A 124898-nucleotide genomic window follows, 5' to 3' on the forward strand; every position below is an offset into this window, starting at 1 on the left:
TAATTCCAACTTTACCCTTTATAATTTAATTATTTATTAAATCTTTAAAAATTAACGATTATTTTTACAAGTTTTTATAAAACTATTTACTTATTTTCTTCTTCTTTTTTCTCATACTATTTATCGACAATTATTTTTCTTATATTTTCTCCATGCATTTCACTTTATTTTTTATAAATATATTTTTATTTTGTTTATTAACTTAATAACATTACAATATCATCAATTATTAATATAATTCAAACAATGCGTACATACAGGCGTGATAACGCCTGTGTTTACGCTAGTCTTTAAATAATGAATATGCTGGTTTGTTTATCATTCATCAATTTGGATGCAGACACACAGGCACTTCGGAGTTGACTGGTTCATCATCAGCATTCTCACTCTGGCCGTCTTCAGAATCCATTGAGGCTCCCTTTTGGAAGTAATCTGTTTTGAAATCGTAATCAGCATCCATTGAAGCTTTCTTATTCTTTCTTCTTTTGTTCTTCTCTGCGCGCCTCAGTTTTGTATTAAGCATACCGTCTGCAGTGTATAATTTTTCATTTTGCCTACTAGCTGCACTGTTATCCTTCTTCTTTCCACCATCATCTTCCATGGCTTCATCCACCTCACCAACATTTCCGGGACCTTCGCCTTGGTTACCTGACTTGGTTTCTGTCTCATCCTACAAGAGAATGTTTTAATTAGTAAGTGTGAAAACACCAAAATTCCCAACATACGATTGATATCAACAATAGTCAATTCTCTAAACGGTTTCAAGAAACAAACCTCCAACATGATTTCAGTAAGATTGAGAGGGTGACTTGAAGGAACTTCAACAACATTGAAGTCATCAACAGATTTAAGGCTCCCAATATATGAAGATTCATTGTTGTAGACTTCATCAACGTTAAACTCTTTTGCAAATTCAGAAACTATCTTCGCCTCTGAAGGTTCAACTTGATCCCTATTTGGGGGCATGGTATAATACTGAATTTTACCTGAAACATACAAACAGAAAGAGAAATTTCTGCGTTTAGTTCTTTCTCAATTTTAACTTCAAAACACAGAAAAGTAATCGGTTCTCTGATCATAATTTAAGAAATTCCATGCATGCGTACCCTCGTTCCAATCACGAAGAACAATTCTTGCAGTAGTAGCAACGTCATGTATTCCTTCCTTCTTGAGTTTGCCTTTCTCTGTAGCTACCTTCCGCAGAAAGTCGTCAACATCACCTACATTGAAACTGCCAATTTTGTACAGAGTTACCAGCTGCTCAGGCAGACAGAGCTTTAGAATTTCCTTCACTGCGTTGGCCAAGTTAAAAGAAAAGAAATAAGTCTTTCAATTTACTTAACAAGAGTCAGTACAGCTTAAATCAGGATTTTCCATAAATAAAATAATTGTATCGTGCAAACTTCTAAGCGTTTTGGAAATTAAAATTCTCATTACTAAATCAAACATTAATTTATATCTAAACAAAATTAAAACAACCATAGAATTTTAAAAAAGCATAAAAGGAAGCATAACCCAACAGCCCACGCATAAAAAAATCCAATGTTCTATAACATCACCTATCCAGTTGCATTTTTAAAACCTAACAAAACTCCATTTTATAACTAGGGTAAGTGACAAGATTTAACCAAAGGGTGCTATTATCACCGACGTTCGGAGAATGGTTAGATCAAACCACACACAACCATATATTAAAATACAATGTACACACCCAGCGACCCACGGACTAACCTCATTCACACCATCATTGTTAACACAAGTAAAGGGAAGTTGTAAAGAGGGAACGATTCTGAAAATAATTGAATTTATAATTGAAAGTAATTCTATTTGAGAAAATGGAGGAAAAGGGGATAAGAAATTTACACAGAAATAACATGTTTAAAGACAAAAAGCACCCTTATATATATAGGCACTAGTCAAACCAAATGCACCAAAAAATAGAAAATACTTCAAACTATGTAGAATTGAATAGAATTCTTCAATGTCACAAGCTCATTTTCTTTTACTATTTTTTTCATGTAAAATACCTATAAATCTTCTACCATTCATTTCAAACTGAATTAATGCAAATAAACACCTGAATAACCAGATAATAAGGGAGGGGGGAAATGACTTGGTATACCTGGGCTAATTGGATCCTCTAAGTTCTCAATCCTCTTGCAATTTTTTAAGGCAATGGAAGCATCATTTTGTTGAGACTTCAGCGTCACAACACCAGGGCAATCTAGCAACTTAACATTTTTGTCCAATTGAACCTCTTGCATTGATCTTGTTAACCCCGGAGTAGAGCCAACATTGACAACATGAGACCTTTTTAAACTATTAATAAGACTACTCTTCCCCACATTGGGCAAGCCAATCAAACCCACGGTTATTGACTTCTTGATCTGTCAAGACAAGGAAGCAAAACAACAACAAAATCAATGATCTACAATTAAAGGACAAAAGCAGAAAAAACAAAACAATTAATGGATAAGCAATAGACATTATAAAGACTAGAAAAACAACTACAACAGGGAAAATAGATAATCAATCAAATGACAAAACCCCCAAAAGGTAGCAACGATAAACCATGAAGATGCACAGTAAAGCATACTTTTCCAACTTAAAATCTTTACATTTAGCTTTTCTGTGTGATTGACCAAATATTGGTACATTTATGCAAAAGCAAACAAATGAAAATGTCAGATCAGTGTCACCTAGATGACTAAAATAGAACATATGTCTGTGTGTTGGGTGTGCGTGCTTTTAGCTAGGTGCAAACTTCACTCTTTTGTGTAGATTTAAGTTAGACATAAACCGACATTTCTATTATTCTGATTTTAAAAAGAAAATGTTTGGATAACAAAGTATTTTCAACAGATAAAATAGCAAAAACAAAACTAGGTAAGAAGAGAAACCCTATCTAACAAGATTGATACTTATCTTACACTAGAAACGATGATTCAGAAAAATGCATCAACAATATAGAGAACATTAATGCCAACAATTCTGAAGTTCCATTTAGAGGTGATATCATTATGGGAACAAGTTGTCAAACTCGAGAGTCTATGTCAAGAGTATATGTAACAAGTTTACATTATTATTATTACAAGTTTACTTTAAATAAAAAAATTAAAATATCTATAAATAATATAATACTTTATTGTTATATGATTCTATAAATAACTTTTTATACTTTTTTAATGAAATATTATTATTATTATTACTATTAGATTATTATATTATAATTTTAAATATTTTTTATATTTTTCTAATATTACTATTCTTTTATAATAACTTTAATTTCTACTAAAATGTTAAAAAAAGTGAGATCTACCACTTTATTTTTCTTTCTGAGCCGGTGCACAAGACACATCCACCCACAAACATTTCTTCAAATTGACTCTAAATGTAAGTGCCAAAATATGAAAACCAACTCAGTTATGCTCTTCACTTCTCCCTAAGTTTATATACTATAAGTTTATTTGCGAAACCTTTTGATTTCATATTCGGTTCAACATTTAAGTTTGCTTTTCCAGTAAAGGTATCTTCTATTCTATAATTTTCATGTCAATATAGTGTATCCAATGCACATTAGCAAGACCATAAATTTACAATATCCAAGGCCAGAATGCATGGAAAAACATAAAAAACCACACTCATACAGACCAAAAATATCAGCAGTGAATACATAAAGGATTTTCAATCATATATCTGATAATAATTCCATGGAGGGAAGCACAATACAGGAACCAAAATTGTAACTGTGAAATGACTCACAAGCAACTGATTCAGCACAAAATTTTCATTATGAAAATCGCAATTTTACCTCATGACTTCTTGAGTAATTCTTCAACAATTTGAGTAGAGTATCAGCTCCAAGACAATCACTTAGTTGCAAAATATCGCTTGATTTGGCTTTCTTAGAAGATTTCCTCCACGCTAAGTTTGACCTTTGTTGTTGCGTGCTACACTTGAAGGCCACAGTAGGTAATTCTTCTCTAAGGTATTTGAGCCACTTTTCTAAAGCTTCTTTAGGGACAAGATCTATTATAAGGGTCAAATGATTAGCCAATGCAAAAATAAATATTCCACAAAATGAAGAAAGCAGACAAAATGAAATGTGATCAGTAAACTACCAATTTTATTTAAAAGCAAGACGAGACGTTTATCAGGACCCGATTTCATCACCATGTTTTCTATCTCGGGACAGCGAGTCCCCAAAGGATCCCGGGCATCAAGAACCTCCAGTAAGACATCAGAGGCTTCAATGACCTTAACAAGATCCTTGTAAAAGGCTCTATCTGAGCTATCTATGGAATAATTAAAAACAAAAATAGCAATTGTAAGAACATATGCAAGTAAGCACTTGATAGTTCAAACTAACCAAACTGTCAAGAAATTACAAATAAGTACACACCTCTGGTCTTTAAGGCGGTACCAAAATCATTACTATTCTTTTTAGAATCCTCTAGCAACTTGGAGTCATCTTCCTCCTCTAGCAAGCCCAATTTCCTTTTACGAGCCTGAAACAAGTAATGAATAGTAAGTTCCTAACTGCAAGAAAAACAGAAATCACAAATGACACTTTCCTTCGCACCACTCTTCTCTTTCCCACCCCAGTTTGACGTGGACATAAATCTATACTGATATAATAATCAAAAACACTTTAAAACACCAACATTCAAACACCCTCATTATCATCTATCTCTTTCTTCCTATCACATTACACCACCTATCATTCCTACACTTCTCTCATTAAGAACAATCAAAACCCAACTGTCCATGAATCACTTTCTACAAGAACAAGGTTTACACATTCATTTAACTTATCATGTAACATAACAAATCATAATCAATAATAAAAAAAAAATGAATGCATGAAACGTGGAGTTTAATAAAGATAAAGCAATTACCCTCTCCTTGCGTTCGGCTTTCTTTTGCTCCAATTCCTCAATGGCCTTCGTTCTTCGCGCTTCAAGGGCTTTGAGTTCCTGTTCCTTAAAAGGCCAATTTTTGGGAATACCAGGATCCTTCTCAACCTTATTTTTCCCACCCAGCCTAAGCTTCTTCGCTTCCTTCGTTTTTTTTCTGTTGTGCTCTTTCACCTTCCGTATCACCTTGTACTTCTTCTTCAACGAAACTCTCTTACTCTTACTCTCTTCAACCCAAAAAATTCACAACAATAATAAAAAAAATAAACAATTAAAATCATTGCACGCTACTGATATCAAACAAAGAACAGGGATTGGGTTTTCTTACTCTTGCTCTTCATCACCATTTTGTGTTCTCTACCTTCACAAGAGAAAAAGAGATGAGAACGATAATCCACGTCAAAAGTAGTAGAAAATGGAGAGAAGAAGAGAAAAGATTTGAAGAGGCCCTGGAGCGAGCGAATAGAGAAGAGGGTGAAGGTGCTTGTTGTATATTGTTATTCAAATTTTAAAAGTTAAAATTAGATAATCAACATATTAAATTTGATATTCAATAAAATTTGTTTTAGTATTCTAAAATTTTATATCCTCATCTTTTAATTTGATATATTAAAATAATGAATTTTTATATGTCTAGATTTTTTTTATAAGAAAATATAATTACTTAAATATATTATAAAAAAACTATAATGTAACAAAAAATTTAAAAGGGGTTTTCTTATGCTAACTTAAGCCGAATTTGTTAATATTTTGATGTTAAATAATTTCACACGTGTTTTTTGATAAATAATATATTTTTTTTATTTGATGTTGCTGATTTGTTAATATTTTTAGAATTGAATAGATTTAATGGATATTAAATGCTGTGAACTGTTTTTATTTTCCGAAATGTTGATATATATATATATATATATATATATATATATATATATATATATATATATATATATATATATATATATATATATATATATATATATATTTTAAGCTTGTGAATCGAAAAAGTTTCAGATTTATGTATCTTCTATTTCGGCGTATATTAGTAGAAGCAAGATCTATTATATGTACATAATAAATATATAAATATATACGAATATGTTTCTGTTACTTTTTATAGCATATATTTAATGTTAGGAATGATAACTATATATACTGAAATGACTGGGAGTGAAATCCGTAACTATCAAATAATATTATAATATTATTGGGAAATTTTAGGAAGTTTCAGTTATTTTTATTTTTTCATTCATAATATTATTATTATTAATGATATAATTATTAATGGTGATTAAATTAATAAATAAAATTATGTAAAAATCATATATATATATATATATATATATATATATTACAATAACTAATTATTTAATTTAATAACTAATTATACAATTGTATGAATATTTAATCTATATATGATATAGATACTAATAATATGATTTTATACGATCAAATTAATTTTTTAAAATATTAATTTAATTTTGTACAGTTTTAAAATATTTTGTATTTTGTATAAAATTCATTCTAGAAATTTCATTTTTTAGGATGAAAAATTTTATTTGTTAAGAGAATATGAGATCCAAAAAATTATAATAATTAGAAAAATAAATAAATGAGATTAAATAAATATTTAAAGTAAAAGACAAAATGGTTTAAAAATTATTTAATTAAAAAGATATTATATATATGTCGTTAAATATTATGAGATATTGTTAAAAGATGTTAAATATTTTTAAGTGACCATTAATTATTTAAAAAGTATTTATTTAGAAAGTTATTATAAGAAACGTAATGATTTATTATTTTAAAAGATTTATTTTATTTAAATGATGTTTTAGAATATAAAAGATAAGAGATTATTTTGAAGGATATATAAAGTAATTATTGCACTATAAATGAGTTATATATGATGATTATTTGTTAAATGGATTTATTGAAAAGATATACGATTTGTTACGTGGGTGAATATGGTTATATACATGAGATTTAAAAAGATTTCCTAAGAAATAAAAAAAAAAAGAAAGGTAGGAAAATATGTATATGATATTTTAGAGTTATTAGAAAGACAGCATAAAATCTCTTAAGAATATCTAGGATTTTAAAGGTGAGAATAAAACTTACAAATATTTAAATGAGTGAGTGAGTGTTATGTTTGGTAAGAAATAATGTGCCTTAATAGATTGAAGGAGAAGTTAGAGTAAATTCAAACACATAGGGAGAAACTTTGAAGTTTGCATACCAAATTCAGATTATGGATGTTAATATTTTTGTGATCGTATGAGTTTTGATATGTATTATCATGTTTTGTGTTAATGATTAGATGAGTGTGAATATATTTTCATGAGTGTTCTTAAATATCTGATGAGATTCCCATGACTGCTACGGTTTGAGCAGGTCTCAGTAACTGATACCGGATGATTGGTGTGATATATATGTAATATTAATGATTCTTTGATTGTAATATTTGTTATATTAGCTTAACATTTTGTTGATAGTTCTATTTTCACATGTGATAATCGTTAGGTTGCATTGAAGCTTATGATGAAGTAGATTTAGATGTATAATAAGATAAACGAATGGAAGGTGGAATGAGTTTGAGCTAGTAATTTAGAGTTTATGATTTTCTTCTATTTATGTTACGTAAAGACAATTGATTTTTTTACTTCTCCCTTTGAAAGTAGTACTTATCATATACTTAAGCATTACACTACTCAATTTTCTTTAAAAAAATTATTTTAAAAATTCATGTTTTCCATAAGTTTAGTGATGAAAAATATTGGTCAAAGTGGCTGAATGTAGATTACGGAAATGATCTTGCAGTCTCCGGTACTCCTTTCCACATAACTTGATGCGTGAGAATGATGATGTTGTGCAAACAGATATACAAACCATTTTATTTGGTACAACATCATCAGATACAATAGAATAGCCATTTCTTTCCTTAATTCAACACTGCTATGAAGGTTTGCTGTCAATGGTTTCATCTTCTATTTTTGGTTAACTTTACTTTCTCATTTTCACCACTCTTCTTAGAAATTCTCCCACATGAGAACGATGAACACTTGTCCAATTTTACCATTTTTGTAAAGTTGTAATTAATTCCAACTTTCTGATTAATAGTTTAGTTAAAGATTAAATCAATATTTCTAGAACCATTCTCAAATTTGTAATTATAAAATATTAAATTTCGTTAATTTCAAAATGTAAGTGATTGGACAGTTAACACAATCTATAAAACAAAAAAGTAGAATTGAAAAGATGAAATTTACCTATGATATAAAAACTAAGTCAGCAACATATACATACTAGAAATATGTCTACACCAACACGAATGAACAAAAATTTAGAAATACCATAGGATTTTAGGGCCGAACTGTGAATAGTGTTACATTTCAACTTACATGATATAAAACTGCATTTAAGATTATTCAAATAGTGTTTGGATCTCAAAATATATAACCAATTTTCAAATTATTATGTAATAAAAATTCATTAGTATATTGCATAATTCAAAAATAAATTCAAAATTGTATAATTCGTCATATATTTTTCTAGATTAATCAGTTTAGAGACGTATTACGAATTTGAAATTGTAGAATGTAATATGTACGTAATTCATACTATATTTTGAAAATTACATAATTTAGAATGAATTTTTAAATTATGCAATACATTATGATTTTCACTCATGAAAAATTGAGACTTTTGTCATATATTCTGATAGAATAATGGTTTCTAACATTATTTGTTTAATTTTTTAATAACAATAAAATAGATTTTTTTAATTAGAATAATGGTTTCTAACATTATTAATTTAATTTTTGAACAACAATAAAATAGACTTTTTAAAACATTAAGAGATCAAATTAAATTTTTGAGATGGATAAAGAGATTAAAACATCTCAATCCTAGATTTCAACCCTCTTTTTAGTTGAAATTCCTAAGTAAGGCTTTGTTTACCAATACCGATATTATAGATGTTTCCATGCATCTTCTTACCAGCCAACCCATTTATTAGAAAAACCTTATATATCCATCAAGTAATATAAGAATTCTCAGTTCACCGAGTCAACACAATTTTTTTCTTTTAATTTTGAAAATATTTAAATTATCCATTTTTTAAAATTTATGAATTTTAGTTTTAAATAAAAATCATATTATAAAATACAAAAAAAAAACTTTTAATTTGAAAGCAAAGTTTTTTTTTTAATTATTTAATTTTTCTTTGTTAGTAAATTGTATTGATCATTAGTAAATGTATTAGTCCGTGAATCTTTAATATACACGTATAAACAAAAACTTTACTATAAAATATGCGGGGACGGATGATATACTTTACGGTTTAAGTAATTATGTGTTTAAATTTGTGCATCATTTGTTTGCTATTATCTATTTTTATTATATTTTTAAATTATGATTTTGAAAATAAATATTTCGTACATATAGACAAAAAGTACATATTTTTTACATTTTTTTAATGTTGAAAATAATTAATGAAATACAATATATGAATACAATTTTTGAATAAGTAAAATAATATATTCTTTTCTTTATTTTCAGAGTATTATCATTTAAAAAATAAACAAAACGAATATTTTTATTGTTTAAAAATAATAATATTGTTATAAAATAAAGCTAATAACAGAAAAAAGAAGAAGAATAAATGATAAAAGGAATAATAGACAATGAGAGGATAGGAAACAACTATTTTGTGTCTCTTATAATTGATATGAAGTACTATAGATATAACATGGTAACTTATAGAGGATACAAACAAATAATTAACATAAAATATTTATAATGAATAATATATGAGTAACTCTAATATGACAAATCCAAAATTTTGTCATATAATTTTTTTTATAGAATTACTCATATAATTGATATTCATATGATTTCTTTTAAGGATTGAATAAATTTTTAAAATTTAAAATATAATTAGGAGTAAAATATAAATATGATATATATATATATATATATATTAAATAGGCAAATTTATTTATATATTATTATTATTATTATTGCAAACACACTGTAATTTTGTATTTTTTTTTAGAAAATAAAAATATTGTATTCGTATAGAAAAAAAGTAAATAGATTGTAATATATTGTGTTGTTAAAATAAATTAGTAAATTGTAATATGTTCTAAAGTTACTTCTAATCTAATATATGATTAGTTTTTGTGTGTGTGTGTGTGTGTATATATATATATATATATATATATATATATATATATATATATATATATATATATATATATATATATATATATATATATATATATATATATATATATATATATATATATATATATATATATATATATATATATAATTACTTTTAATATATGATAAATTTACATAATTTATTTAATTTTAAAATATAATAGAAGGAAAAACAGAAATTATATACAGAGAGAATATAAAAATTCTATTATATATATATATATTCTAAAATACAGTTAATGGTAAAATAATGATAAAAGAGTAATTAATGATAAAAAATAATTTTTGTGATTGATATATTATATGCAATCATTTGACATGTTATTTAAATGGTAATTAATTTAATATTGAACTTTTTTTTTCCTTAAGATTGATTTATAAAAATAAAAAATAATTAATTAAATAGATGTAATTTTTTTCTCGTCACATATACAAAACAAATCATATAAATTATTGAGCTTCCAGTTGTTTACTATAGCATGATGAGGGTGAATATTGTGTGTGCATAAATACCATTTTATTCTCAATTCTTTTTTACTTTTCCACTATACATAAATAATAATAATACTAATAATAATAATAATAATTATTATTATTACAATAATAATACTAATAATTATTATTATTACAATAATAATACTAATAATAACAATAATTATTATATTATTATTAATTATTATTGTAATAATAATAATAATTTATTTAAATTATATATCACTACTAAAAAAACTTATATTTCCTCCTAATTTTGTTTTATTTTTTTTTTTACAGGAAATACTTACAAATTTTGTTATAAAAAAAATTGTAGAAAATTGTTGCCAATTTTTTTGTAAAATATTTTGTATAAAACATTTTTCGCAACAAATTTTATAAGAAATACTTGCGAATTTTATAATTTTGTAAGAAATAATTACCCACGAAGGTTGTCAATTAAGATTCTAATAATAAAAAATAACAAAAAAAAGTTTTTTCTTACAAATTGTTTTAACAAATTTGCAAAAAAATTCACATAAAAATTCTCATGTAATATGAGAATTTTTAGTACTGTATCTACGATCTATTTCAACTTAATTTCTACCAATTTTATTTTATTTGAATTTAATTTCATCAATTTTAAATTATAACTCATTTTATTATAACATAATTTACATTAATTACATTTTTACTTTAAACTACTTTTATGTCAAAATGTAAAATATAATCTTTCATTTTTATTAATTAAAACATATGTTTTAATTTATCAAACATATCTCATTATTTATTGAACTTTATAAACTTTCATCTTATTTTCCTTCATTTACTATTTTTCCCTTAAATCTAAGCAACACCACTTTTACTCTCATCATCTTCAAATCTATTAATTTACTTCCTAAATTCATTTTCAAACACAAACACAAGCTTTGAATTTTGTGTGGAAAGAGGAAAACATTCTTTCTTAAATTCTCAAAAACAAATACAAGCTTTGAATTTTGTGTGGGAAGAAGAAAATATTCTTTCTTAAAACTTTCAATAGTTGTTTTAATTGAGTATTTCTTTAAAAGCATTAGTTATCGAAATTAATGCAGTCTATTTGTATTGAATAGTCTAATAATGACATAAATTGGAACGTTTGTATTGGTATGCAGTTAACATTAAATGGTCGTTTGTATTAAACATTTAGTGAAAGCGTGTGGGACCAACAGATTTAAACATCTCAAAGCAACTTCTTACCATGGAATTTTTCTTCCTTTTTAAACCACTTTTATTTCCGAGTTTTAACAGAATATTTTTTTTGTGTGCTTCTGGGAAAAAGATATATGAAATGAATTATTAAAGAAAAAGTTAAAAGTGGGAAAGAGGTTCTTTTAGATCTCTTTATTTTTTCAGAAAATAGAAAAAAAGAACGATGGACAAAAGTGATTAGTATAATGTTGTATTGTTCAAATAAACCAGTGATCTGTAAAGGAAAACAAATTTTTGACTATTAAATTTTGATAACTTTTTCTTACAATTTTATGTGTTATTTTTTAATTAGTTTTCTATTTTTATTTTTTTTTATTTTTAATATTCAAAAATCACTTAAAAAATAATACTTTATGTTAGAAGAGAAAATTGTCAAAATTTAGTAGTAAAAAATATTAATGTAATTTGTTAAAATTTGTAGGGTGTGATATTATCATTTTCAATCGTATTTCTTCATCTTCTTGAGAAAATTGAATGCGTGTGGGGTCGACATTCTGTCTATAAAATTTTGCAGCATGCAACAACTTTTCATCTTCATTGTGATCACTTGTTTTACTTCCTGTTTCTCCATTCTTCAATATGCACTTCTTTTTCTTTCTCAGTTAAATATTTGCACGTAGAGTAAGTTTTTCTGCATCAATGTCTTCTCCTCAGAATAGTTGTGTTCTCTCCCAAGATATGATCATGGAAATTTTGTCGTGGCTTCCTGTGAAGGATCTCCTGCGATTCAAGTGCGTTTCAAGATGGTTCCACCATCTTGTCACAGATCCTGCATTTGTGAAACTTCACCTTCAAAGGTCTTCAAAAAACACTCACATCCTATTGACCTTTGAAGTCTGGGACAAAAGAAGGGATTATGCCATAGTTTGTCCTGTACAAGATTTACTTGACAACCCATCATCCACCCTTGAAACTTTACATCACAAACATCTCCCATTCAACCGCAGTTACGCTATCTTGGGTGCCTGCAACGGCTTGGTATGCTTACAAGATTCTTGTATTGAAGATAAATTTAAAGAATACTGGTTTCGGATTGGGAATCCAACAACAAGGGTCATGACTAAAGACTCTCCACATATTCGTCTTAATCTCAGCGATTATAAACATCCTTTCATGTTTGGATTTGGGTATGATGAATGGAATGACACCTACCAAGTTGTGCTATTGGATAATAATAAGAATCAATCGCAGAAACTGGAAGTAAGAGTTTGTTGTTTAGGAGATACTTGTTGGAGAAATACTTTAACTTGTGATGCTGTTGCCCCTATGATTGGGCTTCAAAGTCATGGAACTTGTGGTGCTTTTGTGAGTGGGACTTTAAATTGGTTAGTATATCCCAAATCCCGCTGTAGTGATGATGAACGAGGAGGAACTAAAATGAACGAGTTAGAAATATTTTGTTACGATCTAAAGAAGAAGACTTGTAGTTATTTTTCTATGCCAGATGGCATTTTAGAAGTCCCTCCTTTTGACACTGAGCTTAAGGTTTTGAATGGTTGTTTGTGTCTTTCTCATCATCATGATGATAATTTTTTTGTGTGGCTAAAGAGGGACTTCAGTGATGAAAAATCTTGGTCAAAGTTGCTGAATTATAAGAATCGTCCTTCAACTTGTTATTGCTGTCGACATTACACGGAAATAATTTGTATCCGTGAGAAAGATGATGTTGTGCTGCTTGCAGATACAGGTTTGCAAGCAGAATTTACCTTGTTCAATATCAGAGACAATAGAATAAAGGTTCGCGAAATTTATAACGAGAACAAACAGTCTCTTTTCTCTTATGATTATGTTCAGAGCTTGGTTTTTCCGTGTAGGAATTAAGTAGCCTTATGTTTTCTAAGGCTGATACGGGTGGTTGAGGAAGCCATCCGACATTTCTTTCTTCAGTACTACACTGCTATGAAGGTTCGATAAATGTGCTGTGAAGGGTTGTGTAAGCATCGTTCTACACTGTCAAGTTAAGGATCATATGAAATAAAATAGGCTTTTCGTGACTAAATTCAACCCAATAGTGTCTGGTGTATAAATAGCTTCTATGCATTTGGATGGTACCACTTGTACCTATTACATTTATATAATTTGTTTTCTGATAAAGAAATTGATACTATTAAGAGTAATAGTAGTTTTTGTGATTCCATTTTCTGTTTTTTGGATATTCGGACTCCCTAAACTCATTTTCTCTTAGAAAATATTACTGCGTTGGTGAAACAAAGCATTGGCCAAGTCATGAGTTGTGAGTATTAGCATCATTGAACTTCGGCATCTCATGAGTAAAATCTTCCCATATTTCTCAGCCTTAGCCTTAAAAGTATTGTAATATTACTTTATTAATCCTGTTACTATTTAACTATTAGCAAAAAAACTTCTATCCTATTATAGGAAAATAGTCAAATGATTACTAATTTTGACTACTTCGCTTACCATTTTATGTGTCCTGACACATTCCATTTTTTTTTTTGAATTTAATTAAAAGCTGAATAATGTAGTAGATGAGAGTGGAAGCTCACTTTCACGCGTGGGCTGAAAAATTCTCACTCTCTCACCTTACCACATTCTTTGAAACATTTTGAAACAGAACCCCTTTTCTTTTCACTGTGAAAAATTTCCACTCTCTCACCCTTACTCCATTCTCTTTCCAAGAAAACCCCTTTCTTCTTCACTCTAAAAAATTCTCAAACTCTCACGCTTCCATTTAGAAACCCCACCCCCATCCCATTTATTGTAAACCAAGTATTGGTTTCCATTGTGAAAACTACAATTGAAAAAAGAATTATCTCCTAAACTTGGTTTAAACCAAGTATTGGTTTCCAATAAAAGTAATGACATCAACATCATCGTAATATCAGTTCAACTTATTTATAATTAATTCATAATTAAAAAAATAAACACACAACTACTAATGTGTCATAGTCTTAACACATGCAAAAACATAAATATCAACATGGGTAGGTTGGCAAACAAAGCCATGCAAAATTCAATAATTAATATTGTTCTAATTTTGGCCCTTCCTCCTCGCGTTAGTGAAAAACGGAGTTCCTATGGATTGACTCTTGAAACGTTTCCTTGGTTGATCCCTCAATTGGTGATACAAATTACTGCTTTGGCATTGGTCAGTGTCTTCAACAATTGTGTCCACGTTTTCCTTAACCTAGTTAACATGTTCAATAGTATTTTAAAAAAATTCAAATAACATGGTCTTCCCCACTTTCAGAAACTTGGACTTCACCCTACTATTTCAACTGATGATTCCTCCTTAAGGACATCAATTTTTTGGACTCTTCCATTGATTTCCTTAGTTCAATAATCACTGCTTCTTGTTCCACAACAACTTGTCTTAATTGTTCATACTCTTGTTCTTCTTCCTCAAATGTTGTACCATATTTTTGAAAAGCTTCCTTAACAAACAATTGACAAAGCTCAAAGTTGGACACACCAACATCAATAACAACCTACAACGTTTGACGAAAACAAACTCACATATTAAACAACTCATATTACCAACCAAAACACAATCCAAAAATCTTATGAAATTAAACATACCATGTCCTTATTCAAACAATTCTTAATTTTGTCCTTTGCTACTTTCATATCCATCTAATGTAATATTCTAGGGAACTCTATGATGGACTTGCAAACATTGGATTTTGGAATCAAAAAATGGTCAAACGACCAAAACATAAAGAAGTTCACACCAAAGGAAGTACTCAACCATGTTAAATTAAGTAAAAATAATAATTTATAATTCAAATAGATTGAACAACAAATACTTGTAACAGATACACCAACCAACAATATGGAAGTGAGTGGTGTTTCCTTTATCTGTTAAGAACATAGAAGCATTGCATATGGTCTCATCCAAGTAATCATAAACCACACCACCCTAGTTATATTTCTCAAGGCTACCAAAGTCTTCCACAATCGTAAACAATATGGGGAAAACTCTTCCACTATGATTTGGACATAATAACTTAGATATTCCCAATAAAATATAAAGCCTACAAAAATCCTCTAAACTAAGCTCTTCACTATGTTCTAGTAGAAGATGATAAACCATCTTAACATCAACACTTTTCTTATCAAATAATTGATTACAATTGCTTTGTAAACCAATACTCTCACCATCCACCCTTAAACCCATTCCCAAACATACATCCAATAAAGTAAATTCAACAACTTCCTTACTTATTAAAACCCTACTTACTTTCAATCCACAAACTAATTAACAACCTAAGAAGTGTCCTAGAAATTTTGACAAGTCCTTTCCACAGGGTGTTCCTTCAAGAAGCGACTTTTGTTCAGTAGTTAACTTGTTATTTAATAAACCAATGTATTTCGTCCGACATGAATGGGTAAAAGTCTACAAGAAAATTATCATTATAAGTTACCACTTCACTTTGTTTAAATATAAAATAATTGAAAATATACATCACATACCTTCGTATTAGCCTACCTATCACCATCACAATCACTGTCGTCACTATAATCACCCATTATACAATACCGTATTCAAAAATTGATGTCAATTGATGTCACCATACATCATGCAAACAATTAATGTTAGTCAGATTACCAAACATAAGAAGGTTGTTAAGTAGTGCATTTGAATGACCTGATGAATTTTATGACATCAAGAAACCTCAAAGGAAAAATGACATGTATATCATTTGACATGTACATTATTGAGCACATCATGGGAAAACCAATTTACTCAAGCAAAGAATATGACACATGGTCAACATACCAATAACATGGATATGTAATGTGCAAATATTATACCATGGTTTGACATTTATTGACTCAAGATTTGGCACATATATCTCTTTATAATTTACCCAATAAGCCAAGCAATCAAAGTAATCCTTGCTCAACTTGGTTAACTTTAACAACCATATGTAAAGTGAAAATATTATACCATGGGTTTGCACATATAAACTATTAACAATCTAAATCATCCATAGTCAACTTTAACTAAGACGAATATGTAATGTTCAAATACTATAACATGAGTTCATACATCTTAACCATATATTTTGATTTAGCATTACCATTTACTCAGTAAGCCAATAAATGAATGTCATTTGTGCTCTACAAGCATTTAAATCTACTAAAAGAAAACCTATGCAACTTATGAGCAACACCACCGCTAAAATGAAACCAAGACTAAAAATGACAATTTGAATCACTTCACACTTCCTAAGGAATCACCAATAAACACCAACAAACATGGCAACCCATACATATACAGAACTACCAATTACCATCCTTACAATACCAACCACCAAGTCCCTAACAGATTCAGAGAACTAACTAAATAAATCCACCATAAATAGCCTCATTGAAAATAGAGCATCAAATAAATATCCCCATTATAAAAAGAGTATCAAATTTAAGTTAGGTTTAAGGATTTCAAAACTTACCTCCACTATCGACGCACTAGGTATAACATCCTTTGGAAAAGAAGGATTCTAAGATGAACACGACTTACAACAAAAGCGACTTCTACAACATCAACAATAATCAAGGTTCAACATAACATCAATCCAAAAATAAGGGTTTCAAGACATAGAAAAAGAACGGATTCAACGGTACAACTACAATGCATAACAACAATAACGCTTCAAGAAGTTAACGCGACATTAATGAAGACAAAGACGAGTTCAAGAAGACCACTTCAAAAAGAGTTTCAGAAGATTGCTTTCTTTCAATAAATTTGTCTTATAAACCATTGGCTTAAATATCCTTTTGGTCCTCATTTTCGTAGTGTTTGTTGCGGATGGTCTTCATTTTGACAAAAGGTTTAAAATGGTCCTCATTCTTACCGAAGAATGATCCTCATTCTCGCAATTCGTGTTTTATTTGGTCCTTTTCTGTAACGCCGTTTAAATCATTAACGAAGCATTGTACAGGTGGCACGATTTGTATTAGGGTGTGTTACGTGTACTGTACATATGACTAATTAACGTTAAATTTCCAATTTAGGGGAAATTTTGCAATTAGGAAAATTTCTTCATCTTCGTCTTTCTTGAGCTCGGATTTGTAGAGGAAACATCTAATACTTGCCATTTCATCATTGGATTGTAGTTGCGCTCTTCATTTCAATTTTCCAGTTAATCATCATCAACAAGGTAAGTGGCTTTAAGGTTTTCTGGTTGTGTTTGCTCGTGGGTTAGGATTTTCGTAATTCTATTTCGAGGTTTGTTTGCACTAACTGCTGAAACTCAAATAACTCAACCACCAAGGAATGAAGTGGAGAGTCGACCAGCACCACTACCAAGACCAGAAGAACCTACCAACACCAGAAGAACCATCTCAGCAGTTTAGGATGAAATTACAGATTAGGAGGAGGCCATTATAGCAGCTACAAACATCTTAGTTATTTTTTGGAATTTCTGATGTAGAATTCATTATTGATGTACTACATTCTGACTTTCCTTAAACTTCGTTCAATCTCACTTTTGCCAAATATTGATGTAGTGCATATTTTGATGAGGATGAATTAATGTTATGAATTTAACTTCTTCTAGACTTAGATCAATCTAATTTTTTCCAAGCTTAGATCAATATCACTTACTTCAATGCTCAGATTAAGATGTCATTTTGAACATGTTGGAACTAATATCAACATAATCAAACTAATTCATTTCTTCATTTAACAATAGTATAAAACAGATTGGACTTTAAAAGATTATACATAAATAGTACGAATAATACAATAACAACACAAGTGAACCCTATTACTAATTGTAGCCTCTTCTCAGCAACCTTCAATGACTCCTCCAAATCCATTAATCTGTCTCATTTGTGTCATGATGATGACATCCTTTTCATCAACACCACCATTTGAAAAAGTTGCAGCCCACATTATTGGAATCACCACTCTGTAAATCAATAAACCAAAAATTAAAACCAATTTGTTATTAACACAAAAATAAAAATAGATTGTACCCAAAATTTTCTACCAATATTCTTTGGAGTTCTTGTCATCTTCAAAGCTGCCATCTCTCCGCAACTACAAATCGGAGTTAATCCATTTCTCGTTGAACCACCAACAGTGCACGAAGTGATACAACACGGTTGCCTCCAACGATTACAACTAGAGGTAAAGGAAGAAGATTGGGACTGTAACATACCTATACCTATATAATAAGATTGCATGAAGAAGAATACTGCAGCAACATCAATTGGGAATGGAGGAACAAGATTGCCAAAACTCACCAACTGCCCAAACATTCCTTACCAAAACCCTAGCTTACTTATTCATCCCCAAATATCTAATTACCACACCTGTACAGTACACGTAACACATCCTAATACAAACCGTGCCACATGTCCAATGCTCCGTTAATGATTTAAGCGGCGTTACAGAAAAGGACCAAATAAAACACGAATTGCGAAAATGAGGACCATTTTAAACATTCAGTAAAAATGAGGACCATTTTAAACATTCTGTCAAAATGAGGATCATCCGCAATAAATATTACGAAAATGAGGACTAAAAAGATATTTAAGCCTAAACCATTTATGTCTTTCAAATATAGCCACCGTGGAAATCAATTAAAACTAAAAAAAATAATAATAAAGTGTCAGTGTCATGTATGGTTGTGAGATAAGTTGTATATCATTTTTCATTTTTGTAGTCACCTAAAGTCCTACTTATATGCCTACAGTGGTGACTGGTTAGGGATGAGAAAAAATTCATTTTTTTATCTAATTCACTTTTAGTTTTAGAAAATTTAATTCAAATTTTTTTATAAAAAATATATTTTACATTTTGAAGTTGATTTAAATATTTGAATTTAAATTTAAATTTAAATTTTAATTCAAATATCTTGGACTTAAAAAAGAATTCAAACTAATTCGGTAGAAAAACTGAATTTGGATACAAAATTTGATCAATTGAATCTAAGATAGATCTGGAATGGATCTTTACAAATCTAATTCATGATTACCCTTAAAGCTGACAAGATAACTCAGTTGAGCTACCCATCCATCAACTTGGCCAATGAAGATTGTATGAAACAACAAATACAAATTAAAGATATGGGTGACTGAAATAAAATTTCCATCGATGCTTCTGCACTTCCTTTAACGTTGGAGTTTGATGTTGTTGTACTGTGGTTCCTATAAAAATGTGTGATTTGGATTTCTTAGCAAGATCAACGGTATCCAAAACTGTAAAAAAATATGTTTCTTCAAATGGGTGAATGGAGAAGAAAAAAAATAAGTGTTTAAATGATTTGATTTGAAACAGTAGGAGGACTTAGTAAAGCCCATAACATTTATCGTTTGAAAAAACTTTTTTAAGTTTTCAAAATATAACAATTAATTAACTAATAAAAAAGAAATAAGAAAAATTAAAATAATGTTAAAGATATAAATATCGTGTAATTTTCTAATTCGACATCTTATCAACTTACTTGCACATGGAAACATCAATAGAATTGTTAACATAATTAATAAACATATATATATATATATATATATATATAATAACTCATAAATATAATAAATAATTAGATAGCATTAAATATAATTAGGAATATTTTTAAATAATGCAATATTACATTTTTAAACTTGATTTACTTTAACTTGTGAATAAAAATATACTAAAATTGTATCCGAAAATTACATCTGTTAAAATCATTAAAACAACCTATTATGTCAAATTTTAAGTCGAGAATTGTAATAGACTTCTAAAAGAATTTAATATAATTAAATTTTATTTATTAAATTGAAATTCATTTTGATTTGTAAGTAAAAAATTGGATGTGAATATAAAATAATACCTTTAGATATGTAAATAAAAAATTGAATATAAATATAAAAAATCATTACATTTAATAAAACAAAAAGGATAAATAAATATGTGCATAAACAATTAATTAATTGCTAAAAATAAAAAATATACGAATACAATTATAAATCTTTTTAAAAATAATAATATTAGATTTTAAAACTGAAATTAATTTCGTGAATGAAATTGAAGGTAAAGTGTAGTAGATAAAAATATATGTTAAAACCGCTTCCCAAATATATAACTGAGTAAGATCCTTATTTAATAAGTTATATTTTAACATTTTAAATATGTATTAACTAATTTTTATTTAGTCGTTATTAACCGTTACTAGTTATATAGATCGTATCGCATTGCATGGATTTGTTCCTTGCATAAAAAGTTTCATAGTGCATTGAAAAATATAGGAAATACATAAGTCTATTTTAAGAAAATTCTATTATTTCATTGATCTTGAACATGTAGTGTCATGTTTTCTAACATTAAATGTTATTATAAGTGTCACAACTCAACATATAACATGGCACTCAAGGTATTTATAATACTATATTATTCATGTACTATCTATTATTATATAATTTACCTAATGAGTTTAACTATGGTGTAGTGCAATAAGCAAACTAGTAGCTTGAATGTTGCTACTACATCATATATAATGGATGACAACTATTGTGGAAGTCAATTATAAAAGTGGTTGGGATGAGATAATATGATATATCTCATTTATACATATGTCCTAATTAATTTTCATATGTAATAATTTTATCTTCAATTTACTTTTGTAGATTTTTGTTGACAAATAGCCATTGGTTTCAAAAGCACTACCATAAGTTTAGAAAATATGGGCAAAATATTTTCTTTCTAAATATAAGAATTTAGAAGTTGATAGTTAGATTTAGTTTAGTAATTTTAAATGTTTAAGAACTTTGTTCAAAGATTAGATAGTTATCTTTAAGATTTATTAAAAGTCTTTTCTATGATATATTATTATACCTGTTTTTAGATTTGCCAATTTTGGCCTTTTATTGAAGGTGTTTTGTAATATTTCTTTATTTTTACATCTTGTATGAGATTAACATAACTTCAGATGCATCAACAAATATTAAAATATCCAAGAAAATATTTTATACAACTCAAATACTATTTTTTATGCGTTTTTATCTCACGAAGCTACTGTTGGAATTTGACCTTATTTTAAAGGTGTTTTGTAATTTTTTTTTATTTTCACATCTTGTATGAGATTAACATAACTTCATCTACATCAACAAACACTATAATATCCAAGAAAATATTTTATGCAACTCAAATGCTATTTTCGATGTGTTTTTTTTTTCATGAGGCCACTATTGGAATTTGTTGGAGTAGTCCAAGTGTAAGTCAAAAAGAGTCAAAGTTCCACATTGGGTAAAATAAACAAAGTTAAATACTATATAAGAATAAAGACCCATAATACCATGGCCTTAAGGTTTTGGTGTAAAACTGCTATCAAATGTCTTATATGTGTAAGATTAATGTCATATAACCATATAGAACCACAATTTCCCAATGACTATAACCATAACTCATATATGTGAAAAAATATATATACAAACTCATTAGTGGTATCAGAGCTGATGGTTCGGAGTGACTGATCGCATAATCATAACCATAACAAAAAGGGGTCACTCGTACACTTGAAGGGAAATATACCATATGAAAAAAAAAACAAGCCTTAAGGTTTTGTTGGTGTAAAACTAGTGTCAAATGTTTTATATGTGTAAGACTAATGTCATATAACCATATAGAACCACAATCTCTCAATGACTATAACCATAACCCATATATGTGAAAAATATAAAATATAAACCCAACAGAATTTAGCCTTATTCTGAAGGCATTTTGTAATTTCTTTATTTTCATACCTTGTATGAAATTAACATAACTTCAACTGTATCACCAAATATTATAATATCCAAGAAAAAAATTATTTTATACAACTTAAATACTACATTCGATGTGTTTTTATCTCACGACGCCACCATTGGAATTTGGAGTGCTTGTTGAGTCAGGTTTATCAAAGCAATGGGAAAAATGTTTTTGTTTACACTAATTATTCATAAAATTTGAATAAAACATATTTAATGAAAGAAATAGAGTGTCAAGATAGCATTCTTACAAGGCATTGCCAAATTCTGACCATAAATATTCATGGTGGCTAATTGTGAGCAGTTATGGATAATCTTCATCGACGATCTTAATAATGAGTTGTCTCATCATGTAAAGATTGTTTAAAATGTTAAGGTAGGATAAAGTTTTACTTGGGGCCCACAATCGGCCGCCATTGTTTTGATCCTAAGACATCGTTAGGGTCAATCACTATACATAGAAGTATTATCCGCTTTGGAGCGTCGGCTCCATCACAATTTTGTCTTTAAAAGGCGCCTTAGAGGTTGAAAGGAGGAAGGAGTATTTAAACCATCTTAGGCCTCGACTTCTAAGTGATATGTGACTATTGGATGTGGTAGGAACATAAAGCCCCCAGTCGAAGTCTAAGGGGAATGAGCGGATCATCCCCAGTGGATGGCTTAAGGGACTAAAGGTTTTGTTATCAATCCCACGGGATTGATGGTTCTGTTATGGGCCCTACGATGGGTGTCAAATGTTTTTACCGAGATCCGAAGTGTGGACCTTTGGACAAGTGGCAAAATTTGAATGGATTGGATAATCCTTATGTATGCTCTTGAGGGCTAGAACACAGGGGAAGATCCACCTGCAAATGACTCTATAACGCTCAAGTCAGTAAGAGACTTTGGATCTTTTAAAGTAAGAGAGGCTGAGTATGACAAAGTGTGTATTTCTTGGTGAAATACTAGGTGTAACTTATGATTGTGTGATAAAAATAGATAATATAAAGAGAATATAAAATAATATAAACAAATATAACAACTTACCTTTATATGTTAAATTAGTGGAATAATAACAATAATGTGATACATTCATTACCTGATATACCAAATATTTTTTAAATATATGGTATTAAGGAATATCACGACATAATCAAACTACCGATATTTAATCACATATACTATTAATATATGAATATTTGCACCAACAAATATATCTCATAATATCTTTCAATTACTTTAGGTCAGTAAAGTTGAATGAATCTTATTGGACCGCATCACTTTGCATATTTGCTGGGCTAGGTATGTACATGTATAAAATTGGTTAATCAATGCTTCTCGAGCATAATTAGAGTTAACTTATACCCTTTTATTTAAGAAAATAGTAAATTAGCTAAGAAAGACTCAATTGGCCAATTTGATTCACAAGGTAGCATTTTGAAATCTACACTAGTGGTAAGCGGTACATTAGTGTCATTAGACACCAAAGGAAGTTACTTTAGTGAGTTCCAAAGGTATGGTGTTAGGCATCTCCAAGGGACCGTTGGGCACAACCTGAAAATTTAGTTCTAACGAGCTCTAGTTGGGTGCAAGCATCTTAGCCTCAACGCAACTTCTTTGAAAGATGTGATGGCTTTTTGATGTTCGCTGGATGGGCTTTCTTTAGTGTTGATTAGTTAAATAACTTTAGAAATTGTGTACAAAAGAACATAATTTGTGTTACAATTAAAATTTCCAAAAGTATAATCTGTGTTAATATAACGTGTGTGACCAATCGTTAACATTATTATTTTAAAGGTTAAAATACCTTTTTGGTCCCAATTTTTGTCAAGTTTTTTCAAATAAGTCCTAATTTTGGTTTTGTGTTCAAATAGGTCCCAATTTTCGTCAATTTTGTTCAATTGGATCCTTTTTTGCTAACACCGTTTAAATTATTAACAACCATGAACAATGACTGCCACGTGTCACTTCGTAGTTTTTTTGAATTTTTTTATTTTTATTTTTATTTATTTTTATTTTTTTAAATTTTTTTTAAAAAAATTTATTTTTTTAAATGTACACGTGTCAACCTAGGAGTGTGTCACGTGTCACTTCGTGGTTTTTTTGAATTTTTTTTGAATTTTTTATAAAATTTTTTAAAAATTTTTTAAAATTTTTTAAATTTTTTTTAAAATGTCCACATGTCAATCCAGTAGCGTGCCACGTGTCAAAGTCAATGTTCTAAATTCAATTTAGTCCCTATATTTGTTATTTTTGTTCAATTAGGTCCCAATTTTTGTTAACATTAACCAATTTGGTCTTTCTCCAAATTAAAACCAAATTTAATTTTTATATTAAAATCCACATTTTTTATTAAATATTTTTATATAATATATTAAAATTCACATCATTACAACTTTGATATAAAAATTAAATTTGGTCACATCTTCGATAGGGACCAAATTGGTTAATGTTAACAAAAATTGGGACCTAATTGAACAAAAATAACAAATATAGGGACCAAATTGAATATAGAATATTGACTTTGACATGTGCCACACTACTGGGTTGACACGTGGACATTTAAAAAAATCAAAAAAATTCAAAAAAAATAAAATAAAAAATTCAGAAAAACCATGAAGTGACACGTGGCACACTCCTGGGCTGACACGTGTACATTTAAAAAAATTAAAAAAAAATAAAAAAATTAAAAAAATTAAAAGAAAAATTAAAAAAAATAAAATAAATAAAATAAATATAAAAAAAAACCACGAAGTGACATGTGGTAGTCACTGTTAATGGTCGTTAATGATTTAAACGGTGTTAGCAAAAAAGGACCCAATTGAACAAAATTGACGAAAATTGGGACCTATTTGAACACAAAACCAAATTAGGACTTATTTGAAAAAACTTGACGAAAATTGAGACCAAAAAGGTATTTTAACCTATTCTAAATATTTCAATTATATATTAAATAATGTGTGCGTTGTAATTATTAATGTGTATTAAGTAATATGTATTGATGTTGCACAAAAACGATGGCAGATGGAAAGGGTGTCAAAATCTTGAAATCATGCTTGCATTTATGATGTGTTTGTTTCCAAGAATGGATTTAAGAGAATGTAGAAGTAAAAATGAGGTTGTTTCTTGATGGAGAGATAAAAGTGAAAATATTTGAAAATAAAGAAAAAAATAGGTCAATTAGGCCCAAGTCATGCAATGTCAAGTTGAACCAAACTAAAGTCAAGTTAGGTTAAACTAAAACCAAGTCACATTAGGTTAAGCCCAACCTAGGTGAGCTTGGGATGGTTTGGGTTAAGGTTGGGACCCATGTCTAGCTAAGATGGATTTGGTTTAGGTCTGGTTGAGATAGGTTAAGTATGTCGAACTCATGTTAGATCGAGTCGAACCAAGTTCATGAGTCAAGCAGACATGGATGTATGTAAAGTCAAGTCGAGTCAAGCTCATGTTAGGCAAAGTCAAGTCATGTCAAAAATAGGCTTGGTCCACATTAGGTCGAGATGGACATAGTCAAAAGGTTTCATATTGACTTGATTTGAGTTAGGTTGATTGAACCTAGCTAATGCAAGGTCAAGTTGGATTGGACCGAAGTTAAACTTAACTAGATTAACTTAAATCAAACATAAATTGGATTGAATTGAGTCATACCAAACTTAACTAAGACTAAATTCACTTATATCAAAACAAATTAAACTAATTCAAATTTAAATTAGAAAAATTAATCTAAATCCAATATATCTGAAAGACTGGGGATGAAATTCAAATCTATATAAACATTTATTAACTTTAAAATAAAAATACGTAATTGAAAAATGAAAGAATAAATTTACATATTTTTATTGTTAGGAGCAAATTCATCTATATAAACATATATGAACTTTGACATGTGTAACTAAAAAGATGTTTTTTTTTCAAATATTATATTATATTTTCAGTAGAAAATAAATTTATAGAATTCTTATTTCCTTCTTTTAATTTTTTAAATTTATGTTGTTTACAAATTCTTATTTGATTGTAATTTTATAACAGGATTAGTTGTATTTAATTTTAAGTAATTTTTGAAACAAGACAAGGGCATTGTGGCAAAATTGAAATTTTCAATTTAGTGCCAAAATTCTAAATTTAAAATTGAAAATAGGAGTAATTAAAGTAGAAGCTTTTTAACATTTTATTTCTAATTCACTTTGAATGTTTAAGACTCTAATATAAGTAGCTATTATCACTTTATATCAATTTTATACTTTTTAGAAGTGTGTAAACTCTTCCTAAAAAGGCGTAATACTCTCTCCCCTTCATGAAATCTTATCTTGATTTCTAAAATTTGAATAACATTTTTCCTTTAAAGTCATTTTAAATAACCTAATTTTCAATATATTTTCTCTTCCGTCTATTTTTTTTCGTTTTACCTTAACGATCTAGGATTTTCATTTAATACAGTTGTTTGATGAAATATGTCATGTCTATTTTTTAATGTGGTTTATAAACATTGAAAAAAAAACATTACCTTTCAATTTACTGGATTTTAAGAGAGGTATCATTCTTAAATTGTTGGGCCAGATTAAATACTGAATTTGTGAAGAATAGTATTGCAACAATAAACAACTAAGTGCAAAATTATTGTCTTAGAATTGCATATAATTTAATAATGGTTTATATAAACTCTAAACAAAGATCAAAATTCATAACAGAACTCAAATTATACAGATCTTGCAGATACCTCAGTGAAAAGGCAAAACTTTATATCATCTTTAAATAATGAATATGCCGCCTTGTTTATCATTCATCAATTTGGATAGCAGACATTGGCACTTCAGAGTTGACAGGTTCATTATCATCATCATGATCCTCACCCTGGCTGTCTTCAGAATCCATTGAGTCCCCCTTTTGGAAGTAATCAGTTTTGAAATCGTAATCACCATCCATGGGATCCGAAGAGGCTGAAGCTTTCTTAGCCTTTTTTCTTTTCTTTTTCTCTGCGCGCCTCAGTTTTGTATTAAGCATACCGTCCGCAGTATATAATTTTTCATTTTGCCTACTTGCTGCACTGTTATCCTTCTTCTTTCCACCATCATCTTCCATGGATTCATCCACCTCACCCACATTTCCGGGACCTTCGCCTTGGTCACCTGACTTCGCTTCTGTCTCATCCTACAACAGAATGCTTTAATTATTAAGTATGATATCAACAGTCAATTCCCTAGGAATTTTCTCTAAACGGTTTCAAGAAACAAACCTCCAACATCATTTCATTAAGATTGAGAGGGTGACTTGAAGGAACTTCAACAGCACTGAAGTCATCAACAGATTTAAGGCTCCCAATATATGAAGATTCATTGTTATAGACTTCATCAACGTTAAACTCTTTCGCAAATTCAGATACTATCTTCGCCTCTGAAGGTTCACCTTGATCCCTATTTGGGGGCATGGTATAATACTGAATTTTACCTGAAACATACAAACAAAAAGAGAATTTTCTCCGCTTAGTTCTTTCTCAATTTTAACTTCAACACACAGAAAAGTAATCAGTTCTCTGATCATAATTTAAGAAATTCCATGTATGCGTACCCTCGTTCCAATCACGAAGAACGATTCTTGCAGTAGTATCAATGTCATGTATTCCACCATTCTTGAGTTTACCCTTCACTATAGCTACCTGCCGCAAAAAGTCGTTAACATCACCTACATTGAAACTGCCAATTTTGTACAGAGTTACCAGCTGCTCAGGCAGACAGAGCTTTAGAATTTCCTTCACTGCGTTGTCCAAAGTTAAAAGAAAAGGAATAAGTCTTTCAATTTACTTCACGAGAGTCAGTACAGCTTAAATCAGGATTTTCCTTAAATAAAATAATCGTATCATGCAAACTTCTAAGTGTTTTGGAAATTAGAATTCTCATTACTAAATCAAATGTTAATTTATATCTAAACAAAATATAAAACAACCATAGAATTTTAAAACAAGATAACAGGAAACATAATCCAACAGCCCGTACATAGAAAAATCCAAAGTTCTACTACATCACCTATCAGTTGCACTTTTAAAACCTAACAGAACTCCATTTTATAACTAGGATAAGTGGCAATATTTAATCAATGGGTGCTTTTATCACCGACATCCTGACCCTGGTAGATCAACCACACAACCATATAATATAATACAATGTACGCACTCAGTGTCCCAAGGACTAAGCTCATTCACACCATTGTTAACACAGAAGTTAACGAATGTTGTAAAGATGGAGCAAATTTGAAAATATTGCAAATAATCGAATTATAATTGAAAGCCATTCTATTAGAGAAAATGGCGGAATAGAAGATAAGAAATTTACAGCAAACCAGACATTAAATAAAAAACTTACAATGGGCTAATACCTCTTCTGCTTAAAAACAGACATAACATAACATCTTTAAGGACAGAGTGCGACCCTTATATATGCAGCCACTAGTCAAACCAAATGAACCAAAAAATAGCAAAAATTGGGAACTGTTGTAAAATGGAATAATATTTCTTCAATGTCACAATCTCCTTTTCTTTTACTATTTTTTCATGTAAAATTCCTTTAAATCTTCTACCATTCTTTTTGAAATGAAGTAATGTAAATAAATACCTGAATAACCAAATAATAAGGGGGGAAATGACTTTGTATACCTGGACCAATTGGATCCTCCAAGTTCTCAATCCTCTTGCAATTTTTTAAGGCAATGGAAGCATCATTTTCTTTAGACTTCAGCATAACAACACCAGGGCAATCTAGCAACTTAACATTTTTGTCCAATTGAACCTCTTGCATTGATCTTGTTAACCCCGGAGTAGAGCCAACATTGACAACATGAGACCTTTTTAAACTATTAATAAGACTACTCTTACCCACATTGGGCAAGCCAATCAAACCCACCGTGATTGACTTTTTAATCTGTCAACACAAGGAAGCAAAACAACAAAAATGAATGATCCAAAATCAAAGGACAAAAGCAGAAAAAACCAAACAATTAATGGATAAGCAATAGACATTATAGAGACTAAAAAAGAAACTACAACAGGGAAAATAGATAATCAATCAAATGCAAAAATCCCCAAAAGGTAGCAACGATAAACCATGAAGATGCACAGTAAGGCATACTTTTCCAACTTAAAATCTTTACATTTAGCTTTTGCTGTGTTATTGACCAAATGTTGGTACATTTATGCACAAGCAAACAAATGAAAATGTCAGAGATCAGTGTCACCTAGATGACTAAAATAGAACATATGTATGTGTGTTGTGTGTGCGTGCTTTTAGCTAGGTGCAAACTTCACTCTTTTGTGTAGATTTAAGTTAGACATAAATCGACATTTCTATTATACTGATTTTAAAAAGAAAATGTTTGGATAACAAAGTCATTCCAACAGATAAAATAGCAAAAACACACCACTAGGTAAGAAGAGAAACCCTATCTAACAAGATTGATACTTATCTTACACTAGAAACAATGATTCAGAAAAAGGCATCAACAATATAGAGAACATTAATGCCAACAATTTTGAAGTCCCATTTAGAGGTGATATCATTATGGGAACAAACAAGGTTGTCAAACTCGAGAGTCTATGTCGAGTATATGTAACAAGTTTACATTATTATTATTATTATTACTACGAGTTTACTTTAAATAAAAAAATTAAAATATCTATAAATAATATAATACTTTATTGTTATATAATTCTACAAATAACTTTTTATATTTTTTTAATGAAATATTATTATTATTACTATTAGATTATTATATTATATTTTTAAATATTTTTCATATTTTTCTAATATTACTATTCTTTTATAATAACTTTAATTATTCTTTTACATAACTTGAATGGTCAGATTGTATACTAGATTTTATATTTTATATAAGAGAAAAGGTTGTTGGATTGAGGCCCAAAAGCTCATAAGAGAAGAAAGGACCCCTGAAACATCATCTCTCACGAAACTTCACTCCTACCCTTAAGAGAGCAGCACCAGCACGACAGCGGTGCATAGGAAACAATAATCTTTGGGGTCTTTTTGGCTCGAAGAAAAGTCATATGGACTGCCAACTCTGTTGTTGGATCACAAGTTTAGTTGAGTAAGTTCATGAGTTTAGCGAGACTATTGCAAAATAAAGTTTACTTCCAAGTTAACTCAGAATATGGGTGTGGGAACGTACATCCTACAACTGCATTTGATAACCATGGGAGCAAGTACCATAGACATAAGGTTTAGTAATAATTTAATTTCTACTAAAATGTTAAAAAAGTGTGATCTACTACTTTATCTTTCTTTTTGAGCCGGTGCACAATACACATCCACCTGGTGCACAAGACACATCTACCCAGTGCACAAGACACATCCATCTGCAAACATTTCTTCAAATTGACTCCAAATGTAAGTGACAAAAAACGAAAACCAACCCAGTTATGGTCTTCACTTCTCCCTAAGTTTATATACTATAAGTTTATTTGCGAAACCTTTTGATTTCATATTCGGTTCAACATTTAAGTTTGCTTTTCCAGTAAAGGTATCTTCTATTCTATAATTTTCATGTCAATATAGTGTATCCAATGCACATTAGCAAGACCATAAATTTACAATATCCCAGGCTAGAATGCATGGAAACACATAAAAAACCACACTCATACACACCAAAAATAACAGCAGTGAATACATAAAGGATTCTCAATCATATATCTGATAATAATTCCATGGAGGGAAGCACAATACAGGAACCAAAATTGTAACTGTGAAATGATTCACAAGCAACTGATTTAGCACAAAATTTTCATTATGAAATTGCAATTTTACAAGCAGTCATCACCATTAAATCTGTTACCTCATGACTTCTTGAGTAATTCTTCAACAATTTGAGTAGAGTATCAGCTCCAAGACAATCACTTAGTTGCAAAATATCGCTTGATTTGGCTTTCTTAGAAGATTTCCTCCAAGCTAAGTTTGACCTTTGTTGTTGCGTGCTACACTTGAAGGCCACAGTAGGTAATTCTTCTCTAAGGTATTTGAGCCACTTTTCTAAAGCTTCTTTAGGGACAAGATCTATCATAAGGATCAAATGATTAGCCAATGCAAAAATAAATATTCCACAAAATGGAGAAAGCAGACAAAAAGAAATGTGATCAGTAAACTACCAATTTTATTTAAAAGCAAGACCAGACGTTTATCAGGACCCGATTTCATCACCATGTTTTCTATCTTGGGACAGCGAGTCCCCAAAGGATCCCGGGCATCAAGAACCTCCAGTAAGACATCAGAGGCTTCAATGACCTTAACAAGATCCTTGTAAAAGGCTCTATCTGAGCTATCTATGGAATAATTAAAAACAAAAATAGCAATTGTAAGAACATATGCAAGTAAGCACTTGATAGTTCAAACTAACCAAACTGTCAAGAAATTACAAATAATTGCACACCTCTGGTCTTTAAGGCGGTACCAAAATCATTACTATTTTTTGTAGAATCCGCTAGCAACTTGGAGTCATCTCCCTCCTCTAGCAAGCCCAATTTCCTTTTACGAGCCTGAAACAAGTAATGAATAGTAAGTTCCTAACTGCAAGAAAAACTGAAATCACAAATGACACTTTCCTTCGCAGCACTCTTCTCTTTCCCACACCAGTTTGACGTGGACATAAATCTATACTGATATAATAATCAAAAACACTTTAAAACACCAACATTCAAACACCCTCATTATCATCTATCTCTTTCTTCCTATCACATTACACCACCTATCATTCCTACACTTCTCTCACTAAGAACAATCAAAACCCAACTGTCCATGAATCACTTTCTACAAGAACAAGGTTTACACATTCATTTAACTTATCATGTAACATAACAAATCATAATCAATAATAAAAAAAAAAATGAATGCATGAAACGTGGAGTTTAATAAAGATAAAGCAATTACCCTCTCCTTGCGTTCAGCTTTCTTTTGCTCCAATTCTTCAATGGCCTTCGCTCTTCGAGCTTCAAGGGCTTTGAGTTCCTGTTCCTTGAAGGGCCAATCGTTGGGAATACCAGGATCCTTCTCAACCTTCTTTTTCCCACTCAGCGCAAGCTTCTTCGCTTCCTTCGCTTTTTTTCTGTTGTGCTCTTTCACCTTCCGTATCACCTTGTACTTCTTCTTCAACGAAACCCTCTTACTCTTACTCTCTGCAACGCAACAATTTCACAACAATAATAAACAAATAAACAATTAAAATCATTGCACAGGGCTGGAATCAAAGAACAGGGAATAGGGTTTTCTTACTCTTGCTCTTCTTCACCATTTTGTGTTGTCTACCGTCACAGGAGAGAAGAGATGGGAATGATAATCACGTCAGACGAAAGAACGGAGAGAAGAAGCTAAAATATTTGAGGAGGCGGTGGAGGGAATAGAGAGGAAGGTGAATGAGAGTGCGCTGTATAATTAGGGTTTTGCACCAAACTAAGCCCAATATTTCAATATTTTGTGGTTAAATAATTTCGCACGTGTTTTTTATAAATAATAGTTGGTATTAAGGTTGTAATTTATAATTTTTTATTATTATAATTTAGTACACGTTTAGCTTCTACTATTTAATTTTATTAAAATATAGTAATATATATTTATATATGAATATTATTATATTTAAAAATTATATTTATTTTATATATATATATATATATATATAAATTCTTTATACTAATAAAAATAGAATTCTAATTCTTCTACTTTTCTATATCTCATCGTTGTAGGACTGATTTTAATCTTGTTTAAATATAATAAAACAAATCTCTTTTAACCGATACTTTAATAGTCATAATCTTAAATAAAATGGATAAAAATTTATAAGATATGGTAGCTATAATTCTACCTTTTTTAAAAACTAATATTTTGATTTTGATTTTTTGTGTAAAAAGTACTTATTTACGCTATCATTATTCATTCAAAGTATTTTCATGAAAACAGTGATGTAACTGATAAATTAAATAATCCAGATTTATATAGAGGAACTTTTTTATTCATAAAATATTTACGAAAGAAGAGGAAAATAATATTAATTGGAACGACTAAATGAAAAAATTAATATAAAAACCTACATGATAGATCTTTTAAAATTGTAATTTACATGTAACTTATAATTAATTAAAGAATGGTATTCAAGATTATATATAGCTTTTAAAAATATAACTGTTTTTGTGAATTTTTATAAAATTGAATTGTCATTTTTTTCATATTTCTAATATTTGATTAAATTATTTATCAACTTCTCTCGTGTATAAATAGTTTCGTGAAAATAAATAAATAAATAAATATATATATATATATATATATATATATATATATATATATTATTTTAACAATTGTTTAGTTTCTACTGTATACACCTATGATGCACCCATAAATGAAATATGTGATTTATAAAGTCATAATACACTACAAGTAAATCTTTCTTTAAATGGTGGTCAATTTTAGAAAAAATAATTAGTCACTATATAATGATCAAATTGATAACTAAAATAGTTCCAGAAAATTATAATTGGTCTCTAAATTGATAATTAAATGAATTGATTTCTAAATTGGTCATTAAAATTAGCTGTCAGGTTTTGGCTACCAAAATAATTAGTCTCTAACATATTTTTGATTACTAAAATTGGTCATTATTTTGAGAGTTTTCTTTAAATAGTACTTCTATGATGACAATAATTTATATTTTTATATTGACAAATTAAGTACATATAGTTTTAATTTTGATTCATACAAAAATAATCATATATTTATTATGTTTTTAAAAATTATTGTATATTTTTTAATATTTATATACAACGTAGTATCTATCACGTATCATATACTATTATGTTGAGAATAAACATATCGACGTACTGAATACGTGTCGTATCCAATACACATATCATATATGTGCATCATAATCATAGATATACACTAATTTAAAACTCCCCAATTTATTCACTTTATCTAATTTAATAAGGGTCTAGGATTTTTTTTTCCTGAATGTATAAATATAGCTCTTTTGTGTTTATTATGTAATTACTTTTTATTATTTTGTTTTCAGACGTGAATTATTCTTTCTTAAACCTGGCATATAAAGTTTATAAAGAAAGACATTTGTACAGTCAAGGTATATTCTTTCTTAATATTTTTAGTTGTTAAATATTGTTCGGCATTTAAAAACTTAAACATCTTTTACATTCGGTGGTAATTAAAATATTTTATTCAATGTAAAAAAAAATTAACGAATTTGAATTGTATATACCAAACAAAACGATTGAAAAAAAAAAGGAAGAATTTAAAATGAAATAAATTCAAATTTAATATACCTAAATATCTCAGCAGAAAATTTTCATATCCAAACACAATGTTATTGAATTGTTATAAAACTAAATTATCAAATTTTCATCTTTTCAACATTTGATTAAACTAATTATGTATTGCTACACGGTAGAAGTAGGTTTTTTTTTTTAAGGATCCCTCTTTTTTTTTTCACTCGTATTTTCCTTTTGTTCTCGATTATTGTTATCATGTCAATTGTGCGACAACATATATTTCAAATGGACTAAAAAAAAATGTAAAGAGCATGTCACCTAGGTATTCCAAAGATAAATGTAATTAAAATTCATTATTCAAGTAAACTATTTAAGATAAGATCCATGAGACTTTCATGAAATGTAGCAAATCACAAGCTTGATCAATAACGAATTATTTCAATTCTTCATCAAGTCTTCATAATTTCACATAATCACATATACCAGTTTCATCAAATTTATACACCAAGGTCACTTGTGTTATTAAAATATCAAAATTAAAAGTATTCAATCAAATCTATGCACCAAAGTCACTTGTGTTAACAAAATATCAAAATAAAAATTACTCAATCTGAGTAGGACGATGAATACTGCTCATTTAATTAATTAAAATTACTCAATCATGATATTGTTCATAGACTCATTAATCCTCACACTCACCCTAAAAGTAGGATTGTAGAACGGAAGCATAGACACATTATTTTCTCTTCCTTTAATGTTTTGGGGTTATGCTTTTGTCACTGATGTATATCTTATTAGAAGACTTGCTATGAACTCCTTAGATTTTGTCATTCCATATTTTGTTTTATTTGATAAAAATCATGACTTTCGTTTTCTGAAAACCTTTGGATGTTCCTATTTTTCTCTAGTACGACCATATAAATCCCATGAACTTTATTTCAAATCTGAAGAGCGCATTTTCTTAGGTTATTCTCAATTACATAAAGGCTACAAATGTCTTTCTTCCAGTGGTCATATATTCATTTCTAAAGATGCTTTATTTGATGAACTATGATTTCCTTATTCTAAGATGCTTTCCAAAACACCAAATCCTACCTATGATGTAAGTTAGTATTTTAATTTAAATCTCAATCTCTTATTACCTACTCAGACTATTGTATCTAGTAGTTCTCTACAACCTCATTTGTGTCTACATATATGTCTTTGTCTCATTCTATGTCCATGTCAGAAGCATCTCCTATAATTTTTTATACAATGGATTCCTCATCCTCTCAGTCTAAGGTTCCTGATATACCTTCTCATAATTTTCATCCATCTTTGTTGATAACTCATTCTGAGCCTATCAGTACCTGTTAGGCTCTGAAGATCCCAATAGGCAGGCTAGTATGCAACAAGAATATAAAGCTTTAATTCAACAAAAGACGTGGTACTTGGTTTCTTTACCCTTCAACAAAAAGGCGTTGGTTATAAATGGGTATTTAGAGTCATATAAAATGTTGATGGCTCTATTAATAAATATAAAGCTCACTTGGTAGCCAAAGGGTTTCATCAAGTTCCAAACTTTGATTTTTATGAAACTTTTTCTCCAGTGGTGAAGCTTGTTACTATTCGTATAATTTTGACTATTGCACTCTCTTTTGGATGGAAGTTATTACAACTAGATGTGAATAATGTTTTTCTGAATGGTTTTCTTGAAGAAATTGTTTATATGCAACAACCTCCTGATCTTCAAGTGGTTAACAAGTCTTTGGTTTTCAAGTGATTGACAAGTCTTTGGTTTGCAAGTTGAATAAAGCGCTTTATGGGTTGAAACAAGCACTCAAACAATGGTTCACTAGACTATATAATACTCTTCATCAATTTGGATGTGTTAACAACACCTTCTATACTTCTTTATTTATATACAAGAAGTATTTAGAGGTTTTTATCTCCTAGTTTATGTTGATGATATTATCATGACCGAAAGTTCTGTTGGCCTGATTTAGCATTTCACAGCCAAACTTCATGCTACCTTTTCTTTAAAACAATTTGGTCATCTGGATTGTTTTCTTGGCCTTGGAATCAAGCATTTTCTAGACAGTTCAATTATAATGACACCTCAATCCAAATATATCCGTGATCTTCTTCACAAGACTCATCTAGTTGAAGCTCATACTATTTCTACTCCCATATGGTTTCTAATTGCAAATGATCTAAATATGGTGCATATCTCTTTGCAAATCCTTATATAGGTCAAATGGTTGGTGCATTGCAGTATCCCACTATTACCCCGCCTAAAATCAGCTTTGCTATCTATACTACATGGCCCACCGCCGGACCATTGGTCGAGCGAATCAAGGACAAGCAGTCGCAGACCGCCCGCTACAGGTGGATCTTCTCCTGGACTGCTGATGTGGCAATCTCTCTCTGAGTGCTTTAAGGGGACTCATGACCAAACGCTCCATGCGTGCATTTTCAGTTGAACTTTGTCTCCACCTCTGGAGACATCTTCATTTACGAAGACAGTCGACAGGATGCACGACCCTTCGATCAGACAGGCACACCAAAACTGGATCAGTAAGTGAAAAGTGAATTAAAGTAATACAAGTCAGTAATCAAGTTTAAAAAACAATTGGGTCATGATTAGGAAACCCTAATCATGGGCCCATACCGAAAACTATAAATAGAGGCCCAAGGTAGGTTGGTAAGAACCTTTTTAACTCGCATTTATTACCGCATTTATTGCTACCCACCGATCGACCTTGAACTGACTTAAGCATCAGAACCTTTTAGACAGGTATCCCGACCGTCCGATCAGGCCGAACGGAAGGAGAAGAAGACTTTGAATAGGAGAAAGGATCGAACAAATTAGAGAAAGAATCAAACAAGTTAGGTGAGAAGAACACCAAGCAAAAGGACTTGAGGGTAATTTAAGTGTTGAAGGTAGGTGTTTGATCCCTATACCCGAAATACTATCAATAAAGTCTATAAGTTCATGGCCAACCCTATTGATTCTCATTGGAATGTGGTGAAACGAATTTTATAGTACCTAAAGGGAACTTTATTTTATGGCTTGCACTTTCAGCCAACATCATTTACTTGATTTGTCCCACCGTGTGTTTTTCGTGATGCTGATTGGGCATCTGATTGTTGATGATCTTCGCTCTACATTGGGTGTCGCTAGTTTTCCTGGTACAAATTTGATCTCATGGTGGTCACGAAAGCAACAAGTCATTGCTCGTTCCAGTTTAAAAAAATTTAAAAAATCTTTTTTAAATTGTCCTTGAGTTTAAAAAAAATCTTCTCCTTGATTTTGAGGGGATTACTAGTATATGTTAGTGTACAATTGTCAATATGTGTAATTATCTATAAATACCAAATTGTACAATACACTTCAATTGGTCGACATGTTAATAAAATCAATTACATTTGTTTAGTTTTCTCTCTATTTTCTCTCTATTTCATAAATCTAAGACTAAGTGTAATGAATGAATTATTTTTTAATTCTTGTCAAAACAAATTTGCTTTAATCTATTCCTTTTGAATTCTTGTTTGTGTTTATAGGATTGTTTGAGGACGAGTAGTTCACTAAGTCTTATAGCTTTAAGACTTAGCATCATAGTCATATTCAAAGTTTTGTATTGACTATGAAGGGTGAGTGGAGTCTTAGCTGAGTTAAGGTAGGAACTAAGACTTATTCGCTTATTTTTTAATGAAAGAGATAAGACTATATATAGTAGCATGTATGCACGTGTAGAGTTTTAGAAAAGAGTATTTATTGTAATCGAGTAGATTAAAAGTAAGAAACTTGAACAAATTAATAAAGAAGTTGTTTTGATTAATTCAAAATCTGAATAAAGGTTTATTGAGTGATAATTATTTGTAAACCAATGAAAAATCCTAATATGAGAAAACTAGAAAATCAACCTATCTTCATCATCTTTGTTTAGGTCTTTCACATTTTGCATAATTTACTGCTTTCTTCAAAAGCCCCGTTTTTCTATTAGAGTTTTGTCTAACACCTTATATAAAGCATCATAAGAAATTGTTCTACGTGAGTTCTTTCACCAACTTCATCGGGGGACGACTTAAGTTAGTTTTAATGTTTTATATATTATACTGTTGTTATGGACGATTAACATCTATTTGATAACGACAACTATTAGAGAGCTAAAACAAAATATTCAAACTTGACAAAAATTTAGTATGTGGTAGAATAACTGAAAGAAGAATAATTTTATAATATAAATAAAAACTTACTCTAATAAAAAATTCGATAGGTTCAAAATGATTCTCCGTTACGATGGGATACGATCTGATTCTGAAAGATAAAATTTGGAGATAAAATTGAAAGAAATGAAAAGGAAGAATGAATGGTGGAAGGGAGCGTTGCGAGGAAGACGAGATAAACACAAGTTGCAAGTTGTCTTTCCCTTTCTTTTTTCTTTCTTTTAAACATGTCACATACTAAAACTAGTATATGTTGATTAAATTAATTTTACAGATAAAATTTAAATAAAAGAAAAATAAGGGCTTTATACATTTATTTACAATCAGCATAAATCTTACATGATTTTTTGATTGAATACAAAATTAGTTAAAATTCACAGTAATTTCTGGGTGCCGGGAAGGGGATTCAACAAAATTACTATTTTTCCTATTTCTATCAAAGAAAAAAAATATTAATACCTAAACGATTAGCACCAATCATGACATTCTGCCGATTCCTTTACGATACATCATTCAAAACTATCAACTGTGTGACTATGAAATAACATCATCATAATTCTCATCATCAATGTCATCATCATCTTTGTTGATTGCATTGACATTATAATCTTTGACGTCGTCATCATCATCATCTTCATGTTCATCATCATCATCAATCTCAAGATCTGCAGTTTCTGCTTCACTAGTGACATCAAGAATATTATGTGAGGTCCAATCAGGAGGAAAGGTCTTTTGTAGGGCTTCTGTTAGTTCTCCTCCTGTTCTTTCAATCTTACGTAAATATCTTGACCAATGAACCGCAGTTCCCATGTCAACAGTCATCTCAGACTCTACCATCTCTCTACATATAGACAACAGGCCACTATATGCGTATGATTGAGCAAAGGTTGCCCTTGATAGCAAAGATGTCACAAGACAATGGTACACTGCTTTGTCTGGTTTCAATCCAGCTAGTTTCATCTCTTCAAAGCAACTCAAAGCTTTCTCGGGCATAGAGGCTCGTGCCCAACCATTTATTAGAGTGGTGTAGGTTTTAAGGTTTGGTTTTATATCAGATGCTTCCATTTCTTGGATAATCTCAGTTGCTTTCTGGCAGGAAGAAAATAAAAACTGATTAACAGGTGATATAAATAAATTACCATCCAAAATCATGCCCTAAGGTGGTTAGGGAAAAACGAAAATTTTTCTAAAGCTAAAATTTCATAAGCTAAAAACAAACGTTTGGAAAAGCTAATTTTAACTTCTTTTTCTTATTTTCTTCTTCCAAACGTGTTTATGAAGAAGTTCATCCAAACATATCAATGAAGATGCAAGGAATACACTTGTCGCCTTGCTTTTAGTCCACTTTAAGTAATCACAAACTTAACAAGTTAAATTCATCATACCTGCATATCTCCAGCTTTACAACAAGCATTTATAAAAGACGTGTAGGTATGGATGTCTGGTCGAACTCCTTCTTTTTTCATTTGCTGCATCAAGTCTGCAGCCTCCCAGACATCACCTCTCCGAGCCCAACTAAGAAAGTCAACAAAGTTACTAAAATACAGCGCAAGTTGTGAAGCCGCTAATGGATAAAAATATTAAATATTCCAAGCACGAAGACATCGAAAAATATATGAACATAAAAAGATAATTCAAGAATACAGACATAAATAAATGTTAGACAAAATGAAAACTTCAATTTTCATTGTCAGATGCAATTTATTCATACCCATCAATTAGTATGTTGTAGACAAAAGTGTTCCTTGGAATCTTTTTTGCACTCATTTCTTTTGTGACTGCAAGGGCACTCTGCATTCTGCCTGCCTTGCAACATGCCTTCAACAATGCCTCATAGGTATAGACATCAATCTCCAGACCCTCATTCCTCAACGCGGTAAAGTACTGAAAGGCCTTTTCAGTGTCACCCAGTGAAGCATAACCTTGCATAAGAGTTGTATATGTGTGTTCATTCGGTCCAATGCCTGCCAGATTCATTTCATCCAATATTGCTACAGCCTTGGCCATCTGCAAGAAATGTAACATTATTTACAGAAAAGGTTACATAATGTATGACCACTAAAACAAGAAACCTAACAGAAAAATCCCAGAATATCTATTGTAATCCAATCATACTAAGCAAGAACTTGTTAAGACAGAGACAGTTTGATAAGTGAAAAGACAACCTTTCGTTGAAGAGTATAATCCTCATCGATTAATAGTTTCATCTAGACAACCCATGGTTTGGATGATTAGAAATAATAATAAATTTTGATAAGCTAATCATAGTCTCTCTAAGTGTGTATTAAGAAAAAAATAAAAGTTCTTATGATTAAAAGTGATTTGATCAGTTAAAGCAAGATCGTCTAGAGTATGTACAATACAACAGTATAGAGTATGTACAATACAACGATTAAATGATGACCATCAGAGAGGGTCCACATGAAAGCAATAGACATCGAAACCACACATATGTACAACAATTAGACGATGACTATCACAGGATGTTAATATAAAATCAATTGAAGCTATTGACACGTGTACAACACAAGATTCAAATTTCATTTGCTACTATTTAATCTTCACCAAATGCAAGTAACGAATTTCCACAATGATTGTAAAACAGTAAATCAACCTTTCCTTAGTTTGTGTGATTAATTTGTTGTTAGTAAGACAGAGATGTTCAGAAGAAAAGTTGTCCTTGCATATTAAGTTGAGTGCAACAAAAGAAGATATCAAACAAAATGGTATCATCCTCTGCTAAAGTACTGACAAGGGAAAAAATCAACATGCAAGCTTCAACGGTCTTTTTCAAGATGCCTATAAATAGAAGTTTCTCCATGTAAAACGAACCAATGATCTTCCGTAAAAAATCAATGCATTGTGCCTTAGTTGTTGCCAAATCTTTTAAATGCTGAATCTATATAGACAATCTAATAGGCAATAGACAGAGTGACATTTCTTAGTAAACCCCTCACTTTGTGAAATGTATTCTCTGAACAAAGAGTGACCATAGGTCATATCCTCTCATAAAAGAAATTTCCTTACAATCTTTCAAACAACTTTGTTTTGTAGCCAAGAGTAGCAATAATAAAATACTCGGGAAAACCAGAAGTAACTTAGTGCTAAAGAACATTTGTGTAAGAAATGGCCCATGTGAATAAGTTCTTGAGACTGCTATCTTCAGTATCAATAAGAGATAGCACTTTTTATCGTCAATGGTTAGCCTTTATTTTAGTGTTTCCCCAATTCTTTCAAGTAGGCAGAATTGTTGAAATCTTATAACAGTAAGAAGCAATGGAAGCCAGTGTATGCAACAGCTGTGCCAATTTTAAATTCATAGCAATCAATTAAAAAGTTTACAGCTACCAGAACTTCAAGAAAGAACTAAAACTAAACAAATTCAGGCGAATTTAATTCCTTTCTAGAAAGTGCATTATAACTACTGAGTATACCACAGTTAGCTCATTGGCTATTTTTATTTATTTTTTGAAAATTGAATAAATAAACATATAAAGGTAAGGAAAAGTAAAGACCAAGTCATGTCATTTGCTTATTATAATAAACAATTGTTTATCAACCTCAGGTTACCTGGCGCTTCTCAACAAGGCCAAGAATCAGAGCATTATATGTGTGTACTGTGGGAATGCAGCCACTCCTCCTCATCATATCAAATACCTCCAGGGCTCTCCTCATCTCTCCAGCTCTTGCAAAACCATGTATAATGGGCAAAAATGTGCGTGTAGTAGGTCTATGTCTCTCCTTCTGCATTTGCTTCACCATACGAATAGCGCGATCCATATTACCCATTCCACAAAAGGCTGTTACAATGTTATTGTAGAGAACTACATCGGGCTTCAAACCAGTCTTAGTAAAATCTTCAAAAATGGAGAATGCATTAGCCCAATCTTTTAACTTCAAGAATCCATTGATCAACATAGAGTATGTCTTCATGTTATGTTCTATGCCACTCATTTTCATCATTTTGCTTATTTCCAATGCTTTAGAAACTTTTCCTATCTGAAAAAAAAAGATAACAAAGATTGGCATCAACAAGCAAGAACTACTGATGGCATATACATTTACTTGCTTGACCAAAATTGGGTATCAAATATAAACAGATTGGACATGATGGGCAGTTTATTAGCTGGAAATGAATTGTCTATCAAGTATTGATTTCATGGGCTTTGCAAGGGATTTGATTCAGAATTGAAAACATTGATATTGGATCATTGTATTTCAAAGATAGTATGACAGGCTTAAAAGCTGTTCTGACAAAATTAAAAGAAAAAAAATGTTTAACTCCTCAAAACTTTCATAGCTTTCAAAAACTAATTATAATTATAACAGAGTGCAAGGATCAAAGTGAGGATTAATAGTTGATAACAGAGACTTACTTAACAGATAAATAAAAGGATTAATAATTGCAGGGGAGCTTATTTTTCTTCATGAGAATGAACAACTTTTGTTCAAATTGGTAGATTGACGCTTGATGTTTAAACCTAAGAGCTCTTGTCGTCAAACATCCAAAGTCTCACTGCTTCCCATTCCTAGAACATCATTAAATAATTGATATTTCCATATATTTGAAATTTATACTAATCTTAATATGAAGGGTGCCTTAAATAATGTGAATTTTATTGGTATGATCCACATGATAAGACAAAACATGAGGTTTGCGCACTCATATCTTTAGGGAACTATTGAGTGAATATGCTTAGCCAATTTTGGTCTTAGTTCAAAGAGCTGTGCTTGGTGGGATAATATACCTTCTTTTGTTATACCCCCAACTTTCGCTAGCCAATTTGTTAACTTCCTTATTATACCCCCACTATTATTGTTTTCATATCCTTTATTTTATGGATTGGGGTGCGGTGGATTATTATTAATTGTGGTGTAATAGTTGGGATGGCAAATTGTGATGCTTTAGCAGTACCATTTTATTAAAAATAAATAAATGTATATGATAGGAACTTCAATAAAATGTGTACAAGAAAATCAGGCAGTAACTACTGGATATATAAATGATCCAATTAATGTAGAATGTTATGTCTTACCTTGGTGTAAAGATTAATGAGACAGCCATAACTGACAACTGATGGAGAGAAACCACATTCCTTCATCAAAACAAAGAAATAGTTTTGTGTCATTTAATGAAGAGTGCAACAATGCATAACAGTTTTACATACCAAATCCAAATAAATCAGTGATTATCTGAGTAATATAACACAGGCTAAATTAAAGGGTAAATTTTAAAAAAAAACCAGAGACAATTGTGTTAAGAAACAAAACTTAAAGGGTACATGTATACTTGATGAAATAACTCTAGACTATAATAAAACAACTGGGAATTGTTACCACCTTTTTCTTTTAAAAACTACAGACATAGTAAGAAAAACTGTTAATATCTGCATGGTGACAGATAAATTCATTGAGAAACAAGCTGGACAATGTAAAAAAAAAAAAAAAATCTATAATGAATTTATTGTGTTTGAGATCCCACATCAACTATTGATATGATCAACTATAGTATATCATTAAATGTAAATCTCACCTTACAAGGTAGTTTAGTAATGAGTTACGCCTAAAACTCATCTTCTAAGATGAGATCAAAACTTATCCTAACAAGGTTTGCTAATATATCTTGTCACTTAGTATCGAAATGTTATTGGACTACCTAGAAATATCACGTCTCATTCTCAATATGTCTAATTCTTGGCTTGAGGGAGTGTATTGGAGATCTCATATAGACTATAGATATGACAAATTGTAGTATATAAGTGAATCAAAACTTTATCTTACTTGCTAGTTTTGTGAGATTGAGTTAAGTATAAAACTCACCTTCTAAGAGATTCGAAAATAAGTTGAATCACCATATTCAAATGTGGAGTTGTCAATTTGACTCATAGCCCATGAATCAAATCCATCCCACTCCTAAAATAAGCCCTCTTTTATTAACCCATCAAATGAGTGGGTTGAAAAAGCCCCTACCCCAAGGTGAAACTAGGTTTGACCCACTATAACATTAAAATAAGACTTCAATTAACTCCTACATATTGTTAGAATTGCATAAGTCCTTAAAATATTTTAAATTGAGATGGATCCCCAAATATTTCATATTAATTGTAAATTGATACTTAATGTTTATTATATGCAACTTAACTGCGAGGTTAGGGCTCAGCCTGAATCGTGCTCGACTTGGTCTCACCTAACTAGCATAGGTTGGACCTAATCCAACTAGACTTTTCTTGACTTAAATTGTAAGACCCTAGAAAATTTAATTAAGTAGAATAATAAATTATAATTTTTGGGATGAGTAAAATTATCAAACAAGTTAAATAATTCATTTGGTTAGAGTACTTGGGTAACATGTTCAGTTCAATTTTTTTTAAACAATTTCTAAAATTTATTTTGGAATATTTATGAAGTTGAGCTTGTTTCTTTGGTCTTTGAGAAAAGTAATAAATGTCAAATAAGACCTAAAGTGGTGATTAGGGTTTTTCTTAAGTAAGGGCTTTGGGATAGTCTATATTTTTGGGACAGTGTCGTTTGGGAGTGGGTAGGGTAAAAGGAAACACAAAAGTATCAAGAGTTAGAGCAGGAATAACAATCCAGTGAGGGGAGCTAACTGTTTTAGTTGTTTTAACTATTTTATTTGTTTAAACTTGTTTTTGTATCTTATTTGAGAATTTGAGAATATATATAACGAGTTTTGGTGGCATATTGATGTGGTGTGAGAAACCTTGTATCAACAAAGGATGATTGTTGACATGTTTGGGTGTGTGTGTCTCTCAGCAAGAGGTTACGTCTTGGGCTCTTTGATGACACTCCTTTCACGTGCTTAATGGAACAAGGAGGCTCCATGGCTTGATGTAGCAAAAGATAAGTGCAGAAAGTTAGTTTCGGTGGTGGTGAAGAAACTCTAAGAACATTGGGTCAATCTTAGAGGAGGAAGGCTAGAGGAGATTCAAAAAGAAGCTCTAGCTAAGTGACTCTCAAGTGCAAGTGTGGAGTGATCTCAACAACATATCCTTACACATTCAAGAGTGATTTTACAAGTGATGGTCTCATTTATAGTAGAAGACAAGCTCCAAATGCAACCTAAATGTGCACCGAAATTGAATGTAAATGCAAGCTGAAAAATGGCGCCTAGATCTAGATCTAACCTCCTAGATCCACAATTCTCAGATCACTAACCACATGGCATGGTCACGCCTCGCATCATTTACAACATGTGACAAGCTAGCAACATTCTCAGCCTTGGCTTTTTAAATTGGGCTTGAATGGATCCAATTTCAAAAGCTAGGTGAGTTATGGTCCAATCTACTTTCTAGACATTTTACAATTTATTTTGAAAGCATGGTCTAAACGCTTGGCCCAATTTAAATCTACACTAACGGACTAGGACAAGCCCACAAATCTTGATATCTTCCTTGGCCTATGAAAATAGCATTTGAAGCCCATGAAGCCCATTGGACTCTTGAAGCTCCATCTCTTATATCCTTCTCATCATGCCTCTAGTGATTGGGCCTATGCTTGGGCCCAAGTCATCATTCTTGGTAAACTCTACATGGTGGTAAAGCTGGTTAACTTTGCCCGTGAGTCTCTCCAAGAGAGTATTGATGAGTGAACTTCGTCCGAGACTTTGGGAGCAATGAGGGGTTCTAGCTCTAGTGGTGAGTGAATGATTGGTAAATTACATGTGTGGGTTGCAGTTGAGAACCTGATATTTGCGTAGTTCTCGGCGCACGAAAGGCTGAAAACTCTGTGAGAGGGTGTAACAATTGCGGAAGTAGTTTATCAGGTGGTTTTGTACGAGTCGATGTCTTGTGTTCAGACCATTTGTGTGTTGAACTTGTGTGCGAGATCATGAGTGGTTGCATTGTTGCTTAGATAACATGTTTTGAGCTAGGTTATGATCATGGGTCAGGTTAGAATGTTGGTTGAGGGATATAATGTGAATTTTATATTGTTTAGTTGTGAATTATGAATGTAAGGTTGGTTGTTTGTATATTATCTTACCCTTATTTTATTTATGTGACTCTAATGATCGTATTTTTATACATGAGCAGATGATCTTATCGGTGCTGAGGAAAATCCACAACATTAGAGAAAGTGGTTAATATTGAGAGATATTTGGGAGAGCATTTTAGTCTTAGGTTTTTCCTTTTCAATAAATTCCATGTTTTTAAAACAATGTTTATTTATTTATTGAGATTTCAAATAAGAGATGAAAAGTTCTATTCTAATTATGTAATTTTTGTTAATTATAGATTCTAGGATGTGAAAATTTGGGATGTTACATAAACCCAACCTCACTTGGGTCCAACACGACTCAGCCTGACACTGATCCCACTTGAGCTCGGTCTAACCTGACCAACCTTAACTTGAGCTTGACTTAGTCCCACTCATCTTGATCTGGGCTAGGCCTGACCCAGCCTAACATGGGGAGGTGAGCTAATCTACAATGGTTGCCACCAACGATGAGTGAAGATTCTCCATGACTTGCTCTTATGTGAAAACCTATAGCTAGAGAGTGGAAAAAGCATGGCTGGCTGGGAGATTTTTTGATACTTCAAGTCCAAAAATATCATTGATTCAATACTATAAGTGATGAGAAACAGAGATGATAGCTGCTGTGGGAAGAATATCATGTTGTGGAAATGAACAAAACTTATAAAATCACTAAAGCACTAATGTTATCTTGAAAAGTATATGTGAGTAATGGGTAAGACAAAAACTAGCGTACAGCAAAAAACACAAGACAGCATTTACCCTCTTTTGAAGAGAATCCTACACAATCTGGAATGTTTATGTTTAAGTCATCCTATAGTATTCAACATTCTTATGGTGTGGGACAATTTCTTTTAAAGATACAATTGATGACAGCAAAATAAACACATAACATACTGTTAGAAGTGGGCTTTAAGCCTAACTCAACCCCACAAAATCGACTTATAAGGTGAGGATTGCACCCACTTATATATTGTGAATTGGCCTTATCTTTAGTCGATGTGGGACTTCCAACACACCCCCTCACGCCGAGGTATATTCATCTCGTGTGTGGGACAAGAAATTAATGGGTGGTCCGTTAGCGGCCCGATATCGGGTGAAACAGAATGTCCAAGAAAATTCACTAGGATAGGCTCTAACTTGGTTCTGATACCATGTTAGAATTGGGCTTTAAGCCTATTGATTATATTTGTAACAAGCTTGGCACATACGATTTGTATGCTCCAGCTTGAGGGAGAGTGTTAGATATTGTTTGATATTATTAAGATATTGTTAGATATTGTTAAGCACAATATCAAACAATATCTTCTATTTACTCTATTTATTTTCAGTTACTCTTTTTAATTGTACCTCTCTCTATTATAAATAGATTACCCTATGTGTGGTTTATACACAAGGGAGATTAATCTCAAACCCTATTTTCTTTATTTTCAACACATACCAAAAGTAGAAACTAGAAAGACTAAACTATTGGTGATGAAAATGATAAACTAAAAGGAGCTTATACCTTTAGTCTGTCAAACACAACCAAGCATTTTTCTTCATTACCAATCATTGTATAACCATCCATCATGGTATGATATATGTCAATGGGAGCATCTATCCCTTGTTCTTCCATCTCCCTCACCAAGGCTTCAGCTCGATCCATATTGCATGTCTGACTGTAAAATGCATCAGGATATCAAAAACAATGAGAGAAAAGAAGGAAGAAAATTGAATAGAAATGGCAATCATTTGAAAATGAACAAAAATTAGAAATTTACAGAAACAGAAATGTAACTTAATAGACAGAAACATTAAACACACTACTGAATAATTAACTGGTTTTGTTTAACTTTTTACCCAACATTGAATTAACTGACAACTTGATCGGCAGTTTTTTTTGTCTTGGCAAATATTGATACTAACATTATGTTTATAGTCCTTCAAAATATAGGATAAATCTAATATTGGTCCCCATTTAAAAAGAAAACAGTTTAGTCTCTCAAATATAAACAAATATGGTTATAGTCCCTAAACACTAAATTGGAGGGCTGAAATGATTTTTTAGAACAGCTTTCAGTCCCTCAAATTTATTATTTAGTACTAAAACCATTTTTTTTTTCAAATTTGAGACACAAAAATCAACTTTATTTGGAGAACCACAAGAAGATTCACCCCAAATTTAAGGACTAGAAATTTAATTAACCTATTAGTATTTATTTCCCAGATAAAGGTTTCACAAGAAAAATATGGAAATGACAAAAGTAAATTTCGAGGAAATTTCTCCATTTAGCAATGATCTACCCAATACCTACAGCACATGACAATTAAAGGTCTATCACGCAAATAAAAATGAACCCTTGAAAGAAATATGAATGATTACCAGTGCGCATAAATTATGCTCCCATAAATGACAGCATTTAAAGATGGCAGCTTCTCTTTTGCCTCCTTAAACCAATGATCTGCAGCACTTCCAAAACAACATCAACTAGTTATCTCCGTGATACAAACTGATGCATTAATCTGAACTCATTCATTAACAGGCCATCAAACTATTTCCCATATAGAACTAATCAAAACTTTCACACAAGCACCACGAAATGTGAGACTGAGGTTGTTTAAATATGAAAAAATAGAAATCAGGAAGAAACCAGAAAATTCAAAGATAAAAATATCCAATCACTTAGACATCAGAGAAAAACAACAAACCCAACCATAGCAGTACACTTCAGTCTTCACACTTTGGTGGTTGGGGATGAGAAGACCAAGTGAGCACAACAGTAAGTGTTGCAACGTTAAAGTTTACCAGGCTTTTATGGGGAAAAAAGTAGAAGGGCCAAAAAAATGACAGAGTTACTGATGGCATCTAACCTACATAAATAACTTTCACAATAAAGTATATACAGGTCTATGGCTTCCTTAAAAACTGGAAAAATAGGCATTGTATTTCTAAAGTCCAGGGGCAATCAGCAGCTACGATTCCATTCTGGATATGTTCACTGAAGTTTTGAAAGTTTACTTTTTATTGTTTGGATTCAGTTTCTCCATTACACAATAAATACAATGTTTTTCCACTAAAAGAAAAAAATGGAATAGAAACTATCCTTTCAAGATTCATCCCAGTGCACTGCTGAACTGACCAAAATGATAGTTTTGGACTAGTCACACGAGATGCACAAGAATCATCATTGGCACCTTTCATTTTTTTTTCCCTTTGGCATGGTATCAGAGCTGAACAACAGAGTAGTCTGAACAACATTGTTCATAAATTTAAGATAAAATTCAAAAATTCAGCACATCTAAAGTGGGCATGCTTACTAACCATACATCAAGCCCAAATTAATGGGGCAAGTTAGAGAGAAAAAAACTCACCAAACCATATATAACTTCACCTAATAGCTTAATCTACAAGGATAATGGGTACATGACCAAAAGAAAGAAAGAAATAACTAACAAGCAGAAACAATACTTCAACAAAAAGATTCAATAATGGCCAGAAATTTATCTGGTTTACATACTCAGCATTGGCCATTCTAGCAAATCCTCCCACAATTATACTGTATGTCACTATAGTGATTTCAATGCCCTCTTCCTTCATCTTTCTAACACAATGTAAAGCTTCTTCCATGTCTCTACCAACTGCATAAGCATGAATCAGACTGCAAACATTTAACATGCATTAATTACTAAGGTCAGAAGAAACAGCAAATATTGTGCTTTTTAATTTAACTTTGAAGAGAAGAAAGAGTTGAAAAAACTAGGATAAACTCTCCTTAAACCAAAGAACAAAATAAAAACGGAAAAACATAACAAATACAGAATTCCAAATAAAATCCCTAAAGAAGTATTAGAGTTCTAGAGAGAGAACAAAAGAGAAATAGAAAAGGTAATTTGTATTGATGAAAAGTTACTTATGTGATAACAAGGTGGGATTCCAAACACCATCTCACCAAAAATTGGACATCTCAAGCATGAAACTAGATATTTGAGGGTGGTTCGATAGCAACCCAATAGTTGGTGACATGATATAGACCCAATAAATTTTGTTAAAATAGACTTTGATACCATCATAGAAAGTGGACTTTCAGCCTGATTCATCCTCACAAAAGTATTTGTAAAGTGAGGTTTGCACTCACTTATATATTACAATTTAGCTATATCTTTAGTTGATGCGAGATCTCAACCAAGAACATTGTTTGAAGGGTGAAAATTAGAAATATCAGAGATTCAACATTTAAATATTCTTTTTCCCAAATCAATATTTAATAGTATTCAACTTTGAAAAGAAAAGTTAATGGATTCACATGCTCATCTCTAAAAAGATAACACCTCACAATCATAATGTGGTTATAGCTTAAAAGCTAAAAACATTTTTTGCCGATGCTGATATTCAAATTATACCCCAGATACAAAGCAAAAAATTTAAAGAATTTACCTACTATACACATGTGAAGAAGGCTCTATTCCCCTTGCTCGCATACTCTCAAATGTTTGGCGTGCATGATGCATGTCCCCTCGTCGTGCATAATATTTAACCATTAAACCATATTCCTTTCTAGCAGGCTGAAAAATTAAGGAAAATGAAATGAATTCAAGAACAATACTTATAATTCAAATTACAAAACTGGCACACTAAAATTTTCCTTGCAACTTTTATGGGTATGCACTAAAAAACGCTATTACCTTTTCTAAAAATAAAAGGAAGCATTGTTACCAATATAAAAGTATTGGCTTTGACCCAAAACATAGGTTTCTTTTTCTTTAATTTCACACAAGAAATAGACAAACTTAATAATTAAGGTAAACAAGAATTTTTAACCAATAACAAAAAGAAGTAGCATTACCGTAATGCCTTGTCTCAACGATTTTTATGTTGCATACATTACTGTGCGAAAAATCAAACAGAACATGCTGGCATAACTGAAGAAAATCAAGATACCTATTATTTATGTTAGCATAGGTCCATGTTTTAGGCCCATTTATTTATTGCTCTTAGGGTTACCTTTGTTATACACCTTTTGTGGCATTTCATACTCACTCAATAATATACCATCCCTTCTTCATGTGTTTCTATAATAATAGGGATATCAAGAGCACCATGATTGAGAAGGGATCCTTGCAGTAGTTCCTCTTTCCTAAACCCTTAGTCATGCGCCCTAAACCTATTTCGCAAAAGCAAAAGTTATGATTGGAAGGAATTCTTGCAGTAGTTCTTCTCTCTTAAGCACCAAGCCCAAAGCCTCTTTTGCAATTTTTCAGGTTTCACCTTATCACAATTTTATTTTATGCTTTGAGGTGTTTTTGAAGATTTTGCAGTTTTGTCCATGCAATTTTGTACGAGGAGGCTTTGCAAGTTTGTACAAGGAGGCTTGAAAATTTTGTACGACTTTAAGGTATTTGCAATCCTCTAATATTGGGTTTGTACTCTTTTTGTTTGTTGCTTCCGCTGTGTGGTTTTGTATTCGATTTGTTATGACTTGTAAAGATGATTCTCTTAAGTCTATTAATGTGCAATTGAATAATAAAAATTATTCCTACTGGAGTTATGTTATGAAAAACTTTCTCGTGGAAATTCCATGTGGGTTATATTTCAAGTGCTAAGGCAAAACTGATTGATACTAAAGCCTATGATTATACTATTTCTTTAGCGGTATGGGATGTTGACAACTCTAAAATTATCACTTAGGTCCATAATTCTTTTACACACTCGATTGACGCTCAATTGACAAAATATGATACTCGCTCAATTGACAAAATATGATACTGCAAAAGGAGGTCTGGGATCACTTATTATTAGCAGAGGAAATTAGACTTGTTTCCCAATCACAACCCAACATAGCCTTGCAATCTCAAAGTACATCATCACCAAATATATCCTCTGACAAATGGATCATTGATTCAGGTGCCACTAATAATATGTCACATCATTTATCATTCTTTTGTTTCGTTATCACCTGACTCATCCATGTCAAGTGCAACTACTAACAGTGGTTTAATTCCATTATCTGGTATTGGTACCATTGCCACCCATCTTTGTCTTTGTCACCTGATATTGTTATGAATCTTGCTTTTGTTGGGAAAATATGTGATTTTGGATATAATGTGTGTTTCCCTCCATCTGCATGTTTTGTACAAGACCGCATATCTCAAAAGGTGATTGAGATAGGTTGTAGGTAAGGTGGACTTTATGTCTTGAATCAGTTCAACGAATCAATAGTTGCAGCTTCTAGTGTGGATTTATCTTCGTTTAGTTTGTCTTCTTCTTAACCTTTTTATTTGTGCATTCTCTCGTTTAGGTCATATTTCTGCATCTCGTTTAAAATTTTTAGCATTTACAAGAGTTTTTGGTACTCTGGGCATTCATGATATTTTTTGATTGTAGTGGTTGTAAACTGGCAAAGTTTTTTGCTTTACCTCTTTGTAAAAGTATTTCTTCTTCTCTTGCTCCTTTTGATCTTGTGCATTCTGATGTGTGGGGACCTTCTCCTGTATCCACCAAAGGAGGTTCTAGATATTATGTCTCTTTCATTTATGACTTTACTCGTTTCACTTGGATCTACCTTTTGAAACGTCAGTCTAATTTTCTCACAATTTCAAAAAATTTATTACTCTTGTAAAGAGACAACACTCTACTACCATAAAAACCTTTCATTGTGACTTGGGGGTGAATACACTTCTAATGATTTTACCACTTTACTTGCCTCTAATGAAATTATACATCAAATGACACTCCTCAACAAAATGGCGTTGCTGAAAAAAAACATCGTCATCTTCTTGAGATTGCAAGATCATTCTTATTATCTGCATATGTTTCAAGTATCTTTTGGGGAAGCTATTCTTACAACAACTCATGTTGTGAATCGGATCCTGACTTCACATAATTCTGGTTTGTCTCCTTTTGAAAAATTGTACGGTCATGCACCTGATTACTCTGCTTTGAGTGTTTTTGGATGTACATATTTTGTTCTAAAACCACATGTTGAGCGTACTAAATTATCAGCTAAGTCTACTTTGTGTGTCTTTATGGGATATGGTCTTGGTAAAAAAGGATATCGTTGCTTTGATCAGTTAGTAAAAAATTGTATGTCTCACGTCATGTTGTATTTTTAGAACATATTCTATTCTTTTCTATTCCAGCTAACTCACATTATTTGACTACATATGATGTCATTAAAATTGATCCTTTTGATATTGATGACACTACACCTACTTTCATACCAATTACAAATATTGCACCAGAGGTTGTACCTGTTGATTCCCCTACTACGCTTGCTCAATCATCTCCTTAGGTTGTTGCTCTTTTGCCACTTATTCGACCTAGTCGTAATCGTAAGTCTACTCAACTACTAGATTTTGTTTATTCCTCTTATTCTGGTTCATTTACTACTTTTATTGCCTCTATTCATCGTCTTCATGAGCCTTCATCCTATAGAAAGGCTATGTGTGATCCACTTTGGCTGAATGCTATGGCTGAGGAACTTACTGCTCTACATCAGACTCAGACATGGGATCTAGTTCCCCTACCACCAGGAAAACATCCTATGATCTCACTGGGTATACAAAATCAAGACAAAAGCAGATGGTTCAATTAAAAGGTATAAAGCTAGACTTGTTGCTAAAAGATATACTCAATAGTATAGCATAGATTATGAGGAAATATTTGCTCCTGTGGCAAAGATGACTATTGTTAAAAACCTTGATTGTTATCGCTTCGATTTTGCAATGGAAGATTTTTCAAATCGACGTGGAGAATGCTTTTTTGAATGGTAATCTACATGAGGAAGTCTACATGATTCCACCACCAGGTGTCTCTCACACATCAGGCAAAGTTTGAGGGGATGTTAACGTAGGCCCATGTTTTAGGTTCATTTACTTATTGCTCTTAGGGTTACCTTTGTGTATATATAGCACACATCTTGTAACATTTCATACTCACTCAATAATATACAATCTCCTTCTTCATATTTTCTTTATTTTCTACAATCTACCCTCTCTAGCTACCCTCAAGAGTCCCACCTATTCAACAAGAATAATACAAAATAAAATGTCTTAGCAATTGCCCTTCAGAAATTGAAACTAGAAGCCAAAATAAAATGTCCATGTCTTCAAAATTGCATCTTTAATTCCATATTCATTTGAGTCTAATATCAACTTTTCTCTTTAATTTCTAAGCCATCATATTGAAGCCCCCTTGTTTTAATATAACTTTTACCAATGTCACTTGTGTTACTATTTAGGTACAGGGAGACATAATTCATGGATGAACCTTACAAATTACAATTGTGGGAAGTTTGTTTTCAGAAAATATTCGTTTTACTTTATTTCCTACTTCGAGAGGCATGTAAAGTAACATCGAACAACTCTTCATGATTTTCTACTTTCATTTATTGTTTTCACTGCTTCCTAAAGGTTCATGTAATGACATTAGGTTCATGTAATGTCAAAATGTCAGACACAATAGCAACTTAAAAATCAAGCAATTTAACTTTCATGCCTTGTCCTTGTAATGCCAAGAAATTCGAAATCATAACAAGTTCTACTTTTAAGATGTCACTGAAAAAGGAAAAAGTTTCCTCAAAGTGAAATAGCTGTACAATCAGAAGTGTCTCTAGCAAGTATACTTATCCACTTTACTGAAAAAAACTAGACAAGTAACCAATGAATAAATCATTCATTTCATCACTAAAGTATTACTACCACTTGCATAATCCTTTAAATAAACTAATTATAAAGAACCTCTCCAAATTAGAACATGGAGGTTAGTAAAATTTACACTTTCTTGTATTTTATTGTAATGTGTCTCAAAGTCCTATCAAATTATTTGCTTATATATATTCGAAAGGATTGATCTCTGGTAAAAGGGTTAAGTATTTATGATGTTGTAGGTGAGTATGGGGGAGAAGACTTATACCCATAGGGCCAGAGTCTCTGATTCATGTGACACAAGTTGGCGGCTATCAGAAGACTAAATTGATGGATATTCCTCTGAATGTGATAGGAGAATATTATCCCATGCTAGCCAGAAGATTATCAAAAACAATTTTGGATATCTTTTATTTGCAGAAAAATTGCATTCTCATGCCTTCACACATTTTTTTCCTATCAAAAAAACCTGTTACACAATATAAAGGACAACCTTAATTTTGTAAGATTGACTCTAAACTCTCATTCTAAGATGATGTTACAACCTACTGGAGGAAAACATAAGTAAGGGCAGCTCTATCTTCATAGTTAGGTAGGTCTAAATCTACGTTCTAAGAATTCCTATACTAAAAGAATTGGAAATGTAAAAGTTACCAACTAACCCCACTATAACATCTATTTTTACTTTTCCATTTTTAAGTATTTTAAAATTAAAAATGTTCCTAGAATCCTTAAATGTTATCCAAACACATTTTTAGACATATATAACAATCTTGAGAATGTAATTTGTCATAATGCAGCAGCATAACTTGAAACAAACCACTTTAGGAACTATTTGTATAGGAAGTTTATATACATGTATAAATATATGTGTGTATGTATAGAAAAAGATGATAAACCTTCTTAATTTTCTCGAAGGCTGTCACAACGGCCTGCCAATTCTCGGGCTGGGTTTCCAGAACCTTCTGGAACCCCTTCCTTGATCCGTCCCTCTCCTCATGCCACCTGGATGGATACTCTCCCTTGTCGCCATTTCCTTCCAACCACCGCGCCCGCTCTTGACTCTTCTCCCTCATCCTCTTACCGTCGTCTAGCTTCACCGTTAGAACTCTCCCGTGAAACTCTACGCCGTCAAACTCAACAGCTCGCATCGCCGCCTTGTCCGCCACCTCGTCCTCACCGTCGTATATGACAAACGCGAAGCCCGCGTTCCGCTCCGTCTTGTGGTGCCCCTTGATCAAAATGACGCTACGTATCGCCCCGAACTGCCGGAAGAACTCCGCCACCTGAGGCTTCTTCACCCACGCTGGAAGGTTCCCCACGAAGATCTTCCCCGGCTGCCGGAAATCGGTTTGGGAATCGGAATTCGAGTCCTCGTCGCCGCCGCTATCTTCCGCGACGGTTTCAGTTTCATTCACGGGCGGCGGTGGTGGCGGCGGTGGCGGAGGAGGGGGTGGGGAGAGTTTGCTTGTGAGCCATAGCTTGTTGGCGAGGGGGTTTGAGGTTGGAGTGGTTTTGAGGGATTTGGAGGGGCGGCGAGGGGTGGCGGAGTTGCCGGAGTCTGAGGGAGGTTTGAGAGAGAAGGAGATGGTGGTGGTGACGGCGGAGGGAGGGTGGTGTTTGGGGGAGAAAATGGTGGTGTTGGTGGATATGGATAAGTGTGAGGTGCTGAAAGAGAAGGGTTCCATTGTTATCGTTTAAAGTTTGTTTGTTGTAGTGAGCACCACCTCGCGACTCTCCACCGCAGGGGTAATACGTAAGATATTAATTTATTACAATTTTTAGAAGTTACAAATAATTATATAAATAAATATAATATACGGATTAAAACTATAAAATATTTGTTGGTTTTGTAATTTATTATTTATGTGTAAAAAATGCTTTCCGTTTTTTAACAATTGTAGTTCTTTAATTTCTAATTATCCAAGATATGGATGTTTAAATTTTTTCCACGCAATTTTAATCATTTATAACTTTTTGTAACCTTTATTTCAATTATATTATTCTCTTTGTTATATTGGACGTGTCATATTGAAATTTTGAAAAATGAATTATATTAATAATTTTTTTATAAAATTGAAAACCTTAACAAAGACAATGTCGGTGATGGTAATTTTTAAATAATAAAAACTAGTTAAAAATACTTAAATTTATTAAAATTTAAACTAATTAAGTCTAAATTTTAATATCTCAATCCTATTATTATTTTATTTTAGGTTTTTCTTTTTATTTTACTGTTCATGCTTAAGAGCGTTATAGTTTTAATGTATTGTTCCTTCTTTGTGTATTTGTGTAAGTTTTGATAAATTACTTTTAGATTTATTTTTTTGTTGTTGTTTGTTATTGTTTCTCATATGAAAGTGGCATTAGAGTTCTTTGGTTTCAGGTTATATTTATTTGCTTGATCAGTGAACACTACTACAAAGATAATTACTTTGAATGATATAAATTATCATTTGTGGAAGCACAAGATAAAATAGTTATTGTTTGTGAAGAAATGGCATATTCTCGTTTTTGTTACACAAAAGTTAAATTCTATGTCTAATAAAAAAATGAGACTATGAGCATCAATAAGTGTGTGGTTTCATTTGACAATATATAAAAGACAATGTCTATAATCAAATTGTTAATAAGACACATGTTTATAATCACATGTTAATGAAGACAGTGTTTAATTTGGTGGGAGAAGATTGAGTTTTTGTATGCATCTAAATCAAATAATAATAAATTATATTTGTTGAATTGTTTAATGAATTTAAAATGTAGTGAGAGTTCATTCATTTAAGATCATTTAAAAGAATTTCAAGGGCTTATAAATCATTTGGGAATAATGGATATCAACTTTGATGATGAAGTTTCTGGACTATGACTACTAAATACTCTACTAGAGTCCTAAGAGATATTTTGGGTTTCAATTAAAAACTCAACTCCTAAAGACATTGTCTCTTTCCAAGTGTCAAAAAGAGGTGCTCTTAATGGATAAATGAGAAAGAGTTGTCAAAATAGGTTAAAATTTGTGAGCCAACCCGACCCATCACGAGTTCGAGCCGGGTTAGGTTAAAAAATTTTTGGAAATTTTGGTATGGACCAAAATTGAACCCGACTCACTAAGAACTCAGATCACCCGAGTTGAACTCATGGTGAGCTAGGTTGGCTCACCAACCCATCTATAAATTTTAAATATTAAATTATAGGTTTAATCACACGCAAAGTCCTCATTTTGGTTAAGAAATCTCAATTGGGTCCTTAAGTTTGAAAATATGTATTAAATAAGGACAAATCGCTAACACTGTTAAAATGTTTAACGGCGATGTACAGTAGACATTTTGCGTTCGACTTATTTACTAATGTGGAAAATAGAAATTGTAAAACGAAAAAAAAAGAAAAAGAATTGGAACGAAATTGGCTGGTTAAGAAATCTCGAAAGTTAAGAAATCCCTAAATTAGAAATTAGGGTTTATTTACTTCATCTCGCAAGAACTGAGCAGTGGAGCGCGAAGCCAAGGAAAAGCTGGGTAGTGTGGAAGATTAGGGCATTTGTTCTGGCGTTTGTGTGTTTCACTTGTTGGTAGGTCGTTTTCATAGGCGTTCGTGGTTCATCGAAGCAGAATTTGTAGGATGTGCACTGTTGCGAATGTGAGTTAGCTTTGGATGTTGGGTTTTACTACTAAATTTGATTTTATTCCTTTAAGTATGATTTGATGCACTTTATTCTGTGATTGTTTTGTTTTCCGTATGATTTGGTTGGTGGATAATGTTGTTTAAGTATGTTTGATTTTATATTATTTTGTTGGTTGTGTGTAAATTTTGTTTGCTTTTCCATATTCAGTGTGGTGGTGGGGTTCTCTTTTATGGTTTTTGTCTCCCACGTGGGTGTCCAAATATTTTCACAAACTATGGTCCCCCATTTCAGTGTGTGTGATAGGGACTATAATTTCTTAATTGATTTGTGGGTATATCTGTATATATAGGGTGGTATGTGTGACGACCACTTTGAAGTTGTGGTCCACCATAATGGAAGTTTTGTATGTCATGATAATGGGAAACTGGACTTTCAAGGGGAAACTACAGAGTGGTTTTGTGACCCAGATAGGTAGAGTTATTTTGAGATTGTAGGTGGATTGAAAGAGTTATGACACGTCAATATTAAGGAGTTATGGTACTCTTTAGGAGATGCGTCAGTGCTGAAAGATAGGTTAGAACTTTTAACAGATGATAAGGGTGTTATGCATATGGTTAACTTAGTTAGGCTAAATTGTGTAGTGCACTTGTATGTGGTACATAAGATGACTAAACCAGAGATAATAGAGGCCATTGAGGGGGTTCAACCTGGTTTATAAGTGATAAAAGAGGGTACTGAGTTTGGGTGTGTTGGTGAAGGGGAACAAATACAAGTTGAAGTTGAACCTAGATTAGAAGATATATAAAAGGATGATCAGTTTGAATGTGGTGGTGAAGTTGATAAAGAGGTGGGAGTTGGTAATGATTTAGGTGAACATGAGGTGGAGGATGGTGTGGGTGGAGGTTAACATGAGGTAGAGGATGGTATATGTGGAGGTGAACATGAGGGGGAAGATGGTTTTAATGCTTTTAATTTTGACATGTAAGGGTCTGTTACCTACAATACAAGAGCTTTTACCAGAAGTGGACCAACACTTTTGTGTCAGGCACTTATATTACAACTTCAGAAAGAAATTCCCAGGGAAAAACTGCATCAACTCATATGGAAGGCTGCAAGAGCCACATATCCACAAGCTTGGGAGGCCCACATGAGGAACATTAAGGAGGTCAATCTTGATGCTTTCAAACATTTGATTGCAATTCCACCAAGGCACGTCATCCTCTATATACTTTGTATTTTTTGTTTCCTGAATTGATTTTGAAATTTTAGTGTAATCATTAGGTTTTGGTCAAGGTCAAGGTTCACTTCAAGAGCTCATTGTGACACATTAGTGAACAATATGTGTGAGAGATTCAATAGTACAATAGTTCATACCAGAAGTAAGCCCATCATTAGCATGTTAGAGGATATTAGAGTTTACATAATGAAAAGATGGGCATACAACAGAACAAAGCTCAAATCACGTCAAGGCTCAATCTGCCCAAAAGTTCAAAACAGACTTGATAAATGGTTAACAAGATATTGGATACCAAGGTCAGTTTTAATATCTTGTCCACATTGTGCTTTAAGTTATTTCTTTTGGTCCTTACTTGTACATAACATTTTCTTATTCCAAATTAGGTGGTCAGTAGATAAGTTATTCGAAGTTAGGCACGTTTCTCAACTTAGGGAGCAGTTTGTTGTGAACATTGACAAAAGAGACTGCACATGCAGAAAGTGGGCCATCAGTGGCATGCCCTATTGTCACGCCCTTACTGCAATGAAATTTCTCAACTTAAATGGAGAGGACTTCATGTATGACTGGTTTAGAAAGACCACGTATGAAGAAACTTACAATTCTATCGTTTACCCCATCAACGGTCAACAAGCATGGGAAAGAACTCCATATCCAGATGTATTTCCCCCACAAAAAAGAGTGATGCCAGGAAGGCCTAAAAAGAAGAGGAGACTAGAGGCTTGGGAGATTAAGAAGGATGACATTCAGTTAAGAAAGGGAGGTTACAAGAAAAGATGTATTGTGTGTAGGGGTGTTGGACACAATAGAATATTCTGCCCCCATAACACTCAGCCAAAGGAGCCTTAATCAACACAATCTACAACAGGACCATCCAAGCAGACAGGACAACCCAGGACCACCCACCCAGACTAGCTCAATCAACTGTACTGCTACATTATTTGGACCACAACCAACTACATCAACAACCAGGACCACCCAGCCACGACCATCACCTCATCCAGCACTATCAAGATAGCCTACACCCACACCACAGATGAGGGAAAAATTGAAGCCCAAGAGGGGTCCTATTTGATTCACACCAATTGCAGTTGTGTACTGAAAGTAGTTTTTTTTTTATGGGTCTCTTTAGACCTTTATTTTGTGGGCATTTCTTTTGTTTGGGTGCCTTTATTTTGTGCCTCTGTTATGACATCTCTTTTGTGGACTTTGAATAATGTATTGTATTTGGTGTACTTTCATGTTTAAGTAAAATTGTTGGATTCAAAGCATTGACATGATGAATGATTATGTATTTTGGTGCACTTTCATGTTTAAGTACAATTGTTGGATTCAAAGCATTGACAGGATGAATGATTATGTATTTTGGTGCATTTTCAGTTTGGCAGGATGAAAGAAAATTGTTATGTGTACAACATGTCTGATGTTTTTTGAAATCTAAATTTAAAAATGAACGATTATGACTGTTAAAACACCTAATTTTATGAGTTAACCAAACTTTATTTTTCCTATCATACAAAAAACATGACTCATAATGCATAATTCAGAACCAAATATGTGTAATTCATTTGGAAACATTAAATAACACAAAAGTTCAACCACCCCATACAACACGAGAGGTCTTTACAATAACAATGATATAACTATCACATTTATAACGCATACAATAACCATCATCCTTAACATCAATTTCATCCACTTTTGCAAACTAACTATAACCTTATCTAGTTTCTCAGTTATGATCAATCCACCATCTCTTTCTCTGATATTTACCACATCGTTTTCTTTAATCTTCTCTAATTTCAACATTTTATTCCCTCCAAAATCTCTTTCTTCCATCTTCACAACATCTCGATCAATTAGGTTTTTCTTCACACACACTTCTTCGATTTCCTGTTGAATAAACCATTGAAAAAATTGCAACCACCCAAATCTTGAGACCCACTCTGTTCCACAAAATACCACAATCACATTATCATTTTTTCTTGCCAGAAAACTTAAATTGAACAAAAAATGAATTTTCCCCACATCTTACCTTAAACTTAGGGCATCCCTAAAATTGTTTGCCCCTATTCTTAGGGGGCTTTGCCGTTCTCAATACAGTTGTATGACCACAGTAGCATATGGGCTTAATAGCAAAAATCCTTGCGCCACAACCATGGGAAGATCCACCACCGTGAGATGAACGACCACCATCAGACCCATCACTAGGTTGCTTCCCCCCACATGTTGAAGATCCAGACGAATTTGAAAATGACATAGCTACTTTACTTCTTCTTTCTTCAAATGTTAGGGCAAAGTCATAAGCATTGCCTCTTCCTATATACACGTCAACAACAATGAAATTTATAAACAAATTACACGTGCACTGTTCAATATTACAGCACACCAACATCAAACGTCGTTTCACAGTACCTGACGGAAATGGTTTATTTAATACAAATTTTCAAACTTAAGAACTCAATTGGGACAATTTTGAAGTTGAGGACCCAATTGAGATTTCTTAACCAAAACGAGGACTTTGCGTGTGATTAAACCTAAATTATATTAAAAAAATGAAAACCCTAAATGCTCTTCTCTCTCTAAAATACTATAGCTAAAATGAATTATACAACTTTATACAAATATTTAGAACAAATACAATTGTGTAAAAGTGTTTAATATAAAAATTCAAAAAGTAAAATGATACATTAAAGCCACAATTACCAACTTAATGTCATTTTGTTGTGTCTTTTAGTACCTTTTCTTCCAGTTAAATGTAGCTTTTGTCAACCTATAAACTTATAATATGCCTTAAATTTTATTTAAACTTTAATCAAAATTATATCTTTTTAGGATTGAAGAAAAAAAAAATATTTGTTTTAATTAAGTGAGTCGACTTGTTTAACCCATCAACCCGTAGTGGGCGGGGCTAAGTTCAAAATTTTTAAGCTTGCTAATAAGTGAGTCGGATTGGGTTGACTCATTAAGTGGCCAACTCGTGGCAGGCCGGGTTGGGTTGTGCCAGATGGCCTATTTTGACAGCTCTAATGAGAAGGAAGACGTGTGACTATTCGTAAGGATGACAATGTAGGGAGGGTCATGCAACTTGGCCTGTAGACCCACACTAAAAAGGGCGAGTAGGTAGGGATGGCAACGGGGCGGGGCGGGGACGGGTTTCACTATCCCATACCCATCCCCGTAAAAAAAGTTCATCCCCATCCCCATACCCAAACCCAACGGGTATCAAACTTTTATCCCATCCCCATCCCCACCGGGTAACGGGTATAATCTTGTACCCATACCCGTACCCGTTTTCTTACTACTTTAATATTAATTTTAATTAATTTTTATAAAATAATAAAAAATTACGGTAAAAGAAACATAATATTATCAAATATTCAATATTAGGAGTATGGTTATTTTTTCGATATCAAATACTTTGAAATAAATTATAATTGTTTACATTTTATATTAGAATACCAAATAAAATTTAATGAAAACCAAAACATTTATTAAATTTGCAAACATTAATGAAACCTAGTTGATAAATTTTAAAAATATTTTTAAAAAAATATAAAAGGAAAAAAATTCTTAAAAAAATATAAAAGGAAAAAAATATTTAAATTAAAATATATTTTAAATGTTTGTTTACTTCAGTTTTTTAAATTATAATGAATTTATTTTTTATACACTAATAAAAGTTATAATACATCACTTGATTAAAATAACGCAAAGAACAAATAATAAATATAATAATAAAATTTTAACATAAATCTTGTATCTTTTAAACCACAATATATGTTGGATGGTGATAAAAAAATATTCATGGCAATTACATTAAATTTTTATATTGTAGTAAATAAAAATTATTTATACAATTATAGTGAAAAAATTAAAGTATGATTGTAATGAGTTAAAAAATAAAAAATAATTAGATAAAATTTATCGAAATAGTATTCTACATGATGAAAATAAACAAAAAATAAAAATATAAAAAAATTAACAAATGTGTGTCTTATAAACAATTTGGAGACTATTGGAAGGAATCACACAAATGAAAACAAATATATAATTAAAGGTATGATAAGATGAAAAATATCTTAGAGATCTAAGAAAACTTTTCAAATATCAACATATATACTCAATGTTTGATAAAAAAATGACGCAAAGAACAAATAATAAACATAATAAAATTTTATCATAGATATGGTATTTTTTAAACTCCAATATATGTTGGATGGTGATAAAAAAATATTCATGACAATTACATTAAATTTTTATATTGTAGTAAATAAAAATTATTTATACAATTATATTGAAAATATTAAAGTATGATTGTAATGAGTTAGAAAATAAAAAATAATTAGATAAAATTTATCGAAATAGTATTCTATATGATGAAAATAAACAAAAATAAAAATATTAAAAAATTAACAAATGTGTGTCTTATAAATAATTTGGAGATTATTGGAAGGAATTGCACAAAGAAAAACAAATGTATAATTAAGGGTATGATAAGACGAAAAACATCTTAGAGATCTAAGAAAACTTTTCAAATATCAACATATATACTCAATGGTTGAGAAATAACAAAAATTGTTTTAGCGAAACAAAAGAGTTCTTCTAATGAAACAAAAATTAATAATAATAAGTAAAAAAAAAAATTTATATTACCTAGTAAATGAAATGTTTATGCTATTAAACACTTAAATTGAGAGTATTAAATATTCTCATGTGAAAGGAAAATATACAATAAAAAAAATATTAAAAAATAATAGAAATATTCAAATGTTAGACATAAATTTTTTTTAATTGACATACATCATTTTAACATAATTACATAAAGGTTGTGATAAAATAAAAAATATATTGGAGATGCGAAATGAGTTTCATGACAAACCAAATATTTAGAAGAAATAAAAAATAAAAATCATCCTCATTTAAATTATTAAAATATTTACAATTAATTAAGTAACCCTATATATATATATAGGGTTACTTAATTAATTGTAAATATTTTAATAATTTAAATGAGGATGAGGATATGGCGGGGACGGGTATTATGGCGGGGATATATTCATCCCCATCCCCATCCCCATACCCAATTGAAAAACTCGGGGATTCCCCATACCCATACCCATACCCGGTCAATGCGGGGATTCCCCGTCAAAACGGGGACGGGTTCGGACAATACCCACGGGGACGGGTTTGTTTGCCATCTCTACGAGTAGGGATGAGTATTTTAGCCCATCGACCTGCTTAGACCCGTCCCACAACGAATGTCTAGTCCACATTTAGTCTACATAGCCCGCATTGACTTAAATCTCATAAATCTAGCAACATCAACACAATAAGTTGTGTGTTTATTTTAAACAACTTGGTCATCCAAAAGTAGCTCGTTCATTCGTGTTCAGTCCATCCAAAAGTATCTTGTTTATTTGCGTTTCTTCCCTTGTTTCACTCCAATTCAAAGCCATTTCTATTTTCAGTAGGCTTGTACTTAAAAATTATAGATTGTAAAAGTATGAATATAACTTATTTTAAGAAATTGACTTATATAAATTATTATTTCTAATAATTTAATTAAATAAAAATAAAGTTATTAAAATTCGTATGCGTATCACGAGCCACCCACAAACTCGTGGGCCAAAATCAATGCGGGACAGGCTAGAGAAACTTGTCTGCATTTCTTATGCGCAACAGGCCAACTTGTCGGTTTTTTGTAGACTAAATGTAGGGCATGTCAAATTAGAAATATTGTGGTAGAGAAATGTTTGCCATCCCTAGGTATTTATCTTAGCTTGAGGTGTTTGTCACAAAAAAATATGAATAAAATTAGAAAAATAAATTGAATGGTGGTAGAGAGAAAAACAGGAGCAAATCAAAGTCAAGATAAAAAATATGGATTGACATTATTGTAATAAAACTAAGCATATTCAAAAATATTGTTAAAGAGGAAAAATGAGAATAAAGACAAAAGGGACAAACAGAAAGATAATGATGATGATCATGATTGTGTTACTACTATTATTATAGTATTGATCTTGTTCTTTTTCATGACTATGAGTCTGTTAATCTACCTATTTGATGAGAGCATGTGGATATCAATAGTAGTGTCACACTACATGTTATACTGAGAAAATAGTTCTTCACATCTTACACTTTTGGTGATTTTGGAGTGTTGAAGATGAGTAACGATGGTGTGTCAAAGGTTGTTGGTGTTGGTGATGATTGCTTGGAAACCAACATGGAAGTGCAATGTTTACTCAAAAGAGTCAAACATGTTTTAGATGTTCATTCTAATTTGATCCTTATGCATTTGTTCGATGATAGTGGTCATGACAAATTGTTTGGTTATAATAAATGGAAGTTCAGTAAATATAACTTTGTCATGGCCACTATGGTTGTTAAAGAAAAAGTGAATGTCATCTATAAGTAGTATTTTAAAAAAAAAGTAGAGAAATCACATTTAGTTAAAAAAAAATATTGAATCGTCACTATAAATATAAAGACAAAACATTTATTAAACTTTTTTTCGTGGTTACAAAGGTATATATTGAATATAATTTTTACATTCCTCAACTATTTAAAATAATTTGAAGACTATTATTTTATATTTCTATTAATAATGAAAATATCGTAAGTTTTATTTTGTTTGTGTAAAAAAAAAAGAAAGTCGTATAGACCAAATCCAACTTTGAACCTGAACCTTGTGTAATATATATATATAATTTGCTTACATTTATATTTTAACATAAGTATTTTAAAATATGTTCTTTTTAATTATATTTAATATGTTTGTTTTTTTAAACTAAAAAAGCATAAAAAGTGACACCATGTTTTGTTAGTTAGTTTAAAACACAAAGGAGGAAGGCAAAGAGGCGGGAACTGACTTTCCATTTCCTCTCCTCTTTCAGCAGTTCCACTCATCGCAGGGCACACACAGACTAGTCACCAGAAACGTCACCGTTTGCTTGCATTTTGGTCACTTCTCTTCTTCTCGTGTTCCCATTTTAATTTCACGATCGAGAGTTTATTCTCACTTTCTTTGGTATTGAATATCATAACTATTTAATGCTTTCTTTGTTCCTGTTTATTTCATAATCGTTTTTTTCTAATGCGTTGGACTTTGGAAGTTAGGGTTTAGGACTTCGGTTTTACTAAGAGAAGTTATGCCTGTATCATTTTATTTTGATATGTTTTGAATCAATGGAAGAACTTTTTGAAAATCTATAGAATAGAGTATTTCGGATCAATCTTGTGCTTATTTTGAAGATGCTCACATAACCTATATACATTTTTTATTTGTTAGGGAACCTAGTGATTAGTGCTAGATTTGTTTGTGATTGTCATGGTAACACATGCCATCTGCATTTCATGGTTGTACAAGATTGTACAAGAAATACTGTGTAGGATATACCGCTTTGGAATAATATATAAAACATAAGTTATTGGAGGTTATTTAGTCAATAAAAGTAAAAACTTTAATACACTTTTATTTTTTCTTACAGATCAGTCATTTAATTTTTATTTATTTTACATTATATCTCTAATTAATTAATAATTGAGATGTTAAAATAAAATATTATGTATTGTTTAAAAGTAGCTATTAGCTATATATCAATAAATCATTACTTTTAATACTATTAATACTATTGTTGGAGAGATATATTTTAAAGTAATTAATTTAAATATATTGAACATAAAAGTAATATTAATAAAATTGTATAACAAATTTCATTAATATAAACAATTTATTTCTTCATTTTTTCATTAACTACAATTAAGTTTATCAAATTTAATTACATTCAATCTAAAGCCCATTTTCTATTTTAAAGTTTTGGGCCCACTTTACTATAGGGCCCAAGGACCCAAATCAGCTACTTGCTTTCTCATTATCAACAACCTTTTCAACTTCCTACTCTTTTGTTTTCTTTCAACTCTTTCCTTCTTTCACAGCCATTGTTCTTTTCCTTCTAACTCATTTGAAAAACTTTGGTGAAACTGAGACTGAATCTGGAGTCCATGCTTCGTGCTCCACAAATTAAACTGAACAGTTCATTCCTCAAATTATGTTGAACATTAATTTGTTGTCTTTTCCTTCTTTTCCAGTTTGGTTGTGTTGGTTCTGTCTTGGGTTCTTTCTTTGGAGTCTCATTTTCGTCCTTGTGAATCATGCTTTCAGCTCTTTAGTTTGTTTCTGGAGCTGTGGTGCTCCTTCCGTTAGGGCTTTCTCCCTACAGGTTCGCTTTAGTTTTGACGAAAAGAGAAGCTAGGGCTTTAAAACTTTTTTATACATGTCTTGCATGTTTTTGGTCCTGAACCGTGCTTAAAATGTTGTCCTGATGTTCGTGGTTGTGTTTTTTTGTTTTGTTGTTTGAGATTTTTGATTTTTGCATGCTGAAACTAGCGAAAACCTGCTCTTCTAGCTTAAGCGAGAATTGCTGCAGAATTTTAATTCCTTATTTTAACTTGTGATTGACTGAGTTAATGTTAAATATGATTTATAAAGCTATGCATGAATGATGTGGCATTTTTTTGACCTATACTTGATGTGTTTAGTTTGTGATGATAATTATTCTGAGATAACATGTGGAATGTTGATGATAAAAGAGTTTCAAGGGAAATTCTTGGTGAATGTGTGGTTAATGTATGCCTTGATATAGGAGATGTCTAGATAAGGAAGGTATTCTGAACTCTAATAATCAATCACACTCACGTAGAGTAAAGTGATTAAGTGGTGAGAGTGGCACGTGAGGTGTTTGAGCCTAAGACATATTGATATTTACCTTGTGATTGATTGGATGATAACCCCTTGTGGCTAAACTCTGTAGAGTTTAGAAATCAATGTAGGTGCATACTTCCTTAGAATTTTATATCAAGCGCTTAATCTGGATATCGAGTCAAGAGTCGGTTGAGTGTTTAAGTGAGTAAAAACTTTGTGAATTAATGTTTCTTTTTTTATTTTCATGTATATGTTTCTTGGGTGATGTACTTATGTAACTATATTTACATATGAATGCTTAAATACACTAGCTTACCTTTCTTTCTTTCTGTGTTTGTTTTCTTGTTGTGTTTTTCTTTTTGCAATGATCACCAAATTTTGGTGTGAGTAGATGTGAAGACCCTTGGTGACATCAAGACAACAAAGATGTTGTTGTGTAGTTTAGGTCTGTTGGTTATTTCTCTTTTGAGCATCTTTTGAAAAACTTATTTTATGTAATTCCTTGCTTAGTTGAGCAATCTTTTGCTAATCTTTTTATGTTTTAAGACATGTTTATGGCATTGTTCTGTGTCCATGGTACTTCTGTTTTAAGTATATTTTAGGATGACCGTAATGGTTAAATTCTGATACACTTTTTGCTTTTTGCTTTATTTTATTATGATATGTGATGTTTTATTTATTAGAGTTATTCTATTAAATGAGATGTCACATGTTATGGTATTAGAGCCTTTGTTCCTTAGAAATTTGTGGGTCGGTGCCTGCTTAGCTTTTGTTGTGTTTTCTTAGTGTTGTTCTAGCTAAGTTCTTAGTCTATTCAAGTTAGACTGATGGTTTTCTCTTGTGTGAGCAGAGTTATGGAACCTCCTAGACTACCTCATCCACCCTCTCAGCCAGATGTGCCTGATATAGCTACGGTGATAGAGGCTATGGCTGCAGCCTTAACCCAACAGGGTAATGCTATAATACAACAACATAAAGCTTCAATGCAACGTCAAGTATTGTGTAGTGTTGAGTTAGACTTAAAGGTCTATTTCTTATTATGGTATCAAAGGTCCCGAACTTGGGAGTCCTACTTCTAAATTTATTCTCTATTGTCTTGGCTATGGTTTTATTTTAAGGTTGCCTGAAGTGCACAATTTCCTTTGATTATTGGGTTTTTCTAAAGTACATCCAACTTGTATTTCTACCTTTATTCTTTTCATCAATGTTGTTTGTTGGGCAACCACCATTGTTGAAGTTGTAGTTGTCATTGTTGATGGAATTTTCTATATTACTATTTTGTTATATTTAGGAAAGACAAGGTTCTTAAGCTTTTCCACTTGAGACTTGACTTCTTTTTAGAGTCTACCCGATATACTTTCAACAATGTTTCTCTCTAAAAAGGTTCTTTTATTTTCTCTTTCTATTTTTCAAACATATTTTTATTGAATTTTTTGGATTTGTTTTAATGATCGGGATTGTCACAATTTTGGAAAGATCAGAGTCTTGACTTTTTTTAATGAATTATTTATGAAAATTGCCAATTCAGTTGATTTGAAAATTATTTGATTGAATCTTTTGTGGTAGAATTTTGACCTTGTGAGATTTTGAGCCTTATTGATTGATATAATATTGATAATTCAATTTTCATGCTCTCATTTTATGACTTATTGCATTCCCTTGGGATTTTTATTTCTTTATTCTTTCATTTTTAGCTTAGTTTTGCACTTTTTAGGAAATTTATGAGTTACAGTAAATATAGCTTAATATGCATGTTTTTCAATTAAAACTAAGATTTTTCATGCTTTGACCATTGCTGACGGTTTGACTTATAACTTCTTCCATATATGTCCATTTGAGCTAAAATTTGTTGTGTTGGATTTTAGACTAAAAGAAATTTAATTTACGTATAATAACCTGGTGCACTAATAAACTATTTAAAAATGATTAGTTTTTTTTTAAACTGTTCAATTGGATAATTCAAGATTCAATACATATAAATTGTTTGTATTGCCTTCTCTTATATTAATTTTAGAAAAACAAATACAATTTTTTCAAAAACTTGGAGACAACAAATAATTTTCGTATTGAATCTCAAATTGAAAACTAAAGCTAACTCAATGCGACAACAATCTTAAACAAACAAAATTTAAGCATAATTGACCAATTTTTTTTAAAAAGTAAATCAATATATTAAACATACAATTTTTTCAATAAACAACGTATATTAAAAACATATTTCAAATAATTAAAAATATATGGCGCGAGAAAGGAACACAAGAGCAGGAGAGAGCGAGAACGACAACGAGATCGAGAGCAAGAGTAAGAGCAAGAAAGACCAAGACCAACAAACGCAAACCAAAATCTAAGACAACAACAATATTGTGACACCCTAAACGCAAAAGACAAAGATCAACACAAACATGCAATGATTTGGCGCCCCAATGCGAAAAGATGAAAATGGCCACCAAAATGTAGTGGCGCTACAAAACAAGAAGAAAAAGCACGTTAGGAGAAGGAAGAGGAAAACAAAAACGAAAGGAATAGATAAATGAGAAACGAGAAGAATGCAGTGACAAAGGAGAAAAGTTAAATGGAAGACAAAAGCCACCTCAACGAAAGTTATAATGTAGGAAAACATGAATTTGCAATGACAAAGGAGAAGAATGCAACAACGCTAATGAATAGGACCTTCCACGAATTGTAAAAATTCATCCTATGAAGATGAATATAAGCTTTAGTTCCAAGAAAATGTGAAACCTATACCTTGACTGCATGAGTATAGGTTTTAGTTATTTGAAAGAACTGAAACCTATACTTATGCAGCCAGTTTAACCTAGAACTGAAGCCTATACTTTAACACCCAAGGTAAAGCCTTTCAAAAACATGGTGCCATTTTTGAAATTATTTGCTCACCTATATAGGCTTCAGTTATCTTAGAATTGAAGCCTATATTTGTACAAATAATTTCAAAAATTCGATTGCATTTTTAAATGTTTTTTTTTCGTTAAATTATGCCTTTGATCCCCATTTTTGTAACAAAATATCGATTTGGTCCCTCTATTTTTTTATTTCAATTTGGTCTCTATTTTGAGAAATTTGATGCAATCAAATCCTTTCCGTTAGTGGTGCAATAACATCATTAAAGGGGTGTCACGTGTTAGTTCCTAGATTTTTTTTATTTTTACTTTTGATTTTTTTTTAATTTTTTTAATTTTGTTTATCTTTAAAAAAATAAAAAATTTGTCACATGTCAAACTGATGTCGTGCCACGTGGCAGTGATAGTGTGATATGGCAGTGAAAATGCCACGTGTCACTATTATGTCAGGTGTCATTTTCTCATTCTCAATTTGGTCCCTATATTTTTATTTTTGTTTCAATTTAGTCCAAATTTTTGTAAAAATTGTGCAATTTCGTTCATCACCAAATTGAAACAGAAATTAATTTTTATATAAATGTTATACAAATTTTTTTATTAAATTTGATATTTTTATTCAAATTGATATTTTTATTATATATTTTTAACAAAACTAAGTTTATTTAAATTAGTGTTTCACATTCAACTTTATTTATTTATTTTTTCAAATTTTAAATTTATTTATTTTCGATTATTACATAAGCTAGTTAAAATTATTTTTAAAATTTATATAATTGTTATTTTTACACCAATTCAAACATTTTTCTAGAAACTATTGAACTTTACATATTTTAAAAATATACAATTATTTAAAAAATATATTCAAATAAAAAAACAATATTAAGGTATGATGTAATAAAATATCAATATAATTTATGAATTTTTTTTCCTGGTAGCATTATTTCCTATTTACAACTTTAAAACAATTTTAAATAAAGTTTAATGTAAAATATAAATTTAAATAAACTTGATCTTGTTAAAAATATTTACTAGAAATATCAATTTTGATAGAAATATTTGTGTATATTTATATAAAAATTAAATTTGGTTTCAATTTGGAGAGGGACAAAATTATTAAATTAAAAAAAAAGATTGAATTTAGACAAAAATAAAAATACAGCGATCAAATTGAGAATGAGAAAATGACACCTGGCATGAGAGTAGCACGTGGCACTGTCACTGTTACATCACACTGTCATTACCATGTGGTACGACGTCAGCTTGACACGTGGAAAATTTTTAATTTTCTTAAAAAAAATAAAAAAATAAAAATAAAAATTCAAAAAATTCAGAAACTAACACGTGACACCCCTTTTAACGTTGTTATTGCACCACTAATGGAAAGAGTTTGATTGCATCAAATTTCCCAAAACAGGGACCAAATTGAAATGAAAAAAAAAAGAGGGACCAAATCGATATTTTGCTACGAAAATGGGAACTAAAGACATAATTTAACCATTTTTTTTTCTTGAAACTGAAGCTTATTAAGCGAATTTAAATAATCTTTATACACTAGTTTCAAACGTGTTTCATGATATCATTGGAGTTATTACACTGTTTGACACATTTGCGCTTCAATATTAGCTGAGAAAAGCGTTTAAAATATCAAATAAACTTAACAAAATTTGGTTAAAAAAACTAAATTTACGCATTTCTAAAAATATTTGACTAAATTTATTCAAAATTACAAAAATAAACTAATTTTAATTTTTACCGAAAGTTAAAGGAGAAAAATATATTTAATCCTTTTATAAATATTGTTCTAAATAAAGTTCTTGTACCGAATTAGTCAAGAGATAAACTTGGATTAACTTAATTCTTTTGTTCACTTTTATATACTAACTCTTTATATACTATTAGATTTTTAATTTTATGACACGTAATTAACTGAAAAAGACTTATTTATATCACAAATTCAATTGACGAAAAAAAAATTGTGGTGGTGTAAAAACAAACTATTTACATTGGTTATATTAGAAGTCGACTGAAAAAGTGACTTTTACATCTGATATTTTACTCAACATAAAAAGTTGTTCTATTCGAAAATCTAAAACAATTCAGAGTCCCCCCTCCACTACCCTCCATAATCCACCGCTGTAGCCCTTGTGATTTCTGCAACTCCTGTCCACTCCTCTACTTATTGGTTCAAACTCTTTCTTTTCTCACATATTTCTATATTTTTGTAATGTATTTAGAACCATTCAAAATAAATAGGTGAATATACAACACATGAAATGTTTAATATATTGTTGCTCATGTTCTAATCATATGTCGTGTAGTTTTCAAATAAATATAATTTTGATTTATATTTTGGTTTCTAATCATGTTCTAATCATATTGTTTGGTTTTGAAATTTTTTGTTTCAATTGAATCTTTCTTAAAAAATAAAGACTCACTTGATTCAAATAAATATAAAGAATAAATGAATCACATATAGATCAAATTAATACCTCGTAACCATCCATTTGTTTGTGTCTTAATAAATTTGAAATTCATGAAGATGTCTGCCTTTTTTAAGTATGTACGATAGTTAGTTAATAGGTTTATTATATACATGCAGTTATTCCCAAACATGTAATGACACAACTTTGTTAGTGTATGTTTTGTAGTTCAAATTATGTGATTGAAATTTTTTTATTACATCAAAGGTTTTGAATTGATTGAAAAAAGAAAAACTTAATTTAAAAAATGAGACATTTTTAGTTAGTCAGTGCAAGTAAACCAACCTAAGATGTAGTTTTTACATCCAATTTTCTATATCAACTGATATAAATTTTTTTTTTCTTATTTTAGGTACTAAAATGTCTAACATAACAAAAGAGTTTTTTAAGCTTGCATTCTACTATGATTGACAATTTTTAACATTATATACATTTAGGTTAAGTTGATTCTTTAAAAGTACATAATTTGTTTTAAATGACTAATTAAAAAAAGTTTTTTTTCATACTAATGTGTTACCTCACTTGAATAAAAAAAAAGCATTTATAAAAAAAAATCTATGTTAGACTTATAATCTCACATGTCACCTAATATGAGTTGTCATTTTAGAGTGTCTTTATTCGACCGAATTTTGAAAGGGAAAACATCTATCTGAAATATAAAAAATATAACTTATTATTAAAAAAACTAATAATTCTTATAGAAATAGACAATAGCCACGTAAGCCACGTACGTTAAATTCCTTAAAATGTGTGCCATTGTCATATTTTTTTTTCAACTGTATCTGTGAAACTCTAACACGATGGCATATTAGAATCTTTATATTTCATGTATTTTTCATTTTATCAATATTCATTCTATTTCTCGATAAAGGTTAATCATGGTCAAGTTAAAGCAAAGTCTTCTCATATAAGGAATGTGATTATGAGTACCTTATTTGATTTCATTGTCAAAATACCTATCTAAAAAACAGTAAAAAATGTTTTAGTAATCTTTTATTATAATTTCCATTCATAAGATTACTCTCAAATGAAAGACCAAATCATGGTAAATTGAGAGTACAATTATTGGGGAAAGAAGATGGACAAAGTATAAATATGAATTCATAGTTAAAAGGATCTAACCTTGTCTTGAAGTTTGGCTCTTTAACATATAATCATAACAATAATCATTGAGTTGAATTGTTCTCTCCAAACATCTTTGCTGGTCCAATTTGAATAATCTCAAAATGTAAAAGATGAATTTCATCATCCACAGTTAAGTAACCTACATGAAAATGAATTAGTAGTAATTAATATATATTAAAACAAAATTTAAACTATCATTAATACGTTTGAGATTTTCAAGACTAATAAATGTTTTCCCTGTTACGAATTCACATGACTTCCTAAGCGCGCTTTAAAATATTAAATAATTGTTTCATTTCATTGGCGAGGAAACTTCACAATAAATGATACCTTTTTCCATAAATCTTTTGTCATTATGTAACAGTTTCTTCTGATGAATAAATCCACTCGCAAGCTGATCTGGCACTCCATCGTCCACATGATTGTTTTCACTGTTCAAGAGAACTCTCAATAAATAGAGCCTCTCACACCGTTTAGGTTTATAAAAACATCAAAGGAAGGTGAAGTAAGAAGATACCTTTGCTTTCATCTTCATGTACTATTATCTATTTTTCGCATGGCATGTGTATCTTTCTTTCTATGCTTTCTATGATGTTTGCTAAGGATGTTCCTCCTTTTTAATTATTTCAGGTGCCATGGCTGGAGCGAGGGAGCAAGATCAGTACATGCCAATAGCAAATGTGCTGAGGATCATGCGAAGGATCTTGCCACCACATGCAAAAATCTCCGACGAAGCTAAAGAGACCATCCAAGAATGTGTCTCGGAGTACATTAGCTTCATCACTGCCGAAGCCAATGACCGATGCCAGCGCGAACAACGTAAGACAGTGACTGCTGAAGATGTCTTGTGGGCTATGGGAAAACTTGGTTTTGATGACTATGCTCAATCTCTTTCTGTTTACCTGAATCGTTATCGCCAAAGTGAAGGAGAACGCATGTCTGGGGGGAGACGTGGTTCTACTTCTGTTCCTCCAATGGAGCTTAACCCACCTTTTCATCATTATCCTCCTCATGGCTTTGGAATGTTTGATTATGATCCATCACACTCCATAGCTTCTTCTTCCAGATCAGGTGGATTTGTTCAAAACTTTGACCCTTATGCTAATCCAAACCCTAATCCAAACCCTTATGCTCATCCAAACCCTAATCCAAACCCTAATCCAAACCTCCATGAGTTTGACCCTTTTGGTAATCCAAGACCTGCTGATGAAAATAATAATAATAATAATAATCATCGCATGTGAATGTGTTTGTGCATGCAGCTACATTCACAAGGTCCATGATTCTGGTGTGAAACTACTACATGCAGAGACTTGATGATGATGCTAGTGTTTTAAGTGTTTTATTTTATGTTCTTCAGTTTGGTTGTGTGTTTTCTATTCGAGACAGTGTGTCTCAGTTTATGTTTTGATGCTTCATGTATAAATATATGTGTATGTATAAAAAAAATGATAAAGCTTCTTAATTTTCTCGAAGGCTGTCACAACGGCCTGCCAATTCTCGGGCTGGGTTTGCAGAACCTTCTGGAACCCTTTCCTTGATCCGTCCCTCTCCTCATGCCACGTGGATGGATACTCTCCCTTGTCGCCATTCCCTTCCAACCACCGCGCCCGCTCTTGACTCTTCTCCCTCATCCTCTTACCGTCGTCTAGCTTCACCGTTAGAACTCTCCCGTGAAACTCTACGCCGTCAAACTCAACAGCTCGCATCGCCGCCTTGTTATCGTTTGAGGTTGGAGGTGTTTTGAGGGATTTGGAGGGGCGGCGAGGGGTGGCGGAGTTGCCGGAGTCTGAGGGAGGTTTGAGAGAGAAGGAGATGGTGGTGGTGACGGCGGAGGGAGGGTGGTGTTGGTGGATATGGATAAGTGTGAGGTGCTGAAAGAGAAGGGTTCCATTGTTATCGTTTAAAGTTTGTTTGTTGTAGTGAGCACCACCTCGCGACTCTCCACTGCAGGGATAATACGTAAGATATTAATTTATTACATTTTTTAGAAGGTACAAATAATTATATAAATAAATATAATATACGGATTAAAACTATAAAATATTTGTTGGTTATTTGTAATTTATTATTTATGTGTAAAAAATGTTTTTTGTTATGAAATAAAACAGATAATAGAGAGAATAATAGATAACAGGGAAAAGAAAAAACACTAGAGAGAGAACAGATAGATAATGAGAGAATAGGGAGCAACAACTTATCTATGTATTATTATTAATAGGAAGAGTCTTATTTATAGATACAACATGTAATCCATAAAGGAAATAAATCAACTTAGATAATACAAATATTTAATAAAGAGTAATAAATCATATGAGTACCAATCATATGAGTAAATGTGTATCAAATTAATGGACAATCATTAATTCATAACCACTCCCATTGAGTGTTCATTGATAAAGAATGTGCCTCGTTAAAACCTTATTAAGAAAAACCCTTTGGGATAAAAAACCTAGTGAAGGAAAAAAGTACAACATTTTGTATTCTTTAATACAATATAGTTTATCACATATTCTATTTCTCTCCCTCATGTAAACTTACATGATTAAGGTGACAGAGTCCGAACTTGTGAATCATTTATTCAAAAGTTCTTCTTGGTAAAAACTTCATAAATAGACTTGCCATATTTTCAGATGAATGAATTTTTGGATATCTATATCATCTTTCAATTGAACAATACACTATTGTCTTCATATATGGTTGTTGATTCCATCTTTATCGGGGATAGTCACAAGTTTCTTGCACATGTTGAATTATAGACCTTAGCCAAACATATTCACAACTTTTCGCCTAATTCTGTATGATTAGACAATGTTGCTACTATTATTTGTTTCATATACCTTCATGAAACCATTGTGCTACCACATGTGAACAAACATCTTGTTTGTGATCAACCATTGTGACATTGTGAGAATATGTAAAATAACATGCATATACATAACTCATTGGTCAGAATCTGAATCATTTGGATGGAATAAGCTCATATTCGTAGTACCCTTAAAGTAATGAAGTATATGTTTTACTCCAAACCATTTTCTTCTTGTAGTTGAAGAAATATATCTTACTTAACAAATTTACAACAAATGCAATATTAGATTGAGTATAATTAGCAAGATACATTAGTGTTTCTATGACACTAAGATATGGTGCTTTTGGACCAAGAAGATTTTCATCATTTTCTTGAGGTCTAAGAAGAGTCTTTATCAACATTTAACGACCTCACAACTATTGGAGTGCATAATAGACATGACTTGTTCATTTAGAATATTTTAAGCACCTTAATTATATAAGCCTCTTGACGTATAAAAACACCTTTATTTAAATACTCAATTTCTAATTTCAAATAAGACTTTGCCTTTCAAAGATCATTCATCTCAAATTATTTCTTTGAGTAATCAATTGCCTTTGTGAGCTCATTAGGAGTTCCAACGGTGTTTATGTCATCTACATAAACAATAATTATGGCAAATTCATTTTTGGATCCTTTCATATAAGTACAAGAACAAATAGGACCATTTCTATATCCTTCTTTTAATAAGTACTCAATAAGACGGTTATGCCACATACGTCCTGATTGCTTTAATCAATAAAAGAGCATGTTCAATTTTATTGAATAACCCTCTTTAGAATTTGTCTTGTTGGGCAAATAAAATCCTTCAGGGATTTTCATATAAATATGATTCTCAAAAGAACCGTATGAATATGTTGTAACATCATCCATTAGATGTAAATGCAAATCTTGTTGTGCAACTAGGATAATCGAATATTGCAATGTTGTTGCATATAATACCAGTGAATATGTTTTTTTCACAAATCAATACAAGGTTTTGTGAACAACTTTGAGCAACCAATTGCTTTGTATCTAACAATTTCACCATTCTTAATTTGATTTTTGCACAAAAATCCATATGTACCCAACGGGTTTCACAACTTCAGGTGTGCAAACTATACGTCCAAAAACCTTTCGTTTAGCAAGCAAATATAATTATGCTTCTTTGCATATTTTCATTTTGGTTAATATTTTCTTTGCCGGCAATCTTCAATGATCATTGCTTTTTGATCCTCATTGTCATTCATAGCATTCGTCGCTATGTTATAAGTAAAATTTTTGTCAATGTTAACTTCATTTTGGTTCCATATTATATGATTCATGACATAATTTATTGAGATCTCATCATTTTCAACAATTTTAGGTACCTGAGGTTCTTCTGCAATCGAACCATTAATTACGTCAAATGAATCTTTTGGGATTTCAACCTTTTTTATTAGGTCATTTTGCATTTTAGCTCCCTTTCTCATTCAAGAGTTTTTTATCTTTGGAACTAATAGGCCTACCACGCTTCAAACGTGTCTTTGGAATTAACAAGCCTACCATGCTTCATGCATTTTAATTGTACTAATATATGCGTAGTACAAATCATCCAACTGATCATGTCAAACAAGGCATTCATTTTGATTCGTAAACTTCTGGTTTACCATGACATGCATTATAACTGTACTAATATACGTGTAGTACAAACCATAAGAGAATGTGGATAATTTCTCCAATATACTTCTTTTTTTCAACTCAATCGTAGAGATATAAAAATATTTCATATATTTTTCATTGTTTGTCTCAATATAATATCTATTTGGACAAATATCCTTGAAACTTAATAAGTTTCTATTCAAATTCTTGGTAGAAGTATAATAGTTTTTCTAAAGCCTTCAAATATATTTGTAGTACTATAAATAATACTAACATTGATGTCTCGCACTATCAAACAAGAGAAAAATTTATTACTCTTGAGAATTGTATAAGTTGTTGCACTATCAATAAGACACAACCTTTGGTACTAGTGTCAACATTTGTTCTTCATATAAACGTAAATATCAGTATGATTTTTTTTAACACTCTCATAACCAATGAAGTGATCAATGCTTCCATTTGATTTAGCAAAGAAAATAATAGTATCAAGATGAGTAACATCCATATGACCATAATCAGAATCACCATCTTCATAACCAAAATGTGTTTCTATGTTCTTCTCATTATTTGTAAGATGCTACAACTCAAATGGTCTTTACCACCGTAATGATAATATATACTTTCATCTTCTTTTGTCAATATTTTCACATTTTCCTTTTCCCTTTTTCACATTATTGTTCCCCTTCTGGTGACAAAATGTGTCTTTGAAATTTCCTTTATAACCATGTTCATAATCAATATCACGATCATGATCATGAAAATATAAATCAAATGTTGTTGCATTCACTTCTGGGAATGAGCAGTTTAGGCGGATCTCATGATTTTTCATTAAAAGTTTTATTACTTTGTCCTGCCAGCCATATATAGGCATGAAATAAATTCATAATATTTGTGAAATCTCTTTTCACAATGTTTTGTCGCATGAGCAAATTAGTTGTTTAGATGCTTTATTTTTTTATTTAATGGTATCCCAATATCCATGGCATCTAAATGTATTTCAACATTTAAAATTCAATATAAGGAATTTTTCCTTGTAATATCAAGGGTCACAAATCCAAATTTTGCAACGTTTCGCGTGTTTAGAACTAACACATAAAATAATAATATTAATAATAATCATCATCATCAAAATAATAATAATAATCACTGTCATAATAAAAATAAAAATAATAAGACGAAGATGAAAATTGATAAAGTCAAACAATTCTTATCACAAGAGGAAGAATATAAGGTAAAATTATAAATTAAGAAAGGATTAGAAAGAGCCTGGATTGAGACACGCAGAGCACCGTCGTTAGAGAGAAAAATCTTCCACTAGTCCTCAATTGGTTTGAGCATCGTGCTGATAACATTTTATGAAATAAAGCGGATAACAGAGAGAATAATAGATAACAAAGAAGAGAAGAAACAATAGAGAATAGAGAATGAGAGAATAGGGAGCAACTCATCTATGTATTATTATTGATAGGAATAGTCCTATTTATAGATACATCATGTAATCCATAAAGGAAATAAATCAACTTAGTTAATACAAATATTTACATAAAGAGTAATGAATCATATGATTTGGGCTTGAGACAAAAAGCTTCCTATCATTAAATTGGACACAAAAATTGGGATTAGTGGTATAATTAGATCTATGTAACCCATATTGGATTTATTAACAAAAGCAAAGTAAAAGTGAGGATTAAGTGGGTTAAAAGCTCATGAGGAGTTGATTTACTTAACAAAAGATAGCCAAAATAATGGTAAAAATCTACATTATTAGGCTTGCATCTTCCCTTTGCTTTCTATTTCTTCCCTATCTCTTCAATTTGTAAAACCTAGGTTCTCCATCATGGAGAGCTAAACCTATTTGTTGAGATTAGATGTAATGAACTGAATTCTTGTGTATTGTGTGATGTTTATCCATATGCTTTTCCATTTCTATGTTAGTATTTGACTTCCATGCTTAATGCTTACTTTGGTTTGGTCACCCATGCGTGATTTGTGGTTCTTGAGGTGTTGGAAAATGTCTTTTGAACCTAGAACTGAAATTGAATACCTAATGGAACTTGATGAGTTATCATAAACTGAAAGTCGCTAGGAATATGATTTGAGTATTCTTGTGAGTTATTTTTGACATTAAATCTAAATTGAGATGTTTGACAATGCATGAGAATAAAGTGAATGAAATCTAGTCTTGACAATTGTATATAATCTATGATAAAATTCTGTTGCACACCAAATGTTTGATAAAATACCAAAAATAGTTTCTTTGTGTTTTTGTGAGCTTTGTTTTTTATTTGAGTTGTGATTTAGGAGAGTTGTCATGTGTTGCACAAGTCCATGTGGAGAGAATGAAATTTATTACTTGTTACATGCGATCCGTGCACTTGCCATTTTTTCACATAACAAAAGGACACTTTAAATCCATTTTCCATTAGCTGATTTACACAAATTTTGATCAATGTTAGGTACATAAAGAACATATGATATTACTTTTGTACCTAAGCTCGTTGAAATTACTATGGTTCCTTTTCCTTTTGTAGAAATATAGTCATCATTCCCTATTATGACCTTCGAGACTTTAGTAGGCTTTAAGTCCTTGAATATAGTTTTATCATACACCATGTGGTTGGTACAACCACTATCAATCAACCAGTATTCTGAGTTACTGTTTCCTAAAAAAGATGTTGCAAATGTTGCTAGAAGAATTATGATCTTCTTTATCTTGCTCAACAACTTGGGCATTGGCTTCATGTTGAAATTTGTTCCACAAATTATAGCTTCATGTCCAAGCTGATTACACTTTGTGTCTGGTCTTTTCCAACATTTGAATGGTGGGTGACCCAATTTTTCGCAATGCTAACAAGGTTGTTATTCTAGTGAAGATAGTTGTTGAAACACCGACAAAGAGATATGATTTTGCCTTTGCTTTTTGAGTGTTTTTCTCCTTGTGACTTTGATTTGGGCCATGTTGGGATTGTCAGGCTTTCTGAGTTTTTTTCTCCTTGTGACTTTGATCTGGGCCATGCTGGGATTGTCGGACAATGGAAGTACTTGGTAGTCCTCTTCAATGGCTTCCTAAAGATCCAAAGCCTCTAGGTAAGCTCCCATTTTCATAACCCAGAGAGATCGTAGTTTGCCCTATTAAGGACAGGAGGAGCTAGTTGGGAGAAACTTGATTCAACATCCATTTTTCACATGTCCGTGAGAAGACAACTTGCAATACCAAATTATTGAAGTTATGAAGAGAAATAATTGACATAGGAGTAATAGAAGCATAGTACGAGCACGTTGGTGTTTTAGATTTAAGGTTAGAGTTCTCTATATATAGAAATTGATGTATTGTTTCAAACCAGTCAATTACATAATATTTTTTTCTTTCAGCTTAATCTTTTCAAGTTGATATTACAATTATTTAGAACATATTTTAAGGAAGTTTGTTGTTTGTCTGAGTTATCACGTTATCCATTATTAGAATACATTTAAATAATTTGTCTTACATTTGAGATGTACATGTCTTGGCATGAGAGGGGTGTGTTGATGACCCTACATCTATTAGATATAAGGTAAATTTATATTGTATAACTGGATACAAATCTTACCTTACAAGTTGATTTTGTAGTGTTGAGTTAGACTTAAAGGTCTACTTCTTAAGATGATATCAAAGGTCCCGAACTTGGGAGTCCCTCTTTTGAACTTATTCTTTATCGACTTGGCTATGGTTTAATTTAAGGTTGCTTGAAGTGCACCATTTCCTTTGATTATCGGGTTTGTCTAAAGTACATCCAACTTGTAGTTCTACCTTTATTCTTTTCATAGATGTCGTTTGTTGGGGCAGCCACCATTGTCGAAGTTGTAATTGTCATCAGTGATGGAATTTTTTCTACATTACTATTTTGTTATATTTAGGGAAGACTAGGTTCTTAAGCTTGCCCATTTGAGACTTGTCTCTTTTTTTAGAGTCTACCCGAAATACTTTCAACAATGTTTCTCTCTACAAAACTTCTTTTGTTTTCTCTTTCTTTTTTTCAAAAATATTTTCATTGAATTTTTTGGATTTGTTTTAATGATGGGATTGTCATAATTTTGGAAAGATTGGAGTCTTGATTTTTTTTGAATGAATTATTTATGAAAATTGTCAATTCAGTTGATTTGAAAATTATTTGATTGAATCTTTTGTGGTAGAATTTTGACCTCGTGAGATTTTGAGCCTTATTGATGGATAGAATATTGATAATTCAATTTTCATGCTCTCATTTTATGACTTATTACATTCCCTTGGAATTTTTATTTCTTTATTTCATTTTTAGCTTAGTTTTGCAAATTTTTGGAAATTTATGAGTTATAGTAAATATAGCTTAAGATGCATGTTTTTCAATTAAAATTAAGATTTGTAATGCTTTGACCATTGCTGATTGTTTGACTTATAACTTCTTCCACATATGTCCATTTGAGCAAAAATTTGTTGCATTGGATTTAGACTAAAAGAACTTTAATTTAAGTATAATAACCCGTGCACTAATAAACCATTAAAAATGATTAATCTTCTTAAACTGTCCAACCGGACAATTCAAGATTTATGTTAATTTTATAAAAACAAATATAATTTTTTTCAAAAAACTTGGAAACAATAAATAATTTTCGTTTTGAATCTCAATGCGACAACAATCTCAAACAAACAAAATTTAAGCATATAATTCACCAATTTTAAAAATAGAATAGTAAATCAATGTATTAAGGATATAATAATTTCAATAAATAACGTATATTAAAATCATATTTCAAATATGTAAAAATATTTGGCACAACAAAGGATCATAAGAGCGGGAGAGAGCGAGAACGACGATGAGAGCAAGAGTAAGAGTAAGAGAGAAAGACCAACAAACATGAACCAAACATCTAAGACAACAAGAATGTTGTGACACCTTAAACACAATAGACCAAGACCAATACAAACATGCAATGTTGTGGTGCCCCAATGCGAAAAGGTGAAAATGGCCACCAAAATGCAATGGCGCATCAAGACAAGAAGAAAAAACATGTTAATAGGAGGAAGAGAAAAATAAGAACGAAAGGAAGAGATAAATTTGAAATGAGAAGAATGCAGTGATGAAGGAGAAGAGATAAATGGAAGACAAAAACGACTAATGAAAGCTATAATGTAGGAAAACATGAATTTGCAATGACAAAGGAGAAGAATGCAATGACGTTAATAAATAGGACCTTTCACAGATTGTAAAAATTCATAAATTAACCCTATGAAAATGAATATAACCTTCGATTCTAGAAAAATGTGAAACCTATACCCTGATTGCATGAGTATAGGCTTTAGTTATTTGAAATAACCGAAACCTATACTCATGCAGCTAAGGTATAGGCTTCGGTTTAACCTAGAATTGAACCCTATACTTTGACACTTGTCGCGACCAAAATCGCGAGGAGATGACAAACCAAAAATAAAATTTGCAAAACCAGAGTTTAGAGTCGCCACCATAGTTTATTTTGGAAAACTACGGAAAAAAAAATAAGACAAGGTCTGCAAAAAATCAGATTTTGGGTCCGGGAGTCGGTTACGCGTAGAGAATGTATTAGCACCCCATAGTGTCTATCCTAAGACGGTACCTTTAATTAAACATGCAAAAGGATGTGGTTTTCAAAATATTTAATTTTCCCAAAAATAATAATAAAAGGATGTACTAAAGAAACAATTTTTTTTTTTAGTTTTTTGGACCCGATGAGGATTAATCATCGCTCCTACGTATCTCCATTCACCATAGAGAATCAGAGTTACATAGTTTTATATGAAAAACCTACTTGAGAAAAAATTTGATATTTGTTTGATGGATTTTGAAAACCTTTTTATATTGTTTTGGAATTTTTAATTATTTGGAAATGAGTGTCATACGACGCGAGCAGCCGGAAAAACACAAAAATTAAACAAAGAAAACTGTTTTTTATCTTTAGTTCTTTATATTTTCTTTTATATTTTTTAGAAAACGAATTTTGAAAAATTGATGTCACGTAATGCGAGCGGCCGGACAAACATTAAAAGGGATGAAGAAAACTATTTTTTGTGATTTTTAGAATAAAATATTTATGAAAAGTAGAAAATAATATCCCTTAAGTAAAAGACCAAAGTTAGGTGTAAAACAAAAACGCATTCAATATTAAAAGATAATGTAAGAAAAAGAGAATGAATAAATAAAAAATAATAATAATAATGACATACCTACTACACTTCTTAATCCCTCACTAGTGCAGGAAGGGCTTTTGGCAGCGGTTATTTTTGTCATTTTGCCCAGTTCTAGAACCGAGACATATTAGGACGAGGCAAAAAAGGTTAAGTTTTTACCTCGGATCTCAACCGAAGCAGAAACTCCATATTCTGTCTCGGTTCTGCTGAGAACCGAGGCCATATGTGCCTCTCTGCATTTTCAACATCTCATCTTCTCCACCAGAAACCCTAGGCAGCCACCATGGTTCCACCATAGCTCCATCAACCACCGCCACATCCGAAACTCAGAACCAAAGATCTGCAGCCACTGCAATCTTCTCCTTCATCGTAAGAGCAATTTGTGAATCGTGCCACCACCATGGAACCTCCATATTCTTCATACGCGAAAATGTGAACATCACACTTGCATAAATGCAAACAAAAATCAACCATCTGCAGCAAATCACAAACCCTAAATCGTGTCTCCTCCCCCAAATCGCGAAACCACCTTCGTCGCAACGACAAGTTTCTTCACGTTGCCGCCACCTACACGTCTCGCCACCATCAACGATAGATCTCCATCCACGCACAACATCAGTCTGCCACGCACCTGCAACACAAGGAACTGATGCCCACTTCGCGAGCCCCAAATTACACTTCGCCAAGCCAGAACACGAATGAGCCAAACGTCAAGTAGTCGCGAGTGGTCGGAGCATAACAGCAACAATGGAGGTGGGTGGCTGAGAGAGAGAACGCGCACGCGAGGAAGAAGAAGAAAAAAAGTGATTCGCAATTTTTGAACCCTAACGAACCTTTTGGCCTCGGTTAAATTTTTAACTGAGGCAGAAAATAGTTTTTGGCAGCGGTTCAATTCCACCCGAGGCAGAAAATAATTTTTGGCCTCGATTCAATTTTTAACTGAGGGTAAAAAACAATTTTTGGCTGCGGTTCAATTCCAATCGAGGCTAAATATCATTATTGTAGTGGCATTTTTGAAATATTAGCCAACTTTTAGGCTTCGAGTCTTCAAAATCGAGGCATATCAGACCTTCTGGCACTGGTTTTCTAGTGAATCGAGACATAAAAGTTGAAAAAATTGCAAAAGTGTTATCGCGCCATTTTATGCTTCGGTTAACGAGAACCGATGCCTATAACGCGAGTTAAAAGGCCAAAACTGCACTAGTGCCTCTTCTCTTGTATCAATCTCACTCTCTCATTTTGTATATTATAACTACCTTTTCTCTTATTTTTCTTGCCTCCTTTTCTATTTTTTTACGAGAGATAAAAAAAGAATGTGTGTCTATGTGGGTGGTAATGAGAAGGAGAGAGGAAGTGTAGATAATATTTTGTTTTCTCTCTTTTTTTTCAATCCTTTTCTCCTATGACAGACTGCGTATTCATATTCACACATCGCAATATCAATGCAATTCTAGCCTTAATTGTAAAGAACAATATACAAAAGGAATTGGTCATGATAGCAATACATTAGGGAATCATCAAATCGTAGCAAATCAAAACACAAAATCAATCATCATCAATAATATTGATTCTAATCATTAGAAGAGATATTGCTTCTAATTATTAGAATCATATCACTATTTTCTCTATCAGAAACAAAGGGTACATTGGGTTCTTGGGTTTATGAGAAGGAGTGTGATAATTAAAAACAAATTGGGTTCTTCCTTCTTCTTTTTCCTTTTGTTCTCTTTTTTTTTCATCTCTTTTTTTTCTTTTCTTTTTTCTAAAATTAAATTTCGAAAATCTGTGAATTTTTTTTGTTTCACCTTTTGTTTATTTACCATTAACTATTTTTTTTTATTTTATCTTTTTTACGAAAATAAATTTATTCACCCGGACAAAATTGGATATTGACAACATCTAAGGTAAAGCCTTTAAAAAACGTGGCGATTTTTAAAATTATTTGTACAACTAGATAGACTTCGATTTATCCTATAATTGAAGCTTATAATGTGCAAATAATTTCAAAAATTTGATCGCGTTTTTAAAGGTTTCGTTTTTCTTGAAACCGAAGCTTATTAGGTGAATTTAAATAATCTTTATGGGCTAGTTTTAAACGGGTTTCACAATAGCGTTTGAGTTGTTTACACCATTTTATACATTTCCACTTCAATGTTAGTTGAGAAACACGTTTGAAACATCAAATAAACTTAACAAAATTTGGTCAAAATAACTAAGTCTATGCATTTATAAAAATGATAGACTAAATTGGTTCAAAATTTCTAAGTTAGATTAATTTTAATTTTCACTAAAAGTTAAAGAATAAAAACATATTTAACATTTTTATAAATATTGTTTTAAATAAAGTTCTGGTACCAGATTAGTCAAGAGATAAACTTGGTTCGCTTAATTCTTTTATTCTTTTGTTCACTCTTTATATACTAACTCTTTATTTACCAGTGCATTCTATTGAGTTATAAACCACCTTATGAGTTTTATTTCAGTGGATAATGTTAGCATAAACTCAGAATATGATCCTAATATTAATTCTAATGATCAATCATAAACAATATCCATACTCATAAACATGTTGTAAATAGTAAACGGAAGCGTACCTGAATTAGCCATAACGATGTTGTTCTCTTCGTTATTCAGTGATCTTCCTCCTGTAGAGCACCTTTATTTTCCTTTGGTTTTCTCTCTTGATGGGGATAGAGAGAAAGGAACAGGAACTTGAAAAGTACGTTATGACTCTGTGTGCTCTCAGAAGGGGACCACAACCATTTATAAATTGAATTACTTAAGTTTTAGTATTTCTAATTTGGCCCCTCATCAAATTAGAAATTACTAAATGGTCTCTACACAATATTTATTTTTATGACATATGTCTTTAGCCAAATCTTTAATTTAGTCAGATCACTTCATTATTTGTATGGCCCTAACACATTTAATTATATATCATATACATGCATGACCCAAAATTACTAACTTATCAACCTTTCCTTTAATTGTTGAAGTTTTAAGCTAATTTTTTGTTTTTAATTTTCATGACTCGGGATCTTATCTATGATAAGATTTTTTATTTTATGACACATAATTAACTGAAAAGACTTATTTATATTACAATTTCAATTGACAAAAAAAATGTGGTGGTGTAAAAACAAACTATTTACATTGGTTAAATTAGAAATCCACCGAAAAAGTGTCTTTTACATATGATATTTTACTCAACATAAAAAGTTGGTGTATTCGAAAATCTAAAACAATTCAGAGTCCCCCCTCCTCCACTGCCCTCCATAATCCACCGCTGTAGCCCTTGTGATTTCTGCAACTCCTGTCCACTCCTCTACTTATTGGTTCAAACTCTTTTCTTCTCACATATTTCTATATTTTTGTAATGTATTTAGAACCATTCAAAATAAATAGGTGAATATACAACACATGAAATGTTTAACATATTGTTGGTCATGTTCTAATCATATGTCGTTTAATTTTCAAATAAAAATCTTGATTTATAAACATGTTCTAATCATATTATTGGTTTTAAAATTTTGGTTTCAATTGAATCTTTCTTAACAAATAAAGACTCACTTGAGTCAAATAAATATAAAGAATAAAATGAATCACATATAGATCAAATTAATACCTCGTAACCACCCATCAGATATTGTTTTTGTGTCTTAATAAATTTTATATTCAAGAAGATTTATGCCTTTTTTAAGTATCTACGATAGTTATTAGTTAATAGGTTTATTATATGCATGCGTTATTCCCAAACATGAAATGACACAATTTTGTTAGTGTATGTTTTGTAGTTCAAATTATGTGATTGAAATTTTTTTTATTACATCAAAGGTTTTGAATTGATAAAAAAAAAACTTAATTTAAAAAATACATTTTTAGTTAGTCAGTGCAAGTAAACCAATCTAAAATGTCTAACATATAACAAAAGAGTTTTTTAATCTTGGATTCCACCTCAATCAACCGATATATCACATGAATAATTAACATATGATTTACGATTTTTAACATTATATACATTTAGGTTAAGTTGATTCTTTAAAAGTACATAATTTGTTTTAAATAACTAATTAAAAAAAGTTGTTTTTCATACTAATGTGTTACTTTAATAAAAAAAAACATTTATAAAAAGAAAAATCTATGTTAGACTTATAATCTCACATGTCACCTAATATGAGTTGTCATTTTAAAGTGTCTTTATTCGACCGGATTTGGAAAGGGAAAACATCTATCTGAAATATAAAAAATATAACTTATTATTAAAAAAACTAATAATTCTTATAGAAATAGACAATAGCCACGTACGTTAAATTCCTTAAAATGTGTGCCATTGTCATATTTTTTTTTTCAACTGTATCTGTGAAACTCTAACACGATGACATATTAGAATCTTTATATTTCATGTATTTTTCATTTTATCAATATTCATTCTATTTCTGGGTAAAGGTTAATCATGGTCAAGTTAAAGCAACGTCTTCTCATATAAGGAATGTGACTATGAGTACCTTATTTGATTTCATTGTCAAAATACCTATCTAAAAAACAGTAAAAAAATGTTTTAATAATCTTTTATTATAATTTCCATTTATAAGATTTACTCTCAAATGAAAGACCAAATCATGGTAAACTGAGAGTGCAATTATTGGGGAAAGAAAATGGACAAAGTATAAATATGAAATCATAGTTAAAAGGATCTAACCTTAATGTCTTGAAGTTTGGCTCTTTAACAGATAATCATAACAGTAATCATTGAGTTGAGTTGTTCTCTCCAAACATCTTTGCTGGTCCAATTTGAATAATCTCAAAATGTAGAAAATGAATTTCATCATCCACAGTTAGGTAACCTACATGAAAATGAATTAGTAGTAATTAATATATATTAAAACAAAATTTAAACTATCATCAATACGTTTGAGATTTTCAAGACTAATAAATGTTTTCCCTGTTACGAATTCACATGACTTCCTAAGCGCGCTTTGAAATATTAAATAATTGTTTCATTTCATTGGCAAGGAAAATTCACAATAAATGATACCTCTTCCATAAATCTTTTGTCATTGTGTAACAGTTTCTTCTGATGAATAAATCCACTCGCAAGCTGATCTGGCACTCCATCGTCCACATGATTGTTTTCGCTGTTCAAGAGAACTCTCAATAAATAGAGCCTCTCACACCGTTTAGGTTTATAAAAACATCAAGGGAAGGTGAAGTAAGCGAAGATACCTTTGCTTTCATCTTCATGTACTATTATCTATTTTTCCGTCGCATGGCATGTATATCTTTCTTTCTTTCTATGCTTTCTATGATGTTTGCTAAGGATGTTCCTTTTTAGTTATTTCAGGTGCCATGGCTGGAGCGAGGGAGCAAGATCAGTACATGCCAATAGCAAATGTGCTGAGGATCATGCGAAGGATCTTGCCAAAACATGCAAAAATCTCCGACGAAGCTAAAGAGACCGTCCAAGAATGTGTGTCGGAGTACATTAGCTTCGTCACTGCCGAAGCCAATGACAGATGCCAGCGCGAACAACGTAAGACAGTGACTGCTGAAGATGTTTTGTGGGCTATGGGAAAACTTGGTTTTGATGACTATGCTCAATCTCTTTCTGTTTACCTGAATCGTTATCGCCAAAGTGAAGGAGAACGCATGTCTGGGGGGAGACGTGGTTCTACTTCTGTTCCTCCAATGGAGCTTGACCCACCTTTTCATCCTTATCCTCCTCATGGTTTTGGAATGTTTGACTATGATCCATCACACTCCATAGCTTCTTCTTCCAGATCATCAGGTGGATTTGTTCAAAACTTTGACCCTTATGCTAATCCAAACCCTAATCCAAACCCTTATGCTAATCCAACCCCAGATGAGTTTGACCCGTTTGGTAATCCAAGACCCGCTGATGATAATAATAATAATAATAACTGCATGTGAATGAGTTTGTGCATGCAGCTACATTCACAGGGTCCATGATTCTGGTGTGAAACTACTACATGCAGAGACGTGAAGATGATGCTAGTGTTTCAAGTGTTTTATTTTATGTTCTTCAGTTTGTTTGTGTGTTTTCAGTTCGAGACAGTGTGTGTCTCAGTTTATGTTTCATGTTTTTCCTTTATGTTTAAAAGCAGTTTGTGTTCATTGTAGTATCTTTCTACGCAGTGTTGAACACTTTTGTATCCTGAACTACTATGATGAATAAACAAGGTTATGTCCTCAAAGATAAATATTGTGATACCATTTTATTTAATGATAAGAAATTGCACCGCAAAATATAAAGTTTTGATTAGTTTATAATTTATTATAAAAAAAGTTCATGTTTTTGATATTTTATAAAAATTAATTATGTTAATGAGATTTTATCAAGTATTTTCTTATAATTTTCTTTATAATTATTTACATTTTAAAAATGACAAACCAGAAGAAATAATTAACTTTTGACATGTAATAATAAAAGGTTCCAGTTTAGTTTTATAGTATATAATAACAAGAATGTTGTGAGTATTTCACATCCGTATGATTTACATGAAGGAAGAAAAAATGTTTTTTATATAGATATTTTGATACAAAAATATATGAAAGTATATACTCAATCAATAAAAATGATTTAAAATTTGTAAACTATGAACATTTTATTGTTTATAATTAACTGTATATTTATTTTATATGATATTTAAAAGAAATACATGTTATTAGGTTTATAATTTGTTAAAAAAATAGAGAAGCAGTATACATTTACAATATCTCTAGTACTAATCTTAGTTGTATTCAGAAATTGATCAATGTGGGATCCCCTTATTATTTTTTTAATTTTTAACTGCATCAGACAGTTTAAAGGAAATAACTCATTTATAATGAATTTAATTTCCTTTAAGAATTTATTTTATATTATTAATGAATATAATTTATGTTTTCCATGAATCATAAATTATTGTTATTAATAAAACATAGGAAATGAATGCTAATTCATTGAGAGTGAATTAATAATTTTATTAAATGTGTACATGTTGATGCAGAGAAGCAATTAATTAAATCAAGATGGTCCAAGGAGGTGCACCGAAACAAGAGTCCAAGAAAACTCGTAACGAAAGATACACAAAACGTCAACTGTTTTGCCTCGTAATAATCTAACATGCGACAAAACTGACATGACATACGTAATACTGTTTAGCTCAAGAATCTAAGCAAATTTATTATTTAAATAAATAAAAAGAAAATAAAGTAAAATAAAGAATATATATTTATATGTATTTATGAAAATTACACAGAAACTCTTTCGTAATTCTTTATATGTTAAGATCATATATAAAAGTATTAATAACATGTTATAAACTTTTTCACTAAATATTTTTAATAAAATATATTTAAGTCATTTGATTAAACTTCAGAAACATTATTTATGAAAGGGATATTAAATTAGGTGTTAAATAGAATATCTGAGATGGTTTTATTGAGATTGTTATGATATTATGTACCAATATGTATACTACTTCTTGCTTGGAAAGTAGAAATATTTATTGTTTATCTTTATTGAAATGCAATTTTGATCATCCTTTACTCAGTTCACCAACATCATATTCCTATTTTATTTTTATTTTATTTAAAAAAGAGAAACATTGAATCCCTTAATTATAAAAATTATTAAATATGTTTTTGTCTCTCAAGTTTCAGTAAAATTTGAAATTAGGTTTTCTTTTTAACTTTTAACCAATTTAGTCATTCATCTTTAGAAATGTGTGGACTTAGACCTTTTAACAAATTGTGTTAAGTTTATCTTACATTTCAAGCGCATTTCATAATAATATTTGAGTTGTTCACACTGCTTAACACATTTTCACTTCAATATTAACTCAAATATTATCATGAAACACGTTTTAAATGTCAAATAAACTTCATAAAATTTGGTTAAAATGATTAAATTCACACATTTTTAAAGTTTGAGGACTAAATTAGGCCAAAATTTTGAAGAGGGACTAATTCTAATTTTTAATGAAAGTTAAGGACTCAAAAACATATTTAACACTTTTAAAATATATAATCTATTAGTTTTACAAATTTTATTTAGCTTTTATTTTTCAAGTAATTATCAAAGCATATATTGAAATTAGTTAACAAAAACATGTCATCATAAATGTTGGGATATCCTAGAAGAAAGAAAATTGAGATATTCAATTATGGGTAAATTGCAAGATAAAGAACATAGAACTATTCTCTTTTAATAATAAACTTCTTTCTTTTCATTCCTTAAGCTAAATATGTTTTTGATCCCTTAACTTTCAGTGAAAATTAAAATTAGTCTCTCTTCAAAATTTTAGCCCAATTTAGTCCCTTAACTTTAGAAATGCATGGAATTGTATCCTCCCAATACATAGCTAAGGATCTACAAAGAGTCTCTAAATGAATTTTCTGTTTTAAAGTGTAGAATTGTATCTTTCCAAGTGTTCAAAGTGTTTGCTCTCTTGGCATCTTTGCAACTGTCCACTTAGCTTTGTATTTCATTTTTAACTACCATGTTTACTTAATTGGCAAAGATCACTAAGGTCTTTCTGGCTTGTTGTGTGGCTGAGCTATCAAATGATTTAGTTTTACAAAGCGAGTAAGACTCACTGCTAAAAAGGAAAACAACAATATGCAAGTGCCATGAATCTAAGTCTTTTCCAATCTTCTTTTTCTTTTGCCTTCTTTTCTCTTGCAACTCAATCTCTTTTTCTTTTACATTCGTTTGAGCACACCCCTTATTGATTGAGTTTGATACATTCTTCTTTTGTTTTGAGGTGTCTCAATTCAAACTACATTTTGCATTTTTGGGTACGCTTTCAACATACCCCAACATTGTTCCTTTTTATCCACTTCAAAACTCATCATTCCCTTCATGGTACACATACCTTTGTTTCAACCTTCTCATCATTAAGAAGGGTTTGATTACCTACATTCTAGACTCGGGATGAGTGTTTTAGGCCAAGGTTAAAAAATGGTATTTTCAGTGAAAATTAGGTATGATGGTTGTTTGGTTCTAGCAAAATATTCTCAAGAAAACTTGCCTTGATCATTTCCATGTCATTCATGCTTAATAGATATAAAAAATGCAACACAAAACTAGTGACTCAATCACTTAGGTGCTTCTTTCATTCTCTCATGAAGTGTTTGGCTCACTCATCTTTCAAAATCAAACTCACTACTTTGTGTCAAGCTTTAGCCATAAAATTGTCCTACATTGTGTCAATTTCTATTAAGAACTCATGATTCATCCTTCTTTCTCTTCTTGCATTCACAGATTTTCAAAATAGTTATCAGAGTGTGTCCTTTCTCTCACTCTTTTTTTTCTCTACTCGTTCCTAATCCAACAATGTCCAAAAAGGTGTTTACATCCTATAACACCTATGCATACTTAATAAAACAACTAGTCTCAAAAACATTTAAAACTAAAATTCAAATGCATTAATTTAAAGTGCAAAAATTTAAAATGAACTTTGTTTTTATTGGTTGATGGTTGTGATGGTTCCTTCATTGCTCTCTTAGATCAGATAATCCAAAGGTTATCTCAAAGTCAAAGAACTTGTCATAACCTTGCCCTTCTCCTTCTATTGTTGTTGTTGCCTCCTCATTGTTAGAAGGTTGTTCATATCCTTTTTCTCTTTCATTTTTAGATCCTCCAATGAAGGGGTCATCTTCAGTCTCCTCAAATGCACCAACTTCATTATTGGTGCCTTTTGGCACCAACATATGCATTAATGCCTTCTACATTTTCTGAACCACCAACATTAGTGGTTGTATTGTTGCTTGAATTGTGTTGTTGTGGCACATGCTCTGATTATGGTAGCTCAGGCTATTTTGGTTTTGTTGTTGCATTTGGTGTCGCACCAACAACCATCTCTTCTTGAAAAAAATTGTCCCCCTCAGGAAAACCTATAAAGGCCATGAATTCCTTAAGGGCCATGCATTGAAGAGGTTGATTAGGTTGTTGTTGTTGAGAAAAATTAAATAGGATTAATTGAAGGGCCATTTGAGCCTTATGGCTTGTTGCAACTACTGCTACACGTATGAAAGATGTGAATCAATGGATTATAGGGATTCTTCTTGTTTCTTGAGCTATATGTGTTGAAATTGTGCTCTTGCGTTGGGCTGAGGTTCTAGCATTAGGCCTTGCATATTATCCAACTTATTTGTGCAATTGGCTTGGATATATACCTTGTTGGTTGTCAATCTCAGCTTCTTCCTTGGATAAGGTGGAATATCCACCCCTTGCATTTTGCACAATGTAGTGATGAGGCTTGGGAAAGCTAATGGTTTTGCAGTTCCTTTGGATGTGGGCTATGAGACAACTATCTTACAAATTTCCATTGTAATCATGTTTGCAATATTCGCTTGCGAGAATTTTTCTTTTATTGAATTTTTTTATATTTTTGCTAATTCTAAGAATCGATATTGAAAACAAAATCTAAAAATTCCGAAGATTGTATGAAATCTCAAAAAATACCGAGATTTCGTTAATTACTAAACATATGACTATTTCTATTATTTTATCGATTAGATAGAATCTATATCCATATAGATATAGATATTTGAATTACTTCATTCACGAGGAGCCGTATGAGGTGAAAATCTCATGCATCTAATAGGTATCCTTGTATGATGCAAAAAATCAATTATACTTGTATGATGGTGAGGCTTGATACGTAGGAGTTTAAGGTCACATTTGTAAAGAGAAATGTCATCCAAATTTGGGGCACTGTCTTCATGCTAGCTTGTGGTATTCTTTGAGGCTGTCTGGACGAACATCCTTCTTAAGATTTGAAATTCTTTCCTCTACTTCTTTGATGTGGCTCCACCAACTCCTAGAAATTCCCTTATTGTATCTATGTCATACATATTTTTTTACACTTAGACCCAACATGATCTGCCTTTTTCATTTTCTTGTTTTAGAGGTAGATGTTCACATAAAACTCCCTTACAATGAGTTCATTGTAGTGGTTTTCTGGTTTCATCAGTTTTTGCCATCTCCTCCGCTCAATAACTCTGGTGAATTCTTCAAATTCACCCACAATAATCTCCACCTTCTTTTAGTCAATATAAATCTTTCCTCCAACTGGAATAATATGATTTTCTTAGCCCTAGTGAGGAATCTAAATCGTCATGTCACCGCAAAATTCTAACCATTAACCCATAATTCTCATTTAATTTATATTGTATTTTGTAATGCAGTTTGCTCATCAATGTTCATGCAAGAATGCAAGAATAAATTTTTCAAAGAGAAATGGACATGCATGACTAAAAGTATGAAATCTAAGGTTTTACCATTCTCCAAATCATTTTTTCTTAAAGGGGTTAAAATGAAAAATATGTGAGCTTTGAAGATGAAGGATAAAATGATTTTCTTTTACCTGGATGGGTGTTGATGCAAATGTAGACGTGGGCTTGAGAACTTGAATGAGATAAGCTTAAGGAAATGACGTTTGGAAGTTGAAAAGGCGCACAAAGTGAGTGGTGAAGAGTAGTGGGGTTTTAAAATTGAGTAGTAGTTTATATATATGTTAAGTTTAAAATTTTAAACTTTGTCTCTTTAAAACCCTCGTTTTGCGGTTGAGCACTAAGATTGTTGCCTGAGCATTGTTATTTTCAATTAAAACTTTGTTTATTCACTCTACTTATATTCCTCTCAATGTTTCTCAACCTAATTCTTAAAACTAAATACATCCTAATAATAAATATTAAAAGATAATTATTCACAATATAAACAACTTAGGGTGTCTCCCAAAAACGTTTATTTAACGTCTTTAGCTTGACGCCTGGTTCATTAAGGAACTTTGAGTTTTGTTAAGGTAGTGTCTTTCAAAATCTCCACCATGATAAATTGTCACACTATGTCCATTCACTACCCAATTTATCTTAATTTTAGGGTCTTCTATCTCTATGGTTCCATATGGTCTTATCTCTTTGACAGTGAAAGGTCCTGAACACTTTGATTTTAATTTTCCTAGGAAAAGTTTCAGCATTGAATTGAATAAAAAAATTGGTTGTCCTTTTCTAAATTTTCTTCTTTGAATATTCTTGTCATGATACTTCTTTACATTGTTCTTGTAAATTTTGGAAATTCATAGGCTTGCAATCTCATTTCTTCCAATTCGTGTATTTACAACTTCCTTCTTTCTCCAACATATTTTAAGTCAAAAATGAGGGTCTTTAAGGTCCATAATGCTTTGTGCTCGTGTTTTACTGGGAAGTGACATGTCTTCCTATAAACCAACTAAAATACAGTGAGCCCAATTGAAGGTTTAAAGGTTATTCTATAAGCCCACAATGTCTAATCTAACTTGACAGACCAATCCTTTCATGAATTAGCTACTGTCTTTTCCAAAATCCTTTTTATTTCTCTATCAGACACCTTGTCCATTGGTTTGATGGTGATATGTTGTTGCTACTTTATATTTCACATAATAGGGTTCTTGCACCCTTTTAAGCTTTGAGTTGCAAAAATTAGTTCCCCCATCACTAATGAGGACTCTTGGTGTTCTAAACCTACAAAATATGTTCCTTTTCAAGAACTTGACAACTATTTTTGAATAAACACTTTGGACTGTTGCGGCTTCAACCTATTTTGATAGAGTCCTCAACCACTAGAATGTACTCATGAATATTGCATATTGGTAGTGGTCCAACAAAGTTTATTCCTCAACAATAAAAAATTTCCACTTTTAACATGTATTGTAGGGGTAACTCATTCCTTTTTGTTATTTCACCATTCCTTTGACATTTATTACATTTCCTGTAATGTTCATGAGCATCCTTGAAAATAAGGAACCAATAAATTCCATATTGTAATACCTTGGCCATTGTTATTTCCCAATTATAGTATCCTTCATGTGGTGAATTATAATAGTGCTATAGTACATCCTTTATTTTGTCACCAAATAGGCATCTCCTCACCATTTCATCTGCACTTATCTTGAAAATATAAGGATCATCCCGAACATAATGCTTGGCTTCCTTTAATAGCTTTCTCCTTTAGTGTCATTGATACTCTTCTCGAATCGTACCAGTTGCTTTAAACTAAGGCCTTTCTTTTATTGACAACAACATCTCATTAGGAAAGGTTTCCATGATCTCCTCTTCTTTGCTTGTGATTTCAGAATTAGTGAGTCTGGATAGGTGATCAGCCACAAGATTTTCACTTCCTTTCTTGTCCTTCATTACCAAATCAAATTATTGCAATAATAGTATCCATCTGATCAATTTAGGCTTTGAATAAGATTGTGTAAGCAATATTTGATTGTCACGTGATCAATGAATACTGTGATGGTAGATACAATGAGATATGCTCTAAAATTTTCTAGCCCAAAGACAATAGCCAAAAGTTCCTTTTCTATTGTGGCATAATTAGTTTGTTCTTCATTAAGCACTTTCTTGGCATAGTGAATGACATCAAACTGTTTGTTCTTTCTTTGCCCTAAAACAGCTCCTACAACATAATCACTTGCATCATACATCATCTGAAAGCTAAAACTCGAATATGGTGCAGTGATTATTGGCGTTTAGTTTAACTATTGTTTTAGTGCAATAAAAGCTTCTTCACATTCTTCATCAAAAACAAATTTGATGTCCTTGATCAGTAAGTTACTTAGAGGTCTAGCAGTCTTGAAAAAATCTTTGATGAACCTCCTATAGAATCTAACACACCCTAGGAAGCTTCTAATTCCTTTCACATCAGTGGGAGGTGAAAGTTTTTCTATCAATTCCACCTTGTCTAGATCAACCTCTATTCCTTTTTCTGATATTTTGTAACCAAGGACAATCCCTTCTCTTACCATAAAATGGCATTTTTCCCAATTTGAAACTAAAATGGTTTCCACGCATCTTTTCAGCGTAACATTAAGATTTTCAAGGCAAATGTCAAATGATGATCCAAAAATAGAGAAATCATCCATGAATGTGCCTCTATGATTTTCTCAATTAAATCTGAAAAGCTGGAGTGCATGAACCTTTGAAATGTTGTTGAACCATTGTACAAACCAAATAGCATTTTTTTTTTTTGTAAGCAAAGATCCCAAATGGATAGCTGAATGTTGTCTTTTCTCGGTCTAATGGGTCTATTATTATTTGATTATAGCATGAGCATCCATCCAAAAAGTAGTGGTATGTTTGTCCAGCAAGTCTTTTCAACATTTAGCCTGTAATGGAGGTGGGAAGTGATATCTTCTAGTAGCCTGGTTCAATTTACACATTTTCCGTCCTATCACTATCCTTATAGGAATGAGTTCATTGTTCTCATTTCTAATCACTGTAGTTCCTCCCTTTTTAGGAACAACTTGGACAAGGCTGACTCAAGTACTATCTAATATTGGATATATCATTCCAACCTCAAGTAGCTTTATCAATTCCCTTCTTACCACTTCCTTCATAGTGGGGTTGAGATGCCTTTGAGGTTGAGCCACAGGTCTATACTCATCCTCCACCAAAATCTTATGCATATAATAGGATGAACTAATACCTTTCAAATCAGATAAAGCCCAACCTATTTCTCCTTTGTTGGCTTTTAATGCCTCCATTAACCTTATTTCTTCCTTACTTGTGAGGGTATTGTTGAGAATCACAGGTTGTCCACCATTTTTTCCAAGAAAAACATTTTAGATGTGATGGTAGTTGTTTCAACTCCAATTGTGGTTATTACTATTGTTCTTTGTTTTTGGGGTTGAGCTCTAATTGTGGAGCAGCATCAGAGGGAATTTCTCTAGTTTAATATAAATCTATTAGACACTTTTGAATTGCCTCCTCTTGTCTATTAGTGGACCCTTCCAGTTGATTTGTCAAAACCTTCTAAAAGGGTATGCTATTGCAACCTTTTCTTTAAGTTACCAACATACCTCATCAAAGACATCTCCTATTATTTTCAGCATGGACAAGGGCATTAAGTTGGTACTAGCTCCAAGATCCAGTAATGCCTTACCCACTGTCAGGTTGCCAATACTACCAAGATCCCCAGACTTTTGAGGTATGGACTTTTGAATGATGGCATTGTTGTCAACTTCATATTCCACAAAGATTCCTCGTTTTGGATTCTTCTTTTCTTTGTGAGCAGATCTTTCATGAATTTGGCATAGGTAATACTTTGATCATGTCCAAGAATCTAATGAATTTTCTTTTTTTATCTTTCTTGGATTGTGCATGAGAATAAGGCAAATTTGTCAAAAGGGGTTTGTCTTTTCGACATCCTTCTTTTTTTTCTTTCTTTCTTCTTCCTCTCTTTTTCTTCTTTTTCTTTTTCTATTTTTATATCTACTATAGTATCTAAATATATTGTTTTTCTATCTACATTATTTTTCTCACCCTCACATCTCAGCGTAGTTCTATAGCTCAACTTAGTATCTACCTTCTTTTCTTTCTGATTCATTCTTTCCTCATAATCTTTCTCATTTTCTTTATCCAGATTGTCTCCAATCTCATTTTCTATCATAGTACCTTCTCTGGTTATGATATATTTGCAATGTCCCTTAGGATTCACTTGAGTGTTAGCTGAAAAATGATTTTCTTGTTGGTTAGCCATATGTTTAGCTATTTTTCCAACATGCATTTCCATATTTTTGAGTGAGGCCTCTATGTTCTTCTAATTTGTTGTTGAAACCTGAATGAATTGAGAAAAAGTGTCCTCTAATTTGTTCAATTTGTCTTGCTAGAAACATGTTGGCTTTGATAGGGTGCCTGTTAGTTATGTCTTTATGAATTTCCAATCCACTGCCTCTATCTAGAATTATGGTGTTGATTGTTCCTCCAATTCGAGTTCTGATGGAAGTTTAAATTTTCTGGTTTCCTTGAGCCATTCATGAAATTGGCCTATTCTTCTTGAATCAATTTTGTTGTTGAAATCATTTGGGTGATCACCAATGTAAAAATCACACCTCAAAATCGAATGAGATATGTTAGTTACTACTGCTCCAATATAGACATTTGCTTTTTGATCTCCTCCATTTGTTCTGAAATTAGCTTATTCTGAGCCAGGATGACACTTTGTGTGTCCAATATACATTAAAAAATATAAGTCACTTATCCTCAAAACTTATAGCACATAAATGATTCATCAAATTGTTTAATGAAGCTCAACATATTAAACTGTAATGTTTATCAAGGCTAAAAACCAATTTTAATAAATGATATTATTTGAGGTTTAGATAATCCAATCGAGAAAGTTCTTATTAAAATAGTTCACGTAATTTCAAATACCGTCTAGTTAAGATTAAATATTTTAAATGATTAAAAACGTAATCACTATATTAACAATGAGTAATATCTATATCAATTTGTATATATTTTTTATGTTGTGTCATTAAATATTGCTGAAAGGAGGATTTAACTTGTTGACATTCTTTATAATAAGACTGTTGAAAGTTTAGTTGTCGTGACTATTTAAAAATATGATTAGTATTGCATTTCATAATTATATTAATACATGAAATTTTTTTATCTAACATAGCATCTATAACTCTTGCATGCAGCATCAATGTAAAACTATGTAAGGCCATAATAAATAATAAATTGGTGTAATAAAATATTACAAATATTTTCAGAATTTTATCTAACTAAGTGAAATAAATACCTAAAATTAAAAGAAAATGGCTAAAAATATATAAAAAAAAATCGTAAACATGGGAGTTTTTGCAAATTTTTGAGGATCACCAATCTATGCCGCAAATTTGTCAATCAAGACTCTTTGATGTTTTCAAAATTCACCTTTTTTCCATAAATTTGTATTTTTTTTTTCTATGGCTAATCTAGAAAGTAGTCTCTAGTATACAATATATACTAAAAGAAGTAATCATAAAAAAAAAAAACAAATTGGGTCAAAATTTTATCTCTAATTATTTTATTCGATTTTCTTTTATACGAATGTTATAACCAAAACAATACCATATACAACTTATAGAACAAGACATTGAACTAATTTAACGTTCAACACTCTAGGGAGAATGTCATTAAGACAACATAAAAGACCAAAGTAAAATCATTTAAAAACTTAATGGACCAAAGTGAAACATTTTCCAGTGAATCATGACACTATCATCATCTTATTAAATAAGTACAAGGTACACATAAAATAATCTATAATGTATTTAATGTTTTAAACAAAAATTATAAAAATTAACCATTTTAAGATTTTCTTAATTTAATGTACCAAACACTAAACAGATATGGACCAAAATTAAAATTATTTAGACTTATTTTTACGAACCTTATAGTTCTATTTAAAAATAATAATATACAAAAAATCTTTTTTAAAAGAAAACTTACCACTTTTATATTAAAAAAAATTAAAATATATTACTGTTTTCATGAAGTTTAAGTTGACCTTCATTTTTGTTGAAACTTGAAATTTCTTAAAAATTGTATACTTGTGTTCGCTCTAAGAAAATCATTAAATAACAAATAATTTTATAAAAAAATAACTGATCATTATATTGATTAATTTAAATCATTTCATAAATTAAAAATTATTGATATTTAAAATGATTTTTATTATAAATAAAAAGTTATAACTAATTTATAAGTTAGAGTCTAAATTAATATCAAATAATAACTTCCAATGTTTAAGTTACTATCAAATCCAATTTAGTTTCTAATTATAAATTATAGATTAATTTAAAATATAATTTATAAACCACTTATAATTTTTTATTAATATTAAAAAATATATTTATATGAATCTATAATTTATCTTGTATTTAATAATTTTCTTATATCATATTTTTGTATCATATTTATATAAAAGAATCAAGATGGAAAATGATGTCATCATCTTTTTATTTAAGTGACATCAATAAAATCTTTTTATTATTGCCTATTTTTTATGCTAATTAATTACTTTTTTATTGAGTGGTAATGTATAAATAAGGTTATTTTGTATTTTTGGGTTGTTTTGACCATGAATTTGTAAAATAGAGTCCATTGAATTTTATTTTTCAAATTTAGGTTAAGTCGTTACGGAGGAGAACGACATTAAAGGTAAAGTCGTCCTCTCCCTAATCGGTTTCTTATTTTTTTGTGAAAAAATAATGTCGTCAAGACGGATTACGGTTTCTGCACATATGAGAGTGAAGTCTTCGTCTTATATAACGACTTCACTTTTAGTGTTTTCTTTTTAACGTTGTTGCAGTTTTATTTTATTTTTTCAAAATTTTCACTTTCCAGTTTTTTTAATCTTGTAGTTTTTATATATATATATATATATATATATATATATATATTTACAAAATTGTTAATAGTAGAGATTATATTTATTTTTTTGGTAATTATTTTTTATTGGTACAATAAATTAATTTAATAAAATATATTAGATAATAAAAATGACTTAATAAAAATTACGTAATAATGCTAAACTATATTAATGTTTATTTTTATTTCAATTTATTTTTTTTATCACTTATTGTAAAATAAAAAACCTAAAAGTAAAGTTGAAGATGACTTCACTATTCACATGAAGAGAAACTAGTATTATTCCTAACGACTTTGTTTTTTCAAAAAAATGAAATCGACTTGATGGAGCAAGATTTCACCTTTAATATCGTTTTCCATCACTTGATCTTATTTCACAAAAAAAATAAAAATTAGAGGTACATATTTTTTACAAATAGAAGTTAAAATTGACCCCAAATAAAAAAAGCCTATATATATCGTGCTTGGAATTTTGTAATTACTAAGGTTTAGCATTAAATCTCAAGTTCATAAGATTGACTCTAGTAAAATCTGACCTCATCAAGCAAAGTTTTGATATATCGTAGACAGAAAAAAAAAAACATTATTAGAAGTAATCAAATTCTTCGATGGAAGTTAATTAGGATAAATTACACGTATAATTATTTCAAATTCATGAAATACTTGCATACATAATTCTCGTAACCTATAAGTTCATGATAAAACTTCTTTGTTTATAATATACGTCCGCGTAACATTTGCCCTATAAAATCATTTTACGCCGATGCAATACAATGGTATATATATTATTATTTTTTAAATAACAAATAAATAAGTGAAAGCAAAACTCAGATAAAATATTTTTTATATATGCAGAATAATAAAATGTTTAAAATAGGAAAGCCTCCATACGAAGAAAAAACACATGCACCAAAATTTAGTAAAATCTTTCAATAAAAATAATTAATTAATACATCACAAGTTCCTTTGGAGCTTTCAAGCATCAAGTGTAACGTCCCATTTAATTTAATACATAAAATTAAAGGAAACGTCACGCATAAGATAGTAAAATAACGCAGTCCTGGGGTTCTTAACATCACCCCTATAAAACTAGGCACACCACGATGCCGATAAAGGTAGGATAGCTGTTTAACTAAAAGTTTACAATCTAATAACCACGAATACAGGGGCCATAGCCCTAAAGAAACATGAAAGAAAGACGTTCGAGATCTAGCCCAGATGGCTAAGTAGCGGAGTCGTCATTCCCTGGTTGACCACGAGAGCCTCGCCCATCTGCTCCCATCAACCAAGTTGATGATCATCGCAAGAAAGAACAGCCACATACATCACAACCATGCAACAAAACGGGTAAGCTAGAGCCAACAACATATTCAACATGCAATCAAATATATTTTCATCATCTCGTCCACATATCAACCAAACATGTTATGACTCTTCATTCAATACACTACGACTCGACTCGACTCATCCAGATACGTATAACTGGGTCGGATTCAGCGGATGCTTGCACTTGTGGTGGATACCTCTGCTCGACCCTGAGCTGCTCGATCCTGAGCTATGTGTTACCAGTGTTACGATGAATCAAAATCTCTCCCACCACAAGGTTAGCCCTTAATGAGTTTCAGGCCTCCTGCTACTCCCACCACAAGAGTCAGTCCGCTCTAAGTGAGACTAACTGGCTCCTCGGAGCGTCAGGATGCAACCTTACCTTGAATCCTTACCTAGTTATACAGATGGGGCACCACCATGAACACCCACTAGCAGGGCCATGGAATTACGTCCCGACCACTGAAGCGCGACCCTGGAGGTCTCACCTAGAGACCCCAAGGAATTACACGCTGACACGGACCAACATTCATAAATCAGCAATAAGAGAATATTAAATTATATTTTACAATTCCATATCAACCCTTGAAGTTTAATCCTCATATCAATCACATCTCAAATCCATACCTCTGATCATCACCACCCCAATGAGTCTGGGGCCTAGTCTCATATCAATATCATGTTCCTTTAATTTCAAACCACACATTCATTTCTCATGCTAAGCCTCATACCAACCCATTCATCCACAATTCATGAATCATGCCAAACATATACTTCATGCTCCATTACATACATGTTCATCATCATACAATCATACTCAACCAACATGGATCACCCGGGAAACATCAAACATCCAAAACACAGCACGGTCTCGCCCAGCATCTCGCTCAGGCTGAGGGGTCTCGCTCAGGCGAGCCTCCCCCTCGCCTAGGCGAGAGCGCCAAAAACTAGGGCATGGGCAACACGGGATCTCGCTTAAGCGAGATCCCTCTCGCTTGGGCGAGTTGCCTGCTCGCTCAAAAATTGAGCGAGCCGCCCGGGCGACGTTTCGCGCAAAAAACTTAGGCGAGCTCCCTGTTTCATCTCGCCTAGGCGAGATTGACTCGCTTGGGCGAGATTTACAGGTCTCGTCACTGTTCTTCACTGTAACAGCCACGAAAACGAACCAAACCAACATGCAAAGCGATCTCATACCCAAATCGAAGGATTTAAAGCATACAAGCAGAAACCCACGCAATCACAGACCAAAACTACTGGAAAACAAGAGCTCTAACTTCCCGTACCTGGAAAAGAGCCAACGGAACTTCGACGCGGGACCTTGGAGCACAGTGGTTCGAGTAATGGACCTAAGAAGTGGCGGAACAGCGGTGGACACGATTATTTTCGGATTCAAACGGTGAAAAATGAATGTAAAGCTTTAGGAGGTAAGTATAGTGGGTTTAGAGTTACTTACGTGGAGTGCGTGACAGACGAACGGAAACCCTAGCGGAGGGGTGGCGGCTGCAGCTCTAGACAAGGGCAAAGTGCCTCTGAAAGTGTAGGGTACCCTAGGTTTAGGGCAGACCTAGAGCTTATATACACTGGGCCAACCCTCAGGCCCACTTAGGGGCAGCCCATTAACCTTTAGGGCTGAAAAAAGAAAAAAAAGGTTCTTACATCAAGCAATATTTTCTTTACCAACATGATAAATAATAACACAAATAAACTTCATTGTGTATTTACCTAAATAAGAGATGAAACTCATTTTAATGTTTTCTCCAAAATAGCTTCTTTACACAAATTTGCACATGATACACTCGTTATTTCCTCTCTTTTTTACTTTCTAGTAGGTTCTTTTTCTTTTTTTTTCACCAAAGCCACTCAACTTTATGCAAAGATTTGCATGATTTTTAAATTGCATATTGGATCAGTATTCCATAAAAAAAATACCTCATTTTTTTTCTTAATTAAACCAATAAATTGATGACTGCCATAGCATTTGTTAATCATTTTCAATAGGCAACTTATTTTTTAATAAGTACATGACTTTTTATTGAAATAAATGAAACAATTAATTTAAAAATAAACTAAGAAAAGGATAACATCAACAATTCATTCGAAATTAATTTAGAATAATAAAACTAAGTCGTTCATTACGGAAGAGGGTAACAAGTTAATAAGTTAATCATGCCTTGGCTATCTTCTAAAACCAATATATTTAACGTAAATCAATTTTGCTATATTGATAACATGAGATAATATATACTCAAGTATTATATTGAAAATAATAATAAAAAAATTATTTGTTAAAAGTAGTGTTATTTTGTCACAATTATAGTATATAATAAAAATTAAAAGAAAAAACTTGAAACACTTAATTACATAAAGGAATAGAATTTCTTTTGAGTAAGATTAATAAATAACAAGTTAACTGTATGACTTTTATTTATTAGCTTAAAATTCTATTTTGGACCTCTAATTTTTATAAAAAAATTAATTAAATCTCTAATTTTTATTTAGTTCAATTTAGTCTTTTAATCTTTAAAAATGATCCAATTTGATCCTTTATGTTAGATTGAGGTTAGATTTCCATTAGAATTTATACATCAAATAACTTTACTTAAAAAATCTAAATTTTCAAATTGATTTTATTTTTTAGGTAGAGGGATTTGATACATAAATCCTAACGGAAATTTAACTTTAATCTAATGGAAATGATCTAATTGAATCATTTTTAAAAACTTAAAAACTAAATTGAACCAAATAAAAATTAGGATCTGATTAATTTTTTTATAAAAAATAGGTAATCAAAATAGAATTTTACCCTATTTATTATTATAGTTTATGCTTCAATGAGATGTTAATAAATTGGTGTGTGTACATGATTGATGTAATATCAAAAAAAATAAAATAAAATAAATTTTGAAATGAAATTAAAATAAAAGACACTGTAACTTAATTATTTTTAAAAAGACTTACTCAACTACTTATAAATTCTTGGAACATCAATTTCTCATTAATAATGATCGATTAGACGATGTTGGTAAGTGTAATGAACAAGAAATGTACACAATAAATAGAAGTCTACGACATACGTTGTATTGCTAAATTTGTTATTAAAATGTTGATTTAGGTTTCTGTCATTGAGATGATTGTTTTCTTTATCTTCCATTTTTTTTATGTATGTAACCAAAGTTTTCTTTGTCAATTAAACACCAATAATTGGGTTTCTAAAATATAAAAATCTAACATCAAAGTTATACAATAATTAGGATATAACAACCAATGGATTCAATATGTTAAAATATCAAAATATACTTTCAACGTGTAAAATTATTTCATTTTCCAATGATAAATTGCTGTAAAGACATTAAAAATCTTATTTTTGTATCAATTAGAAATAAAACTAAATTATAATATATATATATATATATATATATATATATATATATATAAAAGAAATATATATTTTATTTTAGGAAGAATATTTTATGTTAGGAAATTATATTTAGCTAAAATTTTCTTTTTCATATATTAGAATTATTAAGGACAATTTAAAATATATCCTAATAAGATTAATTAGATTTTTTTTTAAAATCACTTATATATAAAATATATATTTTCATATTCGATAAGACTAATTTTCAAATTAAAGAGCTATAAGATTTTATAAGATTGAATTAATATTAAAATCACTTTTAAATATTTATTACCGTACAGAAACTTAAAATAAAGGTATTCTCTATTGTACATTAAAGTAAAAGGATAAAAAAAAAGGTAACAAATATATATCGTCAGAGAAACTATTATTATATAAGAAAAAGGAAATGAAAGGATAATGTAATATCTAATGGGATTTTATCATTTCACTGTAAAAAAAAAAATCTATGAACAAGAAATTCCTTTCAAACTAAAATAGCAAAATTAAAAGAAATTGAATTCAATTTAAACTAATCCAATGATTACATATGATAGTATAAATAGAATGAGGTAAATGAAATGGGGAAGAAAAGAGAGACATTGAGAACAAACAAAAAAAACACAAGAAGAGTCGTGCAGTGTGAGAAGTAAGAAAGAGGAAAAAAAGTTATATATCATCAAAGTCTCAATACAACCTTGGTATAATTTCCACAATAACTAAGGTAAGGGGAGGAAACATCTATCATTTTATCTTTTTACTTTGATTATTTTTATCGTTCATAATTATTTATAAAAATAATTATATTTAGTTCTCGTTCCTATTCATTTGTTTATGTATATTCATCTCCAGTTGTGCACTGGTCTTATTTATTCAATTTATATTTACTCTCATTTACTTATTTATATTTATCTCCAGTTATATACTGGTCTTTTTTATTTATTTATATTTATTTTAATTATTCATTGATCCTATCTATTTATTTATACAATTATATGGTTTAATATTGAAATAAAATTTATGATAAATAAAGATTTGATTATTGTAGTTGGAGGTATGACCTTGGGGATTTAAACGAGTTAGTATTACTCAAGATGAGATGTTCTTGAGTTACTTTGTTGGCCATGAGCTCATTTATCCTGACTAGTCACTACAAAATTAATCAATATCTTTATAAAGTATGATAAAATCCAGTTTTATGGATTTGGGAGAATTTTCATTTTATTTTATCTTATTACGATATGTTGTATATTTTTATGTGATGTTTGTCTCACTTCCCTATTTGATGATTGTGTGTAAAAAACAAAATTTTATAACCTTATCATAGATGGCTACTCCCAACATGTATGATCCTTCTTCGCCGACATTGTGGCTGTTTTCCTGGAGAACGCATGGTAAACCAATGTAGTGAATAATTTTGTGACATTTCAGGGAATAATAAACTCTACTAATATTTTTCTCTGCTCCAAACGCGTCGATTGTCATTGAAGGACAAATCAGAGTTACCTTCTATTTACCCCCAAGAGTCCACTTGAACCCTATCCATAACTTGTTCCCTCCACTTGTTTGAAAACTAGTATATGAGGGGGAAAGTGTAAATAAATAACACTTCTTCCTCTTTTATTGTAGGAAATATAAGATGTACTAAATGATGTGAATATAAGATGCATACAATATTGTAAATATATATATATATATATATATATATATATATATATATATATATATATATATATATATATATATATATATGTAAATATTTTAAGTATATTTAGATATCACTGTATAATTTTGCCTCTAAATTTTATAAGTATATTGTTAAAAATAATAATAATGAATAAATAAATAGAATTTTTTTTGTCGTCACAATTGAAACATATACAAATACCTTATATAAATGACAATTGAGAAACAAAGTTTGCAAAAAGAAACTCGTGACATTAACGAGATAATATGGATAACTTATCAAAACGCAACAACAATAAAGCATTATAGAGAGTTTTATGAAGTGGATTCCAAGTCTAATTAAATTCTATAAAATCGGTTTATAAGTTTGAATTTGCACACCACAAGAAAAATACTAGATTACCAATGAAAATTTATTGATAAAAATTGTTAGTAAAAGAAAATTTTCAAACGAATTTTACCAATAGATTGTAAAATTTTAATTACCAAAAAAAGTACATGTCCATAAATTATTTGTCGCTAAAACCTGTCAATAAACTAAAATTGTTATTATCAACAGAAATATCCATCAGGGATGGATCTTTCAGTACAATCCTTTGAAAATATCAATCGGTAAATTATAATGTTTGTTACCGATGGATGTTTCCATCAATAAATTTCGTGGTAAAATGAGCACCAAGGTTCTAGCTTTGGGCTTTAATCATGTTGTGATAAAATCGGTTAGTAATTGAATTTTTTTAAAATTTGTCAATAAATCCATCGGTAATGATTCTTTTTAAATTTGTAGATAAATTCGTTAGTAACTGAATTTTTTAAATTTTTCGTTAGTAATTTAATTTTTGTGTAAAATTTGTCATCATTGTATTTTGTAATTTTGTCAATAAATCTGTCATTAAAGTGCGCATCAATTTTTCTTTCAAATGTGACAAAATATTTGTTATAAACTAATTAGAAATGAGTGAGAAAAGTTGGAGAATCGAGAGAAGGGGGGAGAGGAGGAGAAGCAAGAGGTGATGGTAGCGGCAACTACGTCGGAGGATTAGGGGGAGGAAAAGGAAGAGAATGAGAAGGAAGAATTGGCATGCTAACGGAGGAGAAAGAAGAAAAAGTAAAAAAAGAGAGAAGACAAGATCATGATATTTAGGGATGACCTATATCAGTGATTACGGATAGATAATTACCGATGAATTATGGATGTTAGTAAATTTCGATGGATTTTTCTATTCGACAATAATTTTTTATTGACAGACTTTGTTCGTCGGTAATTTTTTGTTGTAGTGACTCTCATTTATATATTGTAAATTCATATTATCTCTAGTTGATATGAGATTTTCAACACATCATCTTATGTTGATACATATATCTCTAACATCAAACTACATATTATTGGGAATTTCAACAATAGGTACCACGATGGTCCCAACAAATAATAACAAATCTTGTTAAGTTAGACTTTGATACCATATAAACAAATAGATTTTAAATTTAATTCAGCTCTTCCATACTGATTTGTATAAGATGAAATGTTCACCTTCTTGTATACTATAAATTCATCTTATCTTTAAACTATATAAAATTTCCAAAAGTTATGAAGCAACTTTGGATAGCGGTAGTCATAAAGCAAGATGTGAGCACAACGGGATGCAATGACTATAATGCGCAACTAGCTAGGTAAGGGGTTTGTGACATAGTAGGAAAGGAAGCGAAGTGGATGAAGATGACAATGAACTCCAAACATACAATTACGAAAACACAAACCATTAAAAAAGAAAAAGACGAATGAGTAATAATGTAAAGAAGTATTTAAAAAGAAAAAATAAACCTTTTACATAGATTCTTTGTAACCAATATAAAATTTTACTCTCACGTTAGATGCAATAATGATCTATCGAAAAAAAAAAAAACTTTTTATCTGGTTTCTTATATAATGGACTTAAAAACATCAGTATTTATTTATCTAAACATTATCATGCATTTTTTTGGTATTTTCTTACCAATAATATGGAAAGTTTGACATAAATGATTTTTTTTTACGAGTGATAATATTTTATAGTTAATCTAACCCTAAAGTGTACCGGTGTTTTTCTCCTATGTTGTTTGATGAATCTTCTGATCACTTGCAAAATTCTGGAACAGCATGTTCAAAATTCAATAAAATGCCACGTCATTCTTTAGCGATCTTTCGTTGCATTTCTAAAAGCCGACAAATTGTATGAACTATATATCATCTATTTTGTCATGTTATTTCGACAGAAAACCATGATATTAAATATATGTATATGAGCCATCTTCCATGTGCTATATATATATATATATATATATATATATATATATATATATATAATTCTTCAAATTTGTCAGGTTATTATAGGACTATCTATTTATGCAAGCATGATTTGGACATATTAAATGCATAAGAAAGCCAACTTTTGGAATGAATTAGAAGGTAGAAGGAAACACAAAGAGACACATTTGAAGAACATTCACATGCTGTCATACTAAACTGTTACTAGTATTTTATTCGATTTAGTGAAGCATTATTCCATCAATCATTCAAGGATTATTCTTGATCTCCTCGAGATTAGACAAAAGAAAAGCCAATCAACAACCACTGTTCACTGTCCATTCAAACAGACAGACCGTCCTCTCCTCTTTTTCTTCACTACCTCGTTATTGGCAGAACACCCTCCTTTTATACACTTCCCTCTTTTCTTTTTTTCACCTTCTTTTCTCTTTGTCTTTCCATCATCAAGTTTTGAGCTTATTTGTCACAAAAGCAATTATTCCATTCACTGTGATTAAAGCTACCTTGTTGCTTTGCAACATATTTTATAGTACCACAAGATTGAATAGAAGCAGCTTTTGATAATCCACATAACTTTTACATACATACCAAAGAGAGAGAGAGAGAGAAGAAAGTTGCATCACATGCAATCCACTTTCACATGCAAAGCCAAAATTTCCCTCGGCAACAAGAAAGGCACAAAACCCTCATCATATCAATGGCGCAGACACTAGTCTTGGTGTCCTCAAATGCACTACCATGAGCTACCACTATATATATAAATATATATCTGCATCTTCCTCATACTACCACTATCTTAGCACTAAAAATTCATGATCCCAGTTGAACCAACCAAACCCCATTTAAGTTATTTCTCCCAACCATAACCAAAATACTGAGATCCATCAAGTTAGGTTTAATCAAAACTCCAAATTCTCTAACCAAAGTTTTGGAAAGATGAGAGCAGGAGTTTGCAGCATACAGCTACAAGCTTTGACACCAGAGGCTGCAACCCTAGTTAAACAAGCTGTTACTCTTGCCACAAGAAGAGGACATGCTCAAGTCACACCTCTTCACATTGCTACTGTCATGCTTGCTACTTCCACTGGCCTTCTCCGCAAAGCTTGCCTTCAATGTCACTCTCATCCTCTCCAATACAAGGCATTAGAACTTTGTTTCAATGTTTCCCTCAACCGTTTACCAGCCTCCACACCAAGCCCTCTTCTGAGTGCTTCATATTCCACCACTCCCTCACTCTCCAATGCCTTGGTTGCAGCCTTCAAGCGAGCTCAGGCTCACCAACGCCGTGGATCCATTGAGAACCAGCAGCAACCCATTTTGGCCTTGAAGATTGAGGTGGAGCAGCTCATAGTCTCTATCCTTGATGACCCTAGCATTAGCAGGGTCATGAGAGAAGCTGGTTTTTCAAGTGCCCTTGTCAAAACCAGGGTTGAACAAGCTGTTTCGATGGATGTTTGTTCACAAGAACAAGCTTCCGAGCAAAACACCACCAAGCTTCAAGTTCTTGGTGGCAGCAACACGTCCCCACCAAGATCTTTTAGCCAATTTGGAGGCTCATTCATCAAATCTATGGACCATGTTAGTGATGAAGTTGCTGGTGTAGATGATGTAACCAGTGCTTTGAATGCACTTGTGAGCAAGAGGAGAAACACGGTGATTGTTGGGGAGAGTCTTGCTAGTGCTGAGGGAGTAGCTAGGGGAGTGATGCAAAGGTTGGAGAGAGGGAATTTTGTGCAATTTGTGAGTCTTCCTCTTTTCTCCTTCAGGAACATTAGCAAGGAGGAGGTTGAAAGGAAGCTGCTAGAGCTTAGAAGCCTGGTAAAAAGTCATGTGGGAAGAGGGTTTATTCTATACTTGGGTGATCTCAAGTGGTTGTTTGAGTTCTGGTCAAGTTATTGTGAGCAAAGAACAAACTGCTACAGTTCTGTGGAGCACATGGTGATGGAGCTTAAAAAGTTAATCTGTGGAAATGGGGAGAATGGTAGATTATGGCTGATGGGGATTGCAACTTTTAGAACATACATGAAGGGCAAAGCATGTCACCCCTCCCTTGAAACTATTTGGGATCTTCACCCTTTCACAGTTCCAGTTGGTAGCCTGAGCCTGGGTTTAAATTTTGATAGGTAACTAACTGTAAATCATTTTTATTGTTTTTACCTGTATAGTTTCATATAGTTTAGAAGTCAAGGCTTAACTATGTATATATATCATTCTTATGGTTACTACCACACTTAATTTCCTACATTTCTCTGCTTGGAATGCTTTTACTGCTATTATTATTATTACAAGTGAATGCCTCGTAGTGATATATACTTTGGTTTTGTTTTTCTTTTGTTTCAGTGATTTTCAAGTTCAGGAGAGAAGCAAGGCAACATTCAAGGACGAATCTTTTGAAGAACGGGCCAAAGTGCGCAAACATTTAACTTGCTGCAGAGATTGCTCATTGAATTTTGAAAAAGAAGCTAAAAGCATCGCCAATAGTATTACTATAAGCAAGAGAGATTGCACTACCAGCTTGCCAACATGGCTCAAAAATTGCAAGGAAGAGAGAAGTCACGTGATGGATGATCAGGTAATTATCACAATTAGTTAATCATTCTTCATTCAAAATACTCAATGATAAGGTATTAATTTACGAGCAAAAGTCTTTACATGTTTATGTGTTTTTGTTTTGAACCAGGAAAATGCTAAGCTTAAGGAAATCTGCAGGAAATGGAACTCATTCTGCAGTTCGGCACATGGTTATCCCTCCAATATTGAGAAACAATTTTTGTTCATTTCATCTTCACCTTCACCTTCACCTTCGTCCCCTACTTCAGCCTCTTCACATGAAAGAAAATCTAGCTTCAATCTTACACACCTAAATTGGCCAGTCATTTCTGAACCAAAAGAAGTTTCTAAAGAATGTCAGTTGTACACTGAGACTACTGTGAGTGATGAGTGTTATGAAGGAAACTTGATAATGTTCATGCCAGAGAGAAACATTCCAAAGCCAGATCTTTTGTCTAATCCCAATTCTAGTCCCAATTCTGCTTCTTCAAGTGAGGCAGCGGAAGGTTTGGATAGCACTCAAATGTTCAAGGAGCACAATGACGAGAATCTAAAGATTCTCAGCGATGCATTGCAGAAAAAGGTTCCACAAAATAAAGAAACGGCTAAGGAGATTGCAAGCACTGTGCTTCTTTGCAGGTCAGGGATGAGAAAAGAAGAGAATCATCACTTGGTGAAGAGAGAAGATAGACAAGAAACTTGGTTTTTCTTTCTAGGTATGGATTCTGGAGCAAAAGAAACGGTCTCAAAAGAGCTAGCTAAAGTTGTCTTTGGCTCTTACACCAACTTTGTCCCCATTGGTGTAAGCAGTTTTTCTGGTGGTGATTCCACGAACGAGGAGTCCAAAAATAAAAGACCAAGAGATGAGTTTGGAGGCAGTTATCTTCAGAGGTTTGGGGAAGCTGTGAATGAGAATCCTCATAGGGTGTTCTTCATGGAAGATTTGGAGCAAGTTGATCACTTTTCGAAAAAGGGTGTGAAGAAAGCTATTGAAAATGGAACTATAACCCTTCCTTGTGGTGAATCTGTGCCTCTCAAGGATGCCATTGTCATTTTCAGCAGTGAAAACTTTAGTTCAGCTCCTGCAAGAACTACTTCTCCATCTTCTGATGAAAACATGGATAAAGAGAATCTTAATAACTCAGAAGAGAAAACTCCATGCCTTTCTTTGGATCTGAACATGGCCATTGAAGTTGATGCGCAAAAAAATGTGCATTTAGATGAAGCCACTGCTGAGATCGCAGAGTTAGTGGATAAGCAAATTAAGTTTCATGTATGAATAGAGAAATAGTTTTCTATGTTTTTTTTTTCTTTTGGGTGCATACATATATTTTCCACTTGTTTAGTGTTGCTTAGTTAGACAGTGGTGAGGGAAAGTAAAGCAATATATATAGGTACAGTTTAATGTTTAATTTTAACTTTTGAATGGGGGTGGTAAAGTTAGGGGATGCATCTGTATATATATGTTTAAGTAATCTGATCTTAATTTTTCATGCAATAGTGTGCCTATTGTTTTATGTTAATAAATTATGCATTTTCATTAATCTTATCATTTATTTGCATTCTTACTTTGAATATATATGTATAAATGGATAAATCAATGATCATATATAACATTGGCGTTTAAGCGTGACACAGAAAGTTAAAGATCAGTTCCAATTTTAAGCAAATTAATTGTATGATCGTATGTAACCATTGGTGTTTAATTAGCATGCACAGAAAGTTAAAAAAAAATGTTCCAATTATATTTCTAGATATTCAGAGTGCTTCAGCATGTGAAGGCGTATATAATTTTGATTATTTAATACAGTTTTAATTATTCACGCGTTTGAATAACAAAAAAAAAAAATGATGTCTTTTACGACGTTCTCATATGTAATCTATATTGATAAAAATTATCCTCAATATGAGAAAAATCAATAGCTGATAAAGATAAGATTTATTATGCTAAGATCCGTGATTGAAAGAGTAAAAAAGTTGAAAAACAAAATGGTGTCTAAGATAAAAACTACCTTCTTGATAATGTTTGTGTGTTTAGCCAAGAGACATTTCGAACTATTAACTAAATAATTCTTTTTTAGTATTTTCTGTTTTTTTTTAAGTATATTTAATTAAAAAAAGTTGAACATTTTTTTAAATATTTTAAAAACAGGTTAAAAATTAAAAATAAGAAAATTTTAATTAAATTTAAGTTCCACATAAATTTTGGGTATTTTTAATATAATTTCTTTTAAATTTCAATTGTGTATATCTCCTTTAAATTTCTTATTAACTAGGGGATCTAGCGGTTATTTTAGATCGTTTTGTTTATTTAATTTTACATGTTAAAAGATATGGGATTTTGTGATTAATTTAATATACTTATATCAATAATGAGAACAATAACGGTCTCATGATCAATTTTAGTGATGATGTGAAATCATCGTAAAGTTTTTGAAGTTAACATCTATTATTAGATAGATAAAGTCATTTTAAAGTATGTAAGTAGGTTCATATTTTATCTTATAAACTAATTCTGTGAGATTGAGTTAAATTTCTAATTTACTTTTTAATATGATATCAAAGTATCGTTAAAATTTATCCTAACAAAATTTGTTCTTTGTTGAACATATTATTTTATCTGTTATCAGGTCACTATCAGATCACACATTAATGTTTAGCTTCATACACGAAATTTGTATACCTTAATGTAAAGGGAAAAGAGTGTTGGAAGTTTGTTTTATGAAATTGAGTTAGAATTAAAGTATATTTCTTAAAAAAAAGTATAATGGCATCGTTATTTAATATGTTTTCAATGAAATTTAAAGGTCACTTTCATTTTACATTAACCAATATTCACAAAACCTCATAGATGATACCACATCATTCAATCAATGGAAAAAATAAACAACAAAGATTAAATGAAAATAAACAAATTTTGAATTCTCCATAAAACAAAAATTTTTAATATAGATTTAATTAAAAATACCTAAATTTATGAAAAACTTAAATTTGATTAAGCTAAAAAATATCATTTTCATTTTGTAATGTGTTTGTCCTGTTCTTTTTGCAAGTAAAAATATTTTCCGAAACAAAGCACGACATAGAATTCATTCATTGTCTAGCAATAAATTAGCTTAGTGTCTTAACAATAATTATTGATAATAATTAATATATTAAAAAAATTTAAAAATAGTTATATAAGTGGATGATTGTTTCATTAATTGATTAATAATCTAATTTATTGATAACAGTAGTGAATAAGGAAGGGTACAAGAACTTTAACAAGTCTTAAACATACTAGGAACATATCTTATTCCTATGTCTTGGTAATAAAACCACTAAGATGTGTTCATTATTAACCTCTAAACTAAGATTATTTACTCCACGTAAGTGGGCACATGAGATATGTTATTCCTTCCCACTTTATCTTATAGACAGTTCAAACAAGTCTTTTAAGGAAATGAGACTTGTCAAAAGGGTATATGCATCAAAGAATGATTCATAGCGTAAGCATTCAGCAAAGGAAAAGGGTTACTAACTTCTCAAAGTACATAAAAAAAAAAAAAAAGCACTTTTCACAATCAATAAGTCAAAAGTTAAATTCGTTTAAAGCTCATGCATCAGGATCTAATACTTCAAATACCAAGCAAATTATAGAGAATAAGTAATAAATGAGTGTGTCCATGTTATGTTTATGCATGATTTCGTATTGAATCTTAATTCCCATGCATGAACATATATATGTTTTTTATTCAAATTAAAATAAAATGTTTCATTTCTCTAATAGTAGCCAATAAGAGAAAGATTAAGGAAAGAAAATGAAAGAAAAAAGAAGGTTTGGTAGAAAAACAGAAAAGAACAAAAAAGTTGAAGATATTATGACTAAATCATAATTCGTACATTTTTGTGTATTTAACTTAGTGAGACAACCATTCCGTACTAATGTTCCTTGAGTCAAAGCAGAGACGATGTTGAGAAATGTTTAGCCATTCAACCATGAGTCATGAGTGAAGGTAAGTGCTTGGGACACCTCGTCCTTTATTATTCTTGATGTACCTAAATAACCTTACAAGAATTTTAACTAAATATTTTCCTTTGGTGCTCTCTGGTGTACTTTATGGAAATTGCCAAAAGTACCCTCTCTTCTTTACTAAATAAAAAAATGCATAATATTGTAGTTTCAAATCATGTTTCAGGTTATCACAAGACTGTCACCGTAAGAAAATCATATTAGTAATTAAATTTTGTGACAAAATATAATTAATTATTAAAGTGACCAATTTAAATACTAATTTATAAATTAAAATTATTGGTAATTAAAATAGTTTTTAAATTAGTCATTATAATAAATTGTTTTCTAAATTAATTATTAACATAAGTTATCAAAAGAATTGATCTTTAAATTTGTATAAATTGATCACTAATGAAGTAAACAGCAGTCTCTTTACTGGTTAGGAAAAACAATGACGCGAGAACGAAAATGTGAAGGTAAGGTAAAAAGTTTGTAAGTTTATTAGTTAGTGACCAAACATAAAATGTGACTTTTTATATTTGATGTGTAGTCATATATAAATTTATGTCTTGTTTGAGATATCAAACGTAACAAGTCACATTTTAAGTCTGATTCCCGAGATATGTAAATAATGCCGTAATAATTATAACAATGTCATTGCATATTTTTTAAATTAATTACCTCTATGTCAGACTTAAATTCAAAGACGTAAAAAATTCTTTTTATTAGTATTTAGTATCAAAATTGAGATGAATTTAGACAGTACATGCCTAAATAGATTTATTTTTCATTCTTGATAAGAATATAATTGAGTATAAAGACTTTTTATTTAATTATTAATTGTAGTATTTAGTATAGTATGTAATTTAAAAATATTAATAAAATATGAAAATATATAGATAAAATAATTCACATATATTATTTTTTTTAAATGAGCGCATAAAATAAAAGGAAAGTTCAAAATAAAATACTTTCAGATAAAATGTCATTACAAGTTTTTACAAGATTTATCATTCACAACCTTCTACACATTATTTTGGTAGAACTAAATGTCAATATATATATATATATAAGGTTATAATTTTTGTGAAACCACTTTTAAATATCACTTTTAAGGAGAAAAACATGTTCAAACAGAGTCATGTCTTAAGTGAAATACACTCTTCGGTACCTTGTTCATATCCTTGTAAGCCACATCGCCATGAACAGATCTCTTAATGCCATTTTTACACCACCATGTTTTTCACACTTCAACGGTGTAATAACTACACCATTGTGTCAACACAAAAATTATAATAACAAGTTTTAACTTTTTTTTCATTTGAATTTAATTTTTATAGTCTTTAACTAAATATTAAAATATTTATTTATCTTTGCATTAGTAAAAGAAGACTGTGTGAAAGAAACACTGTAATATGATTTGTGGACAATAATTGTTACATGATTTGAACCAGAGCATTTCTTCGACACTTTTTTACTATGCATCATAAGAACTTTTTTCAACTAATTTGGAAAAATCTACCACATATAAAGTATAATTCCTCTTTCTTCTTTTCAAAATCGCCCTTTAAGTTACTTTAACTTGTAAAAGAATAAAAAAAAAACGAATTATCATAATTACTAGCATGCATTAACCAAAAAATTTAATTATTTAATCCTTCGTGTTTAAGAGACAAAAAGGGCAAAAGAAATAACATAAAATAAAAATTTGATCTTTAAGCTTTTAAATTTTCTATAATTTAATCCAAAGGGAAGTTCCTTACCTACCTTACAAGAAACCTATACCTTCCTTTTTCCCGAAGATTGTGGAACTTCTCAATTCTATATCCTAAGGTTTATTAAAATTTTCGACAACAATATAAATACATTTAATTATTTATTTATATGTATGACTCAAACATAAAGAAAATTATCCATTGGGAAATTTGTTTAGGGTTTATTTTTTGTATTTAATTGAAAAAAAAATTAGTACAAATTGAAAATTCATTGAAACTGAAAAGTTGAGAATTGAAAAATCAAAAAGTGATAATTTGGTAATTCAAGGTTTAAGGTTCAGCAAAATTAAGTGACCAAAGCGTATAAAATCATGTAAAAAAACACACTTATGAATACATGAGTATATAACAATTAATAAATTTATATATAAATATTTATTATTGATGTTAGTAATCATATTATGTAATATATATATATATATATATATATATATATATATATATATATATATATTTATTGAGCAAAAATCTTTCACTTGAGCGAAGATAGAAGTGAGAGTAAATGTTGATTTCTTTATAGATTGTCTCACTTAAGCAAAAATGATAGAAAATTAACTCCATGGTTAGCTTAGGTTTATATTGTATATCTCTTGTAAGCTTTGAAAGAAGGAAAGCTACTCCATACTCTTCTTGTATACATCATTATGAGCAGCTAACTTCTTTCTAATTGGGATTGGATGTAACTTCTAAACTTTGTATAGTGCACTTGGTTTGATATATATTATGCTCTTGTCTTTACGTGTTAGTTATTTAATTTGATGACTTGATCACTTATCATACTTCATCAGCACTAGATAATAAAGACATGTGGTTTAGTGTTTAGATCCAATCAAATATCCTAATACTTAGCATATACCAGACATGGATATGCGACTTTAGTTGATTTAAAGAGTCTTGTCTTAATGCAAGGGTTCCTTCACCTAGATGGGGACATCCTACGTCTGATACCCTTAGATTGTAATACTACACTAGTGCAGTAAGGGCTTTTTGCCCCGGTTATTTTCCTCATTTTGCCTCGGGTCTGGAACCGAGGCATATTGGAACGAGGCCTAAAGGCACCTCTTTTGGTCTCGGTCGTTACCCGAAGCCATAGAGTTCCTTTTATGCCTCGGTTCTAAATGAACCGGAGCCATAATGTTAAGCTTCCTCGCCGGCGTCACGCTCAGCAGCACCACCGTGACCGCGAGTTCCGGCACCGCAACAGTAGCCTGCGTTCCGCAACAGCAACAACAATGTCTGGACCTGCAACCACCAAGGCAGCACCTGCAATGTTCACCATCAACACAGATCCACTGCCTGCACGTGAGCCAGATTCGAACCATCATCAACGTTGCGTAGATCTACAACTGCGACCAACACCTCCATTGCAGCAGCGAGAGCAAGACGAATTCTCTGCAACGCTCCAACACTGATATGCACCATTAACGTTCACGCAAAGCTTCATTGCGCCGCGACACACAACCTGCAATAGCAGCGTCAACGAGCCATGGAACCTGCATTATTAGCCACCGCAACTCCACCATCTCCGTCGCACAGCCACATCACAGGAGAAGAAGAAGCACAGGCAGCAGCGCATCCAACCATCACCACCGCGCCTGAAACAGCCATGCCAAAGGGAGAAGAGAAAGGGTACTGTTGCAAAGAGGGGCGCGGGGAAGAAGAAGAGAAAGGGGGCTCGCGAATTTGGTGTCCTAATTAAACCATATGGCCTCGGTTATTAATTGAACCGAGGCATATAGCCCTATTTGGCACCGATTCAGACCCACCCGGGGCCAAAGAGGTAACGACTAGTGGGTTTTTGGCTTCGGGCCTATGTAACCGAAGCATATGAGCCTCCTTTGGCACCGGTTTTTGGCGAACCGAAGCATATACCTCTCTTTTGCTTCGGGTTAAGCTGAACCGAGGCATAAAAGTTGTCTGAAATTGCAAAAATGCCACCGCGCCATTATATGCTTCGGTTCCTGGACAACCGAGGCATATAAGACGAGGTAAAAATCAATTTCTGCACTAGTGCTATAGACATGAGGTTAGAATTACAATTAAGAGTACTTCCAAGAACACTAAGATAAAGAATGTAATCTATTGAGGATCATGGGCAATAATCAACATCAATGATCCTTGTTTATATTCAAACATGTTTTCACTTTATAAAAACCAACCTTTGTATTGTTTTATTGCCAAACTTAAAGTAGATTATAAATTACTACTTTATCATATCAAATCCTTGTGGATACAACCTTGTTGTGCTATAATTGAGTCAGTGCATTTGTTGGATAATAGTTAGACGTCATTTGTGTTACAACATTAACTTTTTTTATTTCTGAGTTTTTTAGTTAAATAATAGAATATTTATATTTCTTCTTAATTATACCATTTCTGCTCTTAAACAATTATTTGTTCTTAAAGAAGTGTCACATGTCATTTCATGATTTTTTTATTTCTTTTATTTTTTAATTTTATTTGTTTTTATTTATTTTAAAAAAATAAATAAAAATTATGTGTCAAGTTTATGTCATGCCACGTGGCAGTGATAGTGTGATATGGTAGTGACAGTGCCACGTGCCACTGTCACGTTAGGAGTCTCAATTTGGTTTCTTAATTTTTATTTGGATTAAATATGTTTCTGGATCATTAACTTAACTGAAAATTGAAATTAGTTCATCTTCAAAATTTTGGTCCAATTTAGTTTTCCAACTTTATCAATGTAAGAATTTAGTTCTTTTAACCAAATTTTGTTAAGTTTATTTGACTTTTTAAATGCGTTTCATGATAGTATTTGAGTTATTTACGACGTTTAACACATGTCTGCTTCAATGTTCGCTGAGAAACATGTTTAAAATGTCAAAAAAACTTGATAAAATTTGGTTAAAAGAACTAAATTCACACATTTTTAAAGTTAGAGAATTAAATTAGGCCAAAATTTTGAACATGGACTAATTTCAATCTTCACTAAAAGTTAAGGAACCAAAAACATATTTAATCTTTTTTAATTTGCCTCAATTTAGTCTCAAATTATTTTAAAATTGTGCAATTTCATCTCTCTCAATCATTTGAATAGAAATTATTGAATTTTATACATTTTAAAAATATACAACTATTTAATAGAAATGATACATGACAATGACATGTGGTACTGTCACGGTCATTGTCACAATCACTGTCATTGACACGTGCACGATATCAGTTTGATACATGACAAATTTTTTATTTAAAATTTTTTAAAATAAGTAAATAGTCAAAAATTAAAAATAATTAAAAAAACAACGAACTGACACATGATACCTCTTTAACGTTGTTAATAAAATATTACTAATTACATCAAATTTTCCAAAATAAAAAGAAAATTGAGATGCATACAAAAATGATCGATTTAAG

At 31.1% G+C, this 124898-nt stretch overlaps 6 protein-coding genes and 2 pseudogenes across 10 annotated transcripts; 5 read left to right on the forward strand and 3 right to left on the reverse strand.

Annotated features, from left to right (window-relative positions):
* Positions 1–325: 325 nt before the first annotated feature.
* On the reverse strand, positions 326–5263 carry LOC114190272 (guanine nucleotide-binding protein-like NSN1). The gene is made up of 9 exons (XM_085675603.1): positions 5245–5263; positions 4899–5143; positions 4403–4508; positions 4122–4295; positions 3812–4029; positions 2123–2387; positions 1107–1292; positions 775–986; positions 326–670 (listed from the first exon to the last, which is right to left on the reverse strand). Exons 1-9 carry the CDS (start codon positions 5261–5263, stop codon positions 326–328), a joined length of 1770 nt encoding a protein of 589 aa, XP_085531729.1.
* Positions 5264–12380: 7117 nt separating this feature from the next.
* LOC114190276 (F-box/kelch-repeat protein At3g23880-like) lies at positions 12381–13905 on the forward strand. Its single transcript, XM_028079095.2, has one exon. It carries the CDS (start codon positions 12501–12503, stop codon positions 13680–13682), a length of 1182 nt encoding a protein of 393 aa, XP_027934896.2. The 5' UTR covers positions 12381–12500; the 3' UTR covers positions 13683–13905.
* Positions 13906–27141: 13236 nt separating this feature from the next.
* Positions 27142–32983, reverse strand: LOC114191808 (guanine nucleotide-binding protein-like NSN1). Its single transcript, XM_028081210.2, has 9 exons — positions 32804–32983; positions 32462–32706; positions 31965–32070; positions 31684–31857; positions 31374–31591; positions 29185–29449; positions 28104–28289; positions 27772–27983; positions 27142–27686 (listed from the first exon to the last, which is right to left on the reverse strand). Exons 1-9 carry the CDS (start codon positions 32820–32822, stop codon positions 27315–27317), a joined length of 1797 nt encoding a protein of 598 aa, XP_027937011.2. The 5' UTR covers positions 32823–32983; the 3' UTR covers positions 27142–27314.
* A 6312-nt stretch (positions 32984–39295) lies between these two features.
* Positions 39296–57373, reverse strand: LOC114191465 (uncharacterized). Its single transcript, XM_085675931.1, has 10 exons — positions 56526–57373; positions 51419–51546; positions 50502–50642; positions 49367–49453; positions 48509–48662; positions 44046–44105; positions 42580–43008; positions 40721–41016; positions 40395–40524; positions 39296–40098 (listed from the first exon to the last, which is right to left on the reverse strand). The coding sequence occupies exons 1-10, from the start codon at positions 57312–57314 to the stop codon at positions 39544–39546; spliced, it is 2769 nt and encodes a 922-aa protein (XP_085532057.1). The 5' UTR covers positions 57315–57373; the 3' UTR covers positions 39296–39543.
* Positions 57374–60587: 3214 nt separating this feature from the next.
* Positions 60588–61443, forward strand: LOC146884566 (uncharacterized). Its single transcript, XM_085675780.1, has 2 exons — positions 60588–60781; positions 60869–61443. The coding sequence occupies exons 1-2, from the start codon at positions 60588–60590 to the stop codon at positions 61329–61331; spliced, it is 657 nt and encodes a 218-aa protein (XP_085531906.1). The 3' UTR covers positions 61332–61443.
* A 14700-nt stretch (positions 61444–76143) lies between these two features.
* LOC114191466 (nuclear transcription factor Y subunit B-1 pseudogene) lies at positions 76144–77119 on the forward strand (annotated as a pseudogene). 2 transcript variants are annotated; one of them, XR_014996597.1, is made up of 2 exons: positions 76144–76157; positions 76283–77119. The product of XR_014996597.1 is annotated as a nuclear transcription factor Y subunit B-1 pseudogene, transcript variant X2 (transcript). The 2 variants fall into 2 exon arrangements; XR_014996596.1 differs by having other exon boundaries at positions 76147–76187.
* A 14273-nt stretch (positions 77120–91392) lies between these two features.
* LOC114192597 (nuclear transcription factor Y subunit B-1 pseudogene) lies at positions 91393–92508 on the forward strand (annotated as a pseudogene). 2 transcript variants are annotated; one of them, XR_014983907.1, is made up of 2 exons: positions 91393–91510; positions 91643–92508. The product of XR_014983907.1 is annotated as a nuclear transcription factor Y subunit B-1 pseudogene, transcript variant X2 (transcript). The 2 variants fall into 2 exon arrangements; XR_014983906.1 differs by having other exon boundaries at positions 91447–91542.
* A 21360-nt stretch (positions 92509–113868) lies between these two features.
* LOC114190144 (protein SMAX1-LIKE 3-like) lies at positions 113869–117252 on the forward strand. Its single transcript, XM_028078926.2, has 3 exons — positions 113869–115327; positions 115545–115776; positions 115885–117252. Exons 1-3 carry the CDS (start codon positions 114141–114143, stop codon positions 117031–117033), a joined length of 2568 nt encoding a protein of 855 aa, XP_027934727.2. The 5' UTR covers positions 113869–114140; the 3' UTR covers positions 117034–117252.
* Positions 117253–124898: the final 7646 nt, after the last annotated feature.

Source organism: Vigna unguiculata, chromosome 7 (assembly GCF_037176805.1).
Source record: "Vigna unguiculata cultivar grain cowpea cultivar isolate G323 ecotype 2 chromosome 7, ASM3717680v1, whole genome shotgun sequence".
NCBI lineage: Eukaryota > Viridiplantae > Streptophyta > Magnoliopsida > Fabales > Fabaceae > Vigna > Vigna unguiculata.

Excerpts from the sequence above, each read along its gene's own strand:
- LOC114190272 (XM_085675603.1), bottom strand. Across the intron at positions 1,293-2,122 it reads AGAGGATCCAATTAGCCCAG|TGAAGGAAATTCTAAAGCTC; the intron begins GTATACCAAGTC and ends TGGCCAACGCAG. Across the intron at positions 671-774 it reads TTACTGAAATCATGTTGGAG|GATGAGACAGAAACCAAGTC; the intron begins GTTTGTTTCTTG and ends ATTCTCTTGTAG.
- LOC114190276 (XM_028079095.2), top strand. The coding sequence starts at position 12,501 with ATGTCTTCTCCTCAGAATAGTTGTGTTCTCTCCCAAGATATGATCATG.
- LOC114191808 (XM_028081210.2), bottom strand. Across the intron at positions 32,071-32,461 it reads AAGCTGAACGCAAGGAGAGG|GCTCGTAAAAGGAAATTGGG; the intron begins GTAATTGCTTTA and ends TACTTGTTTCAG. Across the intron at positions 29,450-31,373 it reads ATTACTCAAGAAGTCATGAG|ATTAAAAAGTCAATCACGGT; the intron begins GTAACAGATTTA and ends TTGTGTTGACAG.
- LOC114191465 (XM_085675931.1), bottom strand. The coding sequence starts at position 57,314 with ATGGAACCCTTCTCTTTCAGCACCTCACACTTATCCATATCCACCAAC. Across the intron at positions 50,643-51,418 it reads TCTTCACATGTGTATAGTAG|TCTGATTCATGCTTATGCAG; the intron begins GTAAATTCTTTA and ends AAATGTTTGCAG. Across the intron at positions 40,525-40,720 it reads TACAACATACTAATTGATGG|TTGGGCTCGGAGAGGTGATG; the intron begins GTATGAATAAAT and ends TGACTTTCTTAG.
- LOC146884566 (XM_085675780.1), top strand. The coding sequence starts at position 60,588 with ATGTGTGAGAGATTCAATAGTACAATAGTTCATACCAGAAGTAAGCCC. Across the intron at positions 60,782-60,868 it reads ACAAGATATTGGATACCAAG|GTGGTCAGTAGATAAGTTAT; the intron begins GTCAGTTTTAAT and ends ATTCCAAATTAG.
- LOC114190144 (XM_028078926.2), top strand. The coding sequence starts at position 114,141 with ATGAGAGCAGGAGTTTGCAGCATACAGCTACAAGCTTTGACACCAGAG. Across the intron at positions 115,328-115,544 it reads CTGGGTTTAAATTTTGATAG|TGATTTTCAAGTTCAGGAGA; the intron begins GTAACTAACTGT and ends CTTTTGTTTCAG. Across the intron at positions 115,777-115,884 it reads GTCACGTGATGGATGATCAG|GAAAATGCTAAGCTTAAGGA; the intron begins GTAATTATCACA and ends GTTTTGAACCAG.